This window comes from Anguilla anguilla, chromosome 1 (assembly GCF_013347855.1).
Source record: "Anguilla anguilla isolate fAngAng1 chromosome 1, fAngAng1.pri, whole genome shotgun sequence".
Taxonomy (NCBI): Eukaryota; Metazoa; Chordata; class Actinopteri; order Anguilliformes; family Anguillidae; genus Anguilla; species Anguilla anguilla.
The window spans coordinates 73,459,509-73,603,687 of NC_049201.1; the positions used below are offsets into that span (position 1 = coordinate 73,459,509).

The 144,179-nt window shown below is 44.9% G+C and overlaps 4 protein-coding genes and 2 long non-coding RNA genes across 9 annotated transcripts in view; 4 read left to right on the forward strand and 2 right to left on the reverse strand.

Annotated features, from left to right (window-relative positions):
- Nucleotides 1-5,995: 5,995 nt before the first annotated feature.
- On the reverse strand, nt 5,996-17,671 carry LOC118211490 (NXPE family member 3-like). Its single transcript, XM_035388739.1, has 6 exons — nt 17,415-17,671; nt 13,791-14,212; nt 13,549-13,619; nt 13,097-13,300; nt 7,618-7,955; nt 5,996-6,714 (listed from the first exon to the last, which is right to left on the reverse strand). The coding sequence occupies exons 1-6, from the start codon at nt 17,625-17,627 to the stop codon at nt 6,520-6,522; spliced, it is 1,443 nt and encodes a 480-aa protein (XP_035244630.1). The 5' UTR covers nt 17,628-17,671; the 3' UTR covers nt 5,996-6,519.
- Nucleotides 17,672-27,794: 10,123 nt separating this feature from the next.
- On the forward strand, nt 27,795-33,058 carry LOC118223030. The gene is made up of 3 exons (XR_004764384.1): nt 27,795-27,815; nt 32,396-32,460; nt 33,002-33,058. It is a non-coding gene; the product is annotated as an uncharacterized LOC118223030 (long non-coding RNA).
- A 3-nt stretch (nt 33,059-33,061) lies between these two features.
- Nucleotides 33,062-39,791, forward strand: LOC118223021 (NXPE family member 3-like). Its single transcript, XM_035409071.1, has 6 exons — nt 33,062-33,391; nt 33,918-34,339; nt 34,526-34,596; nt 34,813-35,016; nt 36,193-36,530; nt 39,101-39,791. The coding sequence occupies exons 1-6, from the start codon at nt 33,131-33,133 to the stop codon at nt 39,293-39,295; spliced, it is 1,491 nt and encodes a 496-aa protein (XP_035264962.1). The 5' UTR covers nt 33,062-33,130; the 3' UTR covers nt 39,296-39,791.
- A 1,056-nt stretch (nt 39,792-40,847) lies between these two features.
- LOC118229788 (multiple epidermal growth factor-like domains protein 8) lies at nt 40,848-93,287 on the forward strand. 4 transcript variants are annotated; one of them, XM_035422150.1, is made up of 44 exons: nt 40,848-41,676; nt 42,688-42,943; nt 43,458-43,621; nt 44,186-44,395; nt 44,848-45,028; nt 45,330-45,418; nt 45,595-45,808; nt 45,922-46,102; nt 46,282-46,427; nt 46,905-47,015; nt 47,679-47,830; nt 48,883-48,984; nt 49,075-49,222; nt 49,374-49,537; nt 49,887-50,090; nt 54,538-54,738; nt 54,836-55,081; nt 55,351-55,469; nt 55,565-55,696; nt 57,524-57,637; nt 57,796-57,879; nt 57,984-58,232; nt 58,631-58,815; nt 59,604-59,817; nt 60,338-60,578; nt 62,058-62,190; nt 68,532-68,782; nt 68,878-68,988; nt 69,318-69,436; nt 70,016-70,253; nt 70,364-70,535; nt 70,622-70,785; nt 71,114-71,249; nt 78,497-78,728; nt 79,400-79,526; nt 80,004-80,214; nt 83,894-84,108; nt 84,655-84,850; nt 85,175-85,343; nt 85,859-86,051; nt 87,328-87,498; nt 87,765-87,895; nt 88,147-88,279; nt 89,117-93,287. In XM_035422150.1, the coding sequence occupies exons 2-44, from the start codon at nt 42,772-42,774 to the stop codon at nt 90,605-90,607; spliced, it is 8,616 nt and encodes a 2,871-aa protein (XP_035278041.1). In that variant the 5' UTR covers nt 40,848-41,676; nt 42,688-42,771; the 3' UTR covers nt 90,608-93,287. The 4 variants fall into 4 exon arrangements, with proteins under 4 accessions (XP_035278041.1, XP_035278051.1, XP_035278031.1 ...); XM_035422160.1 differs by having other exon boundaries at nt 42,759-42,943; XM_035422140.1 differs by having other exon boundaries at nt 40,849-41,676; nt 42,763-42,943.
- Nucleotides 58,809-59,365, reverse strand: LOC118230181. Its single transcript, XR_004765807.1, has 3 exons — nt 59,222-59,365; nt 59,131-59,132; nt 58,809-58,947 (listed from the first exon to the last, which is right to left on the reverse strand). It is a non-coding gene; the product is annotated as an uncharacterized LOC118230181 (long non-coding RNA).
- Nucleotides 93,288-139,699: 46,412 nt separating the features above from the next.
- The window catches only part of erfl1 (Ets2 repressor factor like 1), a 55,942-nt gene continuing 51,462 nt past the window's right edge, over nt 139,700-144,179 (forward strand). The window contains exon 1 of the mRNA XM_035422423.1: nt 139,700-139,838. The gene's annotated coding sequence lies outside the window, so the exon portion shown is untranslated. The remainder of the gene's footprint in view (nt 139,839-144,179) is intronic.

Below are 144,179 nucleotides of genomic sequence, written 5' to 3' on the forward strand. Positions count from 1 at the left end.
AGGGAGGGTTGAAAAAATCACAGGCCACATTAAAACTCGCATCGACACCCACTTTGAGAAGATGCAGTTCTTCATTATTGATTCACCTGAGTTACCACTCATCCTGGGACACCCATGGCTCTCGAAGCACAATCCTCATATTAATTGGAGTTCGGGGTCGGTGTTGAGTTGGGGTCCCAAGTGCGCGTCTCGTTGTGTTGAACCAGACTCGGTTCAACTCAGTCCGTTGTCCCTCAAGTTCCCTGCTACTATGAGCTCTTCCTCTCTCGAGTTCCCCAGTCCTATTTTGGAGGCCCCTCTTGTCTCTCCTGCTCCTGGAGGCTCCTTCCCTTCTGAACCCCACAGGATCTCGACTCCTGTGTCTTTCGAGTCCCCTGCCCCTTCTGGTACTATCTCTCTCGGGTCTACGGGTTCTCCCGCTCTCATCGGGGTCCCTGTGGAGTATACTGAACTTAGTGAAGTATTTAGTAAACAGAAGGCCTCCGTTCTACCTCCCCATAGGCCCTACGATTGCGCCATCAATCTTCTCCCGGGCACTACACCCCCTAGGGGCCGTTTGTTTTCTTTGTCGATACCTGAAACAGCCGCTATGAAGAGTTATATTGATGAGGCTCTAGCGGCTGGTTTCATTCGGCCCTCTACGTCCCCAGCGGGGGCTGGATTTTTCTTTGTGGGGAAGAAAGACGGGGGACTTAGACCCTGCATCGACTATAGAGGACTTAATAAAATCACGGTAAAAAAACGCTACCCCCTCCCCCTCATGGCCACGGCGTTTGAGAGCCTGCAGGGGGCGTCCATCTTTACCAAGTTGGACCTCAGAAATGCCTACAACTTGGTACGTATACGTGAGGGGGATGAGTGGAAGACGGCATTCAACACCCCTAGGGGGCACTATGAATATCTGGTCATGCCTTTCGGCCTTTTGAACTCTCCTTCGGTCTTTCAGGCGCTAGTAAATGACGCGCTCAGGGACATGCTGGAATTATTTGTTTACGTGTACCTGGATGACATCCTGATTTTTTCAAAAACCTATCAGGAGCATGTATCCCACGTCAAATTAGTACTGCACAGGTTGTTAGAACACAAACTCTATGTCAAGGCAGAGAAATGCGTGTTCCATGCCTCCACGGTCAGCTTTTTGGGGTACATCGTGTCACAGGGCAGTGTGCAGATGGACCCCAGCAAGGTCAAGGCAGTACTGGAGTGGCCTCGACCTGACTCCATCAAACAGGTACAGTGGTTTCTGGGCTTCGCAAATTTTTACCGGCGCTTCATTAGGGGGTTCAGCTCTGTCGCTGCCCCACTCTCAGCCTTGACTAAGGATACCTCCCCCCGGTTCAGTTGGTCCCCGCAGGCTGAAAAGGCCTTCATGGAGCTGAAACGGAGGTTCACTACCGCGCTCATCCTCATTCACCCGGACCCCTCTCTGCCCTTCGTCATCGAGGTCGATGCTTCTGACGTAGGGGTTGGGGCGGTGTTATCCCAACGGTGTCCCCAGGACCAGAAACTTCACCCCTGCGCGTTCTTCTCACGGCGTCTCCTGCCCGCCGAGAGGAATTATGACGTTGGTAACAAGGAGCTCCTGGCGGTGAAGTTGGCCTTGGAAGAGTGGAGCCACTGGCTGGAGGGTGCTGAGCATCCACGCATTGTCTGGACGGACCACAAAAATCTGACTTACATCCAGGAGGCCAAACGTCTGAACCCTCGCCAAGCTCGGTGGGCCCTCTTTTTCAATAGGTTCAACTTCAACCTATCCTACCGTCCAGGTTAGAAGAATCTGAAGTCAGACACACTTTCCCGTCAGTTTGACCGTTCGGACAGGGACAGATCTCCGGAGCCCATTATACCAGTCACCCGCATCCTCGCCCCATTTACCTGGGGGGTCGAGGCAGTGGTTCGGGAGGCCCAGCAGCAGGAGCCTGACCCGGGAGGGGGGCCTCCAGGCCGTTGGTTCGTCCCTAATAGAGTGCGCTTGCAGGTTCTTCAGTGGGGTCACTCGTCCCGCCTTACAAATCATCCAGGGGTCCACCGCACTCTGGACTTTCTTAAGAGGAGGTTCTGGTGGCCCCGGATGGAGGGGGACGTGCGGGAGTTTGTGGCCGCTTGCACTGTTTGTGCCCGGAACAAGACATCGCAACGTCCCCCTGCTGGTCTCCTCCGGCCTCTGCCTATCCCTCATCGCCCCTGGTCACATGTAGCCCTGGACTTTATCACCGGGTTACCCCTGTCAGATGGTTCCACCGCCATCATGGTTATAGTGGATCGATTCTCAAAAGCGGCTCACTTCGTTCCCCTCCCTAAGCTTCCCTCGGCCCGAGAGACCGCCCAGCTTGTTGTCCAGCATGTCTTTCGCCTCCACGGTCTACCCCAAGACATCGTGTCTGACCGTGGTCCACAGTTCTCTTCTCGCTTCTGGAAGGCATTTTGCTCTCTAGTGGACTCTTCGGCCAGTTTGTCGTCAGGGTTCCATCCTGAGACCAACGGTCAGACTGAGCGCACCAATCAGACGCTGGAGAGAACGCTTCGGTGTTTGATCTCTTCAAACCCGACTACCTGGAGCAGTCAACTTATCTGGGCAGAGTACGCGTACAACACCCTGCTGAACGCTTCGACCGGTCTCTCTCCTTTTGAGTGCCAGTACGGATATCAGCCGCCATTGTTCCCAGAACAGGAGAAAGATACGGAGGTGCCCTCGGCCGCACGTTTCATCCAGCGGTGTCGCGCCACCTGGAGGCGGGTTCGGGCATCTCTTCAGCGTGCGACAGCGCGACAGAAGCTTTATGCTGATCGACGTCGATGTCCGGCTCCGTCCTATCGGGTCGGCCAGACGGTGTGGCTCTCCACGCGTGACCTCCCCTTGCGGGTTGAGTCCCGCAAATTAGCGCCGCGCTACATCGGTCCCTTCAAGATTATTCGGAGAATTAATCCGGTCACGGTCCGTCTCCTGCTTCCCCGGTCCATGAGGATTCACCCCACGTTCCATGTCTCGCGCCTCAAACCAGTCCTCTCCAGCACGCTGGCACCAGCTGAAAGGCCTCCGCCTCCCCCTAGGTTGGTCGGCGGTCAACCGGTCTACACTGTTCGGCGCATCCTGAACAGTTGTCGCGTGGGACGTGGGGTGCAGTACCTTGTGGACTGGGAGGGATACGGGCCGGAGGAACGCACCTGGGTCCCAGCTAGGGACATCTTGGACCCAGAGCTTATCCAGGAGTTCCGTCGGCGCCTCCCCGCGGGCTCAGCAGGAACGTCGGGTGCCGTCCCTTAGGGGAGGGGGTCCTGTGAGGTGGTGGCACCTCTCTCTCTGATTTCTGCGGGTTAATTGACCCTGACGAGGGGCAGGTGTGTGAGTACTATGGTGAGGTGATAGCACCTCACAGGTATTTGTCTGAGCTAATTGTCCCTGATGAGGGTCAGGTGTAGGAGGCCTATATGTAGCCCCTGATTTCTGGGGTTCAGCGCAGACTCATTGTTTGTCAGACTCTTAGTGTGTAGGGGTGTGAGAATCGGCAGAAGTTACCGTGTTGATCCTATCTGCCTGATTTGATCACCGTTTAGTTTCTTCTCGAGTTGGTTATCTCTCTGCGCTGTGAAGGACATTTTGCCCTCGTCTCTTTAGTTTTCTTTTTGTTTTCTACCCGCCAGGCTGTGAATATCCTTTTTCTTTTGTAAGTAACCCCACTCTGTTTTTCTAGTGGGGGTTTTCTTTTTGGGGCAGCTACGCTGCGGCGGTGTTTCATTTCTTTTAGTTTTTCTGAGCCCGCTGACAGAAGTTTCAGTGAGTGGAGAGAGCGATTACTTCGCTCTTTATTTACTTTTTCCCCTTCCCTTTCTATCGCTCAGCGATTTGGTGGTTATCCCTCAGGGTTAACTTTTAGATCCCCTCGGTCCGCAATTGCGTCCCACCCTCCTCAACCGTGACAATATATCCAGATGAAATATTTAATTCCATGTTTTTCGTTAATTCAGGCATATTCAAGCATACCATTAACACACTAGGCAGTAAATGAACATTTAGGTCCTTTAAATATGCAGCCTTCTTGATGGATCATATTCCATCAACAAACAAACACAGATGGCTTACTTTTATAGTGCATTTGTAAAACTGACCTATCAGTTTACAGAATAGCTTTGAAATGGCTCATTGTCACCACTGACTGCATCAGAGTGTGAATTACACAGCTGGGGGACAATTTATGACACTCCCACAGTGTGGTTAGAACAGTCCAGTGGTATTTTTTGCATACTGCCCATACTAAAAAAGTATGCAGTTCTGTAGGCAGAAAACAGTACTCACAATGCTTAGTAGACAGTACATACTATGAGAACAGTAGTTAGGAGGCTGATTCGGACACAGCCCTGTCTACTGCATCCTGTGTCCTGTGTACTCGCATACTGTGTTTTTTGGGGGGGGGTTTTTACTGCATAGTTAGTACATGATTTGCACTTTGTGGAAAATGCCCTCCAGGCTGTGGCCATTTTCCAACTGTACTGTCAAAGTGTCGTAAAATGTCCCGCCCTTGTTGTTTACGATGCCAATGTCTTAACAACAATGCCAACATTTTAGCAACAGCAGTTCCTCATTCTGTAAATATGGGGAGACAAAACAGGCTTGAGCGGTCCACACCTTCTGTGTTTTGTATATCCACAAACAGTAAAGTCAGCACCCTTATCACGGCAAGGGTCCAGCAAACAAAATCCATAGTAATTTTTAGTCCTGATAGAATGTTCATGGTTTACTAAGCAATTCTCTGGAGGAATTGTCATTGTTGACTGTTTCGCTGTTGCATTGTGTGCATAACTGTCTCTAGTTTCCATATACTATCTGGAACAAGATGAGCCCTCCTGCAGGGCTTTCTGACTAGTACTGGCCAAGCAGTCCCTCAGCGTAGCCAATGGGACCTGCTACGGGTAAGCAACTACTTGACATGGAGAGCATAATTTCTTCCTAGTACTCAGCCAGCCAATGGCAAGCTATTATAGTGACAAATGATAAGCTTTTTAGCCAGTGACATGACATTTATAATGGCGTATAGGTTTTTAGGCTTTCATAAAAGAACACGCATTGTTTCTCCTGTGTTCACAAACCGTAACCTTTTCAGTACACACACACAAGGTTACGTATTGGCAAAAACATAATAAAATTCTTGAGACTATACCTTAAAAGGTAAAAATAAATAAAGAGTAAGCCTGATTTTGAATAATAAATGTGGCTTGAGAAATTGTAGGATCATGTGTTGGATCCTCCATCCCCCATGGGCTGTTTGACTAAAACTTCAATCAATGGACCTCAGCTAGATGGCTAATGTAGTTATTTTCTACTATCTTCCAGACCTTCTGCTGCTAGCAGTGGTAAGAGGAGAGTAAGTAGGGAATGGAGAGGGAGAGAGTTAGGGGGAGGGTGACAGGCTGGTGGAAAGGGAGCTAATTTCAGCAACTCCATCCATGAGAATATAATATAAAATATATAGTATTTTAAAGACCCATAATATCATTTTGTTACTTTTAGTGTGTCCTGTGTCCTTTTAGAGTCTCCAAATGGCCTTTTTGGAAACTTGCCTAGGCATAGCTGAATGCTCATTTTTATTGGTACTGTCATCAAATTTGAACCAGAATCTGTTCAGCATTGTGGCTGTGGCTGCATTGTGCGGAAACTTCCACTTCTACCATGTTTGAACTTCTGTTACTTTGTTTCTGTAATATTCAGAGTAATTCTGACACGTGGAAATCAAACTCCCAAGAGGTACCCTTCATAAGAGACCAGGATTATGTCTGTGGCCAAAATGGTTCAAGAGGGTTCAAAAGGGTTCAAGGGTTTTTTTTGGGGGGGGGGGGGGGGGGGGGGGGCACGTCATTTTCAGGTTTGTGTTAAAAAAGGGGGCACTACAGAAGGGAATAACATCCTGTAACATCCCATTTTGAAAATAATTATGCATACAAATTTTACACCTGAAAAGCTCTAAAACATCTGAAAAAAAAACTCAAATGAAAACAAAGCTGATTTTCTGAAGTATAATTTTTTTTTCTTGCTAGTGATCATCATAATGAACAATATATATATATATCCTCTCAGGCGGAGACTATTAAACCCTAAAAAATGAATGAATCTGAACCAATAACAAAATACTGTAAAAGTAAAAGTATTACAGATGCATGCAAAATCGAAAAAGTATACATCATTCCCAGCTGTTGGCCAAAGTTGTACAAATTGTTTTCTCCATTATCATAGATACATCCCAAGAATACACAGACTAATATCCCATCCCGAATAACAACCAACACCACAGCACATCTCATATTTTTGATCCCCTATTTTTCTTGCTTCAGTGTCCACTTGAAGTAATGCAACCATCTTAAACTGAAAGTTCAAGATGGTTGCATTCCAACAGGTTTTCTCGCCCCCTATAGACCAGTAATTATTTAATACAATAGCAACCTGAAGGTGAACCACTTGGTTAAAATAAACAAGAGCCTATGCTAACTGCTGGCCCTCACAACCAGGGCTCAAGGGGAAGTGGGCATTCAGACAGGGCAGATGAATGACATCAAAAGGTTGATCTCATTTTGAATAATAATTGCGTTGGGATGGATGTTTTCGGGACTGTAGTGGCAGGAGGTCATTTGCCAAACATCTATGAAGGCCACATTAATCCCCTGGAAGGTGGCCCTCAATATTGTGTCCAACTGTATGGAAAGCCAGTCACTGCCATACACAGTCTGTCAAAACAGGAGAAAGGTATTAATCAAATGCTGCACACAAATTCACTAATTATAGCACACATTTTTGAGCATAGTGTAGTGAATAGAAAATAGCCATACAGGTGAGAGACAGCAAAGCTACCACAGGTAGTGAACAAAAAATTGGAAATGCAAATTTAGTAAAAAAAGAAAAAAGGTTACTATTCAGTAACATAATCTACATTGCCTCAACATTGCATTTTAATGGCATATATGTGCCCCACACCATGACATAACCACCAGCATTGAGGGCTGAAACACTTTTGTGCTCACGTTTCTTGTTACTCACAGCTGATTGCTATAGTAAAGATAAAGGCATATGAATAGACCCTAAACTAATCATACAGAGGATACAGCAGTGGTGATTAGTGAGCTGAAAATAGACAGGGTGGAAAATTTCACTTGAAAATGATCAATGGTCTCAACCTGTTTTCTACCATTTTCCTTGATTAACAATACATTCATTAATTCACAAAATACTCAATACCGTCAGTCATAGTCATTCCCCAATGAGACTAATAAAGCTAGGAATATTATTCTTTTTTTGCATCACAAAATTGTGCACAGTTTATCAACATTATTTAAAATTGTGGCTATATGATCTTCGCAAAATCCCAGAACAGGCTACTCATGGCAAAGATCGGCAATGGGCATTTTGTAAGTTTAAACAATCTTGAAGTGCAAGTGTTGTTAAACAGCATTTGTTGCAGGGTGCGCCTAAAGCTAGTAGTAGTTAACAAAATAATGTAGGTTTTCTGTTAGGCATATGCTTTTTTTAATGATTAAAACTTATTTGAACTAAATTTTATTTATTATTTTCCCTAACATGATATGACGAAAGACACTGAATGGAAGTTTTCCACCCTGTCTCTAATTATATACCTTATAGCTGGTGTTGGCAGACTTGATGGCGACAATGGTGTCAGGTGCTCGCTTCAGCAGTGCGATAACAGCTTGGCGAATCCTTGCCACACGGCGGATGTAATATTTAAGCGGGAAACTAGTGAAGTGGGCCCAGATGGTGAAGACGATGACCTTGTGCGGACCGCCTGCAATACCGTCAATCTCATTGCTGATGTAGTGCAAGTCAGCTATTCGGGATATTTGGGAACGCAATGGTATGCCATGAGCCCTCCAGTGCAAGACTATGTTATTTTCTACATCCACTGCCAAGAGAGGGCCTGCCTGTTCCGAAGAGTGGAGGTTCATGTATCTCATGCCTGGGGAGAGGGGAAGATTCAAAGTGTATCAGAAAACCTTGTGGTAATAAGATCAAATTTCCATTCAGGGATAACACAGATGTATTCACTGAAGGTGCGCCAGAATAATTTCAGAAGTGCAGGGGCCAAATATTTTTACAGTGCCGTGAAAAGGTATTTGTCCCTTCCTGATTTTTCCTGTATGATTGCATATTTGTCACATTGAATGGTTTCATACCTTTAGACAAAATGTAATATAAGAGGATATATAAAGGTAATCTTAATAAACACAAACACATTGGAAGGTTATTATTTATTTTATGAAAAACACCTATATCACCCATGTGAAAAAGTAATTACCCCGTAAAATTAATAATTGGTTGCACTACCTTTAGTAGCAATAACTGCAACCAAATGCTTACTGTAATTTGATGTCAGTCTTCGACATCACTGTGGAGGAATTTTACCCCACTCTTCTTTGCAGAGCTGCTTTAATTCAGACAAATTGGTAGGTGTTTGAGCATGAACTGGTCATTTCAGGTCCTGCCACAGCATTTGCATTGGGTTCAAGTCAGGACTTTGTCTGGGCTTCTCCAGAACTTTCATTTTGTTCCTTTTCGGCCATTCAGATGTTGACTTGCTTTTGTGCTTTGGATCATTGTCTTGCTTCATAACCCAATTACGCTTCAGCTTCAGCTCATGGACAGATGACTGGACATTCTCCTTAACAATTTTTTGGAACAGAGCAGAATTCTTGGTTCCTTTAATAATGGCAAGTCATCCAGCAAAGTATCCCCACAACATCACACCACCACCACCATGTTCGACTGGTATGATGTTCTTACCGTGAAATGCTGTATTTGCTTCATGCCAGACATAATGGGACCCATTATCATCCAAAAAGTTTCTCATCTGTATTTCTCATATCATCAAAAGACTCATCTGTCCATAGAACAGTATCCCACAAGGCTTGGGGATCAACCAGGTGCTTTTTGCAAATGTGAGACGAGCATTAATGTTTCTCTTGGTTAGCAGTGGTTTCTGCCTTGCTACTCTCCCATGAATCACATTTTTTCCCAGTCTCTTTTTTATTGTGGAGCGATGAACACTGACCTTAGCTAAGGCTAGAGAGGCCTGCAGTTCTTTGGATGTTCTTCTGGGATATTTTGTGACTTCCTGGATGACTTGTCACTGCACCGTTGGAAAATGTTTGCCAAGCTGGCCACTCCAGGGAAGATTCACCATTGTTCCAAGTGTTCCACGTTTGGAGATAATGGTTCTTACTGTGATTTGTTGGAGTCCCAGAGGTGTAACCCCTTTCAGACTGATATATTTCAATGACCTTTATTCTTATTTCTTCTGGAATTTCCATTGATCATGGCATTGTGTGCTTATAGAAACTTGGTGGTGACTACTTCACTGTGATGGTAAGGTTCAATATAAGTGAGGTTTAAATTCATATAGTTTACGGATTAACTAATTTAACTAGGCTAAAATTGCTGCAGCTACCTTGCAAATGATACAATTTAGTTAGCTAGGCATTTCTGTCATCTACTGACATACAAACAATTATGTCTATCATGTACACAATGAAACCCGTTCAATTAAAAAATGATAAACACCTTAACTTGTGGTAAAATGACTGAATCCATGCCTGTGCGTTTCTTTGCGCTAGAACGTATCTGTGTGTGGATGTATGTGTATGAATGTTTTTCAACATTTCATCTTATGGTTCATACATTTATGCATTATTCTCAGTTGCTCATAAGAAACTCAGCATAAAAAATATATCTCAACAAAACCATGTTTTAAATCTACACAAATGCCAAGTTAATCATGCACACAAAGCACTGTCATTATGGAAAACGGTAGTCGTTTAAAACTTGCTAAGTCTAGGCCTGCCGTTAAACGTATTGACATCAAAATGAGGCCAAGTTACAAAAAAAGGTAACACTAAAAAATGTATCTCATAAAGGCTTTATACAGCATATATAATGCCTTCATGAACATGACATAATTGCATCATAGATCATACATAAACAAATGTCATGCTTCATAAAGGCCAACATAACACCTTATGTTGTGCAAAATGTAACATAACCAACACAATGTCATCTGGCTAATGGCTAAACGTAAAAGGTGACATAAAACATGCCTACTGTACATAGGGTGCAAGGCTAACTGTGACATAACTAATGATGTCACTTGAGGTCAAGAAACTATCCAAATCAACCCAAGGGAAGTTAGTCCTCTTGACTCTTGTTACAATGGCACTAAATCTCTCTTGTGTTAAAGTGTGGCAAAAATGATTTCCAAAGCAATACCTCAAAATTATGAATGCAAACTACAATAGGCACACACACTCACAAATACATGCACACTCACAAGCACACATACACACATGCATGCATACATACACACACACGTGCATGCATACACACATGCATGCACACACACGCAATGCATTTCTTTATGTATTAATCTATACCTATATATCTGTCCAAATATTTATTAATTAAGCTAAGTTTATTGTATGACTGTGTATAGTGCACAAAAAGTTAGACAGCTGGTCTTCATAAATCCCAATTTACAAATTACTCAGTATGTAAAATGATATAAGCTATGTAGCCTATATTTGTTGGTGAAACCAACTGAAGTCCCAGAGGGGTTTTGTATTTTAATTTTGTTTATTTTTCTATTTATATATTTATTTAAAGTAATAATCTCGAAGATTTTCATTAAAATAAATGTCTGTTTAAATAAATTGAGCCTATTATTATATTAGTTATTATTATTATTATTATTATTATTATTAATAATAAAGAACTGGGTTCCCGGCATTCCCGGGAAAAAAATCACAAGCGGCGCATAGTTAGTGACGCGTTTTCCATCACCCATCAGTGGTTTGTCCGCCAGAGAGGGTAGGCGGAGCTAACGCAACAGGCTCGCTCTTCAACTCACTTGCGTGTGAGCGGCGTACTGTTTTTTCCGGTGTCTGCTAGCGTTACAATAACAGAGAAAGGGGGAGGGGGTGGTTATGGAACCCTAAAAAGTTTTTGTGTAACATGAGAGGTCATATTATTTGTTTATGTAGATTTCGTATTATATTTGTTGACAATGTAACGTTACTAAATTACATAGCTATTTGCACAGCTAACGCTAGCTACCAGACCATGTCAAGAAAGACAACATTACTTTAGACAACGTTGCGCACAGTATCCATCTCTCATATCAGGTAACGTTGCGTTAGCTAGCTAGCTAATAACACTAGCTAGCTAACGCAACGTTAAACGTTAAATAACACAATCGAATGTCAGCTAACAATTAGAATAAACGCTAGCTAACGCAACCGACCTCGCAAACCATCTCTCGAATGCAATGCTACCTTGTTGCAACGTTGCAGTGTAGCTAACTAAAGGCCAGTTCAGATCAATGATTCGCAAGGAGACTGGATGCAACTTGCAAAATTCCAAGACGTCTGATTATAAACGTTCTAAAACTGCACTTGGCGATTAACCAAGGTGGGTCTTTTGAGACCCAAGGGCAGGCAACGGCTCTGCTACTAACCAGTTCACACCGCTGCAATTTTCTCTGCAACATTTTAAAACCGTTTCGTCTCGTCGCGAATCATTGATCTGAACTAGCCTTAACGTTACCGTTATTTACATTGCCATCAAGTTCATCAATATATTATAAAGATCGGAATAAAGCCGGGGTATAGGTGGAGCAGAGCCGGGTCTGATTTCTGTGTAAAGATGTCAAGCCGGAGAAAACGAAATAAAAGAATAGGGCAGTATGGATTAGCGTTGTTATTATTTTATTACGCTTCCTCAGCCTTGATGCCTTTTTTGATGAAATCTCATTTGTTCTTGTTTTATTCTTCTTGTTCTGATTGCTAATTTAACACCCAGCTCAGCTTTATTCTCGAACAGTTTAGCCAGCAAAACCAGAAACACCAGGTGTAACATTTTGCAAGGCAGTTGTTTCAAAAATATCACACAACAATCATTCACGAAAAAGACTTTATTGTGCACGAGATACATAATTGCACGAGCCACAGCGAATCCCGCGAATTCTTCTCTGCAGTGTAAATTAATGTTCATACCGGGCAAAAGGATAAAGAACGTTTGTGGAAATTGATCATCAGTAATTCTACCCCAGGTCTGCTACAGCATTTTAACCCGGCTCGGCAGTGTAAAGACAGTTTAAGTTAGCCTAATTTTAGACAACGAATGAGTATGTACATATCGTTACTTTTATAACAACCATTTTTTATTCAGTAAACAGTGTTATAGTTGGCGTGGCCCAGGTGCCAACTGACAGACGTCACACAGGCGACACTGGTTGGATCCAGAGGGTTGGATCCGGTTGGATCTATGGGAGGTGAGGTCCAAAAACACACCTGCAATTACCGCTTCTCGCCATTGGTACCGCCAAAGAGAATGAAACGGAAATCTCCGAGATTGTAACTTTAAATAATTCTTTATTCATATTATTATCACTCTTCTTGACTGTAGTTTGATTTGATCCGTATTTTATATTTATATATTTCTATTTCTCTTGATTTGTTGTTAACATAAAGACTAGCAGTTAAATCCAACATCATTTAATTGCTTAATAGCAATCGCAAATAAGTATAATTTAATTGCTACGATATGTTCGCCGTTACTAAGGGCAAGCTAAATAATATAGCCTTCTAGGCTGCATCCATTAGGGTTTGTTTAAAGAAATACCCCATATGCTAATTTATTTTTTACCAAATGAGAAGAATATGCTCTCATAGCACTGGTTAAAAAGTTGAGGTTGTCGATAAGGTTGTCATTAATGTCATTATAAACATCCAGGTGACATTATTTTTCACAAATCTGAACACTTCTTTTGCCGGACATATAGCATTTCCTTTTTCTGTTTGTCTCACTTCAGCTCAAACGAGAGATTTACTAGAGTGGTTCAGGTTACAGATAGCTTTTTGTACAATCATCCAAAGGATTTTCAATAAATCATTTTCAAATTGTTCATTTGCATGTCCTATCAATGTTTTAGAGAAATGGCTTACAGATGTGACTGTGTACTTATTTACAACTTCAAAATTTTAACTAAGCAGCAGTGTTAACCAACACACATTATTATCCTATAAAGAATAAGAGAGGAGGAAATCTTACTTGGCACAGAGCTTCCCAGAAAATGGTACCACTGTCTCATGGTGGAGTCTCCCATCATGAAAAGCTCTTTGTCTTTCAGACACTGGGTTATTTTGGGAGCATCAAAATGGCCTGCATTACAGACGAGGGAGGTCCACACATCCCTCATGTAGAACCCAGCTGGAACTGGTATTTGAAGCCCAGGTCTGCATTTTTCTGTTACACCTGAAACAAATACATGGAAGAGTACACCTCAAAGTATGAAATAACCAACACTATACCGAAATATGTTTACACAGCAATAGTTATGCTCAAATTAAGTTGATTGAAATGACTATTTTCAGTTATATTTTCAATTAGGCAATGACAACTATACACAAAATCTGCAGGGCTGAAACCAGAGTGCTCACATTCAAGATAGATTTACAGACAAAGCAATATCAGAAAATGAATCTATGAGAAAGCATACAGACCGACAGTTGTATTGGAGGGAAAGATTATAATTTTGCTGTTGTTTCCTTTGATCCACTTATTAGTATATTGCCTGTGAAAGGGAATATGCACATATAATTTATATTTGGGAATGACATTGAATTTTTAAGAGTGAAAATGCACAATTATTCAGAAATATTTACAATTAATCACCGAAATTGCACCTTCCTATTAAAATTATTTTGTATTGTACTCCCACCCTCAAACCCCCAATTTTTCTCACGTGTTCAGGAATTTTGCTTCTTCAGGCCGGAGGATGTTTCTGTAGCCTCCCATCTGATGGTAGACCAGGGCATCACAGGACAGAGATTTTGGCTTCTTGCACAGCCACACCTCCCCTGTTCCTGGGTCCGGATACTCACAGCAGCAGTTGCCCGTCTGCATGCGTTCCAGACCAGCCCCATCCCACTTTGGATTGCACTCCCTCGTTTCTTTAAAGTTTTTCCCATTGAGATCGATCCCCATGAATACGCCTCCGAAATAGACGCGGTCTGAGTGATATTTCCGGCTGTGTTTCAGGACCTGCACAGCCTCGCTGGAGTGGATCAGACGTACAGCTACCCAAGCCTCCCCAGGCCATGGCAGTAGGAAGCAGATTGAGTAGGACCCGTTCTGAAGGTCTGTCACCTCCCCAAACACACTAGCCTAGACCAAAACCAAAAACAAAAAAGACAGCAGAACATGCAATGTAAAATGATATTGAGAAATATCTTTAACAGAAGCTCTCTAGATGTCATAATGCAACAAAAATGCAGAACATTCAGTGAAAGTGTTTGCTTGTCTCATGTATATGAAATGTTTTCACCGTAAATTATGCAGTAATGATTGTACAGATTGGAAATCATACTGAGAGAAACAGTGCTCACCATTTTCTTAACTAAATTGTACCTAGTGCTTTAATTACCTACAAGCTAGATAGTATCTATCTAACAATGTATCATGCCTGGTCTTGAAAACCCCCCAGAATTTCTACCTCTACTACATTACCTGGCAAGCTATTCTACACATTGACTGTTCTCTGCATGAAAAATGCTTCTTAATGTCTGTGTGGAATTGACCTTTTGCTCATTTCCATTTATACCCCCTCATTCTACTAACAGAACTCTACCCAAAGAATCTGTTGTTGTTCACTTTGTCAATCCCCCTTTTGAATTTAAAAGCCTCAATAAAATCACCCCTAAATCCAATTTTAACAAGCTTAAAGTTATTAAAGCATCTTAAGTCTTTCCTTCATACCAGGAATCAATTTGGTTGCCCTTCTTTAAACCTTTTCCAGAGCCTCTATATTTTTCCTGTAGTGCGGACCCCAGAACTTTTGGCCATATATCCCAGCATCCTGTTGCCCTTTTTCACTGCTACAGCACAGTGCCTAGAACCTGAATGACTTTGATCAACTATTACTCCAAAGTCTTTTTCAAATTGGGCACAGTCCAATTTTGTTCCTCCCATAAAGTAATCCTGCCTTATGTTTTTATTTTCCACATGGACATGTTTACATTTAGTTATACTGAATTTAATTTGTCAAGATTCTTCCCACTTTTGGATTTTGTTTAAATCTTCTTGGATTACATGAGTAGATTTCAAACTATTAGCTGGGCATCCCAGTTTTGTATCATTTGCAAATTTAAATAATGTACTTTCAATGTCCCTGTCATGGTCATTAATAAGAAATGAGGAGCAGTGGTCCCAGAACCGATCCTTGTGGGACTCCACTTCCCACAATGCCCTGTTCAGATAAGATCTTAGCCTATAACTCTGTGTTCTATGCTGTAGCAAGTTCTGAACCCACTCTGAAATACATCCTGTAATTCCTACTGTCTTCATTCTGCTAGCTAGTCTCTCATGTGTACCTTATCAAATGCTTTTTGGAAATCTAAGTATATAATATCATAAGCCTTGTTATAGCCAAAACACTTGGTAGCTTCTTCAAAGAATACTAAAAGGTTTGTCAGGCATGACCTTGCTTTGCTGTCCTTTAGGATTAGGATGTTGTTATTTTAAAGAAACAATTCAATTTAGTCTCTAATGATAGATTCCAGTATTTTAAATGTGGTGCAAGTTAACCTAACAGGCCTTTAATTTCCTGGATCAGTACAGTCTCAGACCTGCCAACCTTGGGAAAATATTTTGAGTACCGCAATGGTCAGTGTAATGCTTAGTTCACATGCTTTCGCACCACTTCACTTTGCACACGACAGTCTGCAAGAGACACACTCAGACACACACACACAAGCCTTTCTTCATAATTCTAGTTTTGACTGTAGAAGTGATCAGGCAAAATTGTATAATTTGACCTGATTCTAAAATATCACTTGCACTGCACTGGGCTATATTATGATATAATTGCAAGTCAAAAGTTCGAGTACAAGCTTGCTTAAACCTATTTTTTTCATGATTAATATTTCATTATATGATGTGTGTGCTTATACAAACTGATAACTACAAGCTTGCTTAAACCTATTTTTTTCATGATTAATATTTCATTATATGATGTGTGTGCTTATACAAACTGATAACTATAAGTGAATTGCATTTAATTATTTAATAAAAATGGAAATAATTTATATTGTATATTGTAACATGTTTTCATTTTCAAGTATTTACAGAAACGTATGTTGTAATGTAAAAAAAAACTTATGTTGCGATGTACAACACTCAGTTATGAATAAAACCAAGTTTCTGTTCATGATTTCCATTTTTATTTAATAATTAAATAATTGAATCAGCTTATATAGGCACATATCATATAGGCTAATGAAAAAAAGTATTCAATTGAAAAATTATCTAGGAATGTAGGCCTTCGTAACTAGAGGTTTAGCTAAATTTTTACATGAAGCTCCTCGGTGGCTAATGTCAAAATTATAAATGCAATGCGCAAAATGCATGTTGCGGACGTTTTGCGGGGCGGAGGTACGGCCATTGCTCCTGATATTTTGCTCCAACAGAGTGTGCTCGATTCAATGTTAGAACAGGGAGTCTCTGTGGCGTTTGAGTTACTGCAGCTAAATAATTCCATCAGTTATTCACACCGTAGCCGTCTGGTAACGAGGCTAACTCGTATGCGATCTATTACTACGGCTAACTATATACACAAATTTATCTCATTAGGATATACCTCTTGAAATGCATCATCACGTGGTTACCGAACATGTTTTAACGTTATATATGTTAACATTACGGTCACATTTTTGTGCTTGATTATTACTCTCTCACTTCTCATTTTACCTCAGCAATGCAGCGTTACGCCTCGGTGAATAATAAAGTACCGCTGTGTATCAGTGGATGTTGAGTGGGTCGGGGAGGGGTTACAGAACCACAAGCACAAGGTCGCATCTGGTCCAATCCCAGGGATGTACTTTAAATACCGAATAAATGTACGGTATTATTTTGTATTGATTGATTGTTTTCCGTAATCAAATTATATATATATATATATATTTTTTTTTTTGCGTAGTTTCAGTTGGCATTTCGTACCTGCGTATTTTGACCAATAATTGCGTGGTTGGTACACAAAATGCGTGCAGGTTGGCAGGTCTGCAGTCCCCTTTCTTATATATTGGTATTACATTACCCTCCTTCCAGTTTTCTGGTATTTATTCAGTTTCTAAAGACCATCTAAAAATAGCTGCCAGTGGTTTAAAGATGATCTCACCTAACTCTTTGGCATGTTCCATCAGGGCCTGCTGCCTTATTTGTTTGTAGAGTGTTTAATTTATCCAGTGCGTCTTTATCCTCTATCTCAATATCTGCTAAGACATTCTGAGTACTAAATATGCCTTCTGGACCATTACTTTTTGCACCTTTGACTATACATGACAAGAACAAAGATTAATGAAATACAGAATACCTTCAGATTGGGTGAGTAAAGCTTGGCCTGGAAGAAGTCACCTCCATATGGCTTGGGGTTCTGGTGGAAATCTCTGGCCACCACTGTGACACACAATTCTTCCCCTACCTGGTAGCTCTTCTGCAGCCCAGGAATGTAAAAATATGAGCTGGATGGATCCGTGCTTGCGGACAGATCTTCAATTTGTTTGTCTGGACCAGGCCAGTGAAGCATGTCTAGGATCTTGTGCCACTCTTGTGGGGCGATACCAATATCAGCCATGGGCTTGGTCGTGAGAGGGGTGAGAAGGGTTGTGAGCAGGTCATCAGAATTCACATGGTTCTGATGTGAGGCAGGAGCCTGGACCAATATGTTGGACTGCCTGTCATTCTTCATATAAAACCATATGCCCTGTTATCATGATATAGGGATGGGTGAAAATGAAATTGTTATGTGGAAACAAGAAAATACAATGATAGACCAATTTTTAGAAACATTCTCTGGACCCATTAAAAGGGACTGGAATGTCTGAAATGAGAAGAATATGCTACGCTTGGGTCCAGGAATGTGTTCCTCTAAATATAAGGCCAGGATTAAATCACTAATCAAGTAAAATGAATGAAAACACACTGAGGCCAATGATTATTTAAAAGGCAAGTTTGCCACCCTGTCAATGTTCAGCTGACATGGGGATTTTGCCTGTATATTTAGCAGTGGTTCTCTGGACTTGACCTTGTTCGAGACCTTGTTTCTTGAAATCCTATTATTTATTTTGCAGTCAATTTTCTTAATTGCTTTTTTTGTTGTGTCTCACTGACTTGTGATCAATAATGGAATTATGGGAAATTACAGTTTTGTCCGTACATTAGTCGAAGTGCATCCAATACTTACCAGGAAAGACATAATCAGCATCAGAACTACAAACAAAAACTTCAGGTGTTCTGCATGTCTGTGGACTAAAATTACACACAGTTTAAATTGGATTATCATTCCATTGACCCCATTCCCTCATAATTATAGCTGGGTGTTTGTCACAGAACTCACAGGTGTCACAAATTCCGTGACACCTTTTGGCAGTATAAGGTAGCACAGTGGTGCAGTGGGTAGCACTGTCGCCTCACAGCAAGAAGGTCCTGGGTTTGAATCCGGGCCTTTCTGTGTGGAGTTTCCATGTTCTCCCTGTGCCTGCATGTCATACTCCCACAGTCCAAAGACATGCAGGTAAGCTAATTGGGGACTCTAAATTGCCCATAGGTATGAGTGTATGTGCCCTGAGTGAATGGTGTGTGTGCCCTGCAATAGATTGGCATCCACGGTGTATTCCTGCCTCTCACCCAAGTTTGATATGAAAGTACAGCATACAAGATGGGGTCTGGGAGGCAAGATTCACGTGCTAGCCCGGATACCAAATCTTGTATGAGTGCCATGCTAAATGCTAGTAATATCCTAGTATGTGACAGAGCCTGGGAAATTCAATATAAAATTATGCAATTCGTCCACAGAACTCCTGTCATATGTAATAAAATTAACTCACAGTTCTCTGCAATGTGTCCTGCAAAGTGCAGGAACAAAAAGTGTACATTAGCACCTTTATTCTGGACATGTCCATTTATTGCCTCTTGCAGGGCCAAAATTAGAATGGAACTACAGCATATCCTGAATGTACTTCAGTGGACCCAGGGTACATTATTTTTGGGATGAGGGGGGACACAATTAGCCTGCCTCTAAAACAGGAAAACCTGGCAAAAAAACTACTTGGTGGCATAAATATATGTTGTTAAACTGGATCAAAAACTCCCTGCCCACATTAGATCTCTGGAACAGATAAGATTTTTTAAAATTCTCCCTCAAGAGAATATGGCCTCAGCTAAAGGAGGATAATTCTTTTCAAGCCCTTCCTCTTGAGGGAGGGGCGACATAGCTCAGGAGGTAAGACCGATTGTCTGGCAGTCGGAGGGTTGCCGGTTCAAACCCCGCCCTGGGCGTGTCGAAGTGTCCTTGAGCCTCTAACCTCTAACTGCTCTGGCGAATGAGAGGCATCAATTGTAAAGCGCTTTGGATAAAAGCGCTATATAAATGCAGTCCATTTAACATTCTTGAACGTGATAGTGTAGTGTTGTCCACCAGGGAGAGCTGTATATTTTCACATAGCCTAGTGAGATAGGCTTGGGCATGTACATCTGGGTACTGGCAACAATTTCTAGTGCCTAGGCAAGATGAAAAATGGGATCATTTTTATTGCCAAACTGAAGAGGTACACTGTAAATACTGCAATGAGGTGTACAAGTACAACACTACTACAAGCTCGATGATGCACCACATGAGGGGCAAACAAAAATGTGATGAGCACAGAACTTAAATTCACTGAGCTGTGTTGATTACTACATTCCTTTTTTGTCAAAATTTAACCCTTGTTGTATGGGCATTGTAGTGCAGTCAGTCTTGTCCTGTATGCTGTCCATGCGTGTGATACTATTTCTGTTATAAAATAAATAAATAAAAATAATAAAAAAAACTTGACTCCCAAAAACTTTCATGAATGGCACATTTCCACTTCTTGTTTAAATGCCTTGTTTAAATGCCTGCCTGTCTCTCACTCTCTTACTAAAATAAAAGCAGGTGAAAACCACAATTCCCGCATCTCCTTGTCTGTCCATACCAGGGCTGGCATGGCGTCTGACATGATTTTCCCCTTTATTTTTTGTTCAGGGAATTTTTTTCTTTTGCAAAGAAATTTGTTCATATAAAGCTTGATAAATGAGGCCAAATATTTGCTTACCTTCTGGATTGCTACTGTTGCTACAGTTGTGCATGTTATTTAAAATAATTTCCCACTGCATAATATTTATTAATTAATGTAAAAAATTAATGTTTTTTTTCACTCTGCCGCTTTATTCAGTTTTCTGTGATTATCAAACCTTTGTCATGACTGCTCCATGACTTCATAGTCTATTTGCCAGCCTATAGAGCCCTATTGTGAACCCGGAAATGTTGAGTACCCCAAAGTTTTATGTTTAAAATGTGCAGTATGGGTCCCCAGCATTTAGAAACTGCCGGATGCTAACTTGCATATGTTGGGCAATTAGCATAATTAGCATAATTAGCATTAATTAGCATAATCATTACATTACATTATAGGCATTTAGCAGACGCTCTTATCACCTATATGGACAATATTTCAGCAACTGCTAGACCGATTTGAACAATATTGAAGTGGTTTTAGGGGTTATTGAGGATGCTGAATCCATTTCTGACTTTCAAAAAATTTTCTTTCAAAAAATTTTCAAAATTCAAAATGGCCATTTAAACCAGAAGTGGCCATATTTCAACTCCCGGTGGGCCGATTTTGATGAATTTTGAATCGATTTTTGAGGTTATTTATATACTTAATACATTGGACCTGAATTTCAAGGTGTTAAGTGATGTCTTATTATAATCACTATCAAAAGTTAGCAAAGTGAGTTATGCTAACATTAGCTAGCTAACAAGCTGACAATAGTTAACTAACTAGCTAGCTAATGAGCAAACATTAGCTAAACGTTAGCTAAGCTAGCTTGTTGCTAATGTGATATAGGAAAACCTAGTGAATTCTTCTCCAGATCCCTAGTTAGCATTACTGTCTATCAAAAGTTGGCAAAGTGAATTATGCTAATATTAGCTAGCTAACAAGTTAACATTAGCTAACTAACTAGCTAGCTAATGAGCTAACATTAGCTAGCTATGCTAATCGCGATTAGCTTTTTGCCAGAAGAGGGGATGAAGCCGATTGAAGAAATCGAAGTCTTTGTCATCAACGCGCCACGTAAGACCCGAGATATAAGCCGTAACATGGCGAGGATCCATGATGAAAGCTGACACGTAAAGTAGTTCAAACTCAATCGAGCTTTATTGAGGAACATGCAATACGGAAATCAGACAGTTGTTCAGTTCGCTATACAATGCCGAACAGGGGAGAAGCCCCTCAAACTCCTCCTCAGTCTCGCCCACGGTGACACACAACAAACACAACCAAAGACAGCAAAACACAAGTCATACAACACAGACACATTTATAAGACAATAACTACGCTATTTACAACATTTACAAGGCAACAGTACTGCACAAACCCGATAAAGTGTCCCGTGCACGGTGCATGCTGGGAGCTGCTGGCCAATCCTGCCAGTACAGCCCCCAGATGCTACATTGCCCCCACCCGAGAGGCCTGTCGTCCCCGACGGCCCTTGAGTCCAGGACACAGTCCTCCAGGTGCCGCGGCAACCGCCGCCGCAGTCTTGGGAGTTCAGAAGAGCTGGTCCCGTGGGGTGAGTCAGGGGATGCCCGAGGCCCTCGGCCAAGGGAGTGGGCACCTCAGCCCCCATGGTCGCCGTCTCCGCCAATGGCCGGTAGGGGCCCAGCCGGTCGCGATGCAGCACTATGGCCTGGCCACAATCCTTCGTCCGCACCCGGTAGACCACATCAGACACTTTGTCCAGGACCTGGCACGGTCCCGCCCAGTGGCTGGAGAGCTTTGGCGACACTCCCTTCTTGCGGTGCGAGCTGTACACCTGACCAGACCTGGTCCCCTGGGGCGAAGTCCCGTCCCGACAGCGGATGTCGTAGGCCCTCTTCTGCCGCACTCCGGAGTTGCCCTGGGCCCGGCGGGTGTAGTCGTGTACCACCTGTAGGCGATCCCTCAGTCTATGAAAGTAGTCCATTTCTTTTCCCCCGGCAATCTCGGGCGGGGCCCCGAACACCAAGTCCACCAGTGTCCCGATATCCCGCCCAAATATGAGGGCAGCAGGCGTGCACTGGCTGGACTCCTGGACAGCAGTCCAGTAGGACCACAGGACCAGGGGCAGGTGGCAGTCCCAGTCCCACTGGTGTTGGCTGGTGAGGATGGCGAGCTGGGTAGCCAGGGTGCGGTTGAACTGCTCCACCAGCCCATCGCTTTGAGGATGGAGCGGTGTCGTCCTGTGTCGTGTCTCGTCTTGTTCACCCCCAGCCGCTGGCAGACCTCACCGAAGACTTGGGACTCGAAGTTCCGCTCCTGATCACTGTGGAGCTCGGCAGGGACCCCAAAGCGGGCGAACATCTCCTCCACCAGCCTCTCCACTGTCGTGGTGGCGCTCTGATCCAGCACCGCATATGCCTCGAGCCACTTTGTGAAGTAGTCCATAGACACGAGGACATAGCATTTGCCGGAGTTGGTGACGGGGAAGGGCCAAAGGATGTCCACCCCTAATAGCTCCATCGGGGCCCCCACCAAGTACTGCTGCAGTAGTGCGTGGGAGTGCTGGGTTGGTCCCTTCTGGGTGGTGCAGGAGTCGCAGCAGTGCACGTGTAGCTCCACATCTCATTGACAGCCAGGCCAGTAGAACCACCCCCTGAGGTGGTGGAGGGTCTTGGCGTTCCTGTAGTGCCCCACCCCCACCGAGCCATGGACGATCTGGAGAACCTGGGGACGGAGCATACGGGGCACCAATAGCTGCAGCAAGGTCGTTCCCCCGTCCGGGAGCCTGCCACCTCTGGTACGCAAACCCATCATGGAGCTTGAATTTGCCCCATTGAGAGTGGTAGGCCTTTATCTCGGGCCCCAGCGCTGACACCTCTGTCCACTCCTGTCCACTTGGGGTGCCGCCCCGTCTCCAGCCAGCCTCTCACCAGCGCCAAGGTCATGTCTGTCTCCTGCTGCTGCCTCAGTTGCTGTGTGGTCAACGGGAGCCACTCCTCCTAGTTGCTGGCGGTCTGGACGGCCGCCACCGTTAGTGTCATCTGGCCCCGTTCTTCTTGCCGCTGGCAGTAGCGGCACTCCAATGCCGCACAGGGGCGCCGGGAGAGAGCGTCTGCGTTGCCATGGTGTCGCCCCACCTGATACTGGATTTCAAAGTCATACCCTTGAAAGGCCTTCAGCCATCGAGCACTCAGGATGCTTAAAGTTCAGGAGCGAGGTAAGTGAGGCGTGGTCGGTGCGGATGAGGAAGTGGCTGCCATGCAAATACGGTCGGAAGTGCCGTAATGCCAGGAGCACTGCCAGCAGCTTGCAGTGGGTGATGCAGTAGTTCTTTTCCGTCCGACTCAGAGCGTGACTGAAGTAGGCCACGGCACGCTCCCCATCTCCTCCCCGCTGGTAGAGGACAGCCCCGATCCCCACGTTGCTGGCGTCGCTGTCCACAATGAAGGACTGTTGGGCATCGGGGTAGGCCACGACTAGGGCTTCAGTGAGGGTCGCTTTGAGTCAGGTGAAGGCTGTAGCACAGGCGTCGTTCCAGTCGAATGGTCGACCCTTGTCGGTCAGGCGGTGAAGTGGGCTGGCGATGGTGGTGAAGTCCCTGATGAAGCAGAGGTAGTATGACGCCAGGCCCAGGAAGCTTCGCAGCTCACTGACGTTAGCAGGGGTTGGCCAGTCTCGGACAGCAGCCGCCTTAGCTGGGTCAGCTTTCATCATGGATCCTCGCCACGTTACGGCTTATATCCCAGGTCTTACGTGGCGCGTTGATGACGAAGTCTTCGATTTCTTCAATCGGCTTCATCCCCTCTTCTGGCAAAAAGCTAATCACGATTAGCATAGCTAGCTAGCATTAGCTCATTAGCTAGCTAATTAGTTAGCCAATGTTAACTTGTTAGCTAGCTAATATTAGCATAACTCACTTTGCCAACTTTTGATAGTGATTATAATAAGACATCACTTAACAGCTTGAAATGCAGGTCCAATGTATTAAGCATATAAATAACCTCAAAAATCGACTCAAAAATTCATCAAAATTGGCCCACCGGGAGTTGAAATATGGCCACTTCTGGTTTAAATGGCCATTTTGAATTTTGAAAATCCTTTAATAACCCCTAAAACCACTTCGATATTGTTCAAATCGGTCAAGCAGTTGCTGAAATATTGTCCATATAGGTGATTATGCTAATTAATGCTAATTATGCTAATTTCCCAACATATGCAAGTTAGCATCCGGCAGTTTCTAAATGCTGGGGACCCATGCTGTACATTTCTAACATAAAACTTTGGGGTACTCAACATTTCCGGGTTCACATTGCTGGCAAGTAGACTATCAGCCAATATTTTCCATGAAAAACACCCAGCCGAATATGGAACATCTAGAGTGCCACAACGAATAAGAAATAAATGAAAGAATAAATAAATAAATGTGGAAATATAAAAATGAATAAATAATTTAAAAATAAATAAATAAAATAGGCAAATCTAAAAATAGTCTACATAAATAAATATGCAAATTAATATAAAATTATAAATTATGCGCAATTAAGTTATTATATTTTTTCTTAATTTATATTCTTTTCAAATATATTTATTCATTTATATCCATATATTTCTTAATTATCATATATAGTTTCACATTTATTTGTTTATTTCCCAATTTATTTCAGCTTTTCTTGATGAGCACCACCAGCACTAACTTGCTTTGGTCCACCCACTAAGTCCAACATTGCAGGCTTTCATTCTTTCTGAGCTACAGACAGCTTTTCTAAATATAAGCAAGTATGTTCATGCGTAACTCAGTTTCTCAAATATTGAATGAAACTGGAGACATTTTGTATACCCCCGCCAATGTTGTGGTCATGACATACAGAACTGCTCCATGTCACCGCTTCGGTAAATATCAGATTTGCTAATCTAAAGTAAATTGCTACCTAGCTAGCTTTTATTAGGTAGGCTACAAATAGGCTATAGCTCAATTATTTTTAGCTTACAGTATATTTTTGGATATTATTTACACCTACCGCTGGTGGTTGTAGAATGGCATTCAAACTGTCCACCATTTCTTTCAGCACTTGATGGTAAATTAAGCTATATGAAAGCTACAGGTATTAAGATTGCAGAGTACTCTCTCCCTGCCACACAATGTTACATCCATTTCTAGCCCACTACCTGCAAAAAATGTGATTGAATATTTGCTATCTCAATGAAGCGACTGATTCTCTATTTGTGGGCATCTGTCATCGAAAAGATCGAAAAGACATTAGACCGAAGAATAATGTACAGCCTTATGACATATTTTTGCAGATATTGGTAAGCCATGAAAAACATAAATGCAATCAATTATACGTTTGTATCGCATGACATGGAACTGTGTTGCATTACCTTACTGTGTACTAACTGTTAAAGCATTTAAGACTGTTACATAGGTGTACCCCCCGCCATGTTAGTTTTTACCCCACCCACGGGGTTAAACATAACTTTTAACTCCCGGTCAGATTGCTAGTGAATAGTACGTCCCAGAAATTTCATTGTGGTGTGTAATCATAACCCAGGGATATAGGTTATTTGTATTGTATAAGTATTAATTTATCTCAAGTAATATTTTCAAAAGTGAGCCAAATACAATAACCATTAATTATTTCCCCACTCTCACATGTTTGTCTCTCGAGTGTACTTTACACTTTCTGTCAGTAGCCTACATGTTCCACTGTTTCTCGCTGATTGCAGTAATATGTTTTTTCATTTTAAACAATTATATACATACATACAGACATTGTTTAAACATTGCTCTTTGTTCTTAATTTTTTAACCTTGTTCTTATTATTCCTCAGAGTGAATTGCAGTTTTTAATAATAGCCAAGTGCCGGGCTGATAAACCTGACCATGATTTATAGGGACCATCTGTTAATACAAACTACAAAATAACTAACAGAATTCAAAAGAACCCATGCGTACACAAAATGAATAAAAACTTTGTGTACTTACTTCCCATTGCTTCAAGTTTCATTGGGCTTGATTTCCCTTTTTTCAACCTGTAAATTAAAAATTTTGGGGTTGCAGAAATAAACTAGCAAAGCAACATATTAATGCATTTCCTTAAGTGTCCCCATCAGTTTGGCTGTTAGGCTATATTATAAGCAGCAGCGGTGGTGATCTGAAAATTGATTGGTCAGAAAAAATGTCTTTGAACTGTTCATTGGTCTCAACCCATCGGCATGATGAGCAAACAATATGACAAATGAATTGGCAAAACAACTAGGCCTACACGCCCTGCTAATCTGCTTTCACATGATCAGTGGCCAGCTCAGCTTGGCCTCAAGCCTCTGGGTTGGATCCGGTTTACCTGCTCACCGCACCGCCTACACAAGCCACACATCCTTGGTTTCCTCATTGCAATGGGTTTTTCACAATTTTTTCCCCCGAATTTTCATATCTGCAATGCATGCAGAGATCGCTTGTGATGTGAGGAATGTTGGCCTAGCAACCCAGAAGACGGGAAACATGTGCGATAACAATTAGATTTTTATTTAGATCTTTGGCTGCGTTTCCCAGAGTCTCCTTAGAGCTACGCGCGTCGTAAGGTATACCTTAAGGTCTTCCTTTAGGTCTCGAGCTGTTTCCCAGCGTCTCATTAGCTAAGGTATACTTTATTATGAAATGTCTATGGTCCTGACAGAAATCAATATCAATCTCTCTCATCCGCGCTTCATAGTGGAGGTTACGATGGCATTGCTAGCTTGTTGGATAAACTAGTGTACTACCTTGCAAGATACTGTACTTCTATTCAGGATCTATGGCCACAGTGTCAAAGACACATAAATAAAAGTGCCATTGCTCAAACCATTTAAACATTGCTAGTAATGGCTTAAATTAATGAATTCAAATACAGCTTGTTAAGATTGCATGAACCCTTTGATTACTTTACTGTTCTCATCCTTGAGTAATGATAAGCATGTCTGGTTCTTCTGTAACCATTTATTTTGAACTTTTGTGAATAACCAATTTTTTGTTAGTGTTAGTTTCAGAGGCTCTCCAAAGTAATTTTACAGATTATTAATAATAATGCTAATGATAATTTGACTTTTTATAGTGAAAATTGTATTCTTGGCACAAACTCAAAGAAATAAAATATTGATTTAAAAAAAATATTGTCAGTCATTGATAACTTGCAATATTCACATTTATACTGCATATTGATAATTTTTACTTAGTATTATCTATGTAAATTGGATACAGACACGTTATAATTTTGGGGACTGGTGTTATTTAATTGAGAAAATTCTAAAAATGTATGAAAATAAATAAGGAAATAAATGACTAAATAATTGTGCAAAAAAATAAAAAGTATTAGTTCATTCAGTAAAACAGGATTTGCAATTTTGAGATGCGTAAAACACGTTTGAATTGTGTTTTTCATTTCCACTTGCGAAACACGTGTAACTCGCGAAGGCGTTTCTGCCTTTGGCTACATTCCACAAGCTACTCTAAATTCAACTGAGTGTGTTCATATCACCCAGTTAAAACCTTTAATTGGCGAGACACCTGAAAAATATTATTGGTTGTGCAGTTTCGTTCCAGTAACAAAGGAAAATAAGACAAGTGATTTGCTGGGAGTAGACCTTTTTTAAAATTTAATCTTATTTAATTTACTTCTGAAAAAGGAAATCAGTTTTGAGACTTGAAGCAAAGACGATTGAGACTTGAAGCAATGGGAAGTAAGTACACGCATTACGCATGGTTTCCTTTGAATTCCGTTTATGTTATTTTGAAGTTTGTGCAGACAGGTGGTCGCTAAAATTATGGTCAGGTTTATCAGCCTATCAATAGTCTATTAGTAAAAAGTAAAAAAAAAAAAAAAAAATCTGCAATTCCCTCAGGAATAATAAGTCAAGTAATAAAAAATTAAGAACAAATAGCAATGTTTAAAATAATGTGTGCGTGTATCTATGTATGTATGCATGTATGTTAACATACATATTGTTATATGGAAAAACACAACATGGTGACACTAGGCTATGGAACACCGAGAGTGTCACAATGATAAAACAAATTAATTAAAGAATAAATAAATGTAGAAATATAAATTAAAAATAACAATCTAAAAATATATAAATAGCCTACATGTATGTAATTAATACAATATAAAAATATAAATGTATGTGGAATTGATTTACTAATTTATTTCCGTATATATTTCTATTTGCAAACATTTTTTTTTTGTTGAATATATATTTAGGCTATTCATTTATATTCGTATGTTTTTCTGCATTTGTCATATATCTTCACCTTTATTTATTCAGTTATTTCCGGATACATCTCCCTGTTTATTTCTGCTTTTATTGAAGAGCGTAGGTAAGCTGCTGATCAACTTGCTTTGGTCCTCCCATTATGACCGACATTCCAACATTCCATGTATTCAGAGCTACAGGCAGCGTTTCTCAATGTGAGCAAGTATTGCAATGAAGACAGCTTCTCAAATATTGAAAGAAACAGTTTTGATGCCGGTGCCACTCTACCAGGCGCGCGGGAAGGTATTTTGAGTGGGGGTGCTGAGGCGCTGTCTCTATAATCCAGGCTACAGTATTTGACAGGGAAACAAATAAACTCTATTTCAATCTCCCTCCATTCTCTCAGTCTCTCACTCACTCGCGCTCGCTCGCTCACACACACAGTGGCGTAACGACGGGCCCCAGTGCACGCTATAACGGGCACTAGTTACTACTTATGAAGCACGCACACATACCCAGATAGCACATATACGTCTTCCCGATGTCGGCCCGATGTATAGAAGTTACGTCGACAAGATGTAGTATGGAGAGCGTTTGCTAATTGACGAGACGTCGCCGAGAGGTCGGCATTGATTTGGTCGAAAATGCCCTCTGCTCCAGACAATGTTTGGACGATGAATCAAAGCACCGCCCGGCCGCTCTACAGACTAGCCTCTGTTAACTACGACATTTTATTTATTTAGGTCGGATATTTCAGACAGCAAATATTTTACTATCCATGACCGATCTGAAATTTCACTTACCAAATGAACATGTAATAAACATCAAATTTGATGGGAATATAAGGAGGAGACAAAAATGAAAAACAATATTCTTGACCACCAAAAATGGGCTATAGAAGCTACCTGATTTTGTCTGTGGGTATAATGAAGAGACACGATTCAAGTTAATGACAAGTTTAATATCAGGCTGGATATGTTGAAGCCATCAAGCTCTTAAAATAACTCCAGCACAGAAAAGAGAGAACAAGGAACAGAGAAACAGAAATATATGAACATCGAGAGGGGGATTGCAGCGCTATCGTCAAAATTAGCAACAGTTTTTAACTGACAAAACGTCGTTAGATTTAAAGAACGGAATAGTTTCAAGGACATTTTAAGCTGTTAAACAAACTACATTGTTATAGCATTACGTGGGATAGTTTAATTATAATTACATTTTTATTAAAATTTCGTGACGTTGTCGCCTCAAATCGGTTGGTAATGGATCCCCTTATGCTAGCTAGCTAGCTAAAGTTGGCTAAGTAGTAATGAGCCGGCATCTGGGCTCTTCACCTGTGCTAATGTATATTAATGGCACACCCTGTCATGCCTTATTAGCTACTTTATTAAATGTCACAGAATTAACAAAATAGCTATTTTTTGTCAATTTACTTCAAGTGCCAGTTTACCTGAAAACCAGTAACGTTACAACTCCTTTTGAATACGAAGAGAAAGTGACAGTTTGAAGAGTGAGCGTCTCTCCTTCTCGAGCTCTGGTTGTGGTCGCAAGCGAGCAACTGAGAGTGAGCGCCTCTCGAGCTCTGGTTGCGGTGGCGGCAAATTAATTCAAATGTGTTGGAATTTACAGTCGAGTGAGTTGTATTGGGAAAGGAGAGAGGTAAAGTTGTATTGGGAAAGTAGAGAGGTAAAGGGGAAAGCTACACATCAGAACTAGCGTTCTGACACGCGGTAATATAAACGGCTAGACGGTCAATCAAATGACACACACGCACGCACCTACATCGTTTGAGACATCAAAAAGTTCTAATAGGCCTATATATCGGTTACGCACACAAACACCTCTATTTCACAACACCAATAGCCTAAAACATGCCATTAACACAGGATTTTCAATACATTAAGAACAGTCTGCCCTGCGCACCTCAGCTGGTGCAATATCAGTAGCCTAATGTGAAATTGCCTTTCCTGCTAGATGTCATTTTTAAAGTCACTCAGCTCACAGCATTGCCAATTCATTATGGAGGAATATTTAGGACAAAATTAAATAAATAAATACATCATGAAATAAATAAATGCATCATGAAATGTGAGCATAAATAAGTAAATACATCATGAAATAAATAAATACATAATGAAATGTGAGCAGAAATAATTAAATGTGGCACGAAATGTACGTATGTATTTAATTATTTCAATGACGCTACGTGCGACATGAAATAAGGCTTGAAATTAAAACCGCCACTTTTATTTATTTCAATGACACTACCCGTGCGACATGAAATAAGGCTTGTAGAGCATTAATGCATTAATGCTTGCGAAGCAAGCATTCTCACCGATTCTGAATGCAGGGCCTCGTGCTGGCTAAACTTTGTGGTTGCTTTACGCCAGTTACAAAAGCCTCCTACTATGAATGTCTTACTTGTCTTACTATCGTGATGTCTTAACCCCTTCTCGAATGGCAAATCCCTCCGTGAAGCGAATAAACTCCAGTGGTTACTCGAGGTATTGCAGTATAGTAACGCTTTTTCTGGTGCCTCTGGTGCCAAAAAGCAAATTTACCCATTGAAGTCCATTGAAATCTACGAATTCACCCTGGCCAAATTAAATGATTTTGGACGGAACTTTTTAGCTCTAAAATTTCTTCACACTGAACTAATTACTCTCCAGGCACCGATTTTTTTTCTGAGTTCCACAGAAGAAGATATAAGATTTATTTCATTCCAATTTGGTCCGCATGGTTTTACGTCGCAGTGCGCGTAACTGCGAGCACACCCGCGCATGAACGAGAATGCCGCTGTGACCGACTCGTCTATGCAGAAAAGGGTTGATTTGGCAGTTGCCTGCACAGAACCGATATATCAGAATACGCACTATTAAACCATGACCTAGAATTACTTGGAGTCACCGCCTTTATTGTTTTGATGATATTGTTATTTTTATAAATTAATATTACTAATAATAATGTTACCTGCCATATGTGTCATGTGTTCATGGTGATGACTCGTGACAAATAAATTAATAATTAGTAATAAAGCTGGCATATGTGGCTCTTAAATTGATATTCTATTATGCTGATTTCACCATATTATTTCAACTACATTCTCATTCTGATATTGCTACAAATAGCCTAATATCATTAAAAAATGTTATTAGTTGTAGTATTTCTGACTTTAAATGATGATGGTGCTAATGACGAGTAATAACATTAAAAATAAATAGGCTAACATAAATAAAAAAAGAGCTATGTTTAATTTTCTCTTAAATTATGTTTCAAATGATGCTATGGTGCTGATTAAGGTGAACGGATGATGATGATAAACATGTAACTTACAAAGTTATATTGACTGTGTGAATATAGAATATAATACATAAGCCTAATTTATCAAGATTTAACCTCATTTTTGCATTTTGCCCTTTTGTTTATTAGTTCTTGGCTGACTCCTAGTTCATTGCGCTTAGTACGTGCAAAAATTGTCCTGTGTGCTGTGATAGACTGACCATCACGTCAGTGGCTGTTTTTTGTACAATACTGCTGTTTTTCAACGGCTTCGCCGTTCGCTTTTAATTGCTACTACTCACCGCTTTTCTAAGGATGCAAATGTTCATTTTTCAGTGGATTTGTCATCTCCTACCGAGAATTTCAGAATTTTAAAAAACATACAGACATAAAAAGCACGATTGATCAGTGATTGGGCTACATTCATCAGCATTAGGCAATGACATCTCTTGAATAATTTCCACCTTGTACTACTTTAATTATGACAGTACCAGAGTTCAAGATAGTAGGACGAACAACATTATAGTACAGCAAATGGAAAGGTAAACAATCCTGTAAACAATGAAAACAAGCCAATATTGCAGTAGGTGACAAGCTCATAGTTTATTACTATACACATTGTTTATATTCATAGCCAAAAATAGAAAGCACATTGCATGTTTCCATTTGAATAAAAAATAAAACATAATGTTGTGACACCTGCGAGTTCTGTGACAAACACCCAGCCATAATTATGAGGGGTGGGGTGGACAGAATGATAATCCCATTTAAACTGTGTGTAATTTTAGTCCACAGAGCAGCAGATCAGCTGAAGCTTTTGTTTTCAGTGCTGATGGTGATGATGTCTTTCCTGGTAAGTACTAGATTCACTCAGACTTCATTTGTTGATAAAACTGCATTTTAGTGCAATTCCATTTATGATCAAAAACTAGACAGACGTGAGCAAAGAAGGAAATTAAGAAAACTGACTGCAAATTCAATGAGTGAATTTCAAGAATCAACAACGGTCTAATGTGCCACGACTAACTATCCAGACAAAATTCCCATAGCTATTGATAGGAAGAATCATTTAATTAGCCAGTTTAACATTAAAACAGGAAACAAAAATGAATTCACATAAATTATAACATTTGAAAATTTTGGAGCTGAACATACACAGGGTGGAAAACTTTTAAACAATTATTGGTCTCAGTCTGTTTTCATTCATTTTCCTTGATTAACTATTATTTATTGAATCCTGGCCTTTTCTGGACCAAAGCTTTCCATGTTCTCCTCATTACAAACATTCATTTTCAATGGGTCCACAGAATATTTCTATAAATTGGTATGGCATTGTATTTTCTTGTTTCCACATAACAATTTCATTTTCACCCATCCTTGTATTGTGATAATAGGGCATACAGTTTTGGATGAAGAATGACAGGCAGTCCAACATATTGGTCCAGGCTCCTGCCTCACATCAGAACCATGTGAATTCTGATGACCTGCTCACGACCCTTCTCACTCCTCTCACGACCAAGCCCATGGCTGATATTGGTATTGCCCCACAAGAGTGGCACAAAGTCCTAGACATGCTTCACTGGCCTGGTCCAGACAAACAAATTGAAGATCTGTCCGCAAGCACGGATCCATCCAGCTCATATTTTTACATTCCTGGGCTGCAGAAGAGCTACCAGGTAGGGGAAGAACTGTGTGTCACAGTGGTGGCCAGGAATTTCCACCAGAACCCCAAACCATATGGAGGTGACTTCTTCCAGGCCAAGCTTTACTCCCCCAAACTGAAGGTATTCTGTATTTCATTAAAGGGGAATTGCACTTTATAACACTTCTGCTTCTCATGACTGATATTGTCCTTCTAATGAATGTGTCGCACTTAATTTTTCGATTAGTTATTTCATTTTAAATGTCTAACGTTAGAAAGAAAGACCTATTTTTTTTAGCGCAAGTCCACATAGTAGTACGGTTTCCGGTTTTTTCTTCTTCGTCAATTTCGTTTCGCGGCAAAATCGAGAAGAAGCGAACCAAAACATTCCGTTAACTTAGCGTTGAAATCGAACAAACTAACGTCCTTTTGTTTGATGCGATATCGGTTTAATAATGAGGTGCATTGTACCCGGTTGTTATAATGGCCCTGTTGCATAATTTACTATGAAAACATTTCATATACACAAGGCAAGCACTTTCACTGAATGTTCTGCATTTTTGTTGCGTTGTCTTCTAAAGAATTTCTTTTAAAGATATTTCTCTATATTTACATATATCTTGAATTTTCTGATGTTTTTTTTTTTTGTGTGTGTGCGTGTGGTCCAGGCTAGCGTATTTGGGGAGGTGACAGACCACCAGAACGGGTCCTACTCAGTACGCTTCCTACTGCCATGGCCTGGGGAGGCTTGGGTAGCTGTACGTCTGTTCCACTCCAGCGAGGCTGTGCAGGTCCTGAAACACAGCCGGAAATATCACTCAGACCGCGTCTATTTCAGAGGCGTATTCATGGGGATCGATCTCAATGGGAAAAACTTTAGAGAAACGAGGGAGTGCAATCCAAAGTGGGATGGGGCTGGTCTGGAACGCATGCAGACGGGCAACTGCTGCTGTGAGTATCCGGACCCAGGAACAGGGGAGGTGTGGCTGTGCAAGAAGCCCAAATCTCTGTCTTGTGATGCCCTGGTCTACCATCAGATGGGAGGCTACAGGAACATCCTCCGACCTGAAGAAGCAAAATTCCTGGCCACGTGAGAAAAATTGGGGGTTTGAGGGTGGGGGTACAATATTAAATAGTTAAAACGAGAAGGTAGAATTTTGGTGAATACTTGTAAATACTGTAAATGTTTCTCTGTACAATTGTGAATTTTCACTCTTATACGTTCTATGCCATTTCCAGATATAAATTATATGTAGACTTCCCTTCCCTTCCACAGGAAATATACTAATCAGTGGATCAAAGGGAACGACAGCAGAATTATAATCCTTCCCTCCAATACAACTGTTGGTCTGTATGCTTTCTCATAGATTCATCTTTTGATATTTCTTTGTTTGCAAGTTTATCTTGCATGTGAGCGAGCCCCTAGGTTTTAGTCCTGCAGATGTGGTGCATAGTTGCATTGCCTAATTCAATTTATATTTGAAAATAGCCATTTCAATTGAATTGAACTATTGCTGTGCAAACATAGACTTTGAGGTGTACTCTTCCATGTATCTGTTTCAGGTGCAACAGAGAAATGCAGACCTGGGCTTCAAATACCAGTTCCAGCTGGGTTCTACATGAGGGATGTGTGGACCTCCCTCGTCTGTAATGCAGGCCATTTTGATGCTCCCAAAATAACACAGTGTCTGAAGGACAGAGAGCTTTTCATGATGGGAGACTCCACCATGAGACAGTGGTACCATTTTCTGGGAAACTCTGTGCCAAGTAAGATATCCTCCTCTCTTATTCTTTGTAGGATAATAATGTGTGTTGGTTAACACTGCTGCTTAGTTAACAAATGTATTTATACATGTTCAGTTTGTGGTCCCGACCAGATATATAATATAATGAGAAATTGATGGAAGAAATGTATCGGTGGTTTCTAATGAATTGAATGAATGCATGTTTGTGACTCCCCGATCTGACTTAGATTTTGAAGGAGTTTCCTCCTGTTGACAGCTGTTCCTGGGGAACCCCAGGTCCCACAGCTGCACTGTTTGCCAGCTAGGTAGCTAACCTCAACGTTGTGAGGGGCACTGAAACTGCTAGCAGCAAGCTGGTTTACTGTAGCTGAACTAATTTTTAATTATACTTAATGTCACTGGCTAGCTATTGTTCAGTATTTTTAGTTTTCAAGTTAACAGCACAGATGTTTGCTAGCTCGTATACTGTTGTAAACATTCAAAGAATAGCTAGGTTGCTACTAGTTTAGCAGTATGCCAGTGTTGGCTAGCTAGCTATACTTCAGTTAGCAAAGAGCATGAAGGAGCACTATTTTCATTCATTCTAGGCTAAACTGAGCTGAAGTTAGCAAGCTGTAACCCTACATTAGTCAATTACATGACAACATGCCCAGGTATTTTAATTTTATGAACTTGCACGACCAGGTTGGGTTCTCTCTTCAGCCACTGCATGACTCTCATTACTAATACCGACATATGACAAACCGCTAAATTATCCAAGTGGATTTTTCCCATTTGTACTGTAGGCAAATACTATTTATATCATTAAATCAATGACGCAAAATTGCTTGTGTACTACTGTGCTGGACCACAAGCGTGTCAGACCGTCTTTTGTGTTGGTTTCCTTCAATTATGTTTGTCTACTGAAAGTGAAGTCTACAAAAGACTTAAATGAACTCATTGTGCTGAACCTCCATAATGACTAAAATGAAGGAAGGAACTGATTGTGCTAATCCTACTGAAACACTGAAATTAACAATATGAACTGAATGTGCTGAACCTACTGAAAGACTCAGATGAATGAAATGTACTGAAATATCCAAATTATATGAAAAAGTAAAAAAATATCCTACGGAAAGAGGAAGCACTTGCCAAATGTAGGGAAATGTGATGTTATTACCACAAAGTTGTCTGATACCCTCTCTTTCCCTGTCCACAGGCATGAGATATATGAATCTCCAATCTACTGAACAGGCAGGCCCTCTCTTGGCAGTGGATGTGACAAATAACATACTCTTGCACTGGAGGGCCCATGGCACACCATTGCGTTCTCGAACATCCCCAATGGCAAATTTGCACTACATCAGCAATGAGATTGACAGTATAGCAGGTGGTCCGCGCAAGGTCATCGTCTTCACCATCTGGGCGCACTTCACAACTTTCCCGCTGGAATTTTACACCCGCAGGGTGGCAAGGATTCGCCAAGCTGTTATTGCACTGCTGAAGCGCGCGCCTGACACGATTGTCGTCATCAAGTCTGCCAACACCGGCTCCACGGTATTGAGCAATAATAAGAGTTTGTTGGCTCTACTGTAGCCCAGTGGTGGTTGGTGATTTGGAAAGAGGTGGCGTGGAAAGCTTCCCTTTTTGTAATTGGTCTCAACCCGTTTTCATTCATTTATTTTTATTAGCAAGTGTGCCGATGATCTGAATAATCAATTGGAAATTTAAATATAAGACGCTGCGTTGTGAGTCTTAACAAGCAGCCATGCCGACCATCGGTTACATACATTTTTCTTCAGCTTGTGGTTGAACACTAATGGGATAATAATCTACGAATATAACATGATGTGGTTTCACTTAGGTTCAAGGTTTGAAGGCTTCAATCATTGATCAAAGAAAGGCATTACAGCAATCTTCTCGACCGAGCGGCGTATAAAACTAAACTAAACAGACTAAATGAGGAGAACTGCCTATATCTGACAGTATTGAGATTTTGTGAATAAATTGTTGTATTGTTAATCAAGGAAAATTATAGAAAACAGGCTGAGACCATTGATCTGTTTCAAGTGAAATTTTCCACCCTGTCTATTTTCAGCTCACCAACCACCACTGCTGTATCTTCACTATGATTTGTTTAGGGTCTATCTATATGCCTTTATCATTACTATAGCCAATCAGTTGTGAGTAACTACAGGTAGTGATATTATGAAATGTCATGACCCGCTCAGTATAAAGATCCAAAACTAATTGAGCATTCATATGGCATTCTGGAAAAATACTTGAGTTTGCGTCATGGGAGTTGCAGGTCTTGTAGACTCTGTGTTTGTAAACCCCAGCCACACCTCCGTTGAGGACACACGAGTGCTGCCAGCAAAATGTCAAGGGAAGAGGTGGTCAGAAATATTGAAACTAACATTTTTAGCAACATCAGTGATTCCATATAGTAACAATAATTAGGTAGTGCTATAAAAAATCTTTAGACTGAGAGCACCCTTAGTGCGTGTGAATATTGTACGGTAGCTAGTCCGTAGTGTTCGGTGCAGGCAGTTTGTGTCTTTCCTCGTTTAGCTATTCTAAGCCCTGTTTCATGAAGCAGGATGACTGAGATAGCTGGATAAACTGCACTGAATAAAACTCGAAACTCTCCAAAATCGGGAATATGGACTGAAAAAGAGCTGTTCTGGGATTTACTCCACATAGTTATCCAGCTAACTCAGTAATCCTGCTTCCTGAAATACCACCCTGGACATTTAGTAAACACGGAATCTCGTGTGGAATAAGTAACATTAGCAGGACATAGGTCCATCATAGCTAGCTAATATACTTGTAAAGTGAATGACTTTTTAATGAAGTTATCTGTAGCCTTTTCAAAGTTGTTAGCAACTTTGTTGGCTTTGTTAATGATGTTGGCTACACGTAATGTTAGCTAGATCGTATGCACGCTGCATCAAAATCATTTCCCCTGAGTGAAATAAATGCAGATGAATTACCGAGCTAGCTAAGTTGCAACGATAAACAGTAATGGCAGTTCCCATAGCGGGGAAGATATCTTGGTGGAAGAACAGAATTTGGTACAAAAGCTACCCAACCTCGAGCACCTAGCAATGTAAGGTAACTAGCTAAAAGTAACGTTACTTACAGGTCCAACAGAAAACATAACATAATAACGAGAACAGGCAATTCAGCCCAACAATGCTTGCCATTTTCCTGACTAAATTAGTGCTCTGATTACCTACAGACTAGATAGTATAACACTATATCAAGCCTAGTATTGATACGGTGTTAGTAAACAGGCCAGCTCTGTGTCGCTTTTCATCCCCGTGGCGAACTTCAGCTTGACGCCACCGAAGAAAAGTGATTCCAGGGCTGTGTCTAATTTTTTTATTTATTAGTCCTGTCGCTTGTCTTTTTTCTTTGTTGTATCTGGGCTTCTTAGCATTTGCCATTGCAGCAGCTGGCTAGCAATAAAAACACTTTGTTGGAATCTGATCCCAAACCACAGGCTCTGTAGCCATACTCACCCGTCCCCACAGAGAAAACAGCGCCATGCCCAGAAACACCCCAAACACATTTTAGAATAACAAATAAAGGTTAAAAAGTGCAAGAATTTGGCTAAAGCATGGAAAGATTGAGATTGCCAGTTCATCATGGATATGCCTTAGTATAGTTATTTAATAATATTTTCAAATAAAAAATCCTGCGTAGTACGCCTTTAAGTTTCAAAATTCCACATGCTGGCACACTATTCTGTGTCATTCTGTCCAAATGTGTTTGCCAAACAGAAAGTAACTCTACCATGCTTCAACCACCCCACCAAAATAGGAGAAAAGTAATGTGCTCTCCTCAATATGGATTCTCAGAATGAAAATTGTACCTTACCAGCGGAACAAAGACATAAGAATGCCCTGTGCCCTACGACAGAGTTAGTCCTTTTGAAGGTTCCTTGGTAAGGTACATTTTTCACTAAATTTGCATTTCCATTATTTTTTCTCTACCTATGTTAACTCTGTTGTACCTCACCTGTAGGGTAATTTTCTGTTAATTTATGCTGCGCTTAAAATGTGTGCTGTATTCAGTGAAGTTGTGAGTAGCACTTGATTAATACCTCTCTCCTCTTTTGGCAGAATGTATTTGGCAGTGACTGGCTTGCCTTACAGTTGGACAGAATAATGAGGGCCACCTTCCAAGGGATTAATGTGGCCATCATAGACGTCTGGCAAATGACCTCCTGCCACTACAGTAAAGAAAATATACATCCCAACCCAACTGTCATTCGGAATGAGATTGATTTATTGCTGTCATTCATCTGTCCTGTCTGAATGCCCACTTCTGTTAGACTATAACAATTTAATGTAGAGCAAACTGTACCAACAGAACTGGACTTAGTTCCTCTGCGCTTGTTTCTTGTTAGAATTTGGTTTGCTGTGGATCTTTCTGTTTGAATTCTGTCCTGCCCCACAATCTGTAATTCTCCCCATTTGTTGAGAATGTTCAAGACGTATGTTTAGGAAAAGTCACAAAGGGGGAGCCCTATGGACTTCATGGTGACAGGTTTATCGATTTCCTGAAAGTGAAAACGGTCAAATTGACCGCTATGATGTTTCTACAGTTAACTACTTTTTAACTGGGCTACTGTAGTTATCTTACAAACACTGTGTTTTTAAATTAATGATAGCTAAGCCTATAGATCATCTACTGACATTCAAACAATTAAAAGGTTTATTGTGTAAACAATAACCCGTTAAAAACAGCACAATCCATTAAAAAATATCAAACTTTCATTTATTTGTAATTCATGATAAAGGAAAAATTACTGAATCCAAACCTATGTGTCTGATTAATTGATTGATTTTTATTTTTTTATGTCTCCCATCATAAAAGTGCCCATCCCGCATAGGCTTATAAGACGCCATTATTTTCGGAAGAGAAAATCAAAGATATACACAATCCAAGAGGCACTCACTAAATTATAAATAGTACTAAATTGTAATAGTAACAACAACAATACAGGAAACAAAGTTATCTCATGAAAAAGATATGTCTCAATATGTCTTAGCTTATGCAGCCCGTTTCATTGAACTTGTTTAATGGCTGGAATGATCTCCTGGTTTTAACCTATATGTTCCACCGTAAATGCTTTGTTCTAAGGATGGAACATAATACAACACATGCTCCTGATCTTTTTCCTGAGGAAACTGGTTGCCAGTAAGTTTCTGTGAAAATTGAGTAACTTACTGGCAGCTGGTTTACTATGTTAAACCAGTGTAACATTTACAGTGTTAAATTATTGTTATTACTTTAATGTGAAATACAGTAACCATTACTTTACTACAAACACTGTATAACACTGGAATTGCAATTGCAAAACACAAAACTTTACTGTGAAATCAATGTAATGACCAAGGACCTAACAATGTTCAAACTCCGGGGTGAGAGGTGGCTGCATTAGCCACTGCACTAAAGACAAATTCACCTGTAGCAGAGCAGTTTAGGCAGCAGATCACTACCTCTACAGTTAACTGCTGGATTTTTACTACGATTACTGTAAATTACTGTACATCAACACTTCCAAGTAGCCCACTGTAGTAAGTTTTGTAAAATTACATGAGGACAATGTAGTGATCTGTGAATAAAGTTATGTGTATTGTTATATCTGAAACATTGCAAAATGAGGTATTTATCTAATTGACACCAGGCCATTTCATTTCAAATAAGATTATCTTGCATGAAATAAATGAAAAGCTCAGTTAATGTGGCAATAACCGATTTATGCATTAAAAACAACAACAAAACGGCAATAAGGCTTTGGTATATGGTGTGGGAGGCGGGGCTTAATACTTTTGCCAATCAAAGTCAAAATATTCATTAATGAAGGATGCCACGTGGGGATTCCGTTGGACTGCTGCTTTCTTCTGGACTTTCTGTCTGGTCGTTATCACACGCAGTTCATGAGCAAATGTGTTCGTACCACAGAACTGTTGGATCGCACACGTTTCGTGATTGAGACCCAATGAGTCCTCTTGGGGACAATGGCCTGATCTGATCCCCACTCCAGCACAGTAGGTGGCACCTTACTTACACAATAGCTGCCATGAATCCCACCGAAGAAGAATACGATATACATAGTTGGATTTCTTACTGCTGTACTGGTGGGCTTAGATAGGAGGCAATGTCGTTTTTGCCGTGTTCTGAGGTTTGCCTGTTCACGCCTCCGCTTTGTGTTGGTAACCAGCAACAAGGGTAACACAACAAGGACCGTAAATTTGGACCTAGCTAGCTCTGTAATGTTGATGGATAGTCATACCCTCAAATGGAAGAACAGCTGGTCTGGAAACATTAAAGATTAGAAAACATACTAAGATTACAATATAGTCGTGATACCAGTTGACATGCACACGCCATGCCATGTATTCGACCCGAGTTTCAAATTAATATCATGCAATTATCAATTTAATTGACTTTATATGGAACTATCTAGGTGGCAGCTAACGCTAGCCAGCTAGCTAATTCGTCAACAAGATCGTGCAGGCCGCGGAAACTCCTCGAGCTGGAGTACAAATTAACGGTTCAGTATATCGCGGATACAGGCTCTGGGGTCCACTGAAGCTTTGTAAAACGGTCTGGATTGTTCATGTCTGGAAAGCGGGATTGATATGCCACTGCTTGGTTAAAGACGTGGGCTATGAAGACACGGAAAATAGTGAGTATCACAGCATAATTAAATATTAGCTATTTGATGTATCTGGTCTGTATGCTAGCGTAGTATAGACCTATGTAAACGTTTGACTACCTATTTATTTTCAATGACTTTATGGAGCTAGACTAGCTATGTTGTCCGACCTAAGGTTTTCAGAGGATAACGTTAGGGTAAGACGTGATTTACTTGTTAAATTTGTGGTTAATTTAATCGAAGGGAGCATGGGTTACGTGGGTGGCAACGGTTATCTTGTACTTTTAAATGTAGTCTAACGGGAACAGCCAGCTAAGCTAACGGTTACTCGACCAGGATTTGCAATTCAACAATCCTATTCAGCAGCATCAACTTTACGTTATCCAACGTTAGGTCGCTTGCTAAGTCTACATTGATTCTAAATTCTACAGCGATGTCAACATTTTTTTGCTGACGATTACCAGTCTCCTATTATTTAATAACCTGCGAAAGACTCGTAAAAATATTGGATCAGTTGGCCGGCTGGCTACCTACCGAGGTTTGATAACGTTCACTGCTCAGATGTAGCTGAATAAATGGCCTTGGCTTTATGCTTTAAAAAAAAAAAAAAAAACGTATTGTTGAAGAACCATGCGTATAGCCAACTAATCATATCCGAAATTGGCTATGTAGCTAATCACATTGAATAATTATAGGATTAATAACATTAGCTTAGTAACATGAGATGTGTAATTTACGTGTATCTGTAAGATTTACTAACTGTCTTAACGTCAGTGTTTATCTAATGTATCTGAATTCACTATCTACATTTATAAGATTGTCCAGCTAACTGCATCGATATATTTCGGGAAATTGACATCATCATTGTCTCGTGATTATTGCTTTTTAAATATCTGAATGAAAAACTATAACCAACGATCACCACTAATTTTCGTTGCATTGTTTCACATGATAATCAAAGTGAAAATAGTTCTCCTTCGTCTCATCTGGAATGTATTTGGTTCATAATTTGTTGAAATTTGTCGTATTTTCAATTCTCAGAAAGGTTCGAAGCCCGTGAGACGGAGACAGAGTGTGTGACTCCTTCACATCTCTCTCTCCCTCCTTCTCTGGCAGAGGAAAGAGATGGCGGCCTTCCTACCTGCCCTACTGATGCCACTGTTGTTAGCCTGGGTGCCTCAGAGCTGGGCAGGGGACTGTAAAGGCCACAGGCAGGTCCTGAGGGGGCCCCCTGGACATGTCACCGACGGAATGGGCAACTACTCTGTGAATGGGAATTGCGAGTGGCTTATCAAGGGTGAGACATTTCAGAACGCGGGACAAGGTTTTGTTCGAAGGTGAAAGGTTGGGTGGACTGTAGTCTCTCTCCAGTAGGCCATCACAGAGGTATACCAATGTTGCATTCTAATCTATGTCTACATGAGATGGTTATAGCTGTAGATTTAGTACGAGAAGCCAAGAACAGAAAGGTGCTGAACTGGACAATGTTGGAGGATATGTCTAGCTGAAGTGCTTTTTCTCAGCCTAGTGACTTGCCAGTCCAGAATCAAATTTTTACCTTTCGTTGTGGGGCAATAAGGTGACTCATAATTGACCATAACATCACCCAGGAATGGATGGATGCAGCTGAGTGGCTATAAGTGGCTGCAGGCTATGTGTTTTTTTAGGGCACCTGAAAAAGTTAGTTGGCACCCTGCCAAAAAGAGGGTGTTTGGGAGGGACAGGATTCTAGATATGATGGTGTTTCAAATAAAGGTTAGCCTCTTTTAGTGTTTTAACCTAGTATCATTCTCTCTTCCTTTCTTTCTCAGCCCCAAGCAGTAGTTACAGTATTGTCCTGAACTTCACCTTCATGGAGACAGAGTGCACATATGATTACCTGTTTGTGTATGATGGAGACTCCTACGACAGCCCCTTGCTGGCCAGTCTGACTGGTACCACACTGCCACAGCCCATAGAGGCCAAGTCTGGCAAGGTAAATGCCAACACTGCAAACATTCACAGTCTGTAAGACTCAACAGAAGCCAGGCCAGGGAAGATAATTACAAAATACTGCGCGCCCAAAAATAATTCACTGAACTGTCTGATTGCATCTCACCTTTCAGACGTTGGTACTGGCGTGGGCCTGTGTTGGTGCCAAAAATATCAAATTGAGAGACTGACCAACAGGATGTACTGGCTAGTGTTTTAGTGGGTTGGGGTCTAGCGGGGGTCTTGAATCTTTAAACGGCAAATGACCATTAAGTGATTAGTACTCTTTTATTTTAATATAATCAGTGCCAACGTCTGCCAAGATAACTCACTCTTGTAAAGTTTTCACTAGGCACCGGTACTATGTATAGTGCAGTCTTGACCTAGAAGATGTAGTTTGTGGTGCGGTTTGTCAGTAGGTAAATTACAGACCCCTACAAATAGAATTTTGTGCTAGCATTCCCTTTCTCATCTTCAGCAGTATAGAGTAGTAGAAAATGAAGTTTAGTGAATCTAGCATAAGGCCCTGCTCCCTGCCTCCCAAACGTAATCCCTGTCTCATCCCAAGATGCTGCTGCACCTCTTCAGCGATGCCAACTACAACCTTCTGGGCTTCAATGCCACCTACTCCTTCTCGGTGTGCCCCGGGGCTTGTGGGGGTCACGGCCGGTGCGACCATGCCTTGGCCCGCTGCCTGTGTCACCCAGGCTGGGGCGGCCCTGGCTGCGCCACCCCCCTGTGCTCCCAGGCTTGCGTCCTGCATGGGGTCTGTGACACGGTGAGAAATCCGGTGCTCGTGTGGCTTGGGCGGCGATAGAAGCCGTTCAGAGGCTCGAGGGTTTGGCCTTTGTGCGCCATGTTCCCAGAGTGCCTCGTTTTTTTTGCGGTTGAATTCAGCCCCCGCTTGGATGCTCGATTAACCGAGTAGCTATAGTTGTCATTCATTTATTTTCCCTTGTGGTTCAGTTTTGGCGTAATGCCCACGGACACGTGGTCGGTTTACTCCAAGAGCAAAAGTCGAAAAGGGCTGGCTGTGCATGCTTATTTTACCATGTCAATCATCGGGCCCTTTTTAAAATTTTTTTTTTTTTTTTTCGAAAAGGAAACAAATCAAACTGGAGAATAATGATATTGGAAGCAGTGTAATTTCAGCAGAATCCAATAAGGCCTGTTCAGCTAGTTTACTGTGAAGCGTCATTCATTCTGCTGATGCTGTTGCTGTGTCTTCAGACTGGGGAACATTGTCTCTGCACCTCTGGCTTTGTGGGGCAGAGCTGCCAGCTGGGTCTCCGTGACGACAGTGGGGCGGGGCAGTGGTGGGAGGTGAGTGGGGGCGATGACCAGATGGCCCCTCGTACCGCTGCCGCGGGAGTGTACGTGCCGTCCACTGGCGCCATGTACATCTTTGGAGGTGAGGCTGGTTTCCTCATATGATCTCACCAGGCTAGTTTGTTTGGACATGTGTTCACTGTTGTGACAGGGTGTAATGCGCCAATGACTCCAGCTGATTTTGTGCATGTGTGTGAGCATGCTCGACTGACCGAGTTGATGTTACTTCTGGTAAAGGACCATTTAATGGGGTAGTAGCTTCATCCTAGATCTTTGTCTTCATTGTTCTGACACGTTTTTAGGAAAAACCAGGATGCTCTGACTGAGTGTAAATCACAGATCTTTACCAATAATCTACTGGTGCACACGTTTTTGTGCCTCAGGATTTGATCTGAATAAAGCTCTCGGGGACCTGGTGAAATACAACTTCACAAACAACAAGTGGGAGAGAAGGTCGCATGCATACTGTCCAGTGAGTACTCTCAGTGCTTTTTTTGGGCATCACATCCATCTGTACCCCCCGGCGGTTTCTTTACATTACCATGCTGCTGCCTGGGCTTGAATGAGACCACCCCCCTCTGTTCTCTCTCTCTCTCTCTCCCTCTCCCTCTCCCCCTCCCCCTCCCCCCCGACCCCACCCTCCCTCAGGCGGCTCGTCACTCTCACACAGCTGTGGAATGGCAGGGGAACATGGTCATCTTTGGGGGAGAGCTCACCAACGGTTCCCTGGCCAGCGACGTCTGGATGTATCGCCCCCTGGAGGACGACTGGCAGCAGCTCGGCCAGTGGGACTCGCCGGGAGCTCCAAAACTGGCCAATCACGCAGCGGCCGTTGTGGATAACTACGTATATGTCTTTGGGGGTGTGTGGCACGTTTGGCATTCAGGCTTTCCAGAAAATATTGTATAAAAATTCTTAAATATTAAATGGGTGAAGAGAGTGATCAGCCCCTGTCCCCGTGCCCATCTCCTGCAGGACGGACAGAAGAGGACATGTTCTCCTCGTCGCTGAGTCGCTTCAACTTGAGCGGTCGCGTGTGGGAGACGGTCCGGCCCTCGGGGGGGAAGCCGCCCGCTACGGCGGGACACTCCATGGTCTTTCACGCCCCGTCCCGAATGCTGCTGGTCTACGGGGGGCACCGCCCCACCACCGCCAGGTGAGGCTTGGAGGGGCTGTTTTCTGTAAGAAGCGACGTGCAGATGTAGTGGATTTGATGTGCTCTCCTTTTTCATGGAGAAACGCTCCTGGGTGAGCGGTGGTGGTGTTGCAGTGTGCAGGACCGGCCTTCTGTGCCCGTCACAGCAGACCCTTTGGTGACCGGCTGCCTCTTCCCAGGTTCAGCGTGCGCGTGAACGCCACCGACGCGTTCCACGTGGACCGCCGCTTCTGGACCTCCTTCCGGTCCCGGTTCCCAACCAGCGGGCCCAGAGAACGGGCCTTCCACTCGGCCACCATCATCGGGAACTACATGGTGGTGTACGGTGAGTATGGCCTGGGGGTGCTTGTGGCGTGTGTCACAGTTCTGGCCGTGTGTCTAATGGTCCTGAGGGTGTGTCTAATGGTGTCCTGGGGGTGTATCTAATGGTCCTGGGGGTGTGTCTAATGGTCCTGGGGGTGTGTCTCTCTGTCCTGGGGGCGTGTCTCATAGTCCTGGGGGCATGTCTCACAGTCCTGGGGGCATATCTTATAGCTCTGGGGGCATGTCTTGCAGTTCTAGGGGTGTGCCTCACAACCCTGGAAGTATGTGTCACGGAAGTGTGAGGGCGTGTATATGTGTATAGTGGGTGGAGCTGTGCTGAGATGTTGTTAGTAGGAACTGCAGATAACATGGCCGGGCTGAGCTGTATTGCGTTTCTGCTCACACTAAAGTAGCCCGTCTGCCTTTTTGTTCTTCTTTTCCCTTCTCTTCTTCGTTGTCCTTTCACCTCCCTACACATCTCTCCACATCTCGCTGACAGGTGGGAATGTTCACATCCACTACCAGGAGGAGAAGTGTTACGATGAAGAGATCTTCTTCTATCACCTGGGCTGTCACCAGTGGGTCTCTGCAGGGGAGAGTCTTTTACACAGTGAGTTACAGCACCGGGCCCCTGTACATCAGAACAGGAGAATAAACCCTTTGACCAGTACTTTTTTAAAATTACTTTTTAAAATGTTATTTCAGAATTCAAAAGCCAGCGTCCTAGAACTCCATCGTGTTTGATTACCAGTAGTGATTGTTACATCTAGCATTACAACAGTTCAGAACATTCTAATCACATATTTGTGATAATGCACCTTCAAGGGTTCAACAGTGCCGCCTTTACACAAACCTTAATATGCCATTACTGGTTGTGAGTCCACTTGTGGGCAGGACTGATGATTAATGGTTAACAATAAGAAAATGCTTATTGGAGCGGTTTGCTGCAGTGGCCGGTGCTGCCTGAATGCCACTGAATGGACTGAACTTTGTGATGCTGTTGATCAGTGGTTCCCAGCCCTGGTCCTGGAAATCCACCGTCCTTTAGGTTTTCTCTCCAACCCCGCTCCAAAGCACACCTCATTCGACGGCTAGAAGTCTCGCTGAGCTGCTAGATAGTAGAATCAGGTCTTCCTAATTAGGGGTGAATAAAGAAAAGCTCCCGGACTGTAGATCTCCAAGAACCGGGCTGAGAATGACTGCTGTAGATCACGGCCGATGTGGTCAGTGCTGTGTGGTCAGTGCTGTGCAGCTGCCTTTTCCTCCATCTTAGGAGGCGAAACCGTGAGAGGACGCTATTCCCACGTTGCCGCTGCGATGGAGGGGCGCGTGCTGCTTGTTGCCGGGGGTTACAGTGGCGTTGCCCGTGGAGACCTGGTTGCTTACAAGGTCCCGCTGTTTGTCAGCAGCGACCCTGGAGACAGGGTGAGTGAGTAGTTGGGCTGAGGGGTGGAGGAGGGGAGGGAAGAGAAAGGAATAGGAAGTAATGGTGAGACGTGTGGTGTGGTGTATAGGGTAGCCCTGTACATGTGTGTCGTACTGTGTTACAGGATGCGGGATGCAGGGTAATGTGTGTAACAGTAGCACTGTGTTACAGGATGCAGGGTAATGTGTGTAACAGTAGCACTGTGTTACAGGATGCAGGGTAATGTGTGTAACAGTAGCACTGTGTTACAGGATGCAGGGTAATGTGTGTAACAGTAGCACTGTGTTACAGGATGCAGGGTAATGTGTGTAACAGTAGCACTGTGTTACAGGATGCAGGGTAATGTGTGTAACAGTAGCACTGTGTTACAGGATGCAGGGTAATGTGTGTAACAGTAGCACTGTGTCACAGGATGCAGGGTAATGTGTGTAACAGTAGCACTGTGTCACAGGATGCAGGGTAATGTGTATAACAGTAGCACTGTGTTACAGGATGCAGGGTAATGTGTGTAACAGTAGCACTGTGTCACAGGATGCAGGGTAATGTGTGTAACAGTAGCACTGTGTTACAGGATGCAGGGTAATGTGTGTAACAGTAGCACTGTGTTACAGGATGCAGGGTAATGTGTGTAACAGTAGCACTGTGTTACAGGATGCAGGGTAATGTGTGTAACAGTAGCACTGTGTCACAGGATGCAGGGTAATGTGTGTAACAGTAGCACTGTGTCACAGGATGCAGGGTAATGTGTGTAACAGTAGCACTGTGTTATAGGATGCAGGGTAATGTGTGTAACAGTAGCACTGTGTTACAGGATGCAGGGTAATGTGTGTAACAGTAGCACTGTGTCACAGGATGCAGGGTAATGTGTGTAACAGTAGCACTGTGTCACAGGATGCAGGGTAATGTGTGTAACAGTAGCACTGTGTTACAGGATGCTGGGTAATGTGTGTAACAGTAGCACTGTGTTACAGGATGCAGGGTAATGTGTGTAACAGTAGCACTGTGTTACAGGATGCAGGGTAATGTGTGTAACAGTAGCACTGTGTTACAGGATGCAGTGTGTGCAGAGGCTCCAGATGAGAGCTGGTGTCTGAAGAACCCGGAGTGCAGCTGGTGTGAGGGGCGGTGCCGGGAATACCAGCCGGCCAATCCCGTAAGACATCCCGCACCGCGGTTAGCCTAGCGCTCGTCGCGCACAAGGCGCTCGTCTGTGCTCTGACCGCAGTTCCCGCTCTCTCCGCAGTGCGGCAGCACCGGGTGTCTGGGCCTGGCCAGGTTCCTGTCGGACTGCCAGTCCTGTCTGGTGTTCAGCGGGGCGCCCCGCTCGCTCCCCCGAGCCCCCGGAGATTTCGGCTGGTGCGTGCAGAACGAGTCCTGCCTGCCCGTGTCAGGTGAGAGCGAGCGAGCGAGGGAGCGGGCGGGTTGTTGAGGTGTTGCTGTTTTGTGTGAAGGTGTGTGGGGATGGAAAGCGGAGAGGCCCGTATGTGGCCTGCACTCACTCCTCCTCCCCCCCCCTTCTCTCTCTCCGCTTTGGGCCCTCAGAGCAGAGTGCCTGCCGTGTGGACCAGATCTCAGGGGCGTACGGCTGGTGGGGGGAGCGCACCCGATTCCTCACCTCCCTCCACTCCTGTCGCACTGAGAACTATGTCCCGGGACTGCACCTGCTCACCTACCAGTACCCCCGCAACGTGTCCCAGCCCGACAAGGTACGAGCCCCCCTCACACGTTCACTGCACCCCTTTCTACTCTCAGTCCACTCTGCTCTCTCTCTCTCTGTCTAAGATAACACGAGTACAAACTCACCCGCTTCTCTACTGACTGGGACTGCTTGCCTCTTCTCTCCCTTTCCCTTTCTCTTTGTCTTTCTCTGTCTCTCTCTCACTCTCTCCGTCTCTCTCATCCTCTTTCTTAAAATCTCTCGCTCCTTTTCTCTCACTCTCTCTCTGGCTCCCTCTTCCCTCTCTCTCAATTTCTTTTTTCTCTTTCTCCCCCCCCCCCCTTTCTCTCTCTCTCCCCCTCTCCCCCTTTTGCGCTCTCTCTTTTTCTCTCCCACAGGTCTCCATCTTGCGTAGCACCGCCATCACGCTGAGTCCCTCCACAGAGACCAACGTCACGCTGCAGTTCCGGGGGTTCATCCACCCCCTGTGGGGCGGGCCTCCCCCCGCGCCCCCTCCCCAGGAGACCGTCTCCATGTGGGCCCGGATACAGAGGCTGCACTTCATCGCCCGCATGGCAACGGCGCCCAACTCTCTGCAGCTGGTGAGGGCGCGGTGTGAGGGGAAAAAACCCTCCCTGTTAAAACCAAGCGGCCAAAACCAGACTTCGTTTTTGAAGCTCATTTCCTGGTGTTGTAGTTCCTGGTTGCTCACTAGCGCCACTACGGATGGCTCCAGTATAGGTGTTTTCATATCCGGTTTCCATGTAAGTCTACGGTACAAATGCGATCAAAATACAAAGTCAAGAATTTTTTCTCACAAGAACAAATAGTCATAATAGGTGTATTTTATTCGTCTTATGACTGTCCATGGGTCGATTTCATGATTTATTGCGTCATTTGGGCACAGTGCCAATATTTGTTCTGGACCAATGAGGTACAGCTTGCGTCACTTCCGGATTACTGCGGAGGACTAGGCTACAGTAGGGGTACCGTCTATGGTCACTGGGGTGGGCGGCTCCGGCCACGGTCCGCCTGTATTAAGTCTGAAAATACAGGCATCCCATTTCGTGGTGATTTAATTATGGCGTGTGCTATTTACAGCTGCACTAGACGACCATAAAATAATCCTCCTCTTAAGTTTTTCGGTAGCCGAGTCATTTTTACTGTTTCCTTTAGCCTACTTAACCAAATAATTACTTGGCAGAAAGGCGTAGTCAGCTTGCTATATTTGGTAGTCCAGTAGTAGCCTATGCTACAACAGTTCGCAACTTCGGCTACCAAGCCATTTGGCTAGCTAGCTAACCTTAACCGGCAAACATTCAATCTGCCAGACGTGTTTGACGGCTTGTCAGTCGTGTACATTCCGTAAATGTCTACCTGGGCCATGCTTCACGCATGTGACAAAGCTAGGCTACTATAATCCCGATTTTGGGATAAACACATTTTCAGTTTCACGAAGCGAAGTCTCAAGGTTCATTTGCTGAATATACAACACACGATGAAATCACACACAGAATTTAAAGGAGTACCATGGTGGTTGAACGTGACACTTCCCAGTTGTCTTCAGGCAACAACAAAACAAATGTGCATAATTTTTTATTCTTCATCCATTTCAATGTACTTTAAAACGTATTTTTCTAAGTCTAAATTTCCCACGATAAAAATTCACCCGAACCGTCTGGGCGTGGTAATGAGAACTGTCAGTTAGCTATGATTGACAGACCGTGCCCCGTTTCCATAGCTACCCCCATGATACGCGCGCTCTTTGGGAGACTGAATTTTCACAAGCTAGCTAGCTTAGTAGGGCTAGTATATCAAGTATCGGTAGATAGCTAAGGTAAGGACGTTGACTTATATCCAATTATAATTTTTGATATCTAGCTAGCCAAGTTAAGATAAAAGCACAACTATAACGTCCTCATAAAAGCAAACTAGCAAGCTAACGTTATCGATAACATTGTCTTATGAAAGCAAACCTCCAGCTAGCTAACGTTAGCTAGCTAGCTAAATGAATATAACCAGAAATAATCTAAAGGCACTCTAATTTAAGTGAACCTAACGTTAGTCAAATATTTGCATTGTCAGAACAGCAGGACGGTGTGTGCTGTCAGATTTCTTTACGGGGCGTGGAAATGGGAGTAGTTACTGTATTAGTGACGTAGCAAAATGACAACTTTCTCAACCGGTTGAAAATAGGACGATGAATTTAAAACGCATATTTCTCCAAAAATACAGAACGGACATATTTAATACTTTGCTCATTGTGTTTCTTCAATGCCTCTTGTGCAAATAGCACATAAAACCGAGAAAGTGTGAAAATCACCATGGTACTCCTTTAACGAAATTAACCATCTTGGCATTTAGAAAGGATCATGTTTTTAGCATTTAAGAGACCGACAAGCTAGGCATTTAAGACCGTGGTTCTCAGAATCGGTTCTGGGGGCTCCTTGCGTCTATTGGCTTTTCTCCATTGGTTTTGATGATTTACAAGAAAAAAATTATAGCCTAATATAATAATAATTAGAAATTCAATGTAGGCTACATCATTTTTGTCTTCATGCACCAGGTGGATAACTTGCTGTACAAAGTGCGTTGTCATATTTACACGCCTGCAGATCAGCTATTAAAATACTTGGTAGATTTGTTAATCACCGCTGACAGTGTTGATTTTTATTCGATAGAAAGTGATTTGCGAACGATCGGTCAGCTAGCGTCACCCAGCAAGTGAACACCACAAACGGCGATGGAGTAGCTAGTAGCACTGCAGTTACTGGCTCATTAACTGACTGTGGCGAAAACCTACGACGATAACTTGCTCGGTTAACAGCAGATCTACCAGACAGTTATACGAAAATTAGCCTAGTCAAATCACCAGTAGCCTACACGTCTCTGATTGATTGACCATCAGTGTAGTCAATGTTATTCCCCTGTGGTTCATATTGCTAATGCGTGAGCTAACCACGGATAGCCTACCTAGCTCACTGGCAAGCTGATATGCTAGCTAAGCATATTCGTTTTGCTGAGAAACATAAATTGAAGATAACTGAACATAGCCTAATTGTATTTTTAATGTCATACATATAACGTGATTACATGACACAGTACAGTCACGGATGGAAATTAAACTCCGTAAACATCTGATAATATATTTTAAAACGTAACGGCAGACAGTCAACTAGCCTCGTTCAGGTCGATGGGCTTTTCCGCACCGGACTGTCAATCAAATTCTAAACATCACAAGACCGCTTAACTCTATGGTTTTGGCTCCAAATCGAGAAAATGGCCGCGCCCGCCATTGAGCTTCAAAATGTGTTTTAGAGACCCACGTAGAGTCAATGGGTGACGTCACAGTAGCTTTGTCCATATTTTTTACAGTCTCTGGTTAAAACGCTTATTGTGTGCGTGCGTGCGTGCGTGCGTGCGTGCATGTGTTTGTGTATCTGTCCGCAGCTAATCTCGCATACTACTGGGCCGATCAGCCTAATACTTGTTGTGCATGCTGACAGCAGGCCAAGGACCAGAATATTTTGAAAATCGGTCAAGTATTTTATTTGAATTCATTTACATCATTGTCCATTGAAATACATTGATCGCTAACTCCTCACTCCTCAACAACTGCTTCCGTTTGGAATGAAAGACCAGCGATGTAAAATGTCACTTTCACCCTTAAAATGCCAACAAAATAATCCGCCAACTAACGGGGTACGTTAATGTTTGAATCTGTGGTAATTATTTTGTTGCCATTTTCACATTGAAATTGATATTTTACATCGCTGGTCTTTTGGAATTGTTACCGTCCAGATAGTTCCTGTCCAGATTTGAAAGTGCCAGACTATAACATCTGCATTCACAGTTCAGTTGGGGAGAAGTATGTGAACCCATAGGTGGAGTTTCTAGTAACTGGTAGAACCTCTTTTAACTCCAATTACCTCCAGGCTTTGGCAATGGTTAGGAGGAATTTTAGGAATTCTAGCAGAAGAGATTTCTTCAGGTCATTTACTGTTAACCTGAGGCTGTTTTTGACCTGATTTGGCATTGCATGCTGCGCTCTTTCCAAGATCTTTGATCTTTGTGGATTGATGAACACCCAGGCCTTTATAAATGCCTTCGTAGCCTTTTCCAGCTTTATGAATCCCTACAATTCTTCTTCTGTGGTCCACTGTTTTTTTTTTTTTTAAAACAGTTTTTTTGTGGAATGGGCCAGTCAGTGTTCACTTGCTCACCCTGGCCCTCTTTGTGTTCAGTCGGTGGTGGGACACTGGGGGGCCCAGCAGGAGGACGGAGCGCCACCTGAATTTGAATTAATTTACATCATTGTCCATTGAAATACATATATCGCTAACTCCTCACTCCTCAACAACTGCTTCCGTTTGGAATGAAAGACCAGCGATGTAAAATGTCACTTTCACCCTTAAAATGCCAACAAAATAATCCGCCAACTAACGGGGTACGTTAATGTTTGAATCTGTGGTAATTATTTTGTTGCCATTTTCACATTGAAATTGATATTTTACATCGCTGGTCTTTTGGAATTGTTACCGTCCAGATAGTTCCTGTCCAGATTTGAAAGTGCCAGACTATAAAATCTGCATTCACAGTTCAGTTGGGGAGAAGTATGTGAACCCATAGGTGGAGTTTCTAGTAACTGGTAGAACCTCTTTTAACTCCAATTACCTCCAGGCTTTGGCAATGGTTAGGAGGAATTTTAGGAATTCTAGCAGAAGAGATTTCTTCAGGTCATTTACTGTTAACCTGAGGCTGTTTTTGACCTGATTTGGCATTGCATGCTGCGCTCTTTCCATGATCTTTGCTGGGTGCCTAGGGAGAGTAGCAACAGTACAGAACATCCTCTGTTTGTAGACAGCTTGTCTTATTGTGGATTGATGAACACCCAGGCCTTTATAAATGCCTTCGTAGCCTTTTCCAGCTTTATGAATCCCTACAATTCTTCTTCTGTGGTCCACTGTTTTTTTTTTTTTTTAAAACAGTTTTTTTGTGGAATGGGCCAGTCAGTGTTCACTTGCTCACCCTGGCCCTCTTTGTGTTCAGTCGGTGGTGGGACACTGGGGGGCCCAGCAGGAGAAGACCAGCCGTCTGCTGGCCCGGCCGGGCGGGGGCAGGCTCTTCCAGAACCTGACCCGGGGGAACCGCTACCTGGTGCAGGCGGAGGGCTACCTGAACAACTCCGAATCGGGGCACACCTGCGAGATGGCCCTCACCTGGAACAGGACGTCCATACTTGGGGGAAGCGTAGGTGTCCCGCCCCGACCGTGTGCCGAATTTCCTCCTCCGGGCCGGCCCTGACTGTTTTGTCCCTGCCCCCCTCCCCCACCCCCACCTTCTGCAGGAGATCTCCTTCCTGTTCCTGGAGCCCTACCGATCGGGGTCGTGCTCGGAGTACCGCTCCTGCCTGGCCTGCCTGTCGGACCAGTCCTGCGGCTGGTGCCCGCCCCAGAACCGCTGCCTGGCCCGCGGGAACCCCGCGCTGGAGCCCTGCCTGGAGGCCCACGGCACGGAGGAGCGCCACCTGCTGCTGGCCCCCCAGCACTGCACCCTGTGTGAGGACTACAGGGACTGTGCTGCCTGCGCTCAGGTACCGGCATGCGTCACGTTGGACCATCTCACCGCCCGTCCAACAAGGAAGTAAACATGGACAGACAGAGCCACACCCACCTGAGGTTGCCGTAGTAACCGGGGAGGCAGGTGTCCCATGTGAATGGTATTACATTGTGACTACATGGCAGCACCATTTTGAGTACATTTTGTGTTAGCTGGGTTAGCCGTCATTGCACTGGGTTTCTGCTTTATCAGCCGGTTATAGATTGCTGACAGTGTCTATCTGATGTGCTCTTGCCGCCGCAGGACCCGTATTGTCAGTGGCAGATTAGCTCCAGCAAGAAGGGGGATTACCAGTGCAGTCGTCGCGGGAGACCGGGGGTGTCCATCCGCAGCCCTGAGGGCTGTCCCAAAGTCTGCAACCAGTGAGTCGCCATTTTGGCTCCTGCCCTCCCTCATGCGGACGGACCAGCCCGGTTTCCCGTCCGTCACTGCGTCTGCTCTCTCTCTCTGTGCGCAGGAGGACGACGTGCTCGGAGTGTCTGTCCAACTCCAGCCAGTGCGCGTGGTGCGAGTCCGCCCAGGCCTGCTTCTACTTCGCCGCCTACCTCACCAAGTACCCTTACGGGGAGTGCCGGGACTGGTACGACAGGTAAACCCTCCGCTGACCCCTGGCCTTCTTCACGGCAGACACCTGGAGACACCAGGGCTTGTGACGTCAGCCAGGCTTTGTTTTGCTACCCGTTTCTCTCCTTCCTTCAGACCTGCCAACCTGCACGCATTTTGTGCACCGACCACGCAATTCTTGGTCAAAAAAAAAGTACGCAGCGGTACTTTATTATCCACCTAGGCGTAACGCTGCATTGCTGAGGTAAAATGGGAAGTGGGGCACAAAATGTGACCGTAATGTTAACATATAAAACGTTAAAACATGTTCGGTAACTTTTTACGAGATGATGCATTTCAAGGGGTATATCCTAATGAGATATATTTGTGTCTATAGTTAGCCGTAGTAGTAGCTCGCATACGATTTAGCCTCGTTACGAGACGTGATTAAATGATGGAGTAATTTAGCTGCAGTAACTCAAACGCTACGAAGACTCTCTGTTCAAACTTTGAATCGCGCACGCTCTGTTGGAGCAAAGTGACCATTGCAAAGGTGTTTGACTATAGACTACTAACGTAGCAAATAATTCCTATTATTGCAGCCAGTCACCCGACCAGCCTTGCAGTTAGAAAATAATCATAATGTCAGATGATGAGGATACTAACAAGGAGAGAGAGCATTGTACATATTTATTGATTTACTTCTGTTGCTGTCAATGCTGTTATTGTTATATATTGTTACATTTATCATTATGATTTTAATATTATAATTATTTTACATATTATATATGTATGCTTTGGCAATAATTATATTTGTATTTAATGCCAATAAAGCAACTTAAATTGAAAAATTGAAATTGGGAGCAGCAGGCCTACTAAAAAGAAGCGAGTCCATGCCCCCCTGAAGTTCCTCGCAAAATATCAGGAGCAATGGCCGTGCCTCCGCCCCTCAAAACTTCCGCACCATGCATTTTGCACGTTGTGCAATTATGATTTTGACATTAGCTACCAAGGAGCTTCAGGTAATAATTTAGCTAAACCTCTAGTTACAAAAGCCTACATTCCTAGATAATTTTTCAATTGAATACTTTTTTTTTCATTAGGCCTATATGATGTGTGCCTATATAAGCTGATTCAGTTATTTCATTATTAAATAAAAATGGAAATTATGAACAGAAACTTGGTTTTATTCATAATTGACTGTTTTACATCGCAACATAAGTTTCTGTAAATACTTGAAAATGAAAACATGTTACAATATACAAAATAAATTATTTCCATTTTTATTAAATAATTGAATGCAATTCACTTATGGTTATCAGGTTGTATTAACACACATATCATGTAATGAAATATTAATCATGAAAGAATTGTTTTAAGCAGGTGTACTCAAACTTTTGACTTGCAAGTATATCATAATATAGCCCAGTGCAGTGCAAGTGATATTTTAGAATCAGGTCAAATTATACAATTTTGCCTGATCACTTCAACAGTCAAAGCTAGAATTATGAAGAAAGGCTTGTGTGTGCGTGCAAAGTGAAGTGGTGCGTGCGAAAGCATGTGAACTAAGCGTTACACTGACTGTTGTGGTACTCAAAATATTTTCCTAAGGTTGGCAGGTCTGTTCCTTTGTCACCCTCTCTCTCTCTTTCTCTCTCTCCTGCTCTCTCTCTCTCCCTCCCTCTCCCTCCCTCTCTCACTCTCTTTCTCCCTCCCTCCCCCCTCTCCGTCTCTCCCTCCCTCCCTCTTTCTCTCTCCCCCTCACCCTCTCTCTCTCTCTCTCTCTCTCTCTATCTCTCTCTCTCCCCCCTCTCTCTCCCCCCTCTCTCCCTCTCTCACTCTTTCCCTCTTTCCCTCTCTCTCTCTCTCTCAGTGTTCACTCGGTGCCGCAGTGTAAGCAGTGTTCAGCGCTGTCCTCGTGCTCAGACTGCCTGCAGACCTTCCAGTGCGGCTGGTGCGGGGACTACAGCAACCCCACCATCGGCAGGTGCGCCCTGAGGCCTGCTCTCGCTGCCCCTCGCGCACACTGATGCAGTATGGTCCTCTCCGACGACACAGTCTGCCATCACCTAACGTCCTGTTACGCGTACTCTCTCCCCTCTTCTCCCCTCCTCTCCTGCGCCTCTCTTCCCCACCCGCTCCCAGGTGTCAGCGAGGGGACTGGGCGGGGCTCAGAGACTCCGCCTTCCCTAACTGCAGCATGGCCGTGGCAGAAGCGCGCGCCTCCAGGTTGGTCTGCCCGTGTCACATGACCTAATGCAGTGTCTGTGGAGCGGACGTTGAGCGCAGGGCGGAGCGGCTGACCCGGCTCAAGCCTGTCCTTCCCTCCCCAGCCCCGAGCCGCAGACCCTGTCCCCGCCGCGGGTGACGGAGATGGACATGGAGGTGGAGCACGTGGAGGGCGTGGTGGAGGGAGAGAAGGAGGCGGTGTGGTCCTACCCCTCCTGCCCGGACGTGGAGGAGTGCGTGCTGGGCCTCCACAGCTGCCACCCTTTCGCCTCCTGCGTGAACACGCCCACGTCGTACGAGTGCCACTGCGAGCGCGGCTACACCGGCGACGGCGTGCTGCACTGCAACCAGACGTGAGTTCACAGGCCCCGCCCCCGCCTCCTGTCGCCCCCCCGTGAGCACGTATGGATGGGGGCAGGTACATGCAGTCTAAACGCAGTCTAAAGGGCTGTACGCACTGCCGCTCCGTGTGCTGGGTTTTTTCCTGGCCCGAGAAGGCTCTTTGCTGCTCTTCATTGGGCTAGCGATGACGGTCACGCCTACATTGATCCCACATTGTTTGCATTGAACTACTACCTGTTTTTCCACTTTTTTTTTTTTTTGCTTTGGCACCTGCCAAAATTCACCTGTGCAGGAGAAACCCTGGTGTGTGAAGTCCCTCAGGCTGCCATTTTGTCTGTAGACCTTACGTTGTTTGTGAATCACGCCCCTGGCCTTGTTTCTATTTTAAACGAAAAGGTTTTTCTCGCAGGTGTTATAACGAGTGCCGCGAGGGCCAGTGCAGCGGCAGCCCCCGGTTCGAGTGCGAGTGCGCGCTGGGCTGGACCTCGGACCCCTCCACCATGGTGCTGAGCGGGGTGGAGTGCGACGTGGACTGCGGCTGCAACTTCCACAGCACCTGCGTCACGGCCCCGGGGCTGTGCGACCGCTGCCAAGGTGTGAGGGCCGATCCCGTTTCACCGCACCTCCTCCTTCCAAGCACAGTGATCAGGAACGGTTACTCCAGAGAGAGAAAGAGAGCTGCGCAGGGCAAGGAAGACCCTACACCAGTGGTCTCCAACCCTGGTCCTGGAGAGCTGCAGGGTCTGCTGGTTTTCATGGTGACTCTGCACTTTGTGAATTAATTAGAGCAGTTGATTACACAGTTAACTCAGCTCACCCTGGTGTCTTGGGTCTCAATTAGGTGCTGATTTTAAGGTGAAAACAAAAAACCAGTAGACCCTGTAGCTCTCCAGGACCAGGGTTGGAGACCACTGCGCTACCCCTCAGATAGCGCCGGAGAGGCGGTTCACACCTGTACACATTTCCCAGAATGCCCTCTGAGAGAGACAGGCCCCCATACACCCAGAGAGTACCCAGGGGGCCTGAAACCAGTGTGCGCCCCACACACAAACACACACACATATACAAACTCTCTCTCTCTCTCTCTCTTCGCTCTTTCTCATCGCTCTCTTTATTTCTCTCTGTCTCTTACTCTCTCACTCGCTCTTTCTCGCTCTCTATTTCTCTCTTTATTTCTGTCTGTTCTTTCAATCACATCAATTTTTTTCTGTTGCCCAGTGTGTAATTAGGGACTTGTGATTGACACATGTATTTGGAAAGAGCAGCTTCGTGTTGTTGAGCCATTTTTGTTCCTGTTTTGTACTCTTTCACTGTCTTTCTGTGAATGAGTTTGGACAGCGGTCTTCGTTACCCCCACCCCTTGTTCCCCCCCCCCCCCCCAGACTGGACGACGGGGCCGCACTGCGAGCAGTGTCGGCCGGGTAGTTTCGGCACGGCGGTGGCGGGGGGCGGGGGCTGCCTGCCCTGCCAGTGCAACGGGCACGGCGACCCCCTGAAGGGGTACTGCCACAACCAGACCGGCCTCTGCTACTGCACACACCACACACAGGGCCCGCACTGCGACACCTGCCTCCCCGGGTACTACGGCGACCCCAGGTGGGTGTGGCTTTGTTTGTTCATTTTTACTTCTTTGTAGGAGGGGTGGTGAGATGGTCCAACGTGACCCAGGAGTAGCTGGCTAAAATGGCGTTGTTTAACACTGCTCTGATTGGGATATTTTGGAGTATCGTTATCTAATGAAGATCACAAACTTGAGTTATGAATTGGTTACTTTCCTAAACTTGTTTTATAAAACCATGGTTTGTAGCGAGGGTTCTCAAGCCAGGCCGGGTTCCACACAACAAAAGAAATCTGCTATTTTTATTCTTTGCAGATGAGTATATGAAAGCTTAAAGTGTGATGTGTGTAATTTTCTGCTCTCTAAGGCTGTGCTCCTGAAAGTCAAATGTTCCCCCGATGACCCTCCCGCTCTCTGCTGCACCCTATTGGCTGAGCTCCTGAAAGTCAAACGTTCCCCTCGATGACCCTCCCGCTCTCTGCTGCACCCTATTGGCTGAGCTCCTGAAAGTTAAACGTTCTCCCCGCTCACTGCTGCGCCCTGTCCCACCTTCCTCAGGAACAACGGCACCTGCTTCCGGCAGTGCCAGGGGCGCTCGGTCCTCCTGTCCTCGCCCGGGTCCGCGCCCCTGCCCCTCTCCTCTTCGCTGGGGTGGCGGGGGGGCGCGGGGGGGCAGGGCGGCCTGTCCCACTGCCTGTGGGTCCTGTCCGTGTCCGAAGAGCTGCAGACCTGTTCCCCCGAGCAGCTGTGCCCGCCCGTGGCTCTGACCCTGCACCCGGACTCCTACACCGAGTGCACTGTGAGTACTGCCGCTTCTCACTCCGCCCCCTTTGCCATGTCAGCGGGACACGCCCCCGCCCCCGTCGCCATGTCAGCGGGACACGCCCCTGCCCCCGTCGCCATGTCAGCGGGACCCGCCCCTGCCCCCGTCGCCATGTCAGCGGGACCCGCCCCCGTCGCCATGTCAGCGGGACACGCCCTTGCCCCCGTCGCCATGTCAGCGGGACACGCCCTTGCCCCCGTCGCCATCAAACCCTACATGCCAGCCAGATCCCTCCGTTCTGCTACCTCAGGACGCCTAGCACCTCCCCCTCTTCGCACCTGCACTTCCAGAACACGTCTCCTCTCTGTTCTGGCCCCACGATGGTGGAATGACCTCCCTGTGGAGGTCAGAACAGCTGAGACTGTGACCCATTTCAAACGACGACTGAAGACACACCTCTTCAGGCTGCACCTCTCCCCATCCCTCCCTTCCCCCCTGTAAATGACTAAACTTAGGGTTGTAACTAGGCAGCTGTTTCATAGGTGACTTAGGCACATCAACTGTCTTAACGACTACTTGTATTTTTATTTATTTATATTTTTCCATAGATTGCGTTGTTGCCGTTCTCGTTGTTAGTGTTAATCAGTTTAACCATCAGGGTCCAAGTTGAACTATGCGGTTGTTCCCTGTACTTGGACCGGTACTTCTCTCTAGGGGTTTCGTCATACTTGTTCCTGGTTATGGTTATACACTTTGTTGTACGTCGCTCTGGATAAGAGCGTCTGCCAAATGCCTGTAATGTAATGTAATGTAATGTCAGCAGTACCCGCCCCCGCCCTCGTTGCCATGTCTGTTTGTTCCCTGGAAGCATTTCATCTGGCCTCTGAAGTTCGGATTTACTACCACGTATAATTAAAGAAAAACAGATGACAAAAAAGGCTATGCACCACGTGGCTGCGCTCACCGATAATTATCGATAATTATCATTGCGCCTCATCGCCCAGCCCAAGCATTCTTCCGAGGAACCTGGCGCCCAAGTTTTGCTTGTTTTTGATTTCGCAATAAACTCAGAAACATTTCAGAGCCTGGTAGCATACCCAGCGTCTCTTTGTTTTAGCTGACAACCGTAAACAGGCTTAACCTGCATCACAAAGATGGTTACTTCAAAAGGTTTCTGCAAAAATGAGCCTGTAGCAGTAAAGCATGGCCTGGTTAGCCATGCAGCATTCCCCCGATTTAAACACAATCAGGTTCATGATACGGAAAACCCGGGGTTAAAGCTTCAGTTCAGGTCACTAACCCCATAATCTCATCTTCTAGTAAACCCCTTAGGCTAGGTAAGATGACTGTCTCGCCCAAGGCTGTAGTTGCTTATTTAAGTGCAGGGTAGCATCAGGAACAGGCTCTCCAGGTACCACGCTTGAGACAGCACTGTCTCCCACTGTGCATGGTGCTTGGTAGCTGTGGCCTCTTTTCCTGTCCATTTCCGGTTACGTTTATACCCCTCTCTCGCAGAGCTCCTACGTCTACGTGTTCGACGGCCTGCCTCGTTTCCTTGGCAACGGCGTCGTGCACTCAGACCACAACCTGATTGGCGCGTTCTGTGGGACCACTCGGACCCAGCCAGTTACCGTGGAAGCCACATCAGGTACCTTCATCGCCACGATTTTAATGTACTTTGTACTTAAAGTGCTTAAAAGTGCAAAAACATGTTTCCTTTTTATTTACATTTTCTGATGTACCAATCCTCTTCTGATAACCTGTTCTAGCTAGCAACAGTGACCGTGGGAGGGTGTGGGCATTTTTTGTTATGTTTTATCTTCTGCCTGCTTTTTATTTATTTCTTAGAGGATGTGTCAGTACAGATGAACATAAAAGAAAGCGGAAAATACTAGTCAACCTACTAGAGATATTTGAAAAATTTGGCACGATTATCTATTTTGTTGATACACTCATTGACATTAATACTAGTTTTTTTTTAATTTTTATTCAACTTCAGCATCAAAATACAGCATATATAAAATAATATGAGAATAATAAGGAATAATGAACAGACAAATATACAACACCAGGGGTTACAAAGTTTGACATAAACAAATATAAAATGAGAATTATGCAGTAAAATTATATAAAAAAATAAAAGGTGTACATATATTAAAATTATATTAGTATGTTAAATTTGGAGCACAATTTTAAAGTTTTCACAGCTTTACTATTGCATGAGGTAGACAATGTTCTAATGTAGGACTCTGCTTCCTTTTTAAAGGTACAAAAATAGGGCTTAATTTTTAACACCTTACATTTATGGATATAAAACTTGGCCAGCAATATGATGAGATTACACAGAAAAAATGCATTTTCTAATTCTTTCCTATAATTTGTGAAACCAAATAATACATCCTTCAAGCAAAGTACAAAAGCATCATAGATATAGTCCAATATAAAACGACAGATGCCTTGCCACTGACTCCGAGTGTGTTCACAAGTCCAAAATAAATGGAAGACAGTCTCTGGGTGCATGTTACAAAAAGTACAAGCTACATCAATATCCTTCTTGAATCTTACTAAAAATGACTTGACAGGATAACAGCGATGAATGATCCTAAAAGAAATTTCTTTAACTTTGTTAACCAGTAGATATCTGTTAGGAAGAGACCATATTTTTTTCCCCAACATAAGTTCTGAACAAGCTTATTCCAGAATGCAATTACATAACGGGCAGAGATACAATCAGTTTGGAATAAGGTGCTGATTTTTTTGTTTTTTTTACAGGAAGCTGGTAGAAAACATAATTTTCCTATAGGTGTGTTCAGTGTTTCCTGTGGAATTGATCTCTTGGTGTGGTGGTGGGTGTCTGAAAGGGGAAGGGGGGTGTAGCAAAGGCAAAAAAGTTTAAGACTGTGAAAACATAACCTCTTGAGACTTCTTAAAGGTTTTTTAAAAAAAAATATCTAAATCTATCTTATAGCTCTGACAAGCTCTTGATACAAGGAATAACAGTTTGCAAGAGCTAAAAGGTAGTTTTAGATGTACTTTAAAACCATAAAAGTTTTGTTAACCTTTGTATTGTTTGTAAATATTGAAGCAAAATAGGCCTGTATTTTGAGTTATGTTGGCGTGAGAACAATTAAAAGAGCACATTGTCCATCTAGAAGTTCTATCTTCAAGAATAGAGCACTATTTGATACTCAAGAAAAGTTACATATTGCACTTTAAAAGGGGCACTTCTGCTAAATTAACTCAATTACCATGACAAAATAGTACTTAGAATGTTTTATCTGTTTATTTAACAATATAATTTGAGCTGGGTCCACATTCAAAGCCCTCTCTCTCTGTTTCTCTCACACTCAATGACAGAGTTTACATGCATTGTCCATGCAAAACAAAAGGAAAGTGAGAAAAATGGCTTTAAAGATTCTGTTCTGTTACATTCTAATTCTACTGAGAAGCATGATACAAATTTTCCTAACTAACTTAGATGCTTGATTAATGTCTTTTTTATTAGCTAGTTTTATCTGTATTCATTTCTGGACACTGCAGCAGCTTGTGAGACTGCTCCTCTCGTTATAATCATAATCGTCATTCGAATGCAGCCCTCTTTGTCAGCTTTAGCAACTGTAGCCTAACTCTCAGTTTTGCTAGCTCACTACATTCACAAAACCTTAAAAATAAACACTTTCCCTGTCGTTTTCATGGGAAAAAATCACCATGTTGTAGTATGGAAATGGAAGTAGTTGAATCACTCAAACATTTTAAATGCCCTAAAATATATATATATATATTTTTATTTTATTTTATTTGCGCTGTTTTGGCGATTTGCCAACAATTTGCGGCCGTGACATCTGACGGGCTTCTCCGGGTCACCATTTTAATCTGATGTGTTGTACCATTATAACAGTAGCTCTCATTATAATGGTAGGCACGTAGCCTACGTAGCTCAACTGGAACCGGTTCCGCTTCAGCTCAAACAAACACTGTTTATTTTTCAGATTACGTTACATATTTATCATATTTATTTTTTACTTGTCCGATCAGACAACTGCATGAGGTATTCCACTTGCCCGAACAGAGTTAGGATCCGCCAGTTGTCATTACCGAATGATAGTTAACGCCAGTGCTTCAGGTGGGCAGTAGCTGTCGGGACTTGTATATGAGTACCGACTCTTCTTTTGATTACCAACATTAATTTATTTTAAACAGTATGTATTTTGAGGAGTAGGTACCGGCACTTATTTGTTCCAATTAAAACACTGGTTAACACTATGGTATTTTTGTAATATTTGAAGCGTCGCTACCTAGCTTTTCCTTGTCTTGGCTGAAGAAAAGAAGTGACGCTTTGACAGACCGTGCGACATTCCCGCGCTGCAAGTCTTCCGACCGCCTCAGAAAGGAGCAAGCACGGAGCGCGCGGCCTAGGCTCTTTTTGAAAACTCTTTGTGGACGCGACAGTATGGATTTGAAAGCGCATTTAGGCAGAAATATTTAGAAAGTTTAACATTTTTAATTTATGAATTTAACATATAGACTATATACAGTATATATATATATATATATATTTATTTATTTATTTATTTTTTTTATGGTGTGGCGGCAACGTTGGGTGTGTCAACTTGATCAAGCGAAGGTGTCACGTCCGAAGGTAGAAAGGCATAACCCTTATACAGCATGACAACACCAGATGGAATGGCATCAAAAACAATAGCAAATTGTTTAGGGCTTACAGGGATCTTATAATGACAGAGAAATTCTTGGTAACCAAAAAGCTTTCCTTATTAAATGGTAAATGGACTGCATTTATATAGCACTTTTATCCAAAGCGCTTTACAATTGATGCCTCATGTGCCAGAGCAGTTGGGGGTTAGGTGTCTTGCTCAAGGACACTTCGACACGCCCAGGGCGGGGTTTTGAACCGGCAACCCTCCGACTGCCAGACAATCGGTCTTACCTCCTGAGCTATGTCGCCCCATTAAAAAGTTGACTCACCAGTACAATACCATTCCTGAACCAATTGTCAAAAAATAAAGATTTCTTTTTGTAACACACATCCCTGTTGTTCCATATAAAATATCTATTTGGAGAAAAATTGTGCTTATAAATAAGAGACCAGGCCAAAAGTGTTTGCTTATGGAAATTTGAGAGAGAGACAGGAATTCGGTCAATATTATAATTTATTTATTTATTATTTATTTATTATCCTTTATTTAACCAGGAAGGTCCCATTGAGATACAATATCTCTTCTGCCAGGGAGTCCTGGTCAAGATGGCAGCAGGAAAATAAAAGTTTCATATTAAAACATACCAAAGAAAATAAAAAAATAAAAAATATTATAATTACAAAGTAGAACAAACTTCAGACCACCCAAATTAGAAAACATACGATGAGAAATAAAATTCCGAACAGAAGTAGGGTCTTTTAAATAGTGTCTAATCCAATTAACCTTGAATGTGTTGTTTAGTATACTGAAATCAAGAAAATTGAGGCCACCATTATTATAGTTATTCATTAGGATAGACCTTTTAATATAATGAGTTTTGTTCTTCCAAATAAAGTTATTAAGCAACTGGTCAATCTCTTTGCTAATCTTTTTTATCAACATCTAAGGAAATAGCAGCGTAGGTAAGCCGGGATAAACCTTCTGCCTTAGAGAGTAACGTTCTACCCTTTAAAGATAAGTCTCTTTGAAGCCACTGATTCATTTTTCCTGGTTCTCTCTACAATCGGGATAAAGTTCAAATCACATCTATCTTTCTGGTTGTTTGTTATGACTATTCCCAGGTAGGTGACTCTCTCCTTAATTGGAATATTACAGATGGAGGGCAACTCTTGATTGCCGTCAATTCACACTTGAAGTGAAGACCCGAGGCATTAGAAAACACCCGAATTATGTCAAGAGCAGGAGGAATTTGAGAGGAGTCCTTTAAGAAAAGGGTAGTGTCATCAGCCAGTTGGCTGATAATAATTTCCCTATCTATAATTGACATACCTTTCAGGCCACTAGCTTTGATATGATTAGTTAATAACTGGGTGGATAGCAAAAATAAATAAGGACTGATAGGGCAGCCCTGACGTATGCCACGTTTTAACTCAAGTCTGCAGGATGTGCCATTTTTTAATTTAACTGAGCTATTTCCATTAGTGTATAATGTTTTAATTGTTCTGCAAAAAAAGTTGCCAAAACCAAATTTGTTAAGTCTTTTAAAGATAAATTCATGTTCAATTGAATCGAAGGCTTTGTAGAAGTCCAGGAAAAGGATGAAACTTTCATTATTGACTAACTCTGGGTAATCTAATATATCAAGTACAAGCCGAATATTGTTGGAAATATGCCTATTCCTCATAAATCCAGACTGTGTTTCATCTATGATACCATCCAAAACAGTTTTTATGCGCTTAGCAAAGATGATAGCTAAAATTTTGTAATCATTATTTAGGAGGCTAATCGGGCGCAAATTATCAATAAGTAATAAATCTTTCTTACGTTTAGGAATAAGGGTTATTAGGCCCTGTGTTAAAGTGGGAGAACACCTGTGGCAATACTTTCACAAAATACTTCTAATAAAAAGGGAGCCAGTTCTTCGGAGAAGGATTTATAGAACTCTGACATGAGTCCATCCACTCCAGGAGATTTATTGTTCTTTAAATTATTAATTGAGTCTACTATTTCCTTAAGAGAGATTGGACGATCACAGAATTCTTGGTCAGCAGTGTTGATTGGGTTAATATCAACTAAAGGATCCAAAAATGAAACTGTATTATCATCGCAATATTGAGAGCTGTATAGGTTTTTATAAAAGTTGGAACAGAAGTTTGCAATCTGGTTTGCATCATCACATACTATGTTCTCTATTCTAAGTTGATGAATGGTATTATTTTTGGACTGGGATTTTTCTAACCTAAAGAAATACGCCGAGTTCTGTTCACCTTCTTCCATCCATCGCCTCCTGGACCTTACAAAAGCTCCTTTAGCTTTAGATTGATAGAGCTTATCTAGTTTGTTTTGATATTCAAACAGTGTTTCTTTTTCTTCAGAGGACAACTTATCAGGATATTTAGAGGATGAGGCAGTTATCGTGGAAATCACCTTTTCTTCCTCACATCGTTTATCCTTAGCAAGATTACTACAATATTTCCTAACAAATTTGCCAACTTCAAATTTTAGAAGTTCCCATTTACTGCCATATACTTTTTCAGCCTGAGCCTCGTTCCAGAAGACTTGTATTAGTTCTTTAACCCTGAGTTTAACTGCTTCATGACACAAAACGGAACTATTAAGTTTCCAGTATGAATTCTGTGGACAATTAGAAGTAGAAGGAAGTAAAGAAATGTGAATTTGGATGGCCAGCCAATAGAGAATTCTTTTTTCCAAGGATAATACTCCATTTCTTCCCTCAGACTTGTGATTTGAACAGTGTTATTCTGGACCAAAGTCTTCAGCTCGTCTGATCTGGCATTGATCAACTCTGACAGAGTAGCGACAATATCAGTGTTAGCCATTTCAGTTTTCCCTTTCTTGACAGGAGGTTTCTCTGGAGTGACGGGCAGAGAAGGAAAGTCTTCTTCATTCATCACAGAAAATCTTGGGGTATCGTCACAGGTGGAATAGTCGTGGCAGTTATCAATTAGTGCATTAGAAGCACCGACGACAAACTCCATCTCCATTTTCTTCGCCGCATTTCTTCTTTTCCCACTGGAACTCGACATAACTTTCTAAAGTTTCTTTAAAAGTTCAGAAAAACAACTAATTAACGGAGACAACTCAATACTGTATTTGAAATATATTGTGGGCCGTACAAAAGCCGCTCCTACATGTAAATGTCTCGAAATCAAGACTGTTCACAGCGCCATCTCACATGGATCGCCAACATTAATACTAGTGTCCAATGTTCTGCTGCAGTTGTGATGTCACAAACCCACGTGACAGAAGCTCGGCATGGCCCTGTTCGGCCATGTCTGTCTCCATTAACCCCTTCCTGTCTGTTCCTCTGCAGGGGTGATATCGGTGTACTTCGAGGCCAACGTCTCCTCTGGAATGCCCCAGGGCTTCAATGCCTCTTTCTGGGTGCGTCGCTGCCAGGAGGGGGCAGAAGAGGACGAGGATGGGGCGTCCCCTTGCCAGGGCAGGGCACAGTGCCAGGGGGGGCTCTGCCAGTGTCCCCAGGGCTTCGGAGGGCCAAACTGCGACAGAGTGCTGTGTCCGGGGGAGTGTGGGGCCCCACAGGGCCGAGGCACGTGTGACATGGTGAGGGGGCACAGAGTGTGTGTGTGTGTGTGTGTGTGTGTGTGTGTGTATTGACAATACTGTGCGCTGACTGTGTGTGTGTGTGTGTGTTTCAGGCTCTTGGTGTGTGTGGGTGCTCGGATGGCTGGGCTGGCTCAGACTGCTCGTCTGCTGTGGACTCCAGCAGCCTGGTGTGGGAAACTCTGCTGGACACCCAGCTCACCATGGTAAGAACTCACAGAACCCAAACAGCACACACACACACGCACACACACACACACACACACCGAGCTCACCATGATAAGAACACACAGAACCCAAACAGCGCACACACACCTAGCGCACCACAGAATGCAAACAGCGCGCACACACCCAGCTCACCATGGTGAGAACACACAGAACCCAAACAGCACACACATACCCGCTCATCATAGTAAGAAAACCCGAAAACAAACACAAGTGACACCCACACCACCGCTAACTGTAATAAGAAGGAAAGAGACTGGACTCGGGTGTCGGTCGGTGTACATGTTCTCCCTCCCTGCTCTCTCCTCAGAACCAGGCTCACAGGTTCCTCCACAGGATGGGGCACTCTCTGGTTTCGGGCCCCCTGGATACTCTCTGGATGTATGGGGGCCTGTCTCTCTCCGAGGGCATTCTGGGAAATGTGTACAGGTGTGAACCGCTTCTCCAGCACTATCTGAAGGATGTAGGGCCTTCGTTACCCTGTGCAGAGCTCTTCCTCGCTCTGAAATAACTTCCTGATTACAATTTGCATAAGCGAGTCGGCTAAGAAAGACACTCTAGTAATGTACTTAATAAAACGGGTTGTTTCGGACCTGGATGCTGAGACTGCATTCTGAAGTGATTGTAAACCAGATACTGTAACAGGTATTCAAATAGCCTGTTTGCAAACAGCGTCTCTCCACGTACAAACCATTACTTGTATATAATATTACAAAATAAATAAATATTATGCCTTCAATTAATTGTTTCTGTATGTTGTAGCCATTTTATAAAAGCAATACGGCACTTGAGGCTGTGCTGTATTGTGAATTCACCAACAGGGCTTTGACGGCACTTCTCTTGGCGTTGTGCCTAACAACAGCCCTGCAGCGGTGACCGTATCCGCGATACGGCGCGGCCCCTCGTGCCGCAGCGCTCAAGGGCGCAGCGGTGATTGTGGGTACGGCACGAGGCCGTGAGCCTAAGCCCGGAGGCGTGATCGCGGTTTTGGCTTGTCCCCGGCGTCAGGTACTCCGTGTCGGAGAAACGCTGGACTCAGATGCTGACCAGCTCGGTGGATGAAGGCTCCGCCCCCAGCCCCCGCTACCATCACGCCTCCGCGCTCCTGGCCAATCACGACCCACATTCGGGATCCCAGGGAGCCTCCCACAACATCATGCTTGTGGTGGGCGGGGTCACCCAGAAGGGCGTCGCCATGGACACCTGGAGCCTCAATCTGAGCAGCCTGGTGTGGAAAGAGTACAACGTAAGAGAGGGCCTGTGGCCTAAATGGAAGCAGTTTGTGCATCTTATGAATTCCTCCGTCTGCAGTTATCAGAAGGGAAAAAACTTAACTTTTTAACATCCTTTCCATAGAGCTCAGTGCTGCCCCCGGTGGCGGGACACACCCTCACCGTGCGCCGTGGCGCCTCTGTGCTCCTGATCGGAGGCTACTCGCCAGAGAACGGCTTCAACCACCACCTTCTGGAGTTCAGCCTGGAGACCGGCAACTGGACCGTGGCCCCACACACTGGGACGCCCCCTACAGGTGAGCGGCGCGCACCGCACCTGCACGCCAGGCCGCGGCGTTGCCGTGCGACAGGGGTGATTGACGGGGTCTCCCGTGTACCGCAGGCCTGTACGGGCACTCGGCGGTGTACCACGAGCAGACGGACGCGGTGTACGTGTTCGGAGGCTACCGTTTCCACGTGGAGACCGTGGAGCCATCGGGGGAGCTCTACGGTCTGTACTACCCCAACCTGACCTGGTCCCTGCTGGTCCCCTCCCAGGGCAATAAGGTACAGCCTCAGAGACGCAGGCTACACTGCTAATGGCCCTGATGGCATTAACCCTCTCAATAACAGTTAGCTACACACACAGACGCAGGCTACACTGCTAATGGCCCTTATGGCATTAACCCTCTCAATAATAGTTAGCTACACACACACACAGACACAGGCTACACTGCTAATGAGTGCCTATGGCATTAGCCCTCAATAACAGGACATACCTCTGTTTCTTTACCCTCCCCTCTCCCTGCACTTCTCTCTCTTTCTCTACCCCTCCATCCCTTCCTCTCTCTCTCTCCCTTCATCCCTGTCTTTCTTTCTCTCCCCCACCCCCCAGCCACTGTCTCGTTTCTTCCATGCGGCTGCCTTGCTGAGGGACACCATGGTGATCGTGGGGGGCAGGACTGGGGAGGAGGACTACAGCAACACGGTGTCTCTGTATCAGATCAACTGCAACACCTGGATACAGCCAGGTGAGCATTTCTCCTGCAGCGCCTGATAGAGCAGCGGGCCGACATCGTTCTTTAACCCTTTGGCACGTTACGGTCACACCGGTGTTACAGAGCTGGAGTGGTCTCTGAACCGTACGGTCACACCGGTGTTACAGTGCTGGAGTGGTCTCTAAAGCGTACGGTCACACCGGTGTTACAGCGCTGGAGTGGTCTCTGAACCGTACGGTCACACCGGTGTTAGTGCTGGACTGGTCTCTGAACCGTACGGTCACACCGGTGTTACAGCGCTGGAGTGGTCTCTAAAGCGTACGGTCACACCGGTGTTACAGCGCTGGAGTGGTCTCTAAGCGTACGGTCACACCGGTGTTACAGCGCTGGACTGGTCTCTAAAGCGTACGGTCACACGGGTGTTACAGCGCTGGACTGGTCTCTAAAGCGTACGGTCACACCGGTGTTACAGCGCTGGAGTGGTCTCTAAGCGTACGGTCACACCGGTGTTACAGCGCTGGACTGGTCTCTAAAGCGTACGGTCACACGGGTGTTACAGCGCTGGACTGGTCTCTAAAGCGTACGGTCACACCGGTGTTACAGTGCTGGAGTGGTCTCTAAAGCGTCCGGTCACACCGGTGTTACCGTGCTGGAGTGGTCTCTAAAGCGTACGGTCACACCGGTGTTACAGTGCTGGAGTGGTCTCTAAAGCGTACGGTCACACCGGTGTTACAGTGCTGGACTGGTCTCTGAACCGTACGGTCACACCGGTGTTACAGTGCTGGAGTGGTCTCTAAAGCGTACGGTCACACCGGTGTTAGTGCTGGAGTGGTCTCTGAACCATACGGTCACACCGGTGTTACAGTGCTGGAGTGGTCTCTAAAGCGTACGGTCACACCGGTGTTAGTGCTGGAGTGGTCTCTGAACCATACGGTCACACTGGTGTTACAGTGCTGGAGTGGTCCCTAAGGCGTACGGTCACACCGGTGTTACAGTGCTGGAGTGGTCTGTGAACCGTACGGTCACACCGGTGTTAGTGCTGGAGTGGTCTCTAAAGCGTACGGTCACACCGGTGTTACCGTGCTGGAGTGGTCTCTAAAGCGTACGGTCACACCGGTGTTACAGCGCTGGAGTGGTCTCTGAACCGTACGGTCACACCGGTGTTAGTGCTGGAGTGGTCTCTAAAGCGTACGGTCACACCGGTGTTACCGTGCTGGAGTGGTCCCTAAAGCGTACGGTCACACCGGTGTTAGTGCTGGAGTGGTCTCTAAAGCGTACGGTCACACCGGTGTTACCGTGCTGGACTGGTCTCTGAACCGTACGGTCACACCGGTGTTACAGCGCTGGAGTGGTCTCTAAAGCGTACGGTCACACTGGTGTTACAGTGCTGGAGTGGTCTCTAAGCGTACGGTCACACCGGTGTTACAGTGCTGGAGTGGTCTCTAAGCGTACGGTCACACCGGTGTGATTAGAACACAAGATCACAACATCTTTTTAGGATTTATGAAACAATGAACATTTGATTTGCACCATATAAACTCTTTACAACGCTGTGTTTTGTCCCAAATGGGAGCTTTTATTTGTTTATGCTGACGTTCACACTTGCTCAGAAGTAGCAACTGTTTAACATTGGAAAAATTGTAAGTATTTGAAAACATAATAATATGTTAATGGACTGCATTTATATAGCGCTTTTATCCAAAGCGCTTTACAATTGATGCCTCTCATTCGCCAGAGCAGTTAGGGGTTAGGTGTCTTGCTCATGGACACTTCGACATGCCCAGGGCGGGGTTTGAACCGGCAACCTTCCGACTGCCAGACAATCGGTCTTACCTCCTGAGCTATGTCGCCCCATGTTATATAAATAATATTGCAATTAAAGACATTTTCAACGCATGAATCATTAGCCGACATAGATTTTTTTATTGACGCATCTATCTAACAAGTCAGACGGTGCCTTTGTGCCTGACACGACCTGAGAGCCATCTAGTGCTGTTGCATTCGTTGTACATTTATATATTGAGCTGCATTGTTGGATATGCAGTGCAGTTAACATTGAAGATATAGTTCGGTTTAAAAAAAATAAAAACAGCAACTGCTAAAACGTAAGCGCGAGGCTGTGTGGTCCGGTGGTGTAGCGTGAGGGTGGCCGGTATCCGCGGATACGGTATCCGCTTGGCAATTCCCCCATCAGCGGGCGGGGTCATTATCATTATTAAGGGTAATCACAACTGTACAAAGGCTTGTGTGGTGTTATTACATGACTGCTGGCGCACATGCAGGAAAAACTCAAATATGGTTGAACTTGCGTGTGAAGTGGTTGTGTGCCGCTCCGGGGCTCAAACTGCAGCTGCTTCTCTCATCATGGGCCTTGGCCTGCGTACCTGGTGACATCAGGTGTGGTGTGTGCGGGGAGTGTCAGCTAGTTTTTGTTGTTTCCCTTCTCGCAGTTTAAGGCCCAGGTGTGTGAACTAGCTGCAGGTTTAAAGGGTCACTTCAGAGCACTGCCCCGGTAACTGGCCCCCCCTCCTCGTTTCCATGGCCCCTCCCTCCCTGATGGAGCGCTCCTCTTGCGTTCCCCTCGCGGTCTGTTACAGTTACTGAAGCATATGGTGACACCGGTGTGATTAGAACACAAGATCACAACATCTTTTTAGGATTTATGCAATAATGGGCATTTTGATTTGCACCATATAAACTCTTTACAACGCAGTTTTTTGTCCCAAATGGGAGCTTTTATTTGTTTATGCTGACGTTCACACTTGCTCAGAAGTAGCAACTGTTTAATGTCGGAAAAAATGTACTAGGTAGGCTATACAGTTAGCTAACATTAGACCGCTAACCCAGCTGACAAAATGAGCTAACTACAGGCTGGCAGAAGGCATAACATCTGATAGCAATTTAATAGCAATTACAGTTTACAACGTATCACATCACGGGTAAACTCACCAGTGATCAAAATAATTGACTAAATAATCTGCACAAGTGGAAAACAATCTGACAGTAATATTGCATGGCGCTGCCAACTTGTTTGTCTGCATTAATCCAAAGATGATAAGTTACGTGAAGATGCTCCACATGCTCCCAATATAACCCCCATTTCAGTTCCCCATCAAGTCTTCTGGGAAGATTATTCAAAGCAAGTGAGTAATCTTAGTTACGTTATCATCTTTGGTTGGACCAGATGACGTTTTATTGCTGCGCCCTTGTCCTTTACAATCATCATAGGTGTCCATTCCAATTGCTAGAACCGGAGTACATCATGTGTAACAAGTATTTGAAAACATAATAATATGTTAATGGACTGCATTTATATAGCGCTTTTATCCAAAGCGCTTTACAATTGATGCCTCTCATTCGCCAGAGCAGTTAGGGGTTAGGTGTCTTGCTCATGGACACTTCGACATGCCCAGGGCGGGGTTTGAACCGGCAACCTTCCGACTGCCAGACAATCGGTCTTACCTCCTGAGCTATGTCGCCCCATGTTATATAAATAATATTGCAATTAAAGACATTTTCAACACATGAATCATTAGCCGACATAGATTTTTTTATTGACGCATCTATCTAACAAGTCAGACGGTGCCTTTGTGCCTGACACGACCTGAGAGCCATCTAGTGCTGTTGCATTCGTTGTACATTTATATATTGAGCTGCATTGTTGGATATGCAGTGCAGTTAACATTGAAGATATAGTTAGGTTTAAAAAAAATAAAAACAGCAACTGCTAAAACGTAAGCGCGAGGCTGTGTGGTCCGGTGGTGTAGCGTGAGGGTGGCCGGTATCCGCGGATACGGTATCCGCTTGGCAATTCCCCCATCAGCGGGCGGGGTCATTATCATTATTAAGGGTAACCACAACTGTACAAAGGCTTGTGTGGTGTCATTACATGACTGCTGGCGCACATGCAGAAAAAACTCAAATATGTTTGAACTTGTGTGTGAAGTGGTTGTGTACCGCTCCGGGGCTCAAACTGCAGCTGCTTCTCTCATCATGGGCCTTGGCCTGCGTACCTGGTGACATAAGGTGTGGTGTGTGTGGGGCTTCAGGGAGTGTCAGCTAGATTTTGTCAAACCGGTGTTACCGTGCTGGAGTGGTCCCTAAAGCGTACGGTCACACCGGTTTAGTGCTGGAGTGGTCTCTAAAGCGTACGGTCACACCGGTGTTACAGTGCTGGACTGGTCTCTGAACCGTACGGTCACACCGGTGTTACAGTGCTGGAGTGGTCTCTAAAGCGTACGGTCACACCGGTGTTACAGCGCTGGAGTGGTCTCTAAAGCATACGGTCACACCGGTGTTACAGTGCTGGAGTGGTCTCTAAGCGTACGGTCACACCGGTGTTACAGTGCTGGAGTGGTCTCTAAAGCGTACGGTCACACTGGTGTTACAGTGCTGGACTGGTCTCTAAAGCGTACGGTCACACCGGTGTTACAGTGCTGGAGTGGTCTCTAAGCGTACGGTCACACCGGTGTTACAGCGCTGGAGTGGTCTCTAAAGCATACGGTCACACCGGTGTTACAGCGCTGGAGTGGTCTCTGAACCGTACGGTCACACCGGTGTTAGTGCTGGAGTGGTCTCTAAAGCGTACGGTCACACCGGTGTTACAGTGCTGGAGTGGTCCCTAAAGCGTACGGTCACACCGGTGTTACAGTGCTGGAGTGGTCTCTAAAGCGTACGGTCACACCGGTGTTACAGTGCTGGAGTGGTCTCTAAAGCGTACGGTCACACTGGTGTTACAGTGCTGGAGTGGTCTCTAAAGCGTACGGTCACACTGGTGTTACAGCGCTGGAGTGGTCTCTAAAGCATACGGTCACACCGGTGTTACAGTGCTGGAGTGGTCCCTAAAGCGTACGGTCACACCGGTTTAGTGCTGGAGTGGTCTCTAAAGCGTACAGTCACACCGGTGTTACAGTGCTGGAGTGGTCTCTAAAGCGTACGGTCACACCGGTGTTACAGCGCTGGAGTGGTCTCTGAACCGTACGGTCACACTGGTGTTACAGTGCTGGAGTGGTCTCTAAGCGTACAGTCACACGGGTGTTACAGCGCTGGAGTGGTCTCTAAGCGTACTGTCACACCGGTGTTACAGTGCTGGAGTGGTCTCTGAACCATACGGTCACACTGGTGTTACAGTGCTGGAGTGGTCCCTAAAGCGTACGGTCACACCGGTGTTACCGCACTGGAGTGGTCTCTAAAGCGTACGGTCACACCGGTGTTACAGCGCTGGAGTGGTCTCTAAGCGTACGGTCACACCGGTGTTACAGTGCTGGAGTGGTCTCTAAAGCGTACGGTCACACCGGTGTTACAGTGCTGGAGTGGTCTCTAAAGCGTACGGTCACACCGGTGTTACAGTGCTGGAGTGGTCCCTAAGGCGTACGGTCACACTGGTGTTACAGTGCTGGAGTGGTCTCTAAGCGTACGGTCACACCGGTGTTACAGCGCTGGAGTGGTCTCTAAGCGTACGGTCACACCGGTGTGATTAGAAGACAAGATCACAACCTATTTTTAGGATTTATGAAACAATGAGCATTTGATTTGCACCATATAAACTCTTTACAACGCTGTGTTTTGTCTCAAATGGGAGCTTTTATTCGTTTATGCTGACGTTCACACTTGCTCAGAAGTAGCAACTGTTTAACGTTGGAAAAAATGTAAGTGGAAAACAATCCAACAGTAATATTGCATGGCGCTGCCAACTTGTTTGTCTGCATTAATCCAAAGATGATAAGTTACGTGAAGATGCTCCACATGCTCCCAATATAACCCCCATTTCAGTTCCCCATCAAGTCTTCTGGGAAGATTATTCAAATCAAGTGAGTAATCTTAGTTACGTTATCATCTTTGGTTGGACCAGATGACGTTTTATTGCTGCGCCCTTGTCCTTTACAATCATCATAGGTGTCCATTACAATTGCTAGAACCGGAGTACATCATGTGTAACAAGTATTTGAAAACATAATAATATGTTAATGGACTGCATTTATATAGCGCTTTTATCCAAAGCGCTTTACAATTGATGCCTCTCATTCGCCAGAGCAGTTAGGGGTTAGGTGTCTTGCTCAAGGACACTTCGACATGCCCAGGGCGGGGTTTGAACCGGCAACCCTCCGACTGCCAGACAATCGGTCTTACCTCCTGAGCTATGTCGCCCCATGTTATATAAATAATATTGCAATTAAAGACATTTTCAACGCATGAATCATTAGCCGACATAGATTTTTTTATTGACGCATCTATCTAACAAGTCAGACGGTGCCTTTGTGCCTGACATGACCTGAGAGCCATCTAGTGTTGTTGCATTCGTTGTACATTTATATATTGAGCTGCATTGTTGGATATGCAGTGCAGTTAACATTGAAGATATATTTCGGTTTCAAAAAATAAAAACAGCAACTGCTAAAACGTAAGCGCGAGGCTGTGTGGTCCGGTGGTGTAGCATGAGGGTGGCCGGTATCCGCGGATACGGTGTCAGCTTGGCAATTCCCCCATCAGCGGGCGGGGTCATTATCATTATTAAGGGTAATCACAACTGTACAAAGGCTTGTGTGGTGTCATTACATGACTGCTGTCGCACATGCAGGAAAAACTCAAATATGGTTGAACTTGCGTGTGAAGTGGTTGTGTGCCGCTCCGGGGCTCAAACTGCAGCTGCTTCTCTCGTCATGGGCCTTGGCCTGCGTACCTGGTGACATCAGGTGTGGTGTGTGCGGGGAGTGTCAGCTAGATTTTCTTGTTTCCCTTCTCGCAGCTTAAGGCCCAGATGTGTGAACCAGCTGCAGGTTTAAAGGGTCACTTCAGAGCACTGCCCCGGTAACTGGCCCCCCCTCCTCGTTTCCATGGCCCCTCCCTCCCTGATGGAGCGCTCCTCTTGCGTTCCCCTCGCGGTCTGTTACAGTTACTGAAGCATATGGTGACACCGGTGTGATTAGAACACAAGATCACAACATCTTTTTAGGATTTATGCAATAATGGGCATTTTGATTTGCACCATATAAACTCTTTACAACGCAGTTTTTTGTCCCAAATGGGAGCTTTTATTTGTTTATGCTGACGTTCACACTTGCTCAGAAGTAGCAACTGTTTAATGTCGGAAAAAATGTACTAGGTAGGCTATACAGTTAGCTAACACTGTAACCTCCTCGTTTCCATGGCCCCTCCCTCCCTGATGGAGCGCTCCTCTTGCGTTCCCCTCGCGGTCTGAGGCCCTGTGGCACACGCACCCACACCCGCACACGCACCCGCACACGCGGTGACCTCCTCTCCGTTTGCCCCTCCTCCCCTAGCCTCTGCAGTGGGGGAGCCTGTCAACAGATCGGTGTCCCTGGCCATGGCGGGCTGGGGGGGGCGCCTCTTCCTGACGGGCGGCTTTAACGGGGTGACGCTGGGGCGCCTGCTCACCCTGCGCCTGCCCCCCGACCCCTGCGCGCTGCTGCCCACCCCCGAGGCCTGCAACGGCACCACAGGCAGCTGCGTCTGGTGCCGGGGCGCCTGCGCCTCCTCGGACACGGCTGAGAGGTGAGGGCCCGCGCCACAGATCCCCTACCGCAACCAGATGGGCTGCTCCCTTTTCCTTTTGTGCTTGTTTTTCACCCCCCCCTTTCCCCGCTTCCAGGGGAAGGTGTGTGCTTTATTTTCCCACCGAAACAAAAACGAAAAAATAGTACCATTAGTTTTGTTAAAAAACACAAATAATTATTTTATTGATGTCCCACAGCCCCCCCCCCCCGCTTCTAGGTAGTTCTGTGTTCTTTAATAGATGAGACTAATCTATAGTCCCGTTACCTGTTTTAATAAAGCATTGTTTTGTTTCCTGTTTTAATTAGAAATTATAGTCTCGTTGCCTGTTTTAATGCTAAAATATAGTCTCCTTGGGTGTTTTAATGCTGAAGTATAGTCTCGTTGGGTATTTTAATGCTAAAGTATAGTCTTGTTGGGGATTTTAATACTGAAGTATAGTCTCCTTGGGTGTTTTAATGATAAAGCATAGTCTCATTGGGAGTTTTAATAATAAAGCATAGTCTCATTGGGTGTCTTAATGCTAAAGCATAGTCTCATTGGGTGTCTTAATGCTAAAGTGAAGTCTCATTGGGTGTTTTAATGCTAAAGTGAAGTCTCATTGGGTGTCTTAATGCTAAAGCATCGTCTCATTGGCTGTATGTGCTGTGCAATGTCTGGCTCTGTCTCAGGCTGGGCTGCGCTACCAGCCAGTCGCCCTGCTCGCCCACGCCCCGCCTTTCGGACCAGTGCCGCAGACTCAAGACCTGCAGCGAATGCCTCGCCAGGCACCCCAAGACCCTGTCCAACCCCGCCCAGGTACCAGAGCTCTCTGATCTCACATCAACATAATAACCTCACAATCACACCCTCACCTGGTATGTTAGAGATAATGCCCTCACAATCACGCCCTCACCTTTTATATTGCACAGAATGCCCTCACAATCGCGCCCTGACTTTTTATGTTACACAGAATGCCCTCACAATCACACCCTCACCTGGTATGTTAGAGATAATGTTGTCACAATCGCGTCCTGACCTTTTATGTTACACAGAATTAAGGCATGTTTTGGGACTAGCGTCTTTGTTTTCCCAGCATTCCGAGTGCTCATGTTTCAGGGGACTACAGTGCTTCGGGTTTAGGACCACGTGCTCCTGAAAATGTATGTACTAACTGAGAAAAGGAATTTAGGGGCACATCTGCTAATTGAGATGCATCATGCATGAGTGTGCTCCTAAATTCTCCAGCTTGGGTTAGCGCGGAGCCCCGTGTGACTCTCTCCCCCTGCTCTGCAGCCAGGGCTGCTGTGTAAATGGTGCACTAACTGCCCGGAGGGAGCCTGCATCAACAGCTCCGTCAGCTGCACGTCGGAGCACGACTGCCGCATCAACCAGCGCGAGATCTTCCTCTCCAGCAACTGCACCGAGACCAGCTGCGAGGCGTCCGACTGCCCCAAGTGCACCGCCTCGGGCAAGTGCATGTGGACGCGCCAGTTCAAACGCACCGGTGAGCGCCCCCCGCTGGAGGTTCACCCCCGCTCGAGGTTCACTCTCCCGCTCGAGGTTCACACCCCCCCTCGAGGTTCACACTCCTGCTCGAGGTTCACACCCCCCCTCGAGGTTCACTCTCCCGCTCGAGGTTCACACCCCCCCTCGAGGTTCACACTCCTGCTCGAGGTTCACACCCCCCCTCGAGGTTCACACTCCTGCTCGAGGTTCACTGCGCTCGCTCGAGGTTCACACTCCTGCTCGAGGTTCACTGCGCTCGCTCGAGGTTCACACTCCTGCTCGAGGTTCACTGCGCTCGCTCGAGGTTCACACTCCTGCTCGAGGTTCACACTCCTGCTCGAGGTTCACACTCCTGCTCGAGGTTCACACTCCTGCTCGAGGTTCACACTCCTGCTCGAGGTTCACACTCCTGCTCGAGGTTCACACACCTGCTCGAGGTTCACAGCGCTCTCTCGAGGTTCACACGCCTGCTCGAGGTTCACACTCCTGCTCGAGGTTCACACTCCTGCTCGAGGCTCACACTCTTGCTCGAGGTTCACACACTTTTTCTGGACCGAAGCTGCTTGGGGCCTGTCGGCACCCGTGCCCGTCTGGTGCCACCCAAGAGAAAGCACGCTAACAGGTGCCAGATAAAACCTGCTTTTTAGCCCATCCCTGGGAAGAACAAAGCTCCAAAGCACCACTTCGTTATTTCTAGGGCTGGGCAACCCTGTACCTGGACATCTGCCATCCTGTAGGCTTTGTGTTTCAACCCTAATTTGGGCCCAGCAGCAAACCTGAATTAAGACCAAGTGCAAATTGGTGGCAAGGGTGTGTGAGGTTTACTTTTATGTTTAAATGTCAGCAGTGTAGGGCAGAACAATGCTGTGTACACAGACTACTCTCAGGAGCATTCCGGAGTATTCCAGAAATTTGTAAATGGTGTACTCTTGCGTGTGTAATGGTGCGCTCTTGCGTGTGTAATGGTGCGCTCTTGCGTGTGTAATGGTGCGCTCTTGCGTGTGTAATGGTGCGCGCTTGCGTGTGTAATGGTGCGCGCTTGCGTGTGTAATGGTGCGCTCTTGCGTGTGTAATGGTGTGTGCTTGCGTGTGTAATGGTGTGCGCTTGCGTGTGTAATGGTGTGCTCTTGCGTGTGTAATGGTGTGTGCTCTTGCGTGTGTAATGGTGTGCTCTTGCGTGTGTAATGGTGCGCTCTTGCGTGTGTAATGGTGCGCGCTTGCGTGTGTAATGGTGCGCTCTTGCGTGTGTAATGGTGCGCTCTTGCGTGTGTAATGGTGCGCTCTTGCGTGTGTAATGGTGCGCTCTTGCGTGTGTAATGGTGTGCGCTTGCGTGTGTAATGGTGTGCTCTTGCGTGTGTAATGGTGTGCTCTTGCGTGTGTAATGGTGTGCGCTTGCGTGTGTAATGGTGTGCGCTTGCGTGTGTAAATGGTGCGCTCTTGCGTGTGTAATGGTGCGCGCTTGCGTGTGTAATGGTGTGTGCTTGCGTGTGTAATGGTGCGATCTTGCGTGTGTAATGGTGCGCGCTTGCGTGTGTAATGGTGCGCTCTTGCGTGTGTAATGGTGCGCGCTTGCGTGTGTAATGGTGCGCTCTTGCGTGTGTACACACGTGCGCTCTTGCGTGTGTAATGGTGCGCTCTTGCGTGTGTAATGGTGCGCTCTTGCGTGTGTAATGGTGTGTGCTCTTGCGTGTGTAATGGTGCGCTCTTGCGTGTGTAATGGTGCGCGCTTGCGTGTGTAAATGGTGCGCGCTTGCGTGTGTAATGGTGCGCTCTTGCGTGTGTAATGGTGCGCTCTTGCGTGTGTAATGGTGTGCTCTTGCGTGTGTAATGGTGTGCTCTTGCGTGTGTAATGGTGTGCGCTTGCGTGTGTAAATGGTGCGCGCTTGCGTGTGTAATGGTGCGCTCTTGCGTGTGTAATGGTGCGCTCTTGCGTGTGTAATGGTGCGCTCTTGCGTGTGTAATGGTGCGCGCTTGCGTGTGTAATGGTGCGCTCTTGCGTGTGTAATGGTGCGCGCTTGCGTGTGTAATGGTGCGCTCTTGCGTGTGTAATGGTGTGCGCTTGCGTGTGTAATGGTGTGCGCTTGCGTGTGTAATGCTGTGCTCTTGCGTGTGTAATGGTGCGCTCTTGCGTGTGTAATGGTGCGCTCTTGCGTGTGTAATGGTGTGCTCTTGCGTGTGTAATGGTGTGCGCTTGCGTGTGTAATGGTGTGCTCTTGCGTGTGTAATGGTGTGCTCTTGCGTGTGTAATGGTGTGCGCTTGCGTGTGTAATGGTGTGCTTGCGTGTGTAATGGTGTGCTTGCGTGTGTAATGGTGTGCTCTTGCGTGTGTAATGGTGCGCGCTTGCGTGTGTAATGGTGCGCTCTTGCGTGTGTAATGGTGTGCGCTTGCGTGTGTAATGGTGTGTGCTTGCGTGTGTAATGGTGTGCTTGCGTGTGTAATGGTGTGCTCTTGCGTGTGTAATGGTGTGCGCTTGCGTGTGTAATGGTGTGCTTGCGTGTGTAATGGTGTGCTTGCGTGTGTAATGGTGTGCTCTTGCGTGTGTAATGGTGTTCTTGCGTGTGTAATGGTGTGCTCTTGCGTGTGTAATGGTGTGCGCTTGCGTGTGTAATGGTGTGCTTGCGTGTGTAATGGTGTGCTTGCGTGTGTAATGGTGTGCTCTTGCGTGTGTAATGGTGTGCTTGCGTGTGTAATGGTGCGCTCTTGCGTGTGTAATGGTGCGCTCTTGCGTGTGTAATGGTGCGCTCTTGCGTGTGTAATGGTGTGCTCTTGCGTGTGTAATGGTGTGCGCTTGCGTGTGTAAATGGTGTGCGCTTGCGTGTGTAATGGTGCGCTCTTGCGTGTGTAATGGTGCGCTCTTGCGTGTGTAATGGTGCGCTCTTGCGTGTGTAATGGTGCGCTCTTGCGTGTGTAATGGTGCGCGCTTGCGTGTGTAATGGTGCGCTCTTGCGTGTGTAATGGTGCGCGCTTGCGTGTGTAATGGTGCGCTCTTGCGTGTGTAATGGTGTGCGCTTGCGTGTGTAATGGTGTGCGCTTGCGTGTGTAATGCTGTGCTCTTGCGTGTGTAATGGTGCGCTCTTGCGTGTGTAATGGTGCGCTCTTGCGTGTGTAATGGTGTGCTCTTGCGTGTGTAATGGTGTGCGCTTGCGTGTGTAATGGTGTGCTCTTGCGTGTGTAATGGTGTGCTCTTGCGTGTGTAATGGTGTGCGCTTGCGTGTGTAATGGTGTGCTTGCGTGTGTAATGGTGTGCTTGCGTGTGTAATGGTGTGCTCTTGCGTGTGTAATGGTGTGCTTGCGTGTGTAATGGTGCGCTCTTGCGTGTGTAATGGTGTGCGCTTGCGTGTGTAATGGTGTGTGCTTGCGTGTGTAATGGTGTGCTCTTGCGTGTGTAATGGTGCGCACTTGCGTGTGTAAATGGTGCGCTCTTGCGTGTGTACTGGTGCGCTCTTGCGTGTGTAATGGTGTGCTCTTGCGTGTGTAATGGTGTGCTCTTGCGTGTGTAATGGTGTGCTCTTGCGTGTGTAATGGTGTGTGCTTGCGTGTGTAATGGTGTGCGCTTGCGTGTGTAATGGTGTGCTCTTGCGTGTGTAATGGTGTGCTCTTGCGTGTGTAATGGTGTGTGCTTGCGTGTGTAAATGGTGTGTGCTTGCGTGTGTAACTGGTGTGCTGTGCCCTCAGGCGAGACCCGACGCATCCTCAGCGTCAACCCCACCTACGACTGGACGTGCTTCAGCTACGCCCTGCTCAACGTGTCCCCCATGCAGGTGGAGTCGTCCCCCCCGCTGCCCTGCCCCCCTCCCTGCCACCACCTCAGCACCTGCAGCCTGTGCCTGGGCTCCCGTGGCTCCGACGGGGGCTGGCAGCACTGTGTGTGGAGCGTGGCTCTGCAGCAGGTGTGTGTGTGCGTGCTGGTGTGTGAGTGTGTGTGTGTGCGCGTGTGCGTGCACGTGTGTGTGTGTGCGCACGCGTATGTGTATGCGTGTGTGCATGTGCGTTCACGTGTGTGTGTGTGCGCATATGTGTATGCGTGTGCGTGCACGTGTGTGTGTGCGCATGTGTGTATGTGTATGCGTGTGCATGCACGTGTGTGTGTGTGCGCGCGTGTGCGTGCGTAAATGTATGTATTTGTACGAGAGAGGGTCACACGTGTGAGTGTTTGAGAGTGTTAAAGAGTGTCCCATTTTTTCCTCCAATTTTCCACCAGTTGAACAGTACTGCCATCTATCTAACTCCAACACCCTCGCTCTCTCTCCCTCTTTCTCTCTCCCCCCCTCCTCTCTCTCCCTCCCTCTCCCTCTCTACCTCCCCCCTCCCCCCTCTCCCTCTCCCTCTCTACCCCCCCCTCCCTCTCTACCCCCCCCTCTCTACCTCCCCCCCTCCCTCTCTCTCTACCTCCCCCCCCCTCCCTCTCTCTCTACCTCCCCCCCTCCCCCTCTCAGTGTGTGAGCCCTTCCTTCGTGCCTCTGCGCTGTGAGGCGGGGCAGTGCGGGAGGCTGCTCTCCGGGGGGGACTCCTGCTCCCCGCAGTGCTCCCAGCTGACGCAGTGCTCCCAGTGCATCGCCCGGCCGCAGTGCGGGTGGTGCGCCGCGCGGGGGGGCAACGGCGCCGGCCGCTGCCTGCAGGGAGGCCTGGACGGTGAGGCGCTTCGGGGGCGGGGCTTCCATAACGGGCTGAAGGCGCGGGGGGATCCAATCGTAGCTGGGCTGAGGTTTTAGCCCGGCACAGCAACGCCCGATTCGACTAGTTTAACTCGTCACGGTCCTGAAGCTGGGCTAGAACTAAAGCCTGCACCCACACTGGCCCTTTTCGGATAAGATTGGACACCCCTGACTCATAGCACAGACCTTGTGTGCTAACCAGATGGTCAGCTCATTGCATTGTTTTTGTTGTGTCAGCCATAAAATGCGGTGCCGGGGCTCATGGATGTTTTTGTGAACGTGCCTGTCCCCCCCCTCTCAGGCGTGAGCGAGGGAGTGTGCCCTCTTTGGAACAGCAGCTGGTCTTTCCTGCACTGCCCAGAGGAGGACGAGTGTGCCAACGGGCACCACAACTGCAACAGCACCCAGGACTGCCACGACCAGGCCCAGGGGTACCACTGCACCTGCAGACAGGGCTACGTGCTCAGCAGGTAAACCCCCCCCCAGGGGTACCACTGCACCTGCAGACAGGGCTACGTGCTCAGCAGGTAACCCCCCCCCCCCCCCCCCCCCAGGGGTACAACTGCACCTGCAGACAGGGCTACGTGCTCAGCAGGTAACCCCCCCCCCCCCTCCCCCCAGGGGTACCACTGATCCATTTGCTTCTCTTTTCTTTAGCTTTCGCCAGTCTGTAAAAAGATAGCTCCGATCTCTTGTTGAATCTATTTGTAGAAGTCAGTTACACAACAGCTCTTTCCCATTTTAGGTGTGTTTTTTGTGTTTTCGCGGCATTCAAGCTGAACGCTAACGCTGACGCTGCCGCTCGGTGGGCGTAACCGCGGTGACTTCCGCTCACTGTGACGTCACGTGCATGCCCTCCGTTGGGAGCTCTGGCGGTTGCAGTCTGAGCTGGGTTTGGCGCGTGCGGCGCGCAGTAATGCCGGGTGTGCCGTGTTGTTAGCGGCGCTAACGCGGCCGGGCCTTCTCCCCACCCTTGTGCCGCCAGCGCGTCGGGCCAGTGCGAGCCGGTGTGCCCGCAGGGCTGTGTGAACGGGACGTGCGTGTCCCCGGGGGCGTGCCAGTGCCACTTCGGCTTCGTGGGGGAGAACTGCTCCTCCCAGTGCCGATGCAACAAGCACAGCAACTGCGCCGGAGTGTCCAAGCCCGACGTCTGCCTGGAGTGCCACAACAACACCATGGTGAGGAGGGACGTTACCACGCACTCTGCTCCCCGTTCGCTACGCTACACGCTTCCCCATTCCACGCACTCTGCTCTCCGTTCGCTACGCTACACGCTTCCCCATTCCACGCACTCTGCTCCCCGTTCACTATGCTACACACTTCCCCATTCCACGCACTCTGCTCCCCGTTCACTATGCTACACGCTTCCCCATTCCACACACTCTGCTCCCCGTTCGCTACGCTACACGCTTCCCCATTCCACACACTCTGCTCCCCGTTCGCTGTGCTACACGCTTCCCCATTCCACACACTCTGCTCCCCGTTCACTGTGCTACACGCTTCCCCATTCCACGCACTCTGCTCCCCGTTCGCTACGCTACACGCTTCCCCGTTCCAAGCACTCTGCTCCCCGTTCACTATGCTACACGCTTCCCCATTCCACACACTCTGCTCCCCGTTCGCTGTGCTACACGCTTCCCCGTTCCACACACTCTGCTCCCCATTCGCTACGCTACACGCTTCCCCATTCCACACACTCTGCTCCCCATTCGCTGTGCTACACGCTTCCCCATTCCACACACTCTGCTCCCTGTTCGCTGTGCTACACGCTTCCCCATTCCACACACTCTGCTCCCCATTCGCTGTAGTACACGCTTCCCCGTTCCACACACTCTGCTCCCCATTCACTGTGCTACACACTTCCCCATTCCACACACTCTGCTCCCCATTCGCTACGCTACATGCTTCCCAATTCCACACACTCTGCTCCCCGTTCGCTGTGCTACACGCTTCCCCGTTCCACACACTCTGCTCCCCGTTCGCTACGCTACACGCTTCCCCGTTCCACGCACTCTGCTCCCCGTTCACTATGCTACACACTTCCCCATTCCACACACTCTGCTCCCCATTCGCTATGCTACACGCTTCCCCATTCCACACACTGTGCTCCCCGTTCGCTACGCTACACGCTTCCCCATTCCACACACTCTGCTCCCCGTTCGCTACGCTACACGCTTCCCCATTCCACACACTGTGCTCCCCGTTCGCTACGCTACACGCTACAGGTTCACCTTTCACTACGGTACACACTACAGGGTTCACATTCACTGCGCTACACGCTACAGGGCTCACGATACACTCGCCATTTTTTAGATTTGACGCACTTCATGGACCTGGATAGTGACTCACTCAGATTGAGCTGAGAGTCTGCACAGGGCACCGCTCACACCTCTCTCTCTCTCTCTCTATCCCCCTCCCCTCTCCCTGTCTCCCCCTCCCTCCCTCCCTCCACAGGGCCTGCACTGTGAGAAGTGTAAGCCCCTGTTCGTGGGCTCGGCGGTGGGCGGAGGCACGTGCCGCCCCTGCCGGGAGTTCTGCCTGGGCAACAGCGTGGTGTGCCTGTCTGGGGACGAGTACGAGAGGCACAAGGAGCACCCCAACGACTACCCCCTGGACCCTGACAAAGTGAGCGGTGCCCCCACCAACTGCAGGTTGTTGTACCTGTAGACATTTATATGGGCATTTAGCAGTCTCGATATTTTACTGAAGCGGTCTGAGGGTTGTACAGAACACTGTTCGTGGGCATGTGCACACTGTGCGCGCGTGCATGTGCATTTTCTGGTTCCTTTGTGGTTCGTGCGGCTGTGCTCTCAGGAAACGGCGCTTCTTTCTGCAGCTCCTGCAGCAGCGGGCCTGTGTGGATGTCTGTGAGCATCCTCCCTCTCTTTCAGATGGTGCAGTGGGTGAGCGAGGGCCCCACGGAGGACAACGCGGTGTGCGTGAGCTGCCAGAACAACAGCGTGGGAGACAAGTGTGACAGCTGCCTGAGCGGCTACTTCCTCCTGCAGGGGAAGTGCGAGAAGTGAGCCAGCTGACGGGGGAGGGCGGGGTTTGGAGGGGGAATTCTGGGAGTGTGTGTGTGTATGTGCGTGTATGTGAGCGTGTGAGCGTGTGTGTGTGTGTGTGTGTGTGTGTGTGTGTGTATTTGGAGGGTGGTTCTTAGGGGGGTTGGCTTGACACGCAGTGTAACTTTTGGGGTTGGGTCAGAATTTGGGAGGAAGGTGGAAGCTCTTCATGTGAAACTTGACCGCAACGCCTCCCTTCCGCCTCTAGGTGTCAGTGTAACGGGCACGCAGACACTTGCGACGTTCGCGACGGCACGGGCTGCCCTTGCCAGAACAACACGGAGACCTCGTCCTGCCTGATCGGCCCCCAGAACGACCGGAAGGACTGTTACAGGCAACAGGTGTGTACCCGCACTCCCCGAATCCCAGCCTCTCAAGCAAGGCACCCCTCCTCACCTGAGTCACTTCAGGCATACAATGTACCATTCTGGCTGTGTCTGTTGTGCTGTACTTCCCTTTCAGTGCCTTTTACATTACATTACAGGCATTTAGCAGACGCTCTTATCCAGAGCGACTTACACAACTTTTTTACATAGCACTTTACATTGTATCCATTTATACAGCTGGGTATATACTGAAGCAATGCAGGTTAAGTACCTTGCTCAAGGGTACAACGGCAGTGTCCTTACCCGGGAATCGAACCTGCGACCTTTCGGTTACAAGCCCAGTTCCTTACCCACTGTGCCACACTCCGGCCTTTATAACGATAACATGCAAATCAGGGCTGCTCAGCCTGCTATCCTGCAGGTCTTCATTTCAACCATAATTTGGCATACCTTATCTACTAGTCAGATCTCTAGCTGTTGAATGAGATGCATTTTTTTTAGGGTAGAACTGAAAAGCTACAGGATGTTAGGAACAGGGTTGGACTGCCTTGGGTGTAAATGTCAGTTCGTGCATATCAGTAATCACAATAGGATACGAGTATATTAACTGGGTTTCGTGTTTTAATTTAAACAGCAAGATGCTATTTTTGCAACCAAACCGTTGTTTAAAGTGCTACCACTGCTACAAAAAAAGTCTTCTCCACTCAGCGTGTAGTACGGTTTAGTGGTCCGGGCTTGTAGCCAGAAGGTTGCGGGTTCAAATCCCAAGCGGGACCAGTGCTGTTGCACCGCTGCGAAACCTACTGCACACACCGTTAAACCCTTTAGCGCTCTCGCCCTTTGTTCTCCCAGTGCGCCAAGTGCAAGGACGCCTTCAACGGCACGCCGATCAACGGGCGGCAGTGCTACCGGCAGTTCAACGTGGACACGGAGTGCTGCTTCGACCCCACGTCCCAGACCAACTGCTTCCACGAGCCCAACATCCGCAACCTGCCGCGGGGGCGCACCGTCTTCTTCGCCGCCCAGCCCAAGTTCACCAACGTGGACATCCGCGTCACCATCGACGTCACCTTCGGCGAGGTGGCGGTGTACGTGTCCAGCTCGCACGAAACCTTCACCGTGGAGGTGGACCGCGGCACGGGGGTGCACGCCGTCCGCATCGAGGAGGACGGGGCCCGCGGGGGCGGCGACCGGGAGGCGGCGGCGGCGGCCGCCCCGCCCTCGCCCATGAAGGCGTCGGCCAACTCGTCGGGCCCCCCGCCGCCCCTCCTGTCCCTGCTGCAGCTCCAGGGCCGGCCGCAGGGCGCCGAGCGGGAGGTGCGGGAGGAGCGGGCCGACGGCCTCATCACCTACATCACCGTGTGGAAGCCGCAGACCGTGCTGCTCGTGCGCGGCGTCCGCGACCGCGTGGTCATCACCTTCCCCCACGAGGTGCACTCCCTCAAGTCCAGCCGCTTCTACATCGCCCTGCTGGGCGTGGGCACCGACGCCGACGAGGGCCAGTCGCAGGGCCTGCTCTTCCTGCGCCAGGACCAGGCGCACATCGACCTCTTCGTCTTCTTCTCCGTCTTCTTCTCCTGCTTCTTCCTCTTCCTGTCGGTCTGCGTCCTGCTCTGGAAGGTGAAGCAGTTCCTGGACTTCCGGCGCGAGCAGCGCCGCCACATCCAGGAGATGACCAAGATGGCGTCCCGGCCGTTCGCCAAGCTGACCGTGTACCTGGAGCCCGAGGAGCCCCAGCTGATCTACCTGCACTCCACGGGGGGCGGCGTCGGGGGCAGCGCCGTCTCCCTGTCCCACGCCCGGCCGGGCAAGCTGGGGGGCGTCATGGTGGGCCCCCGGGGGAGGCTGGGGGCCTCGTCCTACAAGCACGACCCCGGCTCGGGCCCCACCGCCCACCACCACCACCACCTGTCCCTGGGCGGGGGCAACGGCGGGCAGCACCTGCCCATACACTACCTGAACACCCACTACACCCCCACCTCCGTCAGCGCCCCCGCCTCGCACCACCACCACCACCCGCCCTCGCACAGCGGCTACCAGCACTTCTGCCGCTCCGACCCCTTCCTGTCCCAGCTCATGGGCTTCTCCTACTCCTCCTTCAAGGTGGGGCCCATCACCCTGGAGCCCACCGACGACGGCATGGCGGGCGTGGCCACCGTGCTCATCCAGCTGCCGGGCGGGATCCTGGCGCCCAACCGCGCCTGCCTGGGCTCGGCGCTGGTCACCCTGCGGCAGAACCTGCAGGAGTACTGCGGCCACGGGGGCGGGGGGGGCCACCCGGGGGCCGGCGGGGGCCGCAAGGGGCTCCTGGGCCACCAGCACCTCACCACCATGGCCATGTGAGGGGGGCCTGAGGGCGGGAGGGCTGTGGGCAGGCCTGTACATACACTGTGTAATAAGTGTCTCTCTTACTCGTCCGTCTGTTGCCATTTAATGCTGCACACGCGCCCTGGCCACCAATCCGCAGTAGGCTTTCCGCTCGGCAACACTGCATCCTGACTGCGGCCAATGGAGAGACAGAGCCGCCGCTTGACAACCTGTCAGAAAGCTTTGTCTCGGTCGGTCAGGATTAGGATGGAACAATGAGAGTGCAGTCGGTGAAGTTCGAGGAGCCAGCGACTCGCTTCGTGTGTACATGTGACAATCACGTTCACCACACAAACCACGAGGCGTGTCAGTCTACTTGAGTGCACAACTAATGTGATTGTTCTTCAAGAAAGCAAGAAAAGGATAGTTCCATTTAAATGTTTGACAGGTGCTTTAGAAATTGCGAACACTCATTCAATGGTAGAATTTAGATTCAATATGGCTCATAAACAGCTGTCTCAAACAAAAAAAATGCCCGTGTGTTCATTTTGAGCCATTAGCGATATAGAATCTGGACTATTCTGCGGATGTTGTGTGGGTTTACTCTCTCTCATTATTAATACTTATGACCCAGCACCTGAAGAATTTTTTCTTTTGCCGTTTTGATTTTGAATTAAGCACATCTAAACCCCCCTTCATACATGGCCTAAATTTTCACCTTTGATAGTGATAGTAAATAGTAAAAGAGTAACAGTTGCAAATTTTATTACAATGCTTTTATGCAACGGGAATAGATTTAACTGTGTAGCTTTTTGTGTAAAGCATTTAAAAGCATCAGCCTTCTCTCGCCCCTTACACATTGTTCCTTTCTGGCAATGTGGAATTTGCCTCTGCTTGTAATGGCCTTTTGAAATATCCAAGCCTTTTTTTTTTGTTTGTTATTAAATTAAGCTGTTTGTACGGTCAAATGTGTTACGTTTTCTCGGCCAGTTGTACAGAACCTCTTCATAAATGTGTATCATCACTTAACTGTAACTACAATGCCTGTTTACTGTGGTCGTGGTAATATGCTGTACTGTAGAACGCATTCGTATGCTGAGCTGAACTAGTCCTCCCCTCAAACCGCGTTTATCCTCCCGCTCGTGGATGGAGGTGGTATGTGGCCGTGTGGCCTGCGTCTGTCACCAGAAAACAAAGCTTTTATTACGAATGAAGGAACTGTCCAGGCCTGTTTTAGCGTCCACACTCTTCTCGGTTGACGATATGAAAGAGGATTTTTCATAGTTTTATTTGTTCCAAGAATGAAGGATATTCCAGATAATAGTTATCTTTTTTTAACGTGAGTTGTTCGTTTTCCTGAAATCCGACAGACGACATCTGTGTTTTATTGTTTTCCTGTGCTCTTTGGGTGACTGTGTCAGCCTGTGTGAGCTTGTGTACTTTAGCGCTTTTGCAGGGATTATAATGGGCCTTCCCCCCCCTCCGTGTTAACAGGAAGGGCTGTGTGTGTCCGATTAATGAAAGCGAGAGGTTTGATTTATTTAAAATGGAGAACATTGAGCACTACTACACTGAATCCTCCTGGTGAGAGAGAGCTTTAGAAAAATTGGATAAATTATGTGAAAACCAAATTAAACCCTACGAGTCCTCGTCTCTGCGAGGACATTATCAGTATTTTCTGTTTTAAGTTTTTTTTTTTCCTGTTTTGTTGGGTTTTTTGCGTGTTATTGTAAATTTACTGTACAGCATGGAATATATATTTTGTATGACGATAGTGCTGAAGGAGACTGTTACAGTCAGGAACATATCTAAGCTCACCTGTTTAACATCTCTTCCTAAGTTTACCTGCACAGGTATTGCCACTCCAGTGAATTCCATTAGCATGCTAAATTTGACCTGTTACATATCAAACTCTACTTAATTGGGCTTATGATCATTTTCACTCAAAAAAAAAAAAAAAAAAACTGGATATTAATAATTGAAGTGAATTACAAAAAAAAAATAGTTTCAACTTGGTGGCAACGGACATTGTTTTCGGTGGAGGAGGTTGTGTGGTAATTTTGTCATTTGAAATGGCCCCCTTAGGTGAGATGTTTGCGGTGAGCAATTCCGATCGTGGAAATAGAACTTAACAGAGCTGTTATGCTGAGCGAAGCGGTCCGTCATATTCAACCGAGTAGGTCACATCATTTCCAGGGCATTTCGAACCTTTTGTTGAAATGCAGATATGATTTCGCAAGCCTGATGCTGTTCTAAACGTTCAATGCTTATTTCCAGTGTCTTGGATTTTTATATATTTTTTTGCAAGGTGAACTTGGATCGTTGTAGTGATTCTGCGTCTGTGGGTCACGCTCCAGTGCAGTAGGTGTCTCAGACATTTCCTCTGCCGCCAGTGGCTTTGCCCTTACTCTCGTGTCCTTGTGTTTTGTGCTTTATTTTAAAATTTCTGTTCCAAACTGAAACGTGCGCAAGGCGAAAACACTTTTTACATTCTATTTTTATTCTTTTTTTTTTTTTTTTTTTTTTTTTTTTTTTTTTAATAAAAAGAAGTGATCTCTGTTGTACGTGAGATAGTTGTTGTACACCCTGTCCTGGTTCGGAGTTTGCCGCAATGTGAAAAACGTGAGAAAGATAATGAATTGTTTGTGCTACTACATTTGAACTACATTCTGTATGTTTGTGTGTTTTTTCCTCTATTAAAAGATACTAAATTGGCCTTGTTGGTAAAGCATGGTGAATGATTTCTCTTCCGAGAAGCGCAAGAATCCAGGTCTCATGGTCTAATCTGACAATGGTAGATTTAACTATAAAGACTTTGTAAATGTATCATTTTAAGATATTTACCAAAGAACAGGCTGATTTTAACAGCCCTGGTGCAGTTGTCCTGGTGATTCGTCGTTAGCTTTGTGGCGGCCAAATATGGTGTTGATTTAGTAAACTGAGGGTCGTAGGTCCACGCCCTTTTATGTTTAAATGTTTAAGTGGATATCGGTGTGACTGGCATTGAGGCTGTGCTCACTCCATAGCTTCTGTTGAACAGCAGCCTGGTAGGGCTGGTCAATGTACCGTAAATATAATTATTGAATATTTGTGTAACGATCATCCCTACCGTGTGTGGGGTCTTGCCTTTATTTAGTCATTTTTCCTTTAATCATATCTGATGCAGTAGTAAATTACCTTACAGTAAGAGGCCACGTGAACTGCCAGAGGGAATAAACATCACTGATGTCTATTGGGAGTTGATGTGGCAGCCAATCAGCAGCAAGGCCTTGCAGCTTCCATGTGATCATGAGGTGTTTTTGTCAATCAAGTGATGGACAAAAACCTCTCCTTACAGCTCACATCAAGTTTAAAGTCTTTGTACCAGCCTGCAGAGCAGTGAAAGGAGCAGCTCAACTGTACCTCCAGTCAGTTGTTAAACCCTGCACCCAGGCCAGACCTCTTCGTTCCACAACCTCAGGTCCACGGCTTCTCCCGGTCGTGATACCAGTCTGTACTGGCCCCTACTGCAGTGAATGATCTTCCCTACGTGCTCATTGGCCAACTCGGTTCCTCTCCCATCCCTACCTCATAGCACTCTCACTTTTTGTACTAATTCAGGTTTTAAGGTATTGTTGTGGTTTTAAGGTTTTATAGTTTTATGGTTTGCATAGCGTTGCTAGCATACTTAACTGGTTTTAGCGATGTTACATCTTTATCTTTTAGGGTTCCCATGCATCCTGGAAAACCTGGAATGTTTTGTTTTCCATGGAAAATGAGATTTTCCAGAAAACTATAAGCTCCCCTGAAAAACATTTCTAGTGCAATGTTAAGAGCTGCAACCACAATATCAACAACACACCCTCCCCGGTCCACGAATGCAATCCATATTACAGGTGTTGGTCACATGACATGTCCTGGGAAGCAATGTCAGGAAAACAGTAGGAGCCCTGATTCTTTACTTGCTGATCTGAGAAAGTTGCTAGCCTGTCTGTCACTGTTTCTCATATTAATCAGGTAAATGCACTTCTGTTTCTCCTATACTGTAAGCCACTCTGGATAAGAGCATCTGCTAAGTGAATGTAATGTAATTACAACACTTTCAGTGAGACGGTTCTATTTTATGACATTTAGCCATTATACATATGATGATAACATTATGCAGTATATATATGCTTGTTACAATTACCTTACTGTTCTCATGACAACTTTGTGTCATAAACAAGTGAAACTAATAGTCCATAATGTTCTTGTGAATTACTTGAAAGACAATCACGCTGTACAGCTATGGAATGTCATCGTGATGCATAGCCTAATGAGCAACACGTAGCTGTTTGTAGGCTACATGGGATTTTTTAAATTGTGCATCGGCCATGATGACTAACAGTTCAGGAATTTAATGCCTGGCGGTTATTTTTTGGATGGATGTTTCCGCAAAGGTTAAATATTCCAGGAACAAGTTTGTCCTGTACTGTATGTTATATTTGACAGTTCAATAAAAATATCTCTGGGCTATAGTCCAAATGTGAACTTCATGTAGGCTTCATGCATCAGAGGTGTTAGGAAGACTTGGCACACTCAGTGAGGGTTTATCCAAGGCCTGAGGTGCGTTCAAGGTCAGCAAACAAGTTCAGTTCAGAGGCGAATGTTCGTGGCGAACATGTTTTCTTTGAACAGTTCAATTTGAACGGCTTTTTACGAACATTCCAAATTGTTTGCATTGAACATAAACAGACATGGCGACGAGAGCTAAGTACTCACAGCTGCTTCTGTGATCATCGATAATAAAAAACAATAGCTAGCTAGCAAACGATAACATTGGCCAGCGTTAGTAATAACATAATTGAAAAAACTGATCACACTTAACGGCATCTTCAATTGAAATATCCATCTGGGAACATTGCCCTCAGTCCAGCGACCATTTTTATTCGCCGCAAACTGCCTTTTCAGACCGTTCGCTTATGTTTGCAAACGTTCGCGGTGAACACAAAGCTAATGGAAAAAAAGTTTGCAATAGTTTGCAAACGTTTGTCTTGTTCGCTGAACTTGAACGCACCTCTTGATTTTGCAACATATCTTCTGGCCAAACACCTGGTCAGAATCTCACCTGTGCTGCTCCTACCCCTCCTTCCAAGGGTCGTCTCGTACCCTTTTCATTGAAAATGAGAGAGCTTGCACCTCCCTAGCCAGCATTCCAATAGGACAAGATGTACTGTGGTCGGTGATTAATATATGCAGCGTGTCTGAAAGTATAGCCTATAGATGTGATGTGTTACGCATTGGGAATGGGTGTGTGATCATGTAAATTAGCCAGCAATGACAGATTGGGAGGGGTGCAGTATATGTCTATATGTCCTATGTCTACAGATGTCGTGAATGCATGTATAAAGTCAGTGCTGGCCGCAGCCCAACCCAACATAATAAACAGTATATATATACATAGGGCATATGACTTTTCCTTACACACACAATGAATGATTCACATACATGAAGACTGAATGCAGCAGATTACTTTTCCAGATTTTTCTCGTTTTTTTTAATGTAAAAAATGCACAGGGGATAGGCTCCAGCCCCCCCACCCCGTGACCCTGCCCAGAGATAAGTGGACATAGACACTGGATGGATGGATTTTGTTAAATAAGTGAAGGAGCAAGGACAGTGAGCAGACTTCCTTTTTGAGTGTTCGTTCTTTGTTGATCTGCACCTCATTGACCAGGTGTACACCGTCTTTTAAAAAACACATTTCTATCTCTTCCTTTCTGTTTCTCTCTCTTTTTTGTTTTATTCCACACCTTTGTCTTGCCTACCATTTTAAGTATGTTCCCTTCTTTCCCGCTCTGTCTTTATTTATTCCCCAGCTTCCTCTCCCCAGCTCCCAGAGTCCTGTGCGGCCCTCGCTGTGCTGTATTCACATGGCGACGGCACCATTGTGACACATCCGGTTTCCAAAGGCAGTGAGTGTCTCTGCAATGATTTTACACTGAAGTCCTGAACCAGCAGCAGGACGAGGATTACATCCACCCCGCTCCTCACCTGTGTCTTCTGAACAAACAGCCTCAACAGAACAACAGAGACACGGCATGAGAACAAACATTCACATCAGCCCCGCCTTGACAAGCTGATTTAAAATGATGTATTTTTATTAATTAGTTAGAGCCACAAGGGGGCGCTGCTTCCCAAGGCCTGAAGAGCAGCAGGACGGCTATTAAAGTGGCACGGCCGCCAACCTCCAGCAGCTTCTGCAAAAAAAGCCTCCCCCCCCCAAAAGCTTCTACTGCGCATGCAGTCTGAAAGCAGTGGCACAGGCTAGCCCCCGTCTGCGCAGACTGCCACTCGAGCTACGCAGACTGGGGGGGAGGAGCTCCAGTGCGGACACAGGCACTCACTCAGGGGTCAAGCCCTTCAAGTGTCTGGACTGTGGGAAGTAATTCAGGGGGATTAACCACTTGACTCTCCCCCCGAGCTCACACACTCTGGGGAAAAGCCCTACCCCCGCCAAGAGTGCAGGAGGAGATTTGGCCACAAGGGGAAGTGAAAACCCACCAATGGATGCATTCTGGGAGAAACCACACCACTGTTCTGACGGGTAAGGCCTGTGTGATTATTTCACGGCAGAAGGCCCATCAGAGGGTGCACAGGAGGAAAGGCCACCAGTGCGGCAAGGAAGTGGAAATTTGCAGACTCAGGAGTGCCGAAGAAAAATCTGTGCACGGACTCTCACTGGAAACGCCGCAGTTTGGGGACTTTGAGCGGGTCAACAAGAAAGCCCTCTACCTTGTGGCGGTCAAAGTTCACCACCAGGCTGCCTTGGGAGGGGTGAGACCATCAGGGTGGCCGGGGGATTTGGGGCCTGACTCTTCACTCAGGGGATGCTGGCGCTCCCTGTACAAGCCTCCTTTAGAAAAGCATACTGCTGATCTACAGTGGAGGATCATTCACAGGGCCATCACAACGAACAGACACGTGGCACACCTTGATCCAACTGGGGGGGAGGGGTGTTTGTTCTGTGGAGAGCTGGGGGTAGTAAGGGGGTGGTGTATAGGACTGCAAACCCAGTTCTCATGGCAGATATACATAGGGGGGCCAAGGTACAGGGTGGCAGAAAAAGGGAGAGTGTGTTTTATTTTTGGGGCAGGCCAAGCTGGCTACATGGCACAGCAGGAAGAATAGGAGGTTGGGGACTGGGTGTTTTGAGGCAGGAGATATTTTAAGAGGGCTGGTGGCAGTGAGGCTGAAGGTGGAATTTGCCTATTACTCTCTTGTCCAAAACACACCCAAGTTTGTGTCATTGTGGGGGATTGATGGGGCCTTGTGTCATGTTGATGGGGAGGGGAGGCTGGACCTTCACAATTACTGACTGTAGAGTTGGGTCTTACTTGCTTCTCTTTGCAGGGGTCTTGTGTTTGTTTAAAAAAAAAATGATTTATTGTTTTTTATCATTACTTACAGTTATTGTGAAATCTATCTCTCTGTTTCTATCCTCTTTTGCTCTCTCTCCTTCTCCCTCTCTCTCTCACTCTTTTTCCCTTCCTTGTAATGTGTGGGGGTTGATGGTTTTTGTGCCTTGTGTTTTTTTGTTGTAATGTTATAATAAAGGTGTGTTAAACTCTCTCTCTCTCACGCACACACACACTCACACTCTCTGCAGCAGGCAGTCCAATTGTGATCTGAATCTTAAGGCCCTCCAGTGGACCGCACCGGAGAGAAACCACACAACAGGGGCTTCAGTCAGTTGGGGGACCTGACCAATGACAACTGCACCCATGGGGAAGGGGGTGTGGGTGGGTGGGTGGGTGGGTAGGAAGAGCTTCAGGATAACTCCGCACCTGAAGGTCCTCACAAGACAGAGGCCCTCTTCCTTACCCAGCCCCATCACCCCTGACAGGGACGAACAGAAATCAATCGAAGAGAGTGGTGCAATTAGTCAAAGAGAAGGAGAAATTAAACAGATTGATTAAACAGAGAGGAATTTCAAGGGGCTTTTTTTTTAGCAACAGTTCTTTTTTTAGCAACAGTCTAAAAATATTACATTATTTTTTACTGTATGAATTTAAAATATCACAAAGGACAGCCTGTTTGTAACGCTATGCACCGTTTATATTGTTACTATTGAGTAGATTAAAATGATAAGTGCTTGCACATTGATTCCTGTACTTCTGTGAAACCGTAGCCTAATTTTATCTACCTTATACTGGACCTATTGGAATTTCAAGGTTACTGTATGCAGGAATAGTTGCATACTACTGAACAAATGGCGGCCTACATAATGTCTTGTCTGTAATTAATAAAAAATTATTTTATATAATGATAAAATCACGCATAAACAGTATCTTTTAAATTCACCGTATCTTATTTGACATCCACCATCTTCAAATCTACACAGTAAAATGCCCAGTGTTAATTCAACTTAACACATACCATTTGGTCCCACTCAGGAATGTGGGTCCTAATATTATCCGTTTGGAGTTTAATTAACAGTGGACATTTTATTGTGAATACAACATTTCAGGATTGAAATAGCCTATATATTTAATTTATGACGGGAGGCTGGCGTCCACGAATGGGGCTCGCCTTGTTCTGCCTTTGTACGTAAATTAATCTCCGGTTTTAGGTTGTTCGGTTCATTGGCACCAATGAGCTTTTGTTAACCTTCTCCGTATGTCCACATCCTAAGACGGAAGGCTTCACATAGCAGAACTATGCTTTTAATAATAGCCCAATATTATTTTAAATGTAACTTATACGCCTATCCATTGTGGTTTTTGTTTTATGTTGCAATCGTGTAATCATTTGAAATAAAATACTCTGCGTAAAGCCAATGGTAATCAAGGAAACAATATAAGCGAATTTAAAACATCTATGAAATTATCAAAGGTGTATTGAATGGTGAAGTTCAGCATTTAACGTATGTTACATGCTATATAAAAGTATCTGTATGAGGCTACATTTTAATGCGTTAAGTTGTCACAAGAGGGAACACCACCGATGGCAACTGACCTTTCATTTTGTTTGTCATATTCATTTATATAGTCTACGTAGGCTATTCATCATTTTCGCCCAAATCAGCCCCACTCCTCTGGAGTGCCATCTAATTTTGGTCCTGATCTCTGTCACATTAAAGCGCATCTTACCATTAAATTATATCGCAAACGTTACTCGCATATAAACTGCGGGTTAAGGATGGGCGAGATCTGGACGCCCGACAACACTCGCCGTCCATTTATCGGCAATACTAGGCCTTGTCGTCATTTTTATGAGCGCGATTACGAGGACGAAGTCCTAACCGCTATTCCACGCTGATAACGAAGACGTATTTAGGGGTAAGTAATATTGAGCGTACCTTTGTTTAAAGCTGGAATCAATATTTCTTAAATCGTGCCCATTTTTCATTTAGGACTAGGCTAGCCTACTGTGTCTATTTGGGGGAGGGGTTGAAGATAAATGGGTAGATTCTTTAATCCTTCTTGCTGATATAATAATTGTTAAACCAGCCTACTACAGTTCTTAAAGATCGGGTGTTAGAGAGGTAGTCACACAAAAACGTAATAGATTTTAAAAATTGAGATAGATTATCCAGTGGTTGAGACATTTTAGAGTGGTCCGTTGAGTGTCAAGCAGACAGGAAAAGTGACCAGTTAGACCAGGGATGACCAATTTTATACGAAAAGGGCTGTTGGGGATGCAGTTTTTTGTTTTTGTTTTTGTTTTAGCCCAGCACTAAAACACCTATTTCTACGTATCAAGGTCTTGATTGATATCCATGATTACTTAATGAAGAATCAGGTGTTGTAGTGCTGGGCTGAAACAATAACCTGCACCCACACCTGACCTTTTCGGATATGATCAGACGCCCCTGAGTTAACGGGTCGAGAGACTCACAGAGTACAGGGTAGCTGCAGCACATACAACTAAATAAATATGCTAGGCGTATGGATGCTTGTACAAATATGAAATAGTTCCAGTGTTAACCAAATTATTGTTTAAGCAAAATGATAAGACTCAGAAGTCTTACTTAGAGCAGCTATTATAAAGTTAACTTAATACATACTCTGGCTTTCATTTTCTTTAGTTCCAACGTACACCACTAGGGGGAACTAGATAGCTGTCCATCAGTGTTTCTGGCACCATCGAGAGTTTCCCGTCTACAAAGTTAACTTCCAAAGTTTGTGGATACTACTCTCCGTTATCTCCGTCGCCTGCTTCAATCATGCTCACACTTCACAACGTCGTATAGAAGTACTAAAAATCCAATAGCAAATTAATGGTTCCAAAAGAACATGTTTAACCAATCTGCACCTGTCTTCTCCACCTTCTGTCGGTTGCCTGCTTCTTGTCCCCAGTATTTCTGTTCGTGACACTGCAGTATATTATTTCCGAATGTCTCATAACTGTTACGTATTCATCTACGCCTTTGATTCTCTGCATATTCGAAACCGTAATCACAAATCACTTTCTTTGCCCTTATTTTACTCATCTCAAGAGATCACTGACATTGTCTAATGGGAGATCCTAAATTGGTGCAGCAGAGATGACAGCAGGGGCAGCGACAATGGTATTTTTAAAAAATAGCAACGCACTACCGTCGCTGCAGTCAGACAATCTGCGGCACGATCTCTGAGCATGTCCTTCGACAGACAGTTCTAGTCTTCCTTGTGAGTGTTTTAGGTTGTCTGCCAATTGAATTACTCCATACAGGATTCTATAAAAGTCGAGCTGGTTTCGCGATGTAATTTGAGCCATCCAATTTTCGGTTTATTTACTGTCTAGAGTTTTGTCAATTTGTCTGAGGGGACATATCGTTCAGGTTGCGCTCTGTGTCACCGGTGTCGTCGCGGTGTGCTGGTTTTAGGGCAGGCTGGCCCTGGGGGTCAGTCTGTAGTAAGAAGATGCTGGCTCCTCTGGGCTTTGAGCTGGCCGTGCCGTGTCCCACTGGACCAAGACGAGCCCAGTTCCACTTCTCTCATCCGCAAGGGGTTGCACGGGTCAAAATATCCAGTTTGACTTGCGGGAATTATACTGGTTTGTCGGTGTAAATAAAACTGCTCTGGTTGGACGTTACCAAATGTTCTTTCAAAGGTTGTCACTGAAAGACATGAAATTATTTAAAAAAATAAAATTAAAAAAAAGCACAGGTTTTCCACAAGGGCAAAGAAAGATTTTGAAATACAGAAAGCACTAGAAGAGTGTAAACTACAGTACAAGAAAGGATCAGCATTGTTAGCAGGTATTTAGCACAGTCAGCTACTGTTACCTTCATTTCCTTTTGATGCTGTACGACAATTTCTAACGTGACCTCTGCTGTTACCGCGGCTGCTAATGCAATGGAACTAACGCTGCTACATTTGTAATATCTGCTGCCGCTATATCTTTGACCACTGTCTCCCCCTCCCTCTATCCCAGTCTAACCTTTTGCTCTCTGTCTGTTTAGCAGAGGGATAGAGATGTGGAGGGTGAGAGAGACTGACAGTACGCGCTCCCTTGCTCAGTAAATATGAACTGCACTGAACAGACAGGCTCATTCATCACAGACGAAAAAAGAGGGAGGGAGGGAGGGAGAGAGGAGGGGAAAAGGGAGGTGAAAAAAATGGAGAGTCAAGGATCGTGGGAGAAAGGAAGGGGCTGGGAGAGGGGTAAATGGAGTGAGAGGGAAGTCAGGAAAGTGGATGGGAGAGGGAGGAGACACGTTGAGGGAGGGGAAAAAAAGAACAGGATAACAGAAAAAATACTGTTTAGAAAGAAAGAAGAAGGGGAAGTAAGAAAGAGTAGGATAGCAGAAATAGATACAGTTTTGGAAGGGGCTTCCTTCAACCAGCATGCCATGCCAAAACCCTCTTCTGCACATCCTGAAAAATTCCCTCTGTACTGTTGACATTCCATCCCTTAATGCTAGTCGCATCAACTGGGTCCTAGCCTAGCATAGGAGAGACAGACTTGTTGCCCATGACTCTTTTGGAGCTGACATCACATCTGCTTTGAGGGATTTATTCATAAAGATTGTCACTAACTGAAATTTTCAGTTATATTTTGCAAGATGGTCAGTTGTCTGTGATTCACGATTTCAGTGCAGGTTTCCCCTCAAAGGTCTGTGTTTTGTCCCCTTGTTGCTGTACACAAATTACTTGCCTGGTGGCATGTCACAACAGCTGAGTTAGCCATTGACTTTACATATTCTGGGTCTCTCTCAGAACAAATGGACATAGCTCAGTACCAAAGTGTGCAATATGTCACGTAACAGTTTGTATTAAGAGGTCTTATTATTGAGTGCCAGATTGATAAGTTAGCTGTGCGTGAAGAAGCCAGTCACCTTCAGCTGAAGAGCACTGATTGTACTTCCTCCTTATAAGCCTGTTGTTTCAGTGCGTTCTGCCATTTTACATTTTCCAACACTGCGTTTCTCTGCAAAGGTTGCTGTCCTGCTGTTTATATATATATATATATATATATATATATATATATATATATATACATATTTGACACAGCCTGGTGATGGCCTGTATACTCCACTAGTATTTCCAAGTACTGAAGATTAAACACTGTGGGGGGAAAAAAACAAAATGTTTTCATATGGATAGGGCAATCAGATTGTAAGAAGTCGGCTTGTGTTGACAGATCGACGCAGTGCTACTGCATCTGGCTTTTGTAATAGCTCTTCTTTTGTAATTACGTTTATTAAATAATTTAATAGTGTACTCAATTGCCCTTTTCATTTTATCACACTTTTTGAATGTCCAATAAATGTGTGGTTAATACATAGATAACAAAAAAACTTGCATTAAAATAAAACTTGTTTAAAATCTGGATACCTCCATAAGGCAATGATTACAAGAAATATTTTTTCTTCAGACGTTGTGTAAAAAAGCAAATAAGTGCCCAAATTCAGGGGTACTTTCAGTCGAAGACTTTCTATGCCTACATAGTCAAAATTTTCCCCAAATTGTACAAAGGACATCATGCCGGCTTACTTAATCATCACACATTACATCCACTTGTGCAGATGGCCACAGGTCAATCGTAAAAGGACACTCAAGCTGTGCATAATGACACAATGAATGAATTCAGATTGTCATAAATTGGCCATTGTGTCGAAAGATCTAAGATCATATATAATAGAGAAAAAAAAACCCAATAATCACATGGATATAAGTCATTTTCCTTTAATTTTCCATTGATTTCCTTTAATCACAAGTAATTTTCCTTTCATTTTAATTTGGAATGCTCTGTAATAGTGGTGAACCTGTCTCTGCCCAGCAACATCCTCTGCCTGTTCTGAGGAGTGCGGACGTCTTCCACCAGGGGCGGCACTAGTGATTTTTGGGCCTCATGATCACAATGGGGCCCACCGCCACTGAATGAAGTTGTACTCGATCCTACTGTAGTACCTTCCCCCCCCCTCCCCACTTATGACAGCATTGGCAGCCACCGCTTCCTTTCTCTACTGTCCTCCAGCTGCGCTGCGCTGCGCAGCTGTGACATCACCTGCGCGCAATTCATGCTAACAGGCGCTCGATCGCCCAGAGGAGTCGCCCCCTCCCCCCGCGAGATGGGGAAAAGCCTGGCGACAGTTGCCCTCCTTCCCTGGGCTGCATCACAGCCAGCCCAGCCACCCCGCACCCGCCAGACCGCCCTCTGTGCCGGACGCCGGCTGTGACGGCCCCATGCTCTGTCTGCCAATGCGTCGGTGTGCGTCTCCCACGTCATTGTCAGGGATGTTGAGCCAGGCCGTGACACCAGCGCTTTGTAAAATCAACTCTGCTTTGGCCCGCCATCAGCAAAACAATCCCCCCCCTTGAATTTTAGATTCTTTTAACTCTTGGTCCTTGTCTGATCTGCCTTACCTCAACAGTAGTGCGGGCCACTGTAGTGCCGATTTGTACAGCGCAGGCGGGCGTAGTGTTGATTTGTGAAACGCCGGCGGACCAACAGCTGTTCTGCGGGTGGACAGCTAGCGTGTGCTGTGTGTGCGCTGGTTGGGAATTATGTGTTTCTCCTATGGGGCTGCTGTTCACAGTCAGTACCGGTACCGTGAGGATCCAGCTCCAGGTCACAGAGTGCCTCACTGCACCGAGGGCCAAAACTTCGGTGGGACGAGCCACCGGACGGCCGTCGTGCACCGGGGCGCTCAAGGAACTTTCCAGAAACTTTACTGAATTCCTTACGCACGTGATTCTCTTTGGAGCGAAATCGCGGCTACTGCGAAGATGCTAAAGAAATTACACTCGCATTTCCTACAGTACATGAGGGAGTCATTTAATCAGATGTAGCAATAGATTTTTTCATTTCAGCTAATCGTCCGCCAAGAGAGAATGGCAAATGCCTCGTATCTAGTCATATCACAGCCAAAAGAATAAAATAACTATGTGTTGCCCTGTCTGTGTTTATTACGTGTGATTGGCAGTAATTTGTGCGTGGCATATTTCCTTTGGAGATTTTTAAACATTCAGTCCAACTTGTACAATATATGATTGCGATCTGATACACTCCCTCCCAGTTTGAACAAGGTTTACATACCCCCCTGCTGCCGCCCCAACCAATTTGATATTGACACAGGCCTCGCGTTCAGACAACATCTCTGACATCAACAAAAGGGCCTTTCTGTGACTTTAACCACATGTATCAGGTTTTAGCAATGCCGACCTCCTGAGGCTTTCTCCATCTGCACAAGCCCACCTTGTACGATACCCAGCCGCGGGATCCTGCAGCCAAAACTGTGATGGTCTCATCATGACCACATCTAGCAACAAATTGCCAACTCTGTAAGCTAAGACCCGACATCGTCCCTGGAAACTCTTTTCATTTGATGCTCCGTGGCCTCTCTGTGTCTCCTCTGAAGATATCGCCACACACAAAGTACTCAGAGAATCTTTCATTATGTGTCCTTCTCAAACACTGTTTTTTTTTTCCTGGAACTTCATGTTTGGCAGCCTCAGCAGACCTCTGTACAGCCTATGATTGTATGCGTTTGTAAGGGCAGAACAGTGTGTTCATAAGGGTGGAACAGTGTGTTCATAAGGGAAGAACAGTGTGTTCATAAGGGCGGAACAGTGTGTTCATAAGGGAAGAACAGTGTGTTCGTAAGGGCAGAACAGCAGGTTCATAAGGGAAAAAACAGTGTGTTCCTAAGAGCAAAACAGCTTGTTCCTAAGGGCAGACAGTGTGTTCATAAGGGCAAAACAGCATGTTCATAAGGACAGAACTGTGTGTTCATAAGGGAAGAACAGCATGTTCATAAGGGCAGACAGAGTGTTCATGAGGGCAAAACAGAAACATACTCTCTACCATTTAAGCATTCATCAGCATTTTCCATACTTTTATGATTAGTGTATCTCTTCTGACACTGGAAAAAGTTTTGATTACACACTCCAACAGAGGCATAATACACAGAAAAGAGACTTAATTTGGCTTGCCATTAAATAGATGTATTGGAGTTTCAGCCCTTGGCCTTTCCAAAGGGAAGCAAACTCGCACCCCTACATAAATTAGGAGCAGATAAATTATCAGAGAGAGAGGGAGAGGATAAAAGATGTGGCATAATTAAAGCCAGTGGGTGCTTAGAAAATGACAGTCTTAACTTCTTTCTCCTGGCCAGTCCTGTCTTCGGTCCTGTTGTGTGTGGGATGTTAATTATTTTTTTTATCTTACAGATTATTTCCCCATAAGGCTTATTTCTCCCTTTTTTTTTGTTCAAGCTCTCCCTTTTTTTCCCTTGACCCTCCATCTCCTCCATTTACCTCCTTACTCTCTCTATCCACAGCCCACTATTCTCCCTCCATGCCTTCCTTTTCCCCCTCAAAGACAGGGGAGAGGGAGGATGACGTGTGACAGATGCCATATTTCGACTTTCTGTCACAGAGATTAATATTGACACAGTGTGTTTCTTTCCAGGGGGTTGGTGACTGTGTGTGTTGTGTACTTATTTCATTATTTGGAGTTCAGGCAGTTTTTCTCAAGAATCAGACAATAACAAATGTATAGACTGAAATAAAGACAGACAAAGCAGATTGTGCTCTGCTCACATTTTGGGCTATGGGCTACAGTCTATCGCTCTTTACCTTACTCACTATCTCTCCATATGTGTTTCACTTTTTTTTTGCACTGAAGAATGCTTTGAGTCAGAGTAGGCCGACACTGACAAATTTTGTTCCACCAGGTACCGCACTTAAGAAATAAGTAAGAAATTATTATCTAATAATGAGTCTACTGCAAGTTCTATAGATTGCAAAACAATGAAAACAATTTATTTATTTACATACTTATTTATTTTCTGATTGCTTTCATTATCCAATTTGAAGTCTGGAGGGTCTGCTGGTCTGGGGCAAAAAAACATTTGATACTGTGAAAGACTATCTGCTCAAAAAATCACAGAATGAGAACAGAGGAAATTATTTACTGTGGCAAAAGTAAAATACATCAAGTTACATTGACAAAAATGAAAGATACTTAAGCAAGAAATGGACAAATGAAAGAAATAAAGAAAGTTACAAAGTAAACAAATAAAAATAAAGCGAGAAAGAGATAGGCCTAGGCGCGGGAGACATACACCCGGCGGGGGAAACAGTTGTCGCTGGAGACTTTTATTGACTTTTTTCCCTCTTCAATCGCACGTGACCGGAGCGCGCGCGGGGGCTAACAGATAAATTCACAGAGAGAGGGACTGAGGTAGAGAGAGAAATGAGAAAATAAATTACTCTGGAAAGATATGACGATAGGCTACACGCGGCTTTAAATCTAAAAGGGAATTCGCGACACACTCGACCAATTTGTCACTGCGCTTTTTACCTTTTTTCATTTCTTTTTGGTACTTTTTCCCTATTATTTTTCCCTTCCTCAATACCCCGGTGCCCCTAATTTACCCCTCTTTTCTCGAGCATTCATCTGCTCTTAACACCTTCCCCCGTTTTTCCATGTTGTCTTTTTATTCTTACCAGCATGTTGTATTTGTTCGTCCAGGTTTCCTTATGGCCAGTGAATTTCTTTAATTTTAGCTGACATAACAGTTCCCGTGATTATAAATTTGCATCCTCGAATCCATTCCTGAGAGATTTCCCAATATCCGTGTACGCAATAGATCTAAAGTTTAGTGGCTATCAGTCAGTCCTATCTATATATCTATCTATGCAACGTGTCCATTTATCAATTGTTACTAAATATATCAACCCGTTTCTTCTTTCAGTACAATAGCCTACATTCAGTAACTACATGCGCGAATCGCATGTCCTACTCACACACACACACATACAATGAGAAAGGGGAAAGAAATCGTAAAAGAAAGAGGGGTACCCATAGAGAATGGTGGGGCTGAAAAGGGAAAGAAAAGAAAAGGGAACAGAAAGAAAACGCAGTCTTAAAGTATACCCCCCTCTTTTATTTAATTTAGACGCCAGGCGAAAATCGATCCTGCCATTCGATACGCAATCCGAATCAAGGCGAATTAAGCGGGCGGAAATTAACTCTGAAAATATTTTTGATGGAGTGGCTTGTAGTCTCTCGGCCAAATGGACTGCAAAGTGGAACAAATGACAGGGGCCTAGTGGTGGAGACAGCGCCGCTCCATCTTCCATTAGGCCGTAATGGGATAGGTCCAGCCCCCTAGCTCGACTCGGCTGCATTAATCAAAACAGCCGCTATATGAAGATTTATGGTTCTCCCCGCGTCGCCGCTTCACTCCAGCGCCACTGAAGCCGGAGCCAGTTCTCGGTGTGCGTGTGTGTTTGAGGGAGGGGGAGTGTGTGCTCTCCCCTCTCCCTTTTAGTTTTCTTCTCTTCGTTTTCCCCTTCCTTGCGCATACGCAAACGGAGTGGCGTGTCCAGCTTTTCTCGCACGTGCGGCATCCTGCGGCCTGTCTAATAATATCTGCTTACTATTTATTTATTTATTTATTTATTTATTTATTCCCCTACTGTCCCTTACTGAGCAAGCATCATATGATATATATATATATATATATTATATATATATATATGTTACTATTTTTTTAAACTTACAACTAACTTAAGCAACTTATGATTTTTTTTTGGTGGAAATGGTGTAGTCAAAGTAGGGAGGGGTATGACAAGTCCCGTTACTTGCCCTGCCCCCATCCTTTCCTTCACTTGTAATTTACTGACTTCTGCCCACATCATCACCTACACACTCCGCCACAGACACTCGTAAAGGTGCCATTACTTCAAGGAAACTTTGAGTGCACTTCTGCTGACTTGCCCAGGGGCTAGATTTATTATACAGTAGTGCCACTGAAAATGCGTCCTTAATTCCCTTGTAATTCATACATGTAAATATGATTTTTTTTTTTTTAATGTGGAACAGCTAGGGATGAACGGTTTTATTTTGTTGAGGCAGTGGTAGACTCTCAAACAAACTGCATGCAACACTTTCATAATTCATAGACACGAGGAGCCGGAGAAGTCAAAGATAAGCTCAGGTGAGCTCAGGTCAGATAATATAATAGGCTCAGTGCAATCTGAACAGGTGCAAGTGTGTAATGAATGGAAGACCAAGAGCTGAGGGCCACTAACAGACATTACTGGTCTTTCTCAACCCGGCATACTGTGTGTTTCTCTTTGGCTCTCAACATACAGGACCCAAATGGTACCGTTTCTGTTCCTTTTTTGTTTTTTTTTCTTCAGTCTTTCTCACCTGAGTGAAATTTTTTTCCCTCCCATATAACCCCCATTTATTTTTGACACCCCACCTACAGCTTTCGTATACTGAACTTTCTTTATTCTTTGCGCATCCTCACCGCCACTACGCACCCCACCCCCCCACCCCCCTTTTTTCCCCCACTCATATAATGAAACCGACACGGTGACATCTCTATATACATCCAGCTATCTCTGTTTTCCTTTCGCCCTCCCTCTTTCCCCTTTCTTTTCTTTTCCTGCGCGCAGAGGGGAAGCTGACTGCCAGTTTCAGTCTGCCAGAGGGTTTATTTAAATTAGAAACGCTTCAGTCTCCTCATACCCCCTTCTCTCTCCCTTTCTCCCCCCCCCCCCCCCCCCCCCCACCCTCTCAACACTCCCTCTCTCCAGGCTCTGGTGACTCCCCCTTCCGACTGCAGCCCCCCAGAGCCCAGTCAAAAGCTGTGCAACTTTTGAAGATAAGAGGGGGAACAGAGAGACTGACAGGTAAAGAGGAAATGAACACGGAAAACAGTGTTGTGTGTGTGTGTGCGCGCGCATGCATGTGTTTATGTGTGTGTGTGTGTATGTGGGGGGGAGGTTCATCCTCCTAATTTTTTCCTTAGTATTTCTATCTGCGGCTGCTTTTTTTAAACACCTCCCACTAACTCTTGAAGCCGTCCTAGAGTCATTGACTCCATAATGTTTAAGTAGCCTCTGCCTACAGTGTATAGTCAAGCTGCGAATGACTGCGTAAATACAGGGAGTGATAAACTGTTGTGCAAACTTCCATTCTTTCTCTTCCCCCACCGTCGTTCTGTCCTCCGTGTATAAGATGCATGGTGGAGGTCAGTCATCCTCTCTAATCAACTCTGTTAATAATGACCCTCCTTCTTGCTCCACCCTCCCCCGCCCCCGCTTCTTTTCCTATTAACGTGCAATTATTTTTGCAGGCTGAGCCGTAGTCACAGCGAGGGGAAACGAGGTGTGGAGAGCATCTAATCACTGATTGACGTCGAACGCATTCATATATCATATCGCAGTTAGTATCATTGTTATCAGCACTTGGAGAATCGTAGCGATTAACAGAAGCATTATTGTTATAATAAATGAATTTTGTCTGGTGACCTACTGATTATTTGGTGTTTTTACGTATTTACACTAAGTATTGTGAATGTAATTTAGATAAAGCTCTGTGTGTGTGTGTGTACAGCAGCACCGGATTTCCGTTGTAGTTAGGTCTTGGTTCTTCGACATATGCAATTGCCATAATTAGTCAACAGTGTCAGCGTTGCTACTGTTGTCTTTTTAATATGACAGCAAGGTCGTATGGTCATCCCTGCAACTGATCGCGTTAAACAAGTAGGGTCTTACCGCCCACGAGGGGTCTATTGTGGCAGCAAATAGCGCTTTGCTATGGCTAATCAATGCAAAGTGCATGGTACTGGAGCTACCTGGAAATGAAGCGACCGGGCAACCCCCCGAGAGCAGAACCGTGACATATTTACGCAGTGAATTGAATATTTGGAATGCGTTGCAGAACCGGGGAATAGGCTATTGCCCTGTGTTGGCCAAGGGTGTTCTGAGCCAGCAGCCCGTCGTCCTGTTCCTAGTTCCAGCGTATGTTCTCTTTAATGTTTTTTTAACGAGTAGATGCAATATAATTAACCCCGCGCACTTTTAGGTTTACTGTAGGTATTGGTCAATCATCATAGGCTACCTGAATCACTGCGCTCCGACGTCGTGGTTCCAAAACCAGGTCGGATTTGTGGCCCTGTTGTTGTCATGCGTCATCGAAATTCTGCACCGGATGCACTTCCATTTACTCAAGCAAACTGGAAAATAATTTGAAGTGTTTTAGAAACACGAATATGTCTACCATTTAAGGTACTAAATCCAAGCATAAAAACAAAAACAAACAAAAGCAGGAGGCCCAAAATTCAAATATGCCGTCATAGGCCTACGCCTGGAGTAGATTAGCTGTATGCTTCAATTGTGAAATCTCAGTTGCTGGAAATGATTGCATCTGGTTTTGTGAACGTTTAAAAGTAGACTATTTGTTTTCTTTAAACTGGAAGAACAACATATGTTTAATGTATCATTAGCGTTTTCTAAATTAAAAAGCTGTAGACTAGTAAAAACATGAAATAATTAAATATTATCCATAAAGAATTATTCGTTGTCTCAAGCTGCCTCATTTTGATGGATGTCTGTTTATGATTCGTTCCGCCAAGAAATTCCTACAACATTTCTTTCCCGATAATATATCAATTTATCAGCCTAGATTTTTTTATGTAAATGTAATACCCCCCCCCCCCCCCCCCCCAAAATAAAGCGTCTTACTCCTAAACGATCTAGAACTAATTAAGCAAGTGTTAATTAAAATCCGAGAGAGAATAAACGTGCAGAATTGTTATGGAAACGTTGAAGTTAATCAAGCTTTGAGATTATTGATAACATCCTAAGAACAGTGATCGATCGGGAAGACATTAAGTGGCGAAATAAAGCAGTGTGTTTGTGTGTGTGTGCGCGGGCGCGCGCGTGCGTGCGTGTATGCTATCTTGTCATTACGTTTTATCCCTTGCCATATTGTTGTAGCGCTTCAGGTAAAGCTGCATACTGCTGTGTCCAAATTTCAGAACATGCTTTTTGTATTAATAAATATAGGCGATTGTATGTTTCATACTTTCTTTACTTCCTTTGTGTGAGTGGCTTTTGGGTAGGTGGCCTACACAGAATTATGATGCAGCCTACTTTCCAAATATTTCATTTTTATAGAGTCACCAATTATTTATTTTACCCAGTCCCGTGAATACGGCTGTTATGTCAGATCCTAAGTATATAAATCCATATTAACGGTAGTAAAGGCACAACGTGTAATTGGAGCGCTTACATCACTGTTTTGCGTGCTCATTGATATCTGTCTATGTTAATGTTTCCTTCCTATCCATATGTTTTTTCGTACGACCCTGCGTGTTTGTACCTGTTTACATCTGTTCTCCCTGTGTGTCTGTTTACTTCTGTGTCAATGCCTACGTGTCGTGTACTTACTAGCCGCTTTGTCATTCAGCGAGCGATAGAAGCAATTCACCCATAAAGTGGCGCTTTCGCCCATAAATAATATTCAAGTCGGTCTATTGTTAAGTGAAAAGTTGACTGGTGTTTGATTTTTTTCTTATTTTTTTTTTTCTTCTTCTTTTCCGCGGCGACCTCGGGTTAGGACTCATACATCACGGGATGACAGCTATAGAAAGGCCCTAAATTAGCAACTAAATCGAATATTGATCAGCTATGTGCGGCCCTGCGCGTCGCGGCTCTTTGCCGTTTTTTTCACGAGAGAGAGAGAGAGAGAGAGAAAGAGAGAGAGAGAGCATGTGGTCCGACCGTGTGATGTGTGTGTGTGTGTGTGTGTCCTTCTGTGTATTCATTTTGGTACCTGGGCCTAGAACCTTGTTACAAACCATTTTTACATTAATTCTCTTTATTTTATTCAGATTGTGTTTAGTACTGTGGTAGCCAATTTTTGTATGGGCCACAAATAGTTCTTATACTATTTAAAAGCATGGACACTGATATCAATAACTGTGATGTTAATAGCCTAAGTGATTAAACTAATATACTCAAAAAAATAATTTAAAAAATTACAGTACATAATATAAAATCATATGAAGGCAGAAGAAAAGAAAAGAAATACAGATATACGTTCCATGCATATCTCCTGTGATGATGAAGTGGTGTTAAATTAGCATACCATTACTAATGATGCTAATAACACAAACAGTTTCTCATCACTCTTATTTCTGACTATGAGCAGTTGACCCTTAATACTGGCCATCCCTTCATCTGTACATCCATCCATCTATCCATCCATCCACTCACCCAACCATTCTATCATCCATCTGTTCCATGCTTTGCTCTCTTTCATTCTGGTTTTCATTCTCACCTCTCCTCCCATCATAGCTCGACTTGTACCTCAGTTCTACAAATGTGCCCCTGGGTGTTCGGTGCTTCTACGGTTGTTGTTCGTGAATAGTCTTCTGAATGGCAGAATGTTTGTGCTGACGTTCTCCTGCCTGCTTCGGTGTCACGCGCGAGGTCACTCTTCTGTTCCCGTCTTAGCGGGACGCCGTTTGAAGAAACGATCAAGGGCTGTCTTGCAGGAAGCGCTGGTGTCCGGGGCAGCGTGAACCGAAACGCGAGCGTTGGTGGTCAAGGTCATGTCAGGTCAGGCAGATTAGCCCGTTCACAGTCGTGAACAAAAGAGTCAGTTTGTGCGGGTTACTTGCTCCAGATCAAAGTATCGAGTTTGGATATCATAACAAGACAGGCAAGCACTGCAGTGCGGTACACTGTAATAATGTCTGGGTGGCTCTGCTTAAAATAAAGAGTAACATGGCTGCCTTAACATCTTGAGTGAGGCAAGCAACGGATCTTCAGTTCTTCATACTTCATATAGTTCGTATAGAATTTAAATATATATATATATATATATATTTACAGTGTATGGCCAGAGAATAAAAATAAAAGAAGCCATAATCACTCCTTACTCCTTTTTCTCTCTAACTGCTGGACCCTCTCTGCCATTTTTTATTGAGCAGTTATCATTTCCACTTTCAAACCATTTCTTCACCTAATTCCTTTTGCTTTAAATAATTTTAATATGGCATTAAGTACACGTTACAAACAATGAATAATATCGAGACATCTCCATACTTTTAACACATTTAGGGTTATTGTTGTCATGATGGGCAATGTAGGTTAGGTCTGTTCTTGTACACTGTAGAAAATGTAAGGCTACTCCAAATACAAAATTGTAAGTAAGTAATTACAATGCACTTTTTAAGTTGGCTCAGCTCAGGATCTTTGGATTACAAATTCTTAGCTCTGGTGACAAGCTTTTATGTTGGCATAGCAACCAAAAATAAATTGTGTCAACTCATATTTTGCTGTTCAGCTAAAAAAACTAATAGGTTCAGTGAAATAGTTGTAGTTTTGTTAACCACATTGTATTACTCCATTGTAACACAAAATCTAAATTAATGCAATACCAAAGTTAACACAACTTATTTATGGTTGCTGCACCAACATAAAAGGCTTGTCACTGGGGCTTAGAATTTGTAATTCAAAGAACCTTCATTGAGTCAACTTAAAAAGTGCATTCTAATCAGTTACTCACAGTTTTGTGGCTGGAGGACCCTTACATTTTTCACCATGATATTCGGTTCCTAGGACCAGGATCAGTTTGTATTTCTTACTATATGTATATTCTTTACTTTAGTTCCAACGACGTTACATTGCAATGCAGTAGGAGCTGAAGTAACAGCACCAGTCAGGTTTCAGAACCATGGACACCGACACAATACACGATGAGAAAACCATTTAAACATTACTCCCCTTTGTTTTATAGTTTATTCTAGTGCCTATTCTAGTAGTGTTTTATATTTCTGCAATTGAGCTGTAATATTGCTGCCAATAAGTTTTATTTTATAATTTGAATGAACTGAAGACAATTATTAGTCCATTATTTATTAAATGATTTAATTTCAGTTAGCATTATCTAATGATGATATACTCCGAAAGCAACAATGGGCACACATAACAACGTCGACACTATTTACTATTACACGCTTACTATTACAACAACTTCTATTGTTTTAACTTGGCCTGCGTGGCTACTTGGCAACTTCAGCTAAATGATATGGTAATGGTAAGGAAACAGTGCGTTGGTATCACAAGATTCAGGTGGAACGTAGAGCATGATCATCACATCTGTCCCAAAATAGAAATGGGTAGATGCACAGATTTAATTAATTAATGATAGACACTGAAGTGTCTGGAGAGGGCTTTGTGTACCGGGGCTCGTCTTGGCTAACAGTTTTGAGAACGGCGCTCGAGGACAATCCGGGAACCATCTGTTTCCGGCAGAAATATGCGCGTAGGGCAGGAAGCTGAATTCACAAATTTTCGAGGGAAAGGTGGTTGTCAGTTACGTTAGTTACTGTGAAAGTGCCCCAGTTTATTTATTTTCTCTCGCGCCGTTTCTTTCCTGTAGACCGAACAGACGGTTAGAAAAGACATGCTATTTTACTTTTGGACGCCATTCCCCTCTCCCGCTGTGACTCGTGAACATACACACAACGCCCCTTCTCATTTCAGTCCTTTTTTTGTATTCCAGCCCATCCCACTACTGTATTTCGCCCTTTTGTTCGAAAATATTATATCACGTAGATGCCTAATTTAAATTACAGGATAAATACTGGCTTGTATTAGAAGTTGCACAGACAGCAAATTAAAGGCCATGGCAAAAGTTGAGAAGCTCCCAATAAGAAACGTAGGGCCTACGTTTTCCGGTAGGTTTATTATGTCTTAGCTGTATTTAATTCAATTGTGGGATAATGAACGTTTTCATCTTTTAATTTTCTCCGGGCTGTCTTATAATATAAGCGAAAATGTAAATTAGAAATACCAGGAGTAAATACTTCATACTGTCAGGTTTTTAATTTGATGTCGTTATATCACAATTTATCACTTTGATCATCGTGTTATGGTTATTGTCACAAAGATATGGGGACATGCTTGAAAATAGATTTTTTTTTTTTAAGGATCAAAAATGAAAAAAGACTGAGAAACATAGATTATTGGGGGGGGGGGGGGGGGGGGTATACAACAAGAACTTATTTTGCTAGATGCTTCGGCAAAAAGATACAAGATACTATAGTACTCTATCTTACCACTATATTACCCACATTATTACCCAAATGCCCAAAAGAGAGAGCAGAGAGTGGGAACGGGTAAAAAAGAATAAAGGATGTTGAAGGAGTGAGAAAACCGAGAAAGACAGGAGACAAAATATAGGAGAGGCGGAGAAGGGGAGGTCGTCAGCAATTAACACCGTCTCGTTCTCCTAATTAAAGAGGCATTCAGACTACGAACGAGTGGGGGCATTGGGGGGGGGGGTGGGGGCGGTAAGAGATCCAAGGTGAGCAGGCAGGAATGCGAACCATCTTTTTTTTTTTTTTTTTACCGAGGAAGTGAGAAGAAGCTGCAGGTGAATGTGAGAAAAGGAACGGTGGAAGAGTGGAGGTGAGGAAGGTTGAGTTGCAGACACAGCAGGTGGGGGTGACACCGTTGGCTTCCTGAAGACTTGGCTTTAGACCAGAGATGTGAAATTAAGGATATAAGACGGGGCTATGAGAATCGCAGTGTTGTGTGGAATTGTTGCATTAAAAGTCTGCTGACTGAACGTAAGCAGCATCTTCTAAAACCACAATAGTTTTTTGAGGCTTCATTAACAAAATGCAATCCTGTTGCGGCTCTTGTAATGAGTGGCTGAGTCCTATAGTACGGTATGACATTCACCGTTAGCCGCACAGCTACCCTTTACATAACATTACATGGGTTATCAAAGTTAAAATAAGTCTCATGCATATAGCCAGTGTTTTTTGCAGAAAATTCGGGATGCCCCCCCCCCCCCCCCCCCCCCCCCCCGATTGTGCTCCTCAGACAGCTCTCACTGTCCTATCGCCTACACCCCATGCAAGGATTCGTGCTGCAGTGTGGGCCTTTCTCCTGCGCCCTCACCCACGGCCCAGTGAGTATTTTTCCCCTTACGGGCCACCGTACTATAGCAGAGTGAGTGTCAGTTGAATGAGGCATAATCATGCTGGCCACAACCAGCACCCTGTGGATACCAGGTATGTTGTTGGGCGGAACTGCAAAGGCAACCTTGGATGACTTAACAACACTCTACCCATGAAATGTCAAGGGTCTATAGGTCATAATAGAGACATTTTGCGGGAGAGTGAAATATTGCAAATTAAACATAAGTTTTCACTTTATTTTCAAAGCAAAATGATGCCATTACACAGTGTACGGATTGCTGAAGCCCCCCCCCCCCCCCCCCCCCCCCCCCCGTTAATGCTGAAGAGGGCTTCTCAGACCCTAGTAGTTACAATATGGAATAATGCATATTGCATGCATGCATATATTTTTTCCCTTAAACAAGAGCAGGCAGTATTGTTTCACTTCATTCAGTCAGGGGCAAAGTTGAGTGGTTTGTTGGAATCACAGTATATACAGAACAGTACCATTAAAAAAATTATTGCATTACATTATGGTACAATATCCTAAACCAATATAAAATTGTTTTGTTTCCCAATCTGATATCTCTGCACATGCAAGTACAAGATATCAGATATAACATATTTAACACTAAATTTTTTTTTTACTTCATTTCTGTCCTTGACAGAAATGAAGTAGTACTGTCTTGTACAGTATACTTAAAACACAAGTTGTGTTATATTTTAAATATACATCAAACCAAAACCATTCCTGTCTGAAGTATAACAAAAGGAAATGTACCAAATAACACAACCTAAACCAAGTAGCCTTTTCATGTGGCATTCAAAAATCCTATTTTATAGAGAATTCACCTAAATCTTTAAAGCACACACAATACTCCAACTTATTTTAATAGTAATCATAAACTAAACTAAATATTCTGTGTCACAGTATACCTCAAACAAACAGCAAATAACATGTTAACAATAACAACAAAGTTAACTGTTGTAGCAAAACCAAAATTTTATCTTTGTCAAATTATTATATGAAAGGGTATTTATGAATCACACATATATAATTTTGTCTAACAATATAACTGTCACATGTGCTAATCATGTCTATATCTAACTGTGCACCTAACATACACACTGTGGGATAAGCATGCCTAATGGTACACAGTATCTGAAGCACAAACAGCTCAAATGAAAATATAAGCCCTGGTGGGCATGAATTCATTCATTCTTTTTTTGTACGCACGGCATACAAAGTTTTCACAAAAGAAAGAAAATGCGAGGAGGAAACCGTACGGCTCAAATGCAGCTGGAACTCATGATACCAATATACTGAAATGATGGAGATAAAGAAATGGATGAAGTGACTGGGAAAGGGAGTGAGAAAGAGGAGGAAGAGATGAATGAGGGATAATTGCATTAGAAAGAAGAGAGGGGCAGAAGGAAGGAAATGATTAGAGAAGAAGAGACTGATATCCGATAGAGGGAGAGGGGGTGGGGGGGGAGGAGGCGGTTTGCTTACTATGAGCGTTCAATACGCACTGACACTCTCCCTCTGTGTCAATACGGACTGGCCATTTGTCTCTGTGCGTTTCGGTTTTGTCCCGCTGTCCCCGAATGCAGGGCACTCGTTTTGTCTGCTGGTCTCTCCCTCCGTCTCTTCCCCTGCGCGTCTGTGCCATTCTCCCTCATCCCCTGTGTCTCGCCGTCCGGCCCGATACACACGGACTCTGCCGCCCGGCCCTGGTGTTTCTCTGTTGCCCAGATTCCTGCAGAAGTGGACCCTTTGCTGGGTTAATTGTGTAATGCAAAATAAGCCACAAAAAATCTGCAACCGCACCGTAGCACCCAGTGCGTAATAACCGGAGACACTATGACACTCTGCCCTGTGGTAAACACACACTCACGCACACGCATGCGCACATCTCACACACAACATACGCACACATACACACACACACAACATACACACAACGTACACACACACACATATACATACACACACACACGCACACCTCACACACAACATACACACAACGTACACACACACATATACATGCACACACACACCAGACACATGCACACATACACAAACAGGGCAGGCCACATGAAAGAGAGGAGGGTTTATCTGGTTACAAATTTTTAAATGTGTGTGTACATACACGCACACAGACACAGACACACACACACACACACACAAGTACACACACAAAGCACACAAAGCAATGTCATTCATAAAATTGTGTTATACACATTGATAATGATAATGAGCAGTGTTATCGGTGCAGTTTATTTTATTTTGTCATCTCCCCCCTTTTCTCCCTGACTGCACGCACCTGCCGCCCCTGTTGGCCCTCAGTGACCTCTTCCCTCAGTCTCCCGGCATTAGCAGCCTCAGCTTCTGTCATTGGAGCTCCCTGTCAATACTTACCTGGTTTGGGCACCCTCGGAACTGCGGTCATGGCAACGCAGACATGGCAGACAGGGACAGTGGAGCGTTTTTAGGCCCGGTATGGAGGGGGGGGCGGGGGGGGGGGGGGGGGGCGAGCAGAAGGGAGAAAGCGAGAGAGGAGTCAGCGCACTGTCTGCGGGAGAGTAGCTGTGTGTGACCGCTCGCCTCTTCTGCTTGGATTTAAATGGCACTCTTGTCAAAATCGGAAATCGGAGCATCGATTTAGTCCCGACCTGCCAAGATCATCAGAGTTATGAAGTCACAGAGAGGACACACTTTACCAACCCGATCATTTCAGAAAATGTACAGAAAACATAGCTCTAAATACATTTCATATTAGAAATTTTTTTATCTGACAGCATTTAAGGGGTCTGGTATTTTTTATTTTTTTTAATTTAAAGATAAAATGATGCTGTGTGCCTTGTTTTTTCCTGCTCATATCCCACACATTTCATACTATTTTTACAATTGAATTCCTTCCCCTTACACATTTCCCGTCCTGTGCCCTCTCTCTTTCTCTCTCTTGCTCTCCCTCTTTCTCTCTCTCTCTTCCCTCTTTTTTCCCCATTTCCTCCAATCTCTGTTCCTTCATGTCATTTGAATTCCCTGTCCACTGGTCTGTGTGTGTGTGTGTCTATGTGTATGTGGTGTGTGTGTGTGTACATGTGTGTGTGTATGTGTGTAGTGTGCGCGTGTACGTATGCATGTGTGTGTGTGTATGTATGTGCATGCGTGTGCATGTGAGTGTGCGTGTGTGTGTGTATGTGTGTACGTGTGTGAGTGTGCGTGTGCACGTGCGCATACATGTGCATTCTAAAGGCTGTGTATTTTTGCGTGTGCACACATTAACAGGCGTGCCGTTAAACATCCCTAAATGGACAGACAGTCCTCGTCCTCCCGGTGGGTTCCCGCGCGCCTGCCCGTTGCTGGTGCTGAGCAGCGCCGCCTTTTAGCGCCATCGGCGTGCGAATTCCGCGCGCTGCGTCAGTCGCGTACGCGCGCTGCCATGTTTTCCCGCGCGCTCGGTTCCCCGCGTCTGCCCCGGCCTGTCAGTTTCCACGCTGATGTGGGGTATTGGCGTGTGCGCGTGCGTCTGCGTAAGAGCGCATCAGCATATGTGATAGGGTGTTTGCGCTGTGCCGCGGCGTGCGTGCGTGCGTGCGTGTATCAGCAGGCCTCTGCCTGGGTCCACTGAAATGGCCGCCCCCGTGACTGGGCGTCAGACAGTTTCTGTGTCTCAGTATGAAAGTAGACAGTGCGTGTGTGTGTGTGTGTGTGTGTGTGTGTGTGTGCGCGCGCGCTCGCGCTGGGGGGAATGGGGGGAGAGGGAAGGACGGCGCGAGAGCGGACAGGGAGGGAGGGGGGCCGGCCGGGAGCCCCCCTCTTGTCGACAGTTTGACTGATGACATGCATTAAACAGTTAATCTGTCTGATTGAATGTTTGCTTCCTCCAAATTGAAACATTAAACAACAAGGCGAGAGAGAGAGGAGGGGAGAGGCAGAAAAGGGAGAGAGGGATATGGCTTCATCTATTGCCCAAATCATGCAAAGCATTGGACTGGAATATATAATAGTGTCCTGTATGTGAGCGCAGGGGGAAGAGAGAGGAAGAGCGAGATTGGAAGGGACAGAAAGGGGAGTGAGAGAGAGATGGAAGGGAGGGGGGTGGGGGGGGAGGAGGCCGAATGGTACGAATGTGAAGACAGAGGCCCGGGGAGAGTGAGGGAATGAAAGGGTGAGAGAGAGATAGAGGGAACAAAATGATGAAAAAAAGGCATACTAGAGGAGCAGAGAGCTCCAGCGAGACAAGGAGGAAAGTGAGAAACAGAAAGAGGGGTGGATTTAGCAAAAAGGAAGGGATGTGGGGTGAGAGAGAAAGTTTGGGAACAATGGGGGTTTCATAAGACTGACCGGGAAAGACGGCCAAAGAAATAATTTACATTCAGTACAAATGTAAGCAGAGTTTGGTGTCAGTAATATCAAAATAGTTCACGTGAAATTTGGTTCTTGCCCAAATTACACTATATTCTATATACATTACCAAACTATTTCACCAGCTCATTCAGCAAAGTAATGCAGTTGTATTTTATGTGCTTTTATTTTTGTGCTATTATGTGATGTGACATGGTTAGCACCATTAGCAGCCATGTAAGCTGTGCAGGGTAGAAGAACTCATGGTAAAATGAAATACCGCTCCCTTAAATTGAAAATGCTATCAGTCCGTTCAACATGGTTAATCAAGTACATGTTAAATGGCTTTTTTGGTTTTCTTAAGGGCACGAAATGTTAAATTTGGCCCTGGTTCAACTGTGGAGCATTTACACAATGTAGGTATTAATCCTGTCACATTTGGCCTGGAACCACACAAGCAATGTACATTTATTTTCTGATTTATAAACAGTATGCTTGCTTGCACTGGCTGTTTGTTTTCCCTAATGAAGAAGCTGGTGGTTGACTTCATTCCCTTAAAAATCCTTGGGAAAAGCCCACAGTGTCATCATTCTGCTGAGCACAAGAGAGATCCACACAAGACATACAAACACAGCTGGAAAATCTTGGGTCGCACTGGGAGCTGACAATGTAAAACAGACAGGTTTAAAAAGGGACACATGTAGCAATGGGGTCTACTTTTTAAACTTTTGGTTGTGGACATTACGTCATGTTCACAATATTTTGTCGAAACTTTGAAATTGCATTATTACAAATAGTCTTAGATTGTATGAGGACCAGCAGGCAAGCTATGATGTACTCTGCTCCTGATAAATGTAGCTACACAGGTCTGGACTTGGTAAATACTTGGATGGGAAACCCCCAGAGAAAACTGATGTTGACTGACCAGAAGGGGGCGGTCTTCCCTCTGAACCCATGATGTGGATGCTGTGCTGTAGTAGATGGCATCTTTGGTCAAAATCTTAAACAAAGCTCTTGATTCATTGTCATCTTAAAGATCCCATGGCCTTTTTCAAAGAATGGGGGGTTCTTCAGTGTCCTGTAAAAACTTCCAAACTGGCTTTCTCAGCCGGCCCACCAGAACACCCCCCACTTTAATTGGCTAAATGATTTCCGGCCCTCTCAACCTAAACCCATTGGTGGTGAGTGTTCTGGCAAAGAAATGGCTGTCGTGCATCACCCAGGGGGGTGCTACACAGTGGATGTTGAAATATTCATTTCCCCAATGGTTTTAAAAAAAGAATAATTTATTCACTTTTTTTTACCAAGTAAACCTCTTAAGATCAAGGATCTCTTTTTCAAGAGAGACCTGGCCAAAATGGCGTGGGTTAGACACATACATAACCTTGGGGAGGTGGCAAGATGGAAACAGGCACAGATTTATAATGCGAGGAGACCAGAATGGTAGACACAGGACTAATACACATGAGGAAGGACATGCTAGCCTAATTCATGAAAATGGACATATGTTGGTACAATACACATGCTGATGAGGTGATGCTAAAACACAACAAAGATACTATACTCTTAGGTAAGTTTCCCAAGGCACTTAAGAAAACTCCCCTTGAGCGGGCACTGTATCTCGAAGTCGAGTTCAACTGCAGGACAAAGTATTTAAACTCTTTTTTTAAAAATGTGACGATGTGAGGCAGCAGCGTCAAAGCCGAGTATGGGAACGCTTTATTTTGTGTGGCGAGTCACAGAGTGTCCCAGTAAGTCAGACCCTCTGTTGCCATTAGCAGCTCGTTAGCGTCCCAGCGGCTTCCACGAGGAAGAAGCCTCCGCATTAGATTACACAGACTGGGATGTCCATCACAGATCCAAATACCACAGAGGAAGAAATTTAAGCAAGGGCAAGAAATCTCAATTAAACAAGATTCAGTGGCACAGGGCTGCGAGCTCCATAATGTTTGGGACAAACAGATGTACATTTTTTTCTTGATTTGGCTCTGTACTCCACAATTTTAGATTTGCAATCAAACAATTCACGTGTGGTTATAAAAGTGCAGATTCTCAGCTTTTATTAAAAGGGTGTTCTCAGACATTTTGAAATCTAAACTTTTTAGATTTCAGTTCGATAAAGTTATTTATTCTGTCAATTTGTTTGCCAAGGAATATGTCACAAAGGCCTGGTTGGTGGATTTCATCTTCAACATTATTCCTTAAAACAAAATTACATTAGGTCTAGCATGGCAGGAATGGTCTCCATGAAGATCGAAAGGAGGAATAAAATTAAGTGTTTGTCAGTAGGTGGTTGTGTAGTACATCAATGCAGATAAAATGCTAAGAATTTTGACTTTCCGTTTGTGAGGAATTGTGATCACTGGGGAGCTTTAGCTTAAAGCTGTTTCAGTGTTACCCTGAACTCTATCCCAGTTTCACAGTACACCTACAGTACCTGTAGTTTCTCTGCTGCTATTGCACACATTTACCATAATCAAAATTCTTGCTAAAGTACAGACAAGTCTCTTTAACAATGTTCTGTTCTACAGCCCTGTTGTTTGATCTGTTAAGGAATCTACTCCCCTACGAGTTGTCAGTCTGTTTTATTTTGAAAGAGCGCTGAAATATCTAATTTGCCTTCACACAACTTCATCCAACCGACATCGGATTTTCCAGAACACCTTGCTGTTATCACAGAGGGAATGATTCAGTCCACCCCAAGCAGGTACCTCGGTTAGTAGAAACTCTACTGTGAAAACAGTTTCAGCATTGCTTTACTTTCATTGCTTACATAAATCTTTCAATACTTTCCTGTCTGGAAAAAAAAGTAGAGAAAAAAAAACAAAACAAAGTAAGAATGGATAGCGGCTAACTTTGATTTGACATTGATTTCTTTGTGTGTTGTTCTGACTAAAAGCTGCGGATTACCCCCTCTCTGGCTTACCAGACGTCCACATCCAGGATAACATACAACGCTGGCCATTTCAACTACATCACATTTGATGGGGCTGAATCACAGCTGAAAAGAACTACAGCGTATTAAATGTTATTACAACAGTCCTGCGAGAGCCATGTTGAGGATGCTAATTAGCACTTGGGTTGTTTCGGACACAAGAGAAGATAAAAGCCGTTTAGCAAAGCACAAACTAGCTTTTTTTAAAAAAATTGGAATTACGTCTGAATTGTTTCTCAACAGGCATGCCCTATTGAGGCCTTAATCTAAAATGATTTTCTCATCGTATTTTGTTTGATCTTGAAGGATCCCGGAATCATTTCTGCTTCAGTTCAAGACGTTAATAACTGTGTGAAAACAGTTTCAAGTGTCTCTGTGAAATCTGTTTAACTAATATAGCCACAGTAAAGGAATCATTAATAGGTTCACACTCATTTTAATGGGGATGAGATTCCTCATACTTTATGCCTTTATTCATTATTTAAACAATAATTGCAATAAATGTTAATTACATTTAATTGAAGTGTTGAAATTGACTGCATGTCTCGTGAATGCAACACGGACTGAAGATCGCTAAGATTTTATGATGGCATGTTTAGTGTTTAGTGTTTGGGATTCTTAAATTAATATTAATTTGTTGAAATAATACATTAATTGTAATTTGAACCAACAATACTGGAGTCTCTGTTATCAGTTACTCAATCACCCCCCCCCCAACCCCCATTATGCCCCATTTATTATGAAACATGTGAGGACTTAATCCAGTGATACAGTACACTGTTCTCAGTACATTATCCTGTTACAAAGTTCAGCAGCCAAATTTGGCCACTTTTGTTTAAAGATGCAGTATGTAAGTTTGGAGAAACAGGCAAGAGAGAGCTGGATTTTTTGCCTGACATCTGAGTACTAGAGACAGAGGACATAGGAGAGGAGTGCAGTGCATCATGTCTCATTCGTGGGTATAAAAAAAAAAAAAAACATTGCATCATCATATTGAATGTGAACAATGCACGTAGCTATAGTTTTTATTTACAGCTATGGGCTATAGCAAGCATGCTATTATTGGCAAAAATTATTGAGTTTGATTGCTGACTAGGTAGCAGTAGAGTTAGTGTTAGCTGGCTGTGGTAACAAAGCTAAAAAAAAAGTTAGCTATTTTGCATAGCCAAACTTTATTTTGAATTACATTTTATTTTTACTACAGAACATTTCACCCATGAAATTTGTCAAAGAAGCAGCTACAAGTAACTGACTTACGTAGCTAGTAGCTGCCTAGCTAATTGACTATTTATTTCTGTTTGCTTCAGATATATCTAAACCTTTTTTTTTCCCCTTAGCTAGCTAGCTTTAGCACGACCTTGGCAGTATCTCTGTTCTGCTCTTATCTATGTAGCCCTACACTGCCTGCTCTGGCAGAGCTATGAACGCACAACAGGATTGACAGGCAGGTCGTGAAGCCTCCTTGCAGAAAACTGTCCTGATTGGTTGTTAAGATTCAGGCATAGTGAAATTTATTGTGGCCAATTTCAGAGCCTGGGGCAGCTAGAAAGATCAGATTTTTTTTCTTCAGGCATTTCATTCATTGATATCTGATAGGGTGTAAATGAAATTTAACCAAGTATGAGCACAAGTGTTCTAAATCAAACTTGCATACCATACCGCACCTTTAAGTGACAGTAAAAGAAATGACGAAACATCCAGCAGCTTACCATATCAGATGACAGCCTCCTTTTCAAAAGCAGTTATCCTTTCTAAATAAAGTACTCACCATAAGTCCACAACATCATCAAATGCATATTCCCTGATTTCTTTTTATAGTGCATTTCAATAACCATGTGTTGCAATATAGTGCATTCCACAAATAATGTCTTATGCTATAGTGCATCTTACAAAGCATGTGTCACAGTGCGTTCACAGCATACTCTGGCCGAAAACCCCCATGAAAGCAAGCCAAGAGGGATGAATAAAGTCCCTTGGTGGACAAATAGGAAAAAAGCCTTATAAAAAACCAGACTCAAAAGAGAGAGCCCATCATCCTCTGGCTGGCTTAGGATAAGGGTACACAGTGATCGACAGGGTCAAATTCTAATAATAAAATTATAACAACATCTGATGCTCAACAAATGGCATGGCCTTGTCTCCATGATCCTGAAGCAAGTGCATGACATGTCTATATATAGGGTCATATATCATGTTCGAGCTTCACCTCACAAAGAGTTAGCTGGTCAAAACATTATCTTTGTCACACTGCCAGTAAATTTAGATTGGGAGTGTTAAACTGTGTGTGGGACGTTATTCGTTTTGTTTGTTTTCTAATACATGATTTATGATATAAAGTCCTTTTCTAACCTGCGAAGTACACCAATCGAGAACCTGTAAAATAAGCCAACATTTTCACTTCAGTGGAGTGACTAATATTCAAGCTACATATTGGTGCTGAAACAAAGGTAAATTATTTTAAGGATGCTGTCCATGGTGCTGAAGAAAATAATACAAACAGAGTATTCTGTGCCTGTGCAGTCTCTCTGTTCCATTATTTGTATCGGTCATTCCTACATGTAAGAGTCCCTGGTTCTCCTAAACATAAATGATTTCTGAACACCCATGTTTACCAGGATGAAATTATGGTAAGGAAGAACATGAAGACCTCCAAGAGATGAATTGTCCTCTCATTTGTCTTTCCTTCTCTCTGTTCTTTGAATCCTGCCATTACAACTCTTTAAAATGTATTTCCTTCTGTCTCAAGTGTACTTTTTTCACTTTCTCTGTAATTTTCTTTCCAGTTCTGCTTTTCCCTTCTTTGTAGTAGACAGATAATTGCACAAACTTACACAGATAGATGATGGATGGGTAAATGGATGAACAGATAGACACTTACACATCAATGGACACAAAAATATAGAGGCCGATCGAAACATAAATAGATAGATTGCAAGATGGATAAATTGATAGATCTCTTTCGAGAAGGTCAAAATTCTGTGCTGAAGCATGAGACCTCTTTGAAAAGAACAGAAATGGGTTGGCGCGCACAAAGAGCTCAAACAACCAAAGAATCATTCTCAATGTTTAAGGCAAAAAAAAGTGCTGTTCTTTGGTTGCACGGGGAGACCACAAAGTGCGGCCAACTCGTGGTCACCCGAACACTTTTGAGAACTCTGCTGATGCTTGTTTGGAAGGGAGATTGAGCAAGGAGGTTGTGAAACTGCAGGGGGGAGGAGGGAAGGGGGGGGGGGGTGTTCACTCCCTCTTTGTTTTGGGGCACAAAGCACTAAGTCCCCATACAGAGATGACCACGGAGATGTGATCGCTCCTCCTGTCAGGCACCTGCAGATGTCTGAGAGACGGAGAGGCGCGCGAGCCCTCTAAAAGCCGGGAACATTAGTGCCCTGTGGCATGGACGTTCGATTCCTGACATCATCCCCTCAATTGATGAGCACGTTCTGTGGCACTCCATTCTCCTGTCTGCGCGGAGACACAATGGCATACCCCGAACCTCCCCGAATGAATTATTCCTCAATCACATGACGTCCGTGCGCGCCAACCCGTTTTAACTCCGCTAATGAAGGCCTGATGGATAGAGGGAGGAACGGCCAGCCAAACAAGCAGAATAAATAGCTTCACACGTAAATGGAGAGATAAACGCAGATGCGCAGAGGCAGCTATGTAGATGGGGAGAAGACGAGCGCACGCAGAGACAGAGACGGATAGAGAGACGCGCGTACAAATAAATAGAGTGAGTTTGATTGCTAGCGCAGGGAGAAGCCATTACCGCGAATGCGTGCAGTAATCATAATTAATCACTTACTTATTAACCGTTAATTAAGGTTTGCAAATACATCCTCAGCAGGCAGGCGGGGTTGGGTTGTGGCGGTGGGGGCGGGGCGGGCAATATTAATTTATTCTTATTTATTAATTTCCTTAATTAAAACAACAAGCTTTAGAGATACCAGTTTTTTTTTCTTTCGAAATAAATGAAGGCTTGTAGAGCAATATCAAGTCAAGCATGGCACGGTATCAATACTAAATCATCTGAAGTGCGAGAGGAGCACAGTTACTGTTCATACTGCTCTACCGCGGTTTCCCATTAACACCAGGATTTGGCGGTAATGGCTGGCACGAGGGAGAGAGAAGGAGGGGGAACAACTGTTTGTATGGAATTATCATTTCATGTTTAGTCTTGCCAGTAAAGCATATGATGTCAGAGCCCAGAGAGGGATGCTTCAAACACAACTCGATTCAAACAATGTTATTTTTCCCTCGGCCTTTCTGTTCACTCTCCTTAACTGAATGGTATAAATTGCACGTTCACTTATAAGAAGCGTGTGCCGCCACAGTTGTAGCCATAAGAACAACGTAAGCCCTTCGCCAAAAGGGACATCAGACAGAGAGTGTCCGCACACCATAACACCCTTTGTTATTTTCATTTTTTATCAGCACAGGATTCGGTTCTGCCTTTTAACTATACTTCTGGATTGCATTTCCAAAGATCCACGAGCAAGGGAACTCCCGTGTGGTCTGGCTATTGAGGCCAATCTTCTGATGAGGCCTAAAACACTTATTCTGTTGTCTTGTTTTTAGTATTTTTCCCATTCACGTTATGTTTAAAAATCACATGGCCGCATGTTTAGTGTACTTCTCCTGTCCATCTGTCTAAATTCCTAAAAAAAAAAAAAAGAAAGAAAGGTAATTCCAGCGGTTCACTACAGCTCTCTCTGTCAGCCCCCAACCCCCCTTCTCTTTTAATCACTTCCCTCTTTCCCCCTATTTCTTTTTTTCCCCTTTCTATTTCCTCCCCTCTCTAAAATCGGCCCACCCTGGCGTCCCGGGCGAAGGCAGGGCGCAGTAATAGCGTTAATGCGTAGTAATATGGGGCAGATATTATAATCTTTGCGCTGTCACATTGCGTTAGCCTGCGGAGACTGACGTGTCAATGCCTCAGCACATAGGTGACACGGGAGGCCAGGAAGCGCGCGCCGGTAATCGTCAAACAGACACGTTTGTTTTTGGTTAAGTGTCGAGGAAGAATTCCGCCTGAGCCCGTGTTCAGATTCGTGATCCCTCTACGGTTGGTTTTTTTCCGCCCCCCCCCCTCTTTCCTTTTTGGCGCGCGTGTAATTGAGTGTTAATAAAAGTATGTTCAGAGCGCGTGCAGACTCTCTGTGTGCGCCTGTGTCTAATTGGGTGTTATCGACACTGTGAGTATTTGTGTATTCGGGTGTGTTGACGTTAGGTTGTAACTGCTTTGTAATGGCACTTGCGTGGAGAAGTTGGAGTAATTCCTCCTTCAAAATGAAATGCACAAATTTTGGTTTTGCACTGTGTGGGCATTCAAAAACATAAGCACATTCATGTACTCGTGCGTGCATGTCTGTGTCTGTGCTCTTATCAGTGTTTATTTGCTTGAATATATCTGGATGGATGTGTGTCTGTGTGTGAGCGTGTGTGTGCATATGTGTCATATTGTTTTTTTTATATACCTGGACGTGTGTGTGTGTGTCTGTATTGGTGTAAATATTTTTGCACATGTATTGATTTGTGTATATGTGTGCATCCATATTGTTGCATGTTTGTTTGCATATATCTGGATGTTTGCGTGTGCTTTTGTGTGTGTGTGTGTGTGCACATCCATATTGGTGTATTTGTTTCCATATACCTGGATGTGTACGTGGATGCGTGTGTGTGTATGTGTGTGTATTGGTGTATTTGTTTGCATATACCTGGATGTTTGCGTGTCTGTGTGACTGCGTATTGGTGTATTTGTTTGCATATACCTGGATGTTTGTGTGTGTGTGTGCATGTGCGTATTGGTGTATTTGTTTGCATAAACCTGGATGTTTGCCTGTGTGTGTTTGTATTGGTGTATTTGTTTGCATATACCTGGATGTTTGCGTGTGCGTGTGTGCATGTGTGTGTGGGTGCATGTGCGTGTGTGTGTGCACGTGTGTGTGTGTATTGGTGTATTTGTTTGCATATGCCTGGATGTCTGCGTGTGTGTGTGTGTGTGCATGCGTGTGTGTGTTCGTGTGTGTGTGTGCGTGTGTATCAGTATGTGTACAGCACTGCCGTGCGGGCCGGTGTGTTGTGGGCCCTGTTTAATTGATGCGGGCTCCCCATCGATCCCTCCCGCCTGGGCTAATGAAGGCCTGATTGGTTTGTGAGGGCTGGCTGGTTCTGCTCAGCTGCCCCTGCCTGCTGCCCCAGCCGCGCGGCCTAATCCAGAGAGCAGCGCATTAACACACACGCACTCAATTCGCCATCACTCTCCCCCTCTCTCTCTCCCCCCCCCCCCCACCTCCCCACCTCGCCCCGCGCCGCCCCCCCCCCCCCCCCCTCCCCGGGCTCATCTGCGCTCACGGCCCTGCGCTCCGCCGACCCGCGCCGCTTCCCCTCCTTCACGCGCTCCGCGCCACTTCATCCTTGTCCTCACTCTTTCCTCCATTGTTTTTCCACACTCCCGCGCTCCTCTCCTCCGTCTGCTGCGGTTCTGTTGGGTCGCCTCGTTCTGACCAAGCGTCCCGCTGTCTTCCTCCTGTTCTCCCAGGGATCACTTGTCACAATGCTAGTTTTGTTATTTTTTGCCCCCCCACAGTTTGATTTTCAAAGGAACCCTTTAAGGTGTAAGATCACAATCATAGTATTAGAATGTTCTTAACTTAACATTCTAACGCTGATGTAACAATCACTACTGGCAATTGAAAGCAGTAGAGTTCTAGAACACAGACTTAGAATTCTGAAAAGACATTCCAAAAAACCTACTCTTCAAAGGGTTAAATATAGTTTTCCCAAGTGTATTTCACAGTTGTTATTTCTCATTTTGTTTTCTCTCTCTTGATCTTCCCAGTATTTGGTTGACAAAAAAATACACTCACAAAACAGTGCGTGTTCTGTTCACACTGTACACTCTTAACTCACATATTGTCCAATATCGCTCAATCTTTGATAAACAAGGTGGGCTCCCACACTCTGAACTCACCACCAGTCTGCTGTTCAGCCTTTAGTGTTTCTTTTTTCTATCACTCACTTTTTTCACACTCGATATTCAGGCACACAATCCTCCTCTCCACTCCAAACATGAAGGTTTTATACAGGTGAGTACACGCCATGTTTACCTTTACTAGAATGACATTTTTCCTCATAGAAGTTTTATATACCAAACATATTTCCCCTTTTTAAATTTTAATAACAGCAGTGTGATTTGAACCTGCAACCCTTTTACAAATCAAGTTCCTTTTCGCCTGGAACACAGCAGATGTGAACGGCGTCCTACTCTGCTGTGAACCACGCAAGGCCCGTAGTGCAACTCGGAGTCTAAACACACACAACCCAAAGCAAGGAAATGAACAGCCCGTCAAATTGGGCCATGGGGAACTTAGCACCATGGACAGCGACCGCTCACACTAGAGGGCACTATGCAGATACTGTAGTTTTGACGCGCAATGCAGGCGGATGAAGAAACGTTGAGCCGATAAGCCGGGAGCGCGTTGTATCCGAATATTCTTACGCGGCCGAATTAATGATAAATATCAATAACGCAATTCCGCCAGGCCGGGACACAGGCTGGTCTCTTCTTCATGGTTAACTCCCTGTCACCACGGACCAGCTTTTTTAAATTACAACGTACTGAACTTGTGCCCGAAGACATCTTTCCCAATTCATACAAATATTCGATATCATTGTCGCGCTGGACACTGTAAGTACTAATCAAAATCATGTCGCCATTACATAGGCTGCCGATGCTCCCCTGCCCTGTGTGGATGCTCAGCTGTCAGTCAGTTGACGTGACCAAGCTGCTGCCCCTCATTTCAGATTTACTGCTTCTGGACTTGTGGGGAAAAGAGCGCCCCCTTCCAGTGACAAAAGAGCAACCTTTCATCCTCTAATAAAATCGTATAGAACACTGGCATTTTCAATGCTCATGACAGTAGCAGTGTCCAAATTCAGGTTTAGATTTTACATTACATTTACATTACAGCCATTTAGCAGACGCTCTTATCCAGAGCGACTTACACAACTTTTTCACATAGCATTTTACATTGTATCCATTTATACAGCTGGATATATACTGAAGCAATTTCGGTTAAGTACCTTGCTCAAGGGTACAACGGCAGTGTCCTACCCGGGAATTGAACCTGCGACCTTTCAGTTACAAGTCTAGTTCCTTACCCACTGTGCTACACTCCGTCCTAGATATACTAATGAGTGTGGTCTGTGCGTTCGGAGTCCCGCAAGGGTCAGTCTGGGACCGGTGTAACAAACCATGATATACTGACCCATAGAGCCAACGGCATTCATCGGTGCTGACCCCTAAGTGATTGAATCTGTCAGGTCTTAATTTTCATCTTGAATATGGAAAGCTTTCAGCACGGTCTCCCGCACGCTTACGGTGCCGCGTTTGGGACGGGCCGCTGTCGTCAGACAGGCGCGGTAATCCCGCGCTCCTTTTAAAAGGGTCGCCGCTGTTATTTTGTTGTCATGATCTCATAGCCGCGTTTCGCTGCGACTGGCCTCGTAAACTCCCCCGTTCCCGCTCAGCCCGGGCTGGCCTAATGTCGTTTCTGGGGCTCGTATTCCGCTGAACCTCTCTCCGTCTTCATCTCGCTCTCTGTCGTTCGGTTTATGTGCTTTCCTCTCTTCTCCTCCACCCGGATCCTTCTCTCTATACGTCTTATTGGCCCTGCAACTGCCTCTGCTTCCATCGCTCAGCCTGTCGCCGGCGTAGCGTCTTCATTTTAGTGTTTCTGTCTCCCGGCCTAGACCCCTTCATCTGTCCTTTTCATTGTCTCTTTCTCTCTCTTCCTCTCTCCTTCTCTCTCTCTCTTCTCACACACACACACACACACACACATATATATAGTATATACACATATAGTACATATATATATATATATATACACACACACACACACACACACACACACATATATATAGTATATACACATATAGTACATATATATATATATATATACACACACACACACACACACACACACACACATATATAGTATATACACATATAGTACATATATATATATACACACACACACACACACACACACACAGTAAAATGCCGAATGTTAATTCAACTCTTACAGAGTACATATGACTCCAGTAGGGACCATATGTACTCTGTAAGAGTTGATTTAACACAGAACAATTTACTATATACAGACGGGTGACACATTAAAGGAAAAAACAACATAAAGTGTTTAGTAAGTTGTTGTGTCTACACGAGTCACCAGAACAGCTTCAATGCACCTTGGCATAGATTCTACCAGTCTCTGGAACTCTATTGGAGGGATGGAACAACCTTCTTCCAAAAGATATTCCCTAATTTGTTTTTTTTTATGGTTGTGGAGAGCGCTGTCTAACACGTCGGTCCAAAATCTCACGTTTGTGTTCAATTGAGTTAAATTGATCTGGTGACTGCGAATGCCATAGCATATGATTCACATTCACAACTCAATCCAAGAGCGAGGTCAAAATGGGCCTGACTGAGGATTTTCATACATGCCACAAAGCATGATAGGATGTTAATTGCTTAATTGTATCATGCAGTACACCTGTACGGCATCATCTGCATTCTTTCTTCACTCATTTATTCAGGTTTTTCTTTTAGTTTGCCAGCCGTCTGTGTGTTTACTCAGGTACAGTATTCTCTGCCTGCCTTGTTATTTTCTGTCTCGGTGATGTTTGTCCATCTTACTCTATTTCTCTGTGTGACTGTGAGTGTCTCAGTCTGCCTCCCGGTACCCACGCATTAGTCTGTGAGTCAGCCATCACTGGACAGGACTGTGCCAGGGCCGGTAAGTGTACTGCACGCACAGATCAAAGTATAATTTTGGGAATTGGTTGATAGATACGTGTGTCAGATGGGCACACGGGGGATGAATCGCATGGACAGCTAACGCCTGTTTGTCAACAAGTCAGGGCTTTGGTCTGTCGCTAAGGAAACCCGAGGAGAGGCCAGGGCGTCTCTGCGTGTCTCCGTGCCGAAGTGTCAGTCAATGTGGCACTCAGTCTTTCTGCATATCAGTCAGCCAGAGCAGTCAGCCAATCAATCTGTCTTGAGTGTCACTCAGTCTGTAGCTAGCGTGATCCAATCCCTGTCGGGTAACATGCTACGTTGCGCTAACCTGCAGAAGTCCGTGGCGGGTATGGCAAGCCCTCCATGCCAAAAAACCCCAGGTCCCTGGCGCTGGAAATCATTACTTCTGCCAGTCATCAGTCAGTCAGTCTTCGTGTCAGACTGCCAGTCCGCCTGTCCGTCAATCCATCTGCAGTTCAGTCAGTCTGTCTGCACGTCAGTGGTCCAGCACCCTACACACGCGCGCGCGCGCACGCGCACACACACACACAGACACAGACACAGGCACATACACGCGCACACAGGTAAGTGGCGTGTGTTTACAGCTTGTTCATTTCCACTCTGCAACTCTCAGCACCGAAAAGAGCGAGAGAGGGAGAGAGCGATCGGAAGAGAGAGGGAGGGTGGCGGGCAGTGTTTTTGTCCAGGAGAGAAATAGCCCTCTAGGTTGTAATTGGAGGCAGAGAAGGAGAGAAAGAGGAGGGAGGGAGAGACAGCAGAAATTGCTTGGCCGGGGTCTGTGTGGGATGATAGTGTTTTTGACAGGTAAATAAGGCTGTGATTGTCGACAGTTACACTGCACCTCTCTGACCCCCACACACATCGGCCTCTTCCATCTATATTTCACTCTGACACACAGCCTGACTCCCTCTCTCCGCCTCGCCCCGCATGTACACACACTTCGCAGGGTCACGCCGTCTCTGACTTTCACACACTGGTCCCCTGGCTGCTGCTCGCTCGCCGGGAAACACGAACACACACTCTTACGGAGCGCACATTCACACACGATGTCTCACACACTCCTGATTCCGACTTTCGCACTCGCGGTCGCAGACGGTCGCAAACACACACTCATATACGCCAGCGTATAAATTCGCCCATGGTCTCGTACACACATGCACACACACAAACACACACACTCCATGCAGTCATACTCTTTGATGTTCACAGTTTCAAACCATAAACTCCATAGGGTCACACATTCACATCCTCTTTGACAACACTTGCCCGTGTTTCTGGCTAACTCAAAAAAACACACTACGTTATGTACACAAAAGTACAAAACATACACACACACACACACACTATCTGGCTCACTCATGAACACACACACTCTTACATACACAACAATACACATCCCATGGATGCTGCCTCACGCACAAACACCAACATATGGTCAGACTGTCTTTGATATACACAGTAACGTAATCTCTGGAACATTCATGAATACACAGTCTAATGCACAAAATAGTGGACATCCACGCACACCTATCTCCCACAATCACTAATTCTCTCTTTTTTTCTTTTGCTCTCTGATACAAATATTGTCTACACATATCAGCTCTTACATACTGTAATGTAAATGGCAGCCATTCAGACCTTTCCCATACACACTTACCATCAAACATTCACTCTTACACAAACACTCTCACAGACCCACACACACTCCCACCTACACACTCACCATCAAACATTCATCCTTATACAAACACTCTCACCGACCCACACACATACACACCTACACACTTACCATCAAACCATTAAACATTTACTCTTACACAAACACTCTCACAGACCCACACACACTCCCACCTACACACTCACCATCAAACATTCATCCTTATACAAACACTCTCACAGATCCACACACACCTACACATTTACCAACAAACATTCACTCTTACACAAACGCTCTCACCAACCCACACACACTCCCACCTACACACTCACCGTCAAACATTCACCCTATACAAACACTCCCACCGACCCACACACATACACACCTACACACTTACCAACAAACATTTACACTTACACAAACACTCCCACACACCCACACATTTACACGTACCTGAAAACATTTACTCTTACACAAACATTCTCACAGACCCACACACATACACACCTACACACTTACCAACAAACATTTACACTTACACAAACACTCCCACACACACCCTCACCTACACACTCACCATCATACATTCACTCTTACACAAATACTATTACAGATCCACACACACCCACACCTACACATTCACACTTACCTGCAAACATTCACTCTTACACAAATACTCTCACAGACCCACACACACCCTTACCTACACACTCGCCATCAAACATTCACTCTTAAACAAAAACTCTTACAGACCCACACTCATGCACACAGGAATATACATGATTTTAAGATGTATCTGGACGGTTTATATTTCTCACTTTTTAAATTTCTTGCAAAAAAAAAAAAAAAAATTATTTAGATTTTCAGCTATACTAAAATCTTTTGATCTATACTCTGATTTTAGGTAGATAGATAGATAGATAGATGTGGATATACAGACGTATAGATATGTAGGAAGATAGTTGGCCACACTGTTATTCTCGCTAATCCGACTACTGCTATCTCTCCTTCCTCCCCGTTTTCCCCTTCCTTCCATCTTCCCATCCTCTTTTATCAAGTCAACAACCGTCTCCCCCCTCCCTCCCTGCCTGCCCTTGCCTCCCTCCCTCCCTCTCTCTCCCTCTCTCACTTCAATCTCAAGTGTTTTCAATTTTATTCTAGAGTGGAATTAACTACCCCCGATGTCAAATTGCCGACGAAATCGATAATAATATCTTTACAAAAGAGGATATTCCAGTCTCTCGCGTCGGCTTTTGAAAAATGGAAAATTTAGCCGAGATTGATTCATTAGTTGACACGTTATAGGACGGTATAAGTATTGATCGTGGCCTGTCATGTCCCATCTCGGCTAATCGAAGCTGAGGCGCTCTGTCGATGGGCGCATTTTTCATAATTCCAACGCCGGAGAGAGAGAGAGAGACCAGCGGACGGAGGCGACTGCGAGGCACAGAGAGAAGGAGAGAGTGTATGAGGGGGGTGAAAGAAAGATAGAGAGGGAGAGAGATGACTGGGGGGAAATATGTAGGGGGAAAGAGTGTGGGAGAGAAATAGACATGGAAAAAAGACATGGAGTTAAAGAAAGAGAAAATGGTGGAGAAAACGGAAGAAAGGAAGTGTAATGTCTTGGTGTAATGGGAAATACGTTTTAGAGATGGGTCTGTGGGAAGGTGTTTTAATAGTAGTATAGTTACTTACCCGACAATAATAAAAGCATTAACAAATTACATATAAACTCGAAGACGGTTATATAGACCAATGAGTGAAAGAAACGCGGAAAGATACGAGATAGATAAAGAGTAGCAATGGGGAAGAATGGGTTTTAATAGCGGGTGAAGATGCGAAGAGGTGTGAAAATGGCGAGAGATCGGATGAGGAGGTTGAGTGGTTGGGCTGGGGCTGAGAGGGGAAGGGGGGGTCAGATCTGAGGAAAATAAATAGAAATCGAATGCTTCGGGCGCGAGAAGAAAGAAGTTCTGAGGCGGAAAAAAGTAAAGAGTGAAAACATATAACGAGGAAGATGGAGAAACTTTTTGATAGCTGCAGTGTTCATTTGAAAAGTTAGCTTTTCGGAGTTATAAAAGCTTCTGCACTTCAGCATACGTCATACAAGGAAAGTAAACCGTAGTAACTCCTTTGGATGATATACGGAGGCTATTAATCCTAAATGTGTCTTCTCCTTTTAAACCTAAGGTCCACATGACACCAACGTTCCATGTAGTTGACCTTGCATAAAGTAAGCTTTAAAGAGATCTGGCAGTGTCAGTGGTGCTGTCTCTTGTGTTTTGCGATGAAGCTACTATATTCTCAGTTTGAGCCTTGGTGACCGTCTTGTAACCAGCCTTTTGTTTCTTTCACAATGCACCAATCGGCCATATTTAAATAACGATGTCCACATATATCATGGCCTACACCAGAAGACGGCCAGCATAGTTTACTTATGACCCAGGCGTTTGCCTTTTTTGTGTCCATCAATCTATCATCTTGGCCAGGTTGCGTCTGATGGTGTATTTTCAGTATATACGTCGCCTTTATCTGAGAACCTCAGAGTCGGTTCAATTATGACCATGTTTAAGATACAAAAAAAAAAAGTAAATTGTTTGATTTCATTCCCACTATATAATGTCGCCCAAGCAACACGATTAAACTAGTGAGCCTAATGGACACGAGTACACACATATGGAGAGGCAGTTGTTGTTAAACAGCCGGGGGGAATGGGAAACAGACAGGGCCTTTTGTCGGTGTTTTGGGGGAAAATAGTGTGGATTACTGGGGAACGAACGATTGAAGGAAGGGATAGAGCGCAGAGGGTGGTGAAGGAGTGATGGAGAAGGGTTATGGTGAAAGAGAGGAGAATGGACTGGCTACAAAAGCCCAAAGAGGGGAGTATATGTGTTTGAGAGATGGAGAAATAGAGGGAGGGAGGGCGAGGGGGTCTCGGTACTTGGCAGTCTCTGAGTATCTCAGGTTCTCTCCGGCCGGGAAAGCGGTCGATATTTAATTGTTATTGCTAGCATGGAACGCACGGAAGCGGTGCCTGTACGAAAATTTCTCATTTATTTGGTATTCTTGTTTTCTCCCTCTCTCACTCTGCCTTCTCTCCTTTTTGTAACGGAACACTGGGGGTGTGGGGTAGAAACGAGGAGGGGTGCATTAAACGCATTTTGGGGTACAAGGAGCGTGTGGGGGGAGGGTGTGGTATCGAAAGAGTGAAAAAGCACACAGTTTTCACCAACCAAGTTTAGTTTTTGTCCCCAGATATATTGTTTTACCCCCCCTCCCCCCTCCCCGCATCCCCAACCCACACCATGTACTCCATTTCCCCCTCCCCTACCCCACCCCGCCCCCATTCCTCCTTCACCCCTCTCTCTATCTACCCCCACCTGTCCAAAATGAAAAATCCGTCATTTTCATCAAACGTCCAACCAAATATTATCTACACTCCATTCCGAGAGATCGAATCTTATTTAGGGCGACGGGATTCGCCATCTGTTTTCAAATTTCATTCCTCCATGAACTTTATTTTCCCCGACTTTGGGCAAAATTATAACCCGATCGATCCGCTATCTGGCCGCCCTGTACATATATTTTCCGCGGCGGTCTCCCTATTGCTCACAGTCGCTGGTCAATTGACTGACATACGAACATAGAAACTGTGCAGAGTGCATTGTAGGATAGTGGCGCGGAATAGATTTCAACTTAACCATAGACAGGTTGATGTAGGGATACACCTTCATGCGCCTCTCTTCTCTCCATCTCCTATTTCTCACACTCGTCGCGTCTGGTTCCTCGCTGTCATGCTGCCTCTCTCGCCAGCGTTTGTCTCCCCCTCTCTCTCGCTCCTTTTTTCTTCGTCATGTCTTCCTCTCGATTTGAGCTCATCTTTTGTGTTCCATTTTTCCTTTACCGCGAACGGACTTGGAAGTGACTAAAGAGGAGGTAGACTGGGCGACTGCTACCGTTGTTTTTGTTTTGTTTTGCTACCTTTATTTATTTACACTCTTGTAACGGCGGAGTTTTTTTAAAAGCACTTTCTGTCTCTCTCTTTCGCTCTTTTCTTTTTCTCTTCCATTTATTTCCCGTGCTTTATCTTCACTTTTACTTTAAAGTAACATATTATTATTATTATTATTATTATTATTATTATTATTATTATTATTATTATTATTATTTGATAATGAGAAGAGGAAAATACGTCAACCTTAAAACCCCTTCTGATTGTTCCATTTGATTTAATAAGTTTGCTCTCAGTCGCATCAGTACCAACGGAACCCGGAAACTCAAGTGGGACGTAAAGCCAGGCGGATGAAAGAGAGTAGAACTCGGTAAGAAGATCTCCATTCATACTTTTCTGACAGACTGGGAGAGAGCGAGCGTGTGTCGGGGATCGAGGGACTGAAAGTGACGTGCTTAGCAGAGAGAGAATTCAAGAGACGGAGAGGCAGATAATGTCGTTTGACAAAAAAAGAACATGTGGCATCCATCATAGATTGATTGGTAGATTGATATGTACTTGGCAGCGCACTGTTCAACACGAGTTGCATCTTTACAAATAGGTAGATCGGGGGATGTAGAACGAATAAGGGACTGCGGTGCTTGACGAAATAAAACGCACGTAGCATTTGTAATGTCCCAAAATCGCTGGAGGGAACGTAAGGAAAGGATGTTAGCGGTAAGTGAAATCTGAAAGGGGAGGGGGTGTAGAGAGAGAGAGAAAGGGAGATGGCGGCACACGGAAGTCCACACGTGTTGAGACTGTAGTGTAGCCTTTTACCTTCACGGCCATCTTTCACGCTTGGAATAGACATGTCGGTAGTTTTGATGCCTATCTCACTGATCTTAACAGTTTCCAATTGACTTCGCCCATTGAGTGAACCCATCAAAACTTCACTGGATGAAGGGAAGAGTGAACAGGACCAAAGAGCACGTGTGTGTGTGTGTGTGTGTGTGTGTGTGTGTGTGCTTACTCTGGTCACTTTGATGCAAAGCCAGCACAGAATCCAATATCTGCCAAATCTGCATGATTTCTGTTTTCTCTGAATGAGCGTGTTCTGTGTATGCTATATGCTAATAGTTTGAAAGGGGGTTAGGACAGTTAGGGCTTACAAGCAATAGCATGGAATACAATGGATCACTGACACTGGAGTGTGGATTTGCTAGACAGGCACTTGGCTGATAGGATAAGACTACAACAGAGAAAAATCGAGCACTTATAGAATGTGGCACACACACACACACACACACGCACACGCACACACGCGCACACACACATTCGTCTGAACAACAGATGTGGGATTTTATTTGACAAAATCATGTGAGGAGAAAAGTCAGACTCTGCTGAAGTTCATGCAAGTTCGCTGTATGTGGGTGTGTGTTGTAAAAACATAAATCCCAGGGATTCAGAATTCTTGCCTTTATTGACAAGTTTGACCAAAACACTTTAACTTATTGCTATATATATACTTTGTCTGAGAATGTTGTCTGTATGTGTGTGTGTGTGTTTATGTATGTATGTATGTATGTATGTGTGTAGTATATATATATATATATACATACATACATACATACACACACACACACACACATACAGACAACATTCTCAGACAAAGTATATATATAGCAATAAGTAAAATTTTTTTGGTCAAACTTGTCAATAAAGACATATATACATATATACAAAAATACACACACACACACACACACACACACAACAATCTCAGAGAGTTTGCCATTTCATTGGTGCACACAGTACAGTTCATAGTCGTATACAGAGGAATCATTTCAGAGAGCGGGACTCACGACACCACGTGGAGGTGGGGTTTTACCTAAGTACTCAGAGGCTTACTTACTGTGCAGGCCATCGCGATATTTATAGAGGGCGTAACAGATTCATTACCATTGATGCATTTTTCCATAAAGAATAAAGCGTTCATAAAAGCTGAACCCCAATAAGTCACGGGGGCTGACAGTGATGCAGGCTATGACTTAATCATTCCTCATTCCTTTTATAGCCAGTGCAGACATTTATGGCCTTTAGGGGGATGTTGGGGAACAAGGTTATATTCATTTGGGCACCACATTTCATCGAGGTTCGCAATTGAAATCCCATTGCACAACGGTCTCATCCACTTCAGGGTTTACTCGTGAAGAACTGGAGAGCCAATCGAGGCACGGTTGCCCCCACGTGACCTCACTGTATGCACTGTACGTGCGGCTGGAAGGGGTTTGATTGATATTATTTAGCTCGGCCCTTTTCCAATATCCGTCTTTCCCTGAAAACCACATTTCTGGGGGCTGTTGCTATCTTTCCTGCCACACGCGCATGCGCCTCCCTTTTCCGTTTTCCCCTCTCCTGTGTGGGCCCTCCTGCCCAGACCGTCCCTTGAGTTTCTCACTTGCACCTGCGACACTTATTCTTGTCCACTCTGCAGCCTGTTTTTACAGAACCTTTGCACCTCTCTGTCTGCTCTTAGTGTCGTCCTCTTGTAGCGTTTGTTTCCGCGTAGTAATTATTCCTTCTCCCTCTCATACTTTCATCTCTTCTTCTGCCATGCATCCATTACCTCGCACACCTCTCTCTTTCTTCTTTACCTGTCTCACACTCTTCCATCTCTCCATTCAGTCCCTCTCTCCCACACATCTCTCTTCCTCACCTCTCTTCTACAGCTCTCTCTCCCTCTTCTTTTCCTCTCTTGTACAGCTGTTTCTTTCTCTTCTTTACCCCTCTTGTACAACTCTCTCCCTCACGTCTTTACCTTACTTCTTCAACTCTCTCCTTCCCCCCCCCCCCCTCCATATTTCGGAGGCACTGACCCCCCCCCTCCACTTTCCCCTCTCTCCTTTTTTCCCCCACTTAACCCCATATTTCACAGCTGAACTGCAGCTAATTCATCCCCAGGCTGTTGAGCAGCGCTCTTTCCAACGGGAGGACCACGCTTAATTACCCGCAATTAAAGCCAGGCGCTAACGAGAAAATCGCTCTATTATGAAATAAAGCCCGGGGAGAGAGAGGGGAAGAAAAAAAGAGGCCGGTGATATGGATTCGAGCGAAGTTGAAGGCGGTGGATGGAGCAGGTACTGGGGGCGTGGGACGTGGCGACTGTCAGGGCACAGTTTCGTTTGGTGTCGTTTGGTTTCGTTTGGTTTCGTTTGGTGTGCCCTCGGTCAGGGTTTGCGCGGTGAGGCTTTGGTGACGGTGCGGCACGGCGCAGTCACGTTGAGCCCGATTACGCTGCGATCACGGATCGGTAACGGACCAGAAGAAGGGGAACGGCACAATCAAAAGCACAGCATGGGAAGGGACGCAGTTGGTGCAGCGAGACACAGCCTCACTCAGAGGAGTAGGGGAACCAAAATAAATCTAGTGCATCTGTGTATCTCACAGCAGCTATCCTGGAACCTCGTCTGTCGAGAACCTCACTTGCCAGATGCAGCGCCACAAATAGCAAGGATAATTTACCTCCAGTCAATCTGGATCAGAGTACAGTAAGACCAAAATAAGTGCAGTAAAGGTAAGAATAATTGTAAGGGTATTAATGATAACAGTGTGTCCGTCCCCCCCCCCCCCCCCCCCCCACCACACCCCACAATAATAACAATTAGATTTGAATGCCTCCACAGCCCCCACCCCTCTCCCCCATCTCTGTCTCCCTCTCAGATTAAAGTGGGTGTGTTAATTCGGCGGTGTAGCGATCGAAGAGCTCTGGCAACAATGGGAAATGGGCTATTGATCAGAACTGCTCAGATTAAGACCGGAGAGTGGAGCTCTTTCTCCTTCTCGCTCCCTCTTTCTTTCCATTTCCGATTCTGCCCTCTCTCTCCCTCCCTCCTTCTCTCTCTCTCTCTCTCTCTCTCTCTTTCACTCCCTATCCCTTTCTCCTCTTCTCTATCTGTTTCTCTTTCACCCTCAGGCTCTTTCCCGAGCCCGTGAGTATGTATCTGTATGGCTTAGCTGGTGTCTTCTTGCTCTGTTCTCTGTTTTTTTTTTCTGCCATTAATGGGCCTTCAATGGGTCTTCAATGGGTCATTGAAGTTCAGGTTCATATGTTCCACATGTGTTCGTGCGAACAAGTATTGGCAATTAAGCCTCTCATTGAGGAGGGAAACCCATAAAACATGAGAAGAAGAAAAAAACGGAGGACATAAAGTCTCCACAACAATAACACAGGTGCTAAGACTGTTGTGATGTTGTAGTTTGTTTGTAGTTATCGCTTCATGCTTTTCTTAATGAGGAGAAGACCTTGGAAATATTCCGTTGTCACTGCAACCGCAGTTGTAATTAATGCTGTTTTGTGTGTGGACCTGGGTATGGTAATCTTTTTTTTTTTTTTGTTCTAATAAAAGGACAGGAAGGGCATGGCCATAATGCATGACACGAGGGCACTGTAAATCCACACAATGAAACCCGAGCTGTACCTGAAACAGAAAATGGCTGCTGTTCCAAGTACTGGAGCAGGATCAGGCAGTGAAAGGCTCACCCCATCTCAAACCATTTTGACCAGGCAAATGCAACCTAGAGTCCCAAAGAGCAGTCTGTCTGTCTGTCTGTCTGTCCGTGACCGGCAACAGCACTCCGCATACTGTTCTACAATCTGACACAGAATTACATTTTATATGTGTGAGTATGTGCGGCAGCCAGTATACTTTTAATACTTGTACTGATTAAT

Bases quoted from the DNA above. Each gene is read 5' to 3' on its own strand.
- LOC118211490 (XM_035388739.1), bottom strand. From the start codon at position 17,627: ATGCTTCACTGGCCTGGTCCAGACAAACAAATTGAAGATCTGTCCGCA. The intron at 13,301-13,548 runs GTCTGTATGCTT...TATTTGTTTCAG, and splicing joins TCCCTCCAATACAACTGTCG to GTGTAACAGAAAAATGCAGA. The intron at 7,956-13,096 runs GTAAGATTTCCT...CCCTCTCCCCAG, and splicing joins TCTGGGAAGCTCTGTGCCAA to GCATGAGATACATGAACCTC.
- LOC118229788 (XM_035422140.1), top strand. The intron at 55,697-57,523 runs GTAAACCCTCCG...TCTCTCTCTCAG, and splicing joins TGCCGGGACTGGTACGACAG to TGTTCACTCGGTGCCGCAGT. The intron at 84,109-84,654 runs GTGTGTGTGTGC...TCCCCCTCTCAG, and splicing joins GGAGCGTGGCTCTGCAGCAG to TGTGTGAGCCCTTCCTTCGT.
- LOC118223021 (XM_035409071.1), top strand. From the start codon at position 33,131: ATGGCTGATATTGGTATTGCCCCACAAGAGTGGCACAAAGTCCTAGAC. The intron at 33,392-33,917 runs GTATTCTGTATT...CGTGTGGTCCAG, and splicing joins TTTACTCCCCCAAACTGAAG to GCTAGCGTATTTGGGGAGGT. The intron at 36,531-39,100 runs GTATTGAGCAAT...CTCTTTTGGCAG, and splicing joins CTGCCAACACCGGCTCCACG to AATGTATTTGGCAGTGACTG.